General features: G+C 47.2%; 2 protein-coding genes across 2 annotated transcripts; one reads left to right on the plus strand and one right to left on the minus strand.

Annotated features, from left to right (window-relative positions):
* Positions 1–57,972: 57,972 nt before the first annotated feature.
* TRAM2 (translocation associated membrane protein 2) lies at positions 57,973–84,573 on the plus strand. Its single transcript, XM_073673908.1, has 11 exons — positions 57,973–58,205; positions 70,887–70,950; positions 72,599–72,708; positions 73,769–73,885; positions 76,411–76,469; positions 76,610–76,694; positions 78,525–78,595; positions 78,725–78,829; positions 80,961–81,104; positions 81,252–81,421; positions 82,441–84,573. Exons 1-11 carry the CDS (start codon positions 58,089–58,091, stop codon positions 82,512–82,514), a joined length of 1,116 nt encoding a protein of 371 aa, XP_073530009.1. The 5' UTR covers positions 57,973–58,088; the 3' UTR covers positions 82,515–84,573.
* Positions 84,574–85,718: 1,145 nt separating this feature from the next.
* EFHC1 (EF-hand domain containing 1) lies at positions 85,719–110,480 on the minus strand. The gene is made up of 10 exons (XM_073673909.1): positions 110,309–110,480; positions 96,163–96,384; positions 95,595–95,882; positions 95,321–95,470; positions 94,142–94,334; positions 93,751–93,971; positions 93,532–93,672; positions 93,238–93,451; positions 92,936–93,077; positions 85,719–86,057 (listed from the first exon to the last, which is right to left on the minus strand). Exons 1-10 carry the CDS (start codon positions 110,369–110,371, stop codon positions 85,997–85,999), a joined length of 1,695 nt encoding a protein of 564 aa, XP_073530010.1. The 5' UTR covers positions 110,372–110,480; the 3' UTR covers positions 85,719–85,996.
* Between the last annotated feature and the right edge of the window lie 10,105 nt (positions 110,481–120,585).

Genomic DNA, 120,585 nt, shown 5'->3' on the forward strand with positions numbered 1-120,585 from the left:
GGGGGATGATAAAAGATGCACATGGGGTGGGGGGGATGAGAGAGGTGCACATGGGGGGGATAAGAGTTGCACGTGGGGGGGGATAAGAGATGCACATGGGGGGTGAGAGATGCACATGGGGGGGGATGAGAGAGGGGCACATGGGGGGGATGAGAGATGCACATAGGGGGGATGAGAGATGCACATGGGGGGGATGAGAGATGCACATGGGGGGGTGAGAGATGCACATGGGGGGGATGAGAGATGCACATGGGGGGGATGAGAGATGCACATGGGGGGGATGAGAGATGCACATGGGGGGGATGAGAGATGCACATGGGGGGGGTGAGAGATTCACGGGGGGGATGAGAGATGCATCGGGGGGGTGAGCTGCACATGGGGGGGATGAGAGCTGCACATGGGGGGGGTTATGTTTACATAACTTTGTTGCCTTATGAAGCGCAGGGGGGGGGGGCCCCAAAAATTTCTTGCACAGGGGCCCACTACAGTCTGTGTCCGCCCCTGATTATAGTAGTTATATTCTTGTACATAGGAGCAGTATTATAGTAGTTATATTCTTGTACATAGGGGGCAGTATTATAGTAGTTATATTCTTGTACATAGGAGCAGTATTATATTAGTTATATTCTTGCACATAGGGGACAGTATTATAGTAGTTATATTCTTGTACATAGGAGCAGTATTATAGTAGTTATATTCTTGTACATAGGAGCAGTATTATAGTAGTTATATTCTTGTATATAGGGGGCAGTATTATAGTAGTTATATTCTTGTACATAGGGGCAGTATTATAGTAGTTATATTCTTGTACATAGGGGCAGTATTATAGTAGTTATATTCTTGTACATAGGGGCTGTATTATAGTAGTTATATTCTTGCACATAGGGGCAGTATTATAGTAGTTATATTCTTGTACATAGGGGGCAGTATTATAGTAGTTATATTCTTGTATATAGGGGGCAGTATTATAGTAGTTATATTCTTGTATATAGGGGGCAGTATTATAGTAGTTATATTCTTGTTCATAGGGGGAAGTATTATAGTAGTTATATTCTTGTACATAGGAGCATTATTATAGTAGTTATATTCTTGTACATAGGGGGCAGTATTATAGTAGTTATATTCTTGTACATAGGGGGCAGTATTATAGTAGTTATATTCTTGTACATAGGGGCAGTATTATAGTAGTTATATTCTTGTAAATAGGAGCAGTATTATAGTAGTTATATTCTTGTACATAGGGGCAGTATTATAGTAGTTATATTCTTGTACACAGGGAGCAGTATTATAGTAGTTATATTCTTGTACACATGGAGCAGTATTATAGTAGTTATATTCTTGTACATAGGGGGCAGTATTATAGTAGTTATATTCTTGTACATAGGGGGCAGTATTATAGTAGTTATATTCCTGTACATAGGAGCAGTATTATAGTAGTTATATTCTTGTACATAGGGGGCAGTATTATAGTAGTTATATTCTTGTACACAGGGAGCAGTATTATAGTAGTTATATTCTTGTAAATAGGAGCAGTATTATAGTAGTTATATTCTTGTACATAGCGGCAGTATTATAGTAGTTATATTCTTGTACATAGGAGCAGTATTATAGTAGTTATATTCTTGTAAATAGGAGCAGTATTATAGTAGTTATATTCTTGTACATAGGGGCAGTATTATAGTAGTTATATTCTTGTACACAGGGAGCAGTATTATAGTAGTTATATTCTTGTACACAGGGGGCAGTATTATAGTAGTTATATTCTTGTACACAGGGGGTAGTATTATAGTAGTTATATTCTTGTACATAGGGGGCAGTATTATAGTAGTTATATTCCTGTACATAGGAGCAGTATTATAGTAGTTATATTCTTGTACATAGGGGGCAGTATTATAGTAGTTATATTCTTGTACATAGGGGGCAGTATTATAGTAGCGATATTCTTGTAAATAGGAGCAGTATTATAGTAGTTATATTCTTGTACATAGGGGCAGTATTATAGTAGTTATATTCTTGTACACAGGGAGCAGTATTATAGTAGTTATATTCTTGTACATAGGGGGCAGTATTATAGTAGTTATATTCTTGTACATAGGGGGCAGTATTATAGTAGTTATATTCTTGTACATAGGGGGCAGTATTATAGTAGTTATATTCTTGTACATAGGGGGCAGTATTATAGTAGTTATATTCTTGTACATAGGGGGCAGTATTATAGTAGTAATATTCTTGTACATAGGGGGCAGTAGTATAGCAGTTATATTCTTGTACATAGGGGGCAGTATTATAGTAGTTATATTCTTGTACATAGGGGCAGTATTATAGTAGTTATATTCTTGTACATAGGGGGCAGTATTATAGTAGTTATATTCTTGTACATAGGGGGCAGTATTATAGCAGTTATATTCTTGTACATAGGGGCAGTATTATAGCAGCTATATTCTTGTACATAGGGGGCAGTATTATAGCAGTTATATTCTTGTACATAGGGGGCAGTATTATAGCAGTTATATTCTTGTACATAGGGGGCAGTATTATAGCAGTTATATTCTTGTACATAGGGGGCAGTATTATAGCAGTTATATTCTTGTACATAGGGGGCAGTATTATAGCAGTTATATTCTTGTACATAGGAGGCAGTATTATAGCAGTTATATTCTTGTACATAGGAGCAGTATTATAGTAGTTATGTTCTTGTACATAGGAGCAGTATTATAGCAGTTATATTCTTGTACATAGGAGGCAGTATTATAGCAGTTATATTCTTGTACATAGGGGCAGTAATATAGCAGTTATATTCTTGTACATAGGAGGCAGTATTATAGCAGTTATATTCTTGTACATAGGGGCAGTATTATAGCAGTTATATTCTTGTACATAGGAGGCAGTATTATAGCAGTTATATTCTTGTACATAGGAGGCAGTATTATAGTAGTTATATTATTGTACATAGGGGCAGTATTATAGTAGTTATATTCTTGTACATAGGAGCAGTATTATAGTAGTTATGTTCTTGTACATAGGAGCAGTATTATAGCAGTTATATTCTTGTACATAGGGGCAGTATTATAGCAGTTATATTCTTGTACATAGGGGCCGTATTATAGCAGTTATATTCTTGTACATAGGGGCAGTATTATAGCAGTTATATTCTTGTACATAGGGGCAGTATTATAGCAGTTATATTCTTGTACATAGGGGCAGTATTATAGTAGTTATATTTTTGTAAATAGGAGCAGTATTATAGCAGTTATATTCTTGTACACATGAGCAGTATTATAGTAGTTATATTCTTGTACATAGGGGCAGTATTGTAGTAGTTATATTTTTGTAAATAGGAGCAGTATTATAGCAGTTATATTCTTGTACACAGGAGCAGTATTATAGTAGTTATATTCTTGTACATAGGGGGCAGTATTATAGTAGTTATATTGTTGTACATAGGAGCAGTATTATAGTAGTTATATTCTTGTACATAGGGGCAGTATTATTGTAGTTATATTCTTGTACATAGGGGGGCAGTATTATTGTAGTTATATTCTTGTACATAGGAGCAGTATTATAGTAGTTATGTTCTTGTACATAGGAGCAGTATTATAGCAGTTATATTCTTGTACATAGGAGGCAGTATTATAGCAGTTATATTCTTGTACATAGGGGCAGTAATATAGCAGTTATATTCTTGTACATAGGAGGCAGTATTATAGCAGTTATATTCTTGTACATAGGGGCAGTATTATAGCAGTTATATTCTTGTACATAGGAGGCAGTATTATAGCAGTTATATTCTTGTACATAGGAGGCAGTATTATAGTAGTTATATTATTGTACATAGGGGCAGTATTATAGTAGTTATATTCTTGTACATAGGAGCAGTATTATAGTAGTTATGTTCTTGTACATAGGAGCAGTATTATAGCAGTTATATTCTTGTACATAGGGGCAGTATTATAGCAGTTATATTCTTGTACATAGGGGCCGTATTATAGCAGTTATATTCTTGTACATAGGGGCAGTATTATAGCAGTTATATTCTTGTACATAGGGGCAGTATTATAGCAGTTATATTCTTGTACATAGGGGCAGTATTATAGTAGTTATATTTTTGTAAATAGGAGCAGTATTATAGCAGTTATATTCTTGTACACATGAGCAGTATTATAGTAGTTATATTCTTGTACATAGGGGCAGTATTGTAGTAGTTATATTTTTGTAAATAGGAGCAGTATTATAGCAGTTATATTCTTGTACACAGGAGCAGTATTATAGTAGTTATATTCTTGTACATAGGGGGCAGTATTATAGTAGTTATATTGTTGTACATAGGAGCAGTATTATAGTAGTTATATTCTTGTACATAGGGGCAGTATTATTGTAGTTATATTCTTGTACATAGGGGGGCAGTATTATTGTAGTTATATTCTTGTACACAGGAGCAGTATTATAGTAGTTATATTCTTGTACATAGGAGCAGTATTATAGTAGTTATGTTCTTGTACATAGGAGCAGTATTATAGCAGTTATATTCTTGTACATAGGAGGCAGTATTATAGCAGTTATATTCTTGTACATAGGGGCAGTAATATAGCAGTTATATTCTTGTACATAGGAGGCAGTATTATAGCAGTTATATTCTTGTACATAGGGGCAGTATTATAGCAGTTATATTCTTGTACATAGGAGGCAGTATTATAGCAGTTATATTCTTGTACATAGGAGGCAGTATTATAGTAGTTATATTATTGTACATAGGGGCAGTATTATAGTAGTTATATTCTTGTACATAGGAGCAGTATTATAGTAGTTATGTTCTTGTACATAGGAGCAGTATTATAGCAGTTATATTCTTGTACATAGGGGCAGTATTATAGCAGTTATATTCTTGTACATAGGGGCCGTATTATAGCAGTTATATTCTTGTACATAGGGGCAGTATTATAGCAGTTATATTCTTGTACATAGGGGCAGTATTATAGCAGTTATATTCTTGTACATAGGGGCAGTATTATAGTAGTTATATTTTTGTAAATAGGAGCAGTATTATAGCAGTTATATTCTTGTACACATGAGCAGTATTATAGTAGTTATATTCTTGTACATAGGGGCAGTATTGTAGTAGTTATATTTTTGTAAATAGGAGCAGTATTATAGCAGTTATATTCTTGTACACAGGAGCAGTATTATAGTAGTTATATTCTTGTACATAGGGGGCAGTATTATAGTAGTTATATTGTTGTACATAGGAGCAGTATTATAGTAGTTATATTCTTGTACATAGGGGCAGTATTATTGTAGTTATATTCTTGTACATAGGGGGGCAGTATTATTGTAGTTATATTCTTGTACACAGGAGCAGTATTATAGTAGTTATATTCTTGTACATAGGGGCAGTATTATAGCAGTTATATTCTTGTACATAGGGGCAGCATTATAGCAGTTATATTTTTGTAAATAGGAGCAGTATTATAGTAGTTACGTTCTTGTACAAAATTAAAATCCACATGTTGGTGAAAAAAAAATAAAAAACATTCTTTGACATATATGGAATAAAATTTGAAGATTTTACCTATTCTTTGGATGGTGCCTATCAATTTTATTTTCTTGTACATCTTTTCTGGTGGTCCGCAGTATTGGTAAACCACATCCATCGCAAATAAAGGACCGATTGATCCATTGGGATTTGATATTTTTCTCTATATTTCCCATTTCTGGATCCTCAGTGATCGCCACCTTCGAGTCCTGTAATATTCGGAGAACATCTGTATCACTTGCTGACTGGCTGCGTACCTCTGTGGGTGGTGAACAATGTTTCCATTAATATCTGGGGAGTCTGGCCGAGCAGGATTCTAAAATGGTAAATTTAGCATTACAGTGTCATTCCTATCCCTAGGCAGCGCAAACAGATCTGTAACACAGAGGCGGAACCTCAGCGCAACGTGGATGGATCCACCAAGTTATAAACCCAGAGAGAAATATTCCATCTAGTGAGTGCACGTTAGGAGGGATAGAAATGTGCACAGTATTGTATATCTATCACCCAGATAATGTGCATCTCCTGTGTGTGCCTCCGCCAGAGACTGCCCCTATATACAGTGCCAGCCCACTGCACTCATAGCCGGCCAGGGTACATCCCTAGGACAGACACTCATTGTCTGAGCTTCTATGTATGGTGGATCCTGTGTTATATACTGTATATAGAGGTGTTATTAGTCATTGTACAGGAGGAGGAGGTGAGCTGTGACATCATCTATTGTGAATTGCGGATCCTGTGTTATCTACTTTATATAGAGGTATTATCAGTCATTGTACAGAAGGAGGAGGAGGTGAGCTGTGACATCACCTATTGTGATTGGTGGATCCTGTGTTATCAGTCATTCTACAGGAGGAGGTGAGCTGTGACATCTCTAATTGTGAATGGTGTATCGTGTTATCTACGTATACAGAGGCTTTATCCATCATTATATTCCTGCCTCTGATGATAAGGAAACTGCTGCTAACTCTTCCTGAAAGCACAGGAAGTAGATGTCTAAAACAGCCCTAGTGGTCAGTGTGAACATTGCAAGATTATTAATTTTCATTTTGGAATAAAGATCGTAATATGAGGGAAAAAAAAGTGGTCAACATTTTGTTAAAAATATTTGCAACAAAAAAACCTTTTGTCGGATGATACATTCTCATTATCAAAAGTCAGGTCTGGGGTGGTCTTCATTAGGACCCTGGCTGCCATTACAACCCTTTTGGCATCCTGAAATTGCATTGTTGTGGGGAGAGAATGAAGGGGTTATTATAAAGCCAAGATTGGAGTTATCTCCGATCCTGATCACTTCCAGTAATTCTGGAATTGCCTCTTAAGCGATTTTCCCTAGGTTGGAAAGTAGTAAATCACAAAATTGATGGGTTGTATAGGGTTAACTTGGAGAATTTCAGGTTTACTTTGCTTGACAAAGAGACTTAGAAAAATCTCCTGGTTCCTGCCAACACTTCCAGCTGTGTGTGCCCTGTGCCAGCTGTGAATGGCCCGCAACCCTCCCAGACCAGTGTAAACCTGCCTGAGACGTCAGAGACTCGCCGGGACACACGACATTTATACTGCGCTCTTCTCCCTCCAGACATCACGAATCTTCCCCAAGGAGCTAAAATCACCCCAGAAGTTTGTTTAAAAAGTTAAAGTTTTGTGATGGGAAAATAATATTCAGAAAAGTCGCGAGAAGTGAAACACAAACCGGGTTTTATGAATAGAAGCCGCCAATGTGTAACAGAAGCTTTTGTCACAAGGTCACATTTTTGGACATAATTTCTGTGATTTTTAACATTGTGTATACTTTGGGTGCAGCCAATGTACGTCAAGTACAGTAAATATCACAGTCTAACAAAGCAGGTCAGTAATTGTATCCTTGTTCCGGTAACTTTTCAGGAGGATTCATTATTGCATTCGCCCATTTTTTTTTTTAGTTTTTGTTGTTTTTCGGCTGGTTTTCATTTGCCCCATATTCTTCCTAAAATTTCTGCCTTTTTTTTTTTAAGTCTATTCTTTGTGTTCATTTGTTTTGTTCCATTTTTATATCCAGGATTTGAGATTTTGACTTTTGAAACTTTTTTTCATTGAAACTTTTCAAAACTTGCAAAAGTTCTGTTCTCCAGTCTCCCTTGCAGTGAATTTTTATATACACCTAGTTCATATGCATTTTTTTAAGTCCATTTTACTTATTTTTTTTTTGTTTTGTGCCAAAATCATCAAAATGGCGTATGCGGTTTTAAAATTTTGCGCAAAGTCAAAAAATGGCTTATATTTTTGTCTTATACCTTTTTTTTTTAGCTCAAAAAATCTGACCTTTTTGCTAAATGTCACAAAAATTGAGGGTGTTGGGGAAATTCTGGAGTACATAACTCCTTGGGTGGACCAGAGAACATTTCAAACTAATTTTGCAACTTTTTGAAAAGTTGTAATTGAAGAATCAGCCGAAAATATCCGGAAACCCTAAACTCTGCCCTAAGTGGTGAACCAAAAAAAAACACCAAACAAATAGGCCAATACATATAAAATGGAAAGACGAATAGGGTGGAGGGGATAAAAAAAAAAAAGAAGCAAAACACTAAAAACTCAAAAAAAAAAAAAGAAAAAAACAGGTCCAAATGCAATATTGAATTGGGACACTGGAATTTTTTTGCATAAATTTGGAGCCACCGCCTGAAATTAAAGGGATAATCATTTTTTGCAGTGCGGTGCGCCAATATCTCTCAACACTGATTATAATAGAAAATGTTACTTTTGGAGCTAAAAAAAAAGTTAAAAACAAAAATAAAGAGCATTTTTTTTTATTCTGTGCAAAATTTTTTAATAATTTGTGCCGTTATGAAATCCAAAATATTATTTTGTGATTCAGAACTTCCACGTTACACCAATATCATTTTGAAATAAAGAATTTTTATATTGATACGAAATATCATTTAGTGATAGAAATATTTTTTGTGACGGTCTCATGTGATACAGAATGTCACTTCGTGACAAATAAATATTTTGAAATATTTATTTTTTTTATGTGATGCGAATATCATCTTGTGAAAGTTTCAATTAGTGACAACTTGATTTCATTTTTATGATACACAAATATCATTTAGACACAGAATGTCATTTTTCAGTTGTCAACAGTGAAACACAATGCCCTGAAAAGTCTTCATCCCCCGTGAATTTTTCCACATTTATTCATGTTACACCCACAAACGTAAATATATTTTATTGGGATTTTATGTGATACCAACACAAATGAGCAAGTATTTGTGATGTGTATAGGAAAAGATACATGGTTTCTAAATATTTTTGTTACGCACAACGGTGGCGCAAGTGGATTTGTGGACCCACAGTGGGGGGTCTGCTTAGCAAGGGGCGCAGATAAGGGGCTGCCTGGTGTTCACTGGAGCTCCTGATGGTGGAGACAGATGGGGCTGCGGGTACCACTCCTAGGCAGTCCTGGTTACTGCAGCTGCTGACCCCAGGACTCAGGTTAGCTGACACAGATTAAGGGCACCATTCAGATTAATAAATTCTGGTTGATTCGGAGACTGGTTTTAGCAGACTGGGGGACGAGGTTTCAGGCACTGTCCGCACACGGACCAGAGGAGCAGGTTTACGCTCTGGCTGCACTCGCACAAGGGGAGCAGGTTTAGGCTCTGGCTGCACTCGCACAAGGGGAGCAGGCTCAGGCTGCAACGGACCAGAGAAGCAGGTTCAGGCCCTGGCCGCACTCGGACCAAGGGAGCAGGTTCAAGCACTGGCCGCACTCGGACCAGGGGAGCAAGTTTGAAAACAGGACTGGCCGCACAAGGACCAGGGGACAATGTTGAGGCCCTGGCTGCACTGGGAACAGGAGACTTCGGGAACAGAACTGGCCACACCAGGACCAGGGGACAATGTTCAAGCACTGGATGCACCAGGACCAGGGGACATCGGGAACAGGATTGGCCACACCTGGACCATGGGACAATGTTCAGGCACTGGCCACACCGCGACTAGTGGACTTCGGGAACACGGACTGGCCACACAAGGCCCAGGGTACAATGTTTAGGCATGGGCTACACTAGGACCAGGGGACTTTGGGAACAGGACACTGGCTGCACCAGGACCAGGGATTAGGGTTCAGGACCCTGGCCGCACCAGGACTAGGGGACCTAACAACTCACTAGTAGGAGAAACCAGACACTAATGAATGCTGCTGCTTTGACAACTCCCTAACAGGGGAGGGAGTCTTTTATACAAGATGCCTCCTCACAATTGGCTATGAGCCATTTTGCAGGTGTACTCCGATACTAAATGCCCCCCAGCTATTCGCTGGGGGCATTTTACTATGTGAGCGCTGCCCCTTGTAGGACGGGTGTCACATAATTAGTACATTGAGTCCACCTGGTTGTGATTCTTCTCAGTATAACTACAGCTGTTCTGTGAAGGCCTCAGAGGTTTGTGTGAGAACATCAGGGATCAAACAGCATCATGAAAACCAAGGAGCCCATCAGACAGGTCAGGGATAAAGTTGTGGAGAAGAGTAAAGCAGGGTTAGGTTATAAAATAAAAAAAAAAATAGCCCAAGCTCTGAACATCTCACACGAGCACTATTCAATCCATCATCCAAAAATGGAAGGAGTATGGTACAACTGCAAACTTACCAAAACATGGCCGTCCACCTAAATTGCCAACTCAGGAACTGACCCTTCATCTTTCCTGGCAGAAGATGGTGCTGATATTCAGTCACTATTTGCCTCTAACAGCCACACATGGAGTGGAGTTCCACCATTGGCTGTTAACCAGTTAAATGCTGCTGTCAATTATTTACAGCACGTGTGAAGACCCCATGTCACTCATGACAGTACTTCTGTGAATGCCACAAGCTTCTGTGATTGCATGTTCAAGTACCCTAAGGGGACTAAGAAATACAGTGAGAAGTAAAAAAAACACCAGAATTATGTTTTTTCGTCGGTCACAACACTGTAAAAACATGCAATAAGAGGCGATCAAAACATAATATCTACCCCAAAATGATATCAATAAAAACACCTGCTCAGGGCGCAGAAAATAAACCCTCATCCAGCGCCATCGACCAAAAATTTAAAATGTTATAAGGTCTCGAAAAAGGCGACACAGGCAAATTTTTATTTTAACTTTCCAAATGTTCTGTCGCCGCCTGAATGAAAAATTTTGTTGCATTGTTGGTATCTGTGTAGTTGCACTGACCTGGGGAATCCTATTGACAGATCGGTTTTACCGAATAGTGAACATGATACATAAAAAAAACCAAAAAAAAAATGATTTTTTTGCTGCAATCTTTCATTCCTAAGATTCTCTCGTCTCCTTCCATCCATAATTCAACTCGATGGAGCCTTGGGAGGTCCAGATAATGTGAGGACCTCCGACCTTACTAATAGATCACCTGTCCCAAAAAACTTGAAGTAACAGACAAGATTTAGGTGGAGAATTCCTTTAAATGTACAGTTATAGTGGTAACAGTCACAGAGGGGTGACAACGGCTTCTTAGTTTCATGAATGATGGTGAATTACAAACGAAGGATCGAAGAAATGTGATAAATATTACAAGTATCACCATTAATCACCATATGTAAAATACAGACTGGTAAGAAAAAGGGCGATACTACAAAAATCGTATCAAGTGCAACTATGCAAGTACGTGTGATCTACTTCCACCCCTGACCCCGCTGTGCGGAAAGTATTGGATTATTGGGGTTGCACTACCTCTGGAACTTGTACAATCTGGGGAATATGTTTGCATCTCTGTATATCCTGATTTACACAAGTAAAAAAAGAGTTTTCCATCAATGCACTGGCTATGAATGAATTGTTTCTTTAGGCCTTTTATCAGTGCCCCTATAATAGAGTCATAGTTATCTGATCAGAATGAGCACAGGCCGCTCCCTCTGTTTCACACCTGAATGCATTTTGTAGCAAATATACTGTGAGTAAGGAGTCTGCAGTAGACTTTAATCTGCAGTGCATTGCCTAAGTATATCATATCGCTTAAGTGTGCAAATATGAATTATACCAGAATTTAACCAAAAAGGAACTGAAGGTAACTGGAAACACAGTCACTGTAAATAACGTTTCTATTTGTTTCCACTCTCACCCCTATAATCCTTCACTTTTTACAACCCACCCCCCTAATCCCTACACCTAGTAATGAACTGGTTATTAGTGATGAGCGAGCATGCTCGCTACTGCTTCGTGCTCGCTGAGTATTTCCGGGGTCGCTCGGCGGGAGCTCGGGTCTCCTCCCTGCATGCTTGGCGCTCTTTACAGAGCCAATGAACATGCAGGGATTGCCTGCCACTCACTGTAATGCCGCAGCCATGTTGGTTGTGGGCATTACAGTGATTGGCTGGCCGCACAGTGTCATCAGGTCTATATCAGACCCGGGACCCTATGCTCGTCACAGTCACTCCGGATCAGACAGTGTAGGGAGAGATTTTCTTGTTCTAGTTAGCGTAGGTGTACCAAACTACACTGCTCAAAAAAATAAAGGGAGCACTCAAATAACCCCTCCTAGATCTGAATGAATGAAATATTCTCATTGAATACTTTGTTCTGTACAAAGTTGAATGTGCTGACAACAAAATCACACAAAAATCATCAATGGAAATCACATTTATTAACCAATGGAGGCCTGGATTTGGAGTCACCCCCAAAATTAAAGTGGAAAAACACACTAAAGGCTGATCCAACTTTGATGTAATGTCCTTAAAACAAGTCACAATGAGGCTCAGTATTGTATGTGGCCTCCACGTGCCTGTATGACCTCCCTACAACGCCTGGGCATGCTCCTGATGAGGCTGAGTATTGTGTGTGGCCTCCATGTGCCTGTATGACCTCCCTACAACGCCTGGGCATGCTCCTGATGATGCTGAGTATTGTGTGTGGCCTCCACGTGCCTGTATGACCTCCCTACACTGCCTGGGCATGCTCCTGATGAGGCTGAGTATTGTGTGTGGCCTCCACGTGCCTGTATGACCTCCCTACAACGCCTGGGCATGCTCCTGATGAGGCTGAGTATTGTGTGTGGCCTCCATGTGCCTGTATGACCTCCCTACAACGCCTGGGCATGCTCCTGATGATGCTGAGTATTGTGTGTGGCCTCCACGTGCCTGTATGACCTCCCTACAACACCTGAGCATGCTCCTGATGAGGCTGAGTATTGTGTGTGGCCTCCATGTGCCTGTATGACCTCCCTACAACGCCTGGGCATGCTCCTGATGAGGCTCGGTATTGTGTGCGGCCTCCATGTGCCTGTATGACCCCCCTACAACGCCTGGGCATGCTCCTGATGAGACTGAGTATTGTGTGTGGCCTCCACGTGCCTGTATGACCCCCCTACAACGCCTGGGCATGCTCCTGATGAGGTTGAGTATTGTGTGTGGCCTCCACATGCCTGTATGACCTCCCTACAACGCCTGGGCATGCTCCTGATGAGGCTGAGTATTGTGTGTGGCCTCCACGTGCCTGCATGACCTCCCTACAACGCCTGGGCATGCTCCTGATGAGACTGAGTATTGTGTGTGGCCTCCACGTGCCTGTATGACCCCCCTACAACGCCTGGGCATGCTCCTGATGAGGTTGAGTATTGTGTGTGGCCTCCACATGCCTGTATGACCTCCCTACAACGCCTGGGCATGCTCCTGATGAGGCTGAGTATTGTGTGTGGCCTCCACGTGCCTGCATGACCTCCCTACAACGCCTGGGCATGCTCCTGATGAGACTGAGTATTGTGTGTGGCCTCCACGTGCCTGTATGACCCCCCTACAACGCCTGGGCATGCTCCTGATGAGGTTGAGTATTGTGTGTGGCCTCCACGTGCCTGTATGACCTCCCTACAACACCTGGGCATGCTCCTGATGAGGCCGAGTATTGTGTGTGGCCTCCACGTGCCTGTATGACCCCCCTACAACGCCTGGGCATGCTCCTGATGAGGTTGAGTATTGTGTGTGGCCTCCACGTGCCTGTATGACCCCCCTACAATGCCTGGGCATGCTCCTGATGAGACTGAGTATTGTGTGTGGCCTCCACGTGCCTGTATGACCCCCCTACAACGCCTGGGCATGCTCCTGATGAGGTTGAGTATTGTGTGTGGCCTCCACGTGCCTGTATGACCTCCCTACAACACCTGGGCATGCTCCTGATGAGGCTGAGTATTGTGTGTGGCCTCCACGTGCCTGTATGACCTCCCTACAATGCCTGGGCATGCTCCTGATGAGGCTGAGTATTGTGTGTGGCCTCCACGTGCCTGTATGACCTCCCTACAACGCCTGGGCATGCTCCTGATGAGGCTCAGTATCGTGTGTGGCCTCCACGTGCCTGTATGACCTCCCTACAACGCCTGGGCATGCTCCTGATGAGGCTGAGTATTGTGTGTAGCCTCCACGTGCCTGTATGACCTCCCTACAATGCCTGGGCATGCTCCTGATGAGGCTGAGTATTGTGTGTGGCCTCCACGTGCCTGTATGACCTCCCTACAACGCCTGGGCATACTCCTGATGAGGCTGAGTATTGTGTGTGGCCTCCACGTGCCTGTATGACCTCCCTACAACGCCTGGGCATGCTCCTGATGAGGCTGAGTATTGTGTGTGGCCTCCACGTGCCTGTATGACCTCCCTACAACGCCTGGGCATGCTCCTGATGAGGTTGCGGATGGTCTCCGGTGGGATCTCCTCCCAGACCTGGACTAAAGCATCCGCCAACTCCTGGATAGTCTGTGGTGCAACGTGACGTTGGTGGATGGAGCGAGACATGATGTCCCAGATGTGCTCAATCAGATTCAGGTCTGGGGAACGGGCGGCCAGTCCATAGCTTCAATGCCTTCATCTTGCAGGAACTGGTGACACACTCCAGCCACATGAGGTCTGGAATTGTCCTGCATTAGGAGGAACCCAGGGCCAACCGTACCAGCATATGGTCTCACAAGAGGTCTGAGGATCTCATCTCGGTACCTAATGGTGTGGCGCCCCTGAGGGTTCGACCGCCACAGGGATGCTGCACTTCTTTAATGGAGTGTAGTGTTCCTCCTCTGTGGTAAGGCCAGTGTAATAGTCGTGACCCAGCTTTGCATCCAACACCACACTTCTCCACCAGAGGGAGCTAGTATGCACTAGGTGCTGCTCCCCTGGTTACAGGGAGACTGGGGAACACAAAGTGGTAGGAACCAGTTAGAGGGTGAGGGTGGAGAACTTACAAGTTAGTTGCACTTTAGAATTCATATTTAATAAAAGCCATCTTTGATCTTGGTCTTTTGGCAGTCTGTCTGTCAAGTGGTCCTTCTGCTAATTAGTTAATTAGTTGGTCGTACTGTGCGGTCAAAATACTGTGTGTAATGTGACCTCCCTCCTGGAGCGCAGATCCTGTGTGGGCCTGCGCCGGTAAGGGACACAGCCCTCGTACCCTGGCCTTGGGACGAGAGGTAGGTTGCAGACAAGGAATGTCTCAACCCGGCCGAGGACCAGGATCAAGAAGGCCCGGGAGCTTTAGAGTTTAGCTCCCCAGCAAATGGGTCCCGGGGAGGATGCAGACGGAGCGGAGTACGCCACCTGTCCTCGCCTACCTGATCTATTCAGAGGGATTCCGGCTGCAAGAGGGGTACTGGCCCCCGACACCCGACCTTGCACTCCATGTCCCGGACGGGAAAGCCCGGTTAGGCCCTGAGGATCCCACTGGGCATCGGATGGAGAGGAATTGCCACCCGTGCCCTAGTCCTGAGAGGAGCTCAGAGGGAGACCCGGCCTATCTACACACGCACAGACAGGAAAGGGTGAAGTCTGTAGTGCAGGAACACTCTGGTGTAGGGTCGCTACCGAACACTGGACTTTCTCGGAGGTAGTCGGACCCCCGTCCCTGGTGGCCGCAGGACTCCGCGGGGAGCAGGGAGTCGCCTTCCCGCTGTCATCTCTGAGTGAGTAAAGCCTTGGAAGTTCACCCCTATGGCCTCCGGACTGTTCATTATGCGCCATACCATGCGACGCAGTGCCCGTACTCTCCGCACTACTACTCCCCCCCCCTCCATCCTGTCTGCCTGCCCTGAGGCCTTGCTCCGCCTGTGGGGAGCAGTGAGAACTTTGGCCGCCACGACACCAGGCCTCGGCGGACTGTAGCGGCGCTGGTGACCCTTCACCAGGCACCTCAGGTGGCGTAGTCTTTAAAATAAGCCACTCAACCAGGACGAGCCCACAACATCTTCCTTTTCATGTGACGGCCCTGAGCACAGGTCGGGTCCGGGCCACGGCTACATCCCATCTCTTCGTCACAGGGCCCGACACCGAGTCCCCCAACACCCAGGGTAAACTCAAGACTAAAAGGGCTCTTTCGAGAATTGAGGCGTCACAACCTGGCGTAGTCGGCAGGATCGCGTGCCCGCAGCAAAGGAAGAAGTGCCCATTGCTACCGGGTACTGTGTGCCTTACACCTTGGACTGTTGTTTTACACTTAAAATGGCGCCCGCCCAAGAAGAACAGATGCCATAGTGCTGTAAAAAGACTGTCTTTGAACGCCTCCCATCATGGGCTGGGCTCCCGCTTGGCGCCAAAAATGTGGACTGCCCCTTCCATCAGAGACTGTCTGCGGGGTAATGCCCGTCAAACTGGATGGGCTGAACGAAGGCGGGCCTGTCAGCATTCCGCCCAGGAACCGCCCCGAAAGAGGAGGAAGAAGAAAACAACAAGAAGCGACCATTGCAGTCGGAGCTTAGCAGTCAACAGAGGCAGACATGGATGCCTCTGGGGAGCAAGTCCACGCATCTACTGAACCCGGTTCAGGCCCTTCACCCGGCAGAGAGCAAGGCGGCAGCGTGTTGACCCCGGGAGATATTACATTTCTCCAGCAGGAAGCTCTGGAACTCCTAAGAAGGCAGAGAGAGGCCCAGGAGGCGGAGACGGCTGCGTGGCGGGAGGAGATGCTCTGCGTATCCGGGACCGCCGCCAAGAAGTAGAGGTCCCAGGACAAGTCGACTCGGTGACAGAGGTCGAGAGCGGCCCAGCGGCGGGTGAGTGTGCAACCCCTGCCCCGGCTGCAGAGCCTACCGTGACGATCCTGGACCTCGTGACGGAGTACCTAATTCCCCACGCCGTCACCTGGGAGGAGGCGTTGGCTCCAGAGCTGCAATCGGCAGCTGTGGGTGGGGACCTGCGATGCCGCCCAAACCCTGATACAGAGGTGCCTGAAGCTGCGGAGGAAACTACCGGCTCCAACCCGGACTGGTCCGCGTCTACAGAGGACTCGCAGCAACCCGTTCTAACCCCGCTACCCGCACCAGCAGTAACCTGGCCCGAGGCTGAGGAGTGGGCCTGGGAAAACCAGGGGGGCGACCTGATGGGCTTTCCCCGGGAGACCCGGGCTGAAGCGCGGAGGAGGAGCCAGTGGTGCAGCGACCAGATATTCCAGCTCGCACGGGAGCAGCGTCGGCGGGAGCAGCGCTGCGAGCGACTCGAGGTCAGGACCAAAGCTGCTAAAACTCGGGCGCGTCAGAAGGAGGCCACCTGTCCCAGTCCCTGGTACGAAGGCCAAGTCGTCCGTTTTCATCATGAGGCGGGGTGGGGGTTCATCCGGTGTCCCCAGTTCCAGGACGATGTATTCGTCAGCCGGCGAGACGTTGAGCCGCACCTCAAGAAGGGACACCCCGGTCGGAACCTCTTCCCGGGCGACACAGCGACTTTCTCTCGCCACCAGGGGGAGCGTGGGTGGTACGCCATGGACGTGCACAAAGTGTCCGGCAGCGACGCCACCCCGCACTCAGCCTTAGGGGACCGGCTAGCCTCCGTCGGGAGGAATGAGCCCTTTCCAAGAAGACAGCCCGAGGTTTAAAGCAGCCCCCGGCTGTTTCTGTTCTTGTTCACAAGTTTGAAAAGTTGACCTTTTTTTCTATTATGCCTAATTTTCTACCCGGTTTCTAGAGACACGTGTCCCTGCGAACTAGCAGACAGACTCTTTCCCCTTGTATATAGTTTGCATCTCTTTAGGTGCTCCATATTGGTTTTATACAAAACCGTGGATATTTTCTACCTCAAAACATCAGAAGGAAAACCTGAGGGTGGCTCTCCGGGAGGTCCAACTCGGGATATTCATGCCCTGCAGCCACCCCAGGGCCAACGTTGGGGGTTTAGGACAGGTCCCTCGCACTTCTGAACTGACTCTGCGTCTTTGCACCTTAACCTGTCTGTTTGCCTGCAATAATGTCTCTGGAAAATGCTAGCACTTTTATAATTTTATACTTTTGTATTTTTATACCTGTTATGCAACGTTTAAGAAATGTGCCTCCCATAAAGGGAAGATAGTTTTGTTATTATAAAAAGAAAATTTCCTGGCTGTTACTTCTTTTGCAGCCCGTGGACGTGCTGCGTTTTACCAGGGGGAAATGTGGCGCCCCTGAGGGTTCGACCGTCACAGGGATGCTGCACTTCTTTAATGGAGTGTAGTGTTCCTCCTATGAGGTAAGGCCAGTGTGATAGTCGTGACCCTGCTTTGCATCCAACACCACACTTCTCCACCAGAGGGAGCTAGTATGCACTAGGTGGTGCTCCCCTGGTTACAGGGAGACTGGGGAACACAAAGTGTTAGGAACCAGTTAGTGGGTGAGGGTGGAGAACTTACAAGTTAGTTGCACTTTAGAATTCATATTTAATAAAAAGCCATCTTTGATCTTGGTCTTTTGGCAGTCTGTCTGTCAAGTGGTCCTTCTGCTAATTAGTTAATTAGTTGGTCGTACTGTGCGGTCAAAATACTGTGTGTAATGTGACCGCCCTCTTGGAGCGCAGATCCTGTGTGGGCCTGCGCCGGTAAGGGACACAGCCCTCGTACCCTGGCCTTGGGACGAGAGGTAGGTTGCAGACAAGGAATGTTTCAACCCGGCCGAGGACCAGGATCAAGAAGGCCCGGGAGCTTTAGAGTTTAGCTCCCCAGCAAATGTGTCCCGGGGAGGATGCAGACGGAGCGGAGTACGCCACCTGTCCTCACCTACCTGATCTATTCAGAGTGATTCCGGCTGCAAGAGGGGTACTGGCCCCCGACACCCGACCTTGCACTCCATGTCCTGGACGGGAAAGCCCAGTTAGGCCCTGAGGATCCCACCGGGCATCGGATGGAGAGGAATTGCCACCCGTGCCCTAGTCCTAAGAGGAGCTCAGAGGGAGACCTGGCCTATCTACACACGCACAGACGGGAAAGGGTGAAGTCTGTAGTGCAGGAACACTCTGGTGTAGGGTCGCTACCGAGCACTGGACTTTCTCGGAGGTAGTCGGACCCCCGTCCCTGGTGGTCGCAGGACTCCGCGGGGAGCAGGGAGTCCCGCTGTCATCTCTAAGTGAGTAAAGCCTTGGAAGTTCACCCCTATGGCCTCCGGACTGTTCATTATGCGCCATACCATGCGACGCGGTGCCCGTACTCCCCACACTACTACTCCTTCCCCCTCCATCCTGTCTGCCTGCCTTGCTCCGCCTGTGGGGAGCAGTGAGAACTTTGGCCGCCACGACACCAGGCCTCGGCAGACTGTAGCGGCGCTGGTGACCCTTCACCAGGCACCACAGGTGGCGTAGTCGTTAAAATAAGCCACTCAACCCGGACGAGCCCACAACATCTTCCTTTTCATGTGATGGCCCTGAGCACGGGTCGGGTCCGGGCCACGGCTACATCCCATCTCTTCGTCACAGGGCCCGACACCGAGTCCCCCAACACCCAGGGTAAACTCAAGACTAAAAGGGCTCTTTCGAGAATTGAGGCGTCAAAATGGCAGTCAGGCTACCTCTGGCGAGCACATGGAGGGTTGTGTGGCCCTCCAAAGAAATCCCACCCCACACCATTACTGACCCACTGCCAAACCGGTCATGCTGAAGGATGTTGCAGGCAGAAGATCGCTCTCCACGGCATCTCCAGACTCTGTCACGTCTGTCACATGTGCTCAGTGTGAACCTGCTTTCATATGTGAAGAGCACAGGGCGCCAGTGGCGACTTTGCCAATCCTGGTGTTCTGTGGCAAATGCCAAGCGTCCTGCATGGTGTTGGGCTGTGACCACAACCCCAATCTGTGGACGTCGGGCCCTCATACCACCCTCATGGAGTCGGTTTCTAACCGTTTGTGCAGACACATGCACATTTGTGGCCTGCTGGAGGTCATTTTGCAGGGCTCTGGCAGTGCTCCTCCTTGCACAAAGGCGGAGGTAGCGGTCCTGCTGCTGGGTTGTTGCCCTCCTACGGTCCCCTCCACGTCTCCTGGTGTACTGGCCTCTCTCCTGGTAGCGCCTCCAGCCTCTGGACACTACGCTGACAGACACAGCAAACCTTCTTGCCACAGCTTGTTGTTACGGATCTGGGTGGTGGAACCTCTGTGCTGCAGTGCAAGGAGGGACCAGAGGGGCGTGACTAAATATCTACTCGGCCTGACCAAGGTCGCACGGAGGCTCAGTCGACTCCGTGAACCAGAGAGGGACCGAGCAGAGGGACGAGGTGCCACTCTGGGACCGACCTTGCTATGAGAGCAGGTGACTCCCACGGGTCAGAAGGCAGAACTGACCGGTACAGCGGAAGAGCACGGCAGGCAGGCTGATTGGTAGTCCAGGTAGTCAGGCAGGCTGATTCGGCTGATAGCCAGACAGGTGCTCCGGGTAGGCAAGCTGGCGGGCACAACTGGTAACAACAGGCAGGTGCTTCCAGGTAAGCAGGCTGGCAGGCACGGCAGGTAGCAGGCAGGTGCTTCCAGGTAAACAGGCGGGCAGAGCCCATAGACAGACTGGCGGACTGGAAAGTAGTCAGTGTAACATCCCTGGCGGCGTACTTGCATAGTGCACCACCTCCCACTATGCAAGAGCGCAATCTTACCTGTCTGTCCAGTCTGCTATTCCTGCTCCAGTGCATGCTGTGTGCATGTCCCTTGACTGTCTGCTTAGGGCGGCGGCCCGGTTACTTCCTGATTCTTATAGCGCTGTGGGCGCACCCCTAATGCGTCTCCAGCCTATTGCTGTGAGTCACTGGATATTTAAACCCCCTCCACCCAGTAGGAGGGACCTGAGCAACTCGTTCCTTCAGAGGGCTGCTTGCCTCTGATGTGCCAGGTCCTGTCTGAACTATCTCCTAGCCTGTTGTCTGTCCGCCTTCCTGGAGGCTGTATTTCCAGGCCAGTCTGAACACGCTCCTAGCCTGTTCGTCCTGCCATCTAGGGGCCGCATACTTAGATCTGTTATCTGTGTTTTCTTGCCTGTCTGTCCGCCTTCCTGGAGGCTGTATTTCCAGGCCAGTCTGAACACGCTCCTAGCCTGTTCGTCCAGCCTTCTAGGGGCCGCATACCTAGACCCGCTCCTGTATCTCGCTGCAGTGTCAGTTCTTGTCTGAACACTCTCCTAGCCTGTTACCTGTTTTTCTCTATGTCCGTACCTTCCCTTTTCCTGCAGAGTCTGAACCTGCACCTAACTCCTACTCGTTGTCACTGTACTTCCGTTTGTGAGTTTAGAGTCCACTCACTACTTCATTGCAAGTACCTTGTGTGTATCTGGTTCTGCCTTTCCCTTCCAGTCTGTTCCGTGTGAACAGAGCCCTGTCTCCTCTGCTCTGCCTTTGCTCACCGCTCCGGCGGTCTCGCCCTGCTCTGCCTTTGCTCACCGCTCCGGCGGTCTCGCCCTGCTCTGCCTTGCTCACCGCTCCGGCGGTCTCACCCTGCTCTGCCTTGCTCACCGCTCCGGCGGTCTCACCCTGCTCTGCCTTGCTCACCGCTCCGGCGGTTCCTGCCTGCTCTGCCTTGCTCACCGCTCCGGCGGTTCCTGCCTGCTCTGCCTTGCTCACCGCTCCGGCGGTTCCTGCCTGCTCTGCCTTGCTCACCGCTACGGCGGTTCCTGCCTGCTCTGCCTTGCTCACCGCTACGGCGGTTCCTGCCTGCTCTGCCTTGCTCACCGCTCCGACGGTTTCACTCTGCTCTGCCTTGCTCACCGCTCCGGCGGTTCCTCTCTGCTCCGCCTTGCTCACCGCTCCGGCGGTATCTCTCTGCTCTGTCTTGCCCACCGCTCCAGCGGTTCCTCTCTGCTCTGTTTGTCTACCGCATCTGCGGTTCCGTTCCTGAGTCTCAGTCTGTACTGGACCCTATCCAGTCTGCGCGCCAGCCGTGTTTGCCAGTACCTCCCCGTCTGTATGCCAGCCGTGCCTACCTATACCCACCAGTCTGTGTGCCAGCCTAACCTGCCTGTTCCTGTATTCCCCGGTGTGGGTCAACAGCCGTGTCCGGGGTCTGACCTGGAGTTGCACCTGGTCCCTCTGCTCGGTTCCTCCCTGGTGCACGGCATCGTTAGCTGGCGTGCGACCTTGGTCGGATCGGGTGGATACTTAGTTACGCCCCTCCAGGCACTCTCAGGTTCATGGCACAGTGGAATCACTAAATCACGCACACGCCAGTCAGTCCGGGCGTGTGCATAACAGTTTGCTTGGGCCATGGTTCCCGTTGAGCCCCACGGCCCTTCGCTCTCAGAGACATTTTCTGGCAAAAACGTGCACCAAGAAAAACAATTTTTGCAAGCTTATGTCCAGGCGATGTACGCACCAGCCCAAATGGAGCTTTCTGCAACTGTTCCTGCGGATCCGCCACGGTACTATGGGGATCCTAAACAAAGCCGTGCGATTGTGGAGCAATGCATGCTGCATTTCAAGTTCTACCCTCTCTATTTTCCTACCTATTGGGCTAAAGTGGCATTTATGATATCCTACCTAGCGTGTGATGCCTTGAAATGGATCACCCCCCTATGGGAAGCATGGGATTCTATCGTCCTTGACCTGCAGGCCTTCCTGGTGGCCATTCTAATGGTCTTCGATGACCCCAATCCTGAAGCCTATGCTAAAGCTTCCCTTCCCAATATCCCGGAGTAGCCCCGATGGGTAATGTGTGTGGGTAACTCACCAGTTCTCCAGCCTGAAGAGACTGCTGCCCACCCAGAATCCTCACAGGAAGACTACGCTCCACAGAATACTTCTCTTCCCAACCTCAAGAGGCAGTCCAGACGTGCTAGGCGTAGAGGCAAGACATCACGCCAGGTTCTGTCCTCCCAAAGACCTCCTGTTCCCCAGCCTGTAGAAGCAGCTACCCGCACGGAATCCATGGAGGTTGACCATGTTCGGCAGGCAAAGCAGAGGCCGGAACTCAGTCACGAAATCGGATTGCAGTCCCGCTGCGGTTGTTTGGGACCCCCTGACGGTTTTTGTCCAGTGAAGGTTGGAGAATCCCAAGACATTAGGCCTGCAGGAGAGGCTGCCCTGGGCGTTAGTGTTTCCTCTCCACAGATGACCATGGCTGTCTCCGTGGCAAGTAAAAGCCTCGGATTAATCGGAAGTTTCGGGCTTAAAGCCTTGAAGAGTCAGTGTCTGATTCCCGTCCAAAAATTCCAGAAGCCGGTTTGGACATTGTCAGCAGAAGGACGAGCCCTACTCAGAAGCAGTCAAAAGATGTCTGTACAAATTAAGATACAGATCGGAGCATTACACTTGAAAAAGCTTTCCTTTCAGGTGCTGAGTGGTTTACCCACAAGTCGTCCAGAGCCGAGAGATCTAGTGCCCGCTCAGGTCTGGAGACCTTGCATGGTGTATCTTGGGGGACTGTTAAGGTACAAGGGGTGTCCAGTCCCCATATCTTCAGGACAGTCAGCAATGTCTTCTTCTTCACCAGATCTGCTAGTCGCTGACTCGCTGTGCGCTGAAGTCTCTGAAGGAAGAGAAGCGGAGGCAATGTCCCCACACAGTCTCGACGATTGTACCAATGATCTGGCTTCAGGTACCGTCCCGCCTCACAGACATGTCATCTCTGAAACCAGTTTGAGGATGGTCCCAAAGCATGGACCCCCCCATCTCTAATAAATCTGGCCTTGTGTCCATTGAGGCGGTGGATACCCCCAAGTCTCTGCACCCCTCCAACCAGGCGGAGGACCTCCAGTTGCCTCCTGAATCCTCCAGGGTGCTACCTGATAACAAATGGAGAGAGACTTTCCTACACCCTGTACCTGATACCTCGCCTGCTTCATCTGACTCGCCCCCTGGGCCGTGGGGCACTCGGAGCCGGGCAACAGGGCAATAATGGGGGTAGTAGTGGCAACCCGGTCCGTGGCTCAGGGTGGTCAGACCAAATGTCGTGGCCGTCTATTTGTAGGGTTTTAAATGTCCGACTACGCCACCCGTGGATTGCGGTCAGGGTTAACCGCTGCTGCAGTGCAGACCGCTGGGGCAGATGTAGGTGTGCAGCACTAAGTAGTATAACACCCCACGGGAGGAGTGTGGCCCCATGGCAGTATATAGATGGATGATGGAGGGGATGATTCCGATCACAGTAGCCAGGAGACGGAGGCCTCTTAAACAGTTCAGGGTCTTTATTAGAACAGGTGAGACGACCCAAAAACAGTCCCGGCTAGGAGGGGGCCTGGATGTCTGAGAACAAGTGGGAAGCTGGCCCTGGTCAGGGTGAGAGTGAAGGCCTACCGTATTCTCTGCGCTCTTTCTGGCTATTTCCCTCCTGGTGGTGTAACAGCCCACGTTCCTGAGCTCGGCGTGTCTTCTCGCCCGTATGGCTTGAAACTTGGGTTCCTTTCTATTCTTGGCCTGGTGCAGCCTTGCTGGTCCCTTCTGCTGTGGCGGAACCTCCGGGCTTCTTAGGCCAAGGGACATACAATCCCCTGCGGACTGGTTATTTGCTGTAGGACTTGGAATCCTAACAGCCTCGGACACCAAAGTCCGGTAGTTCAGTTTCTCTCTCAGCCAGGACAGGCTCCCCTCGCCTTCCATCCCTGGCTTGTGGCTCCTCTACTGCCACTCGTCCTCCTCAGCCTCAGCTGAACTGGCTCTCCCTTCTCTGGGACACCTCTCACTCCAGAGACAGGTCGTCCAGAACTCTCTAACCCTGCCCCCAGCTCCAGCTTTTATAGGGGCAGCCTGCTCCCCCTACTGGCCTGGGACAGGAGGTGCTGCATGCTAATGGTTCCTGACCAGAGAACCTTCCCCTTGCTCTCAGACACAGCTTTATTATACATTAGTGGCATCCAGGCCAGGGTGACACATTCCCCCCTAGTAAAATTTAGTACTCCGGGACTAAACAAGAAACAAGAGTAATATGCATGACCATAAAAACATTATTAGGCAAGTAGAAGCAAACGACGCACAGGTTGAGTTCTTAAGGTCACAGTGTGGTCTGTGACCGGGTGTCCATTTCACCAACAACAACGGGCAGCTCTAACCAGGTGAGGGGTCTGCCATAGCCCCAAGTCTTTGACAGTCCTTGTTCCTTCCATTGGTTAGCTCCAAACATATTTACAGGAAAGTCTCGGTTACTCACAGTTCATAACCTGTTAGTCCATGTATTAACTGAAAGAAACTGAGAAAACGCATAGTTACTGGTCATGCAATTACATTTTAAACAATTCAACATTTTGCACGCTATTTACATTTGCTATCACACCCTACACTCTCCAGCAGGCTGGTACCTGCCCCTTAGTGCTCCGGGTTGACCTACGCAACCCACTGTCTGGTGGTGGTCGAACCTGGCTTTTCTCACAAGCGCTAGGGGCGCAGTCACTGGCTAGCTTTACAGGCAGGGCAGGCAGCTGTCTGCGGGTCCTTTGGCTTACCGCAGGCATGGCAGGCTCACTGTCAGCAGAGGGTTGACTCTCCTGGGCTGCTGGTACAGGCTCTACTGCCTCTGGGGCTGCTTGTTCTTCTTCACCTTCCTGCTCTAGTGTAGGTTGTTGCTGAATTGGTTGCAGGAAATGCAGGACGGGTACCACTATGGCATCGTTTATTCGAGTCCAGGACTGAGGGAACTCCCCAAGAACGGTGCTGATCATCTCTTCCTTGTCCTCTGCAGGTTCAAGGTCACTTTGATCCTCTTCTGCACTTTGTAGTTACTCGGGGCACCTTTTTAGGTGGTCTCTGGAGACGGTACTAGTGGTTTCTCCCTCATCCTTGGTGATCACGCACACCTTCGGGTTGTCGTGATCAGACTGCAGTACTGTGTAGGGTTCCCTTTCCCACTGGTCGTCCAGCTTGTGTAGCCTTCTCTTTCGCTTCAGGACCTGCTCACCAAGTTCTAGGGGACCAGCAGGGACATGTTGGTTGAAGAGTCTCTCTTGCCTTTCTCTCACCTGGGCCAGGCTCTTCTCCACACTCTCCTGTACCTTCTTGTACTGCAGTCACCTTTCCGTATCCCAGTCCGCATCTGGGGAGGTGTCCTCGGGTGTTAGGACTCCCATCACCAGGTCTATGGGCAGCTTACCTGGTCTGGCTCGCATCAGGTAAGCCGGGGTGCAGTTTGCAGCATTCACCGGGATATGGTTATATAAGTCTATCAGGTCCGGCAGTTTTTCTGGCCACAGGCTGCGTTCCTCCAGGGGCAACGTCTTCAGGAGATCAATGACTATATTGTTCATTTTCTCACACATCCCATTGGTTTGTGGGTGGTAAGGCGTTGTCCGAATCTTCTTACAGCCATAGAGGTTGCAGAACTCTTGGAAGATTTCAGCCTCGAACGCTGGACCCTGGTCTGTCAGGACCTGTTCCGGATACCCGTGTGGGCGGCAGAAGTGTTGTTGGAAGGCTCTGGCCACCGTTTGAGCTGTCAAGTCTTTTACAGGGACCACCACTAGAAATCGGGAATAGTGGTCCACGATTGTCAGGGCATAAACGTATCCTGACCGGCTTGGAGCCAATTTGACGTGGTCCAGAGCTACCAGCTCAAGAGGCTGCTTGGTGACGATGGGCCTCAAGGGTGTCTTCTGGCTGGTGCGGTCCTTCCTCCTTAGATTACAAGGGCCACAGTCTCTGCACCACTTCTCTACAGACCCCCTCTCATGCCAATCCAGAAGAACAGTCCTCTTAGCAGGAACTCCAGTTTCTTCCAGCCGAAGTGCCCCGCTCTGTCATGGTAAGCCTCCAGGACCATAGCTGCATCTCGCCTTGGGGCCACGACTTGCCAGGTCAGCTCGTGCGTCCGGTGGTTGATGAGTCTTCTGCACAGCTTACCTTCATAGAGGAACAGCCTGCTCTTCTCTTTCCATAGCTGCTTGGCTTCCTCTGGAGCATCTGGATCTAGACGGGCGTCTTCCCGGGTCAGCAGGTCTTTCGCCATGCCGATCGCAGGGTCACTATCTTGGGTCTCGGCCCAGCTGTGGTGAGGTAGGGGATTGATCATGATGGTAGTTAAGTCTTCCTCCTTCACGCGGTGGGAGTATTGAGTGGCTCCATACCGGTGAAACGCAGGGAGTTCTACCTCCTCCAGCTCTTCTGGGTCTTCGCCTCCGTCAGGTAAGTGAGGCATTCTTGATGGGGCATCAGCGTTGGCATTGGTTCTGCCTGCCTGGTACTTGATCGTGAAGTCATAATTCGAGAGTCGCGCCATCCACCGCTGCTCTAGGGCACCTAGTCTTGCATTGTCCAGGTGTGTCAACGGGTTGTTGTCCGTGTACACGGTGAACTTTGCGGAGGCAAGGTAATGCTTAAACCATTCTGTGGTGGCCCACACCACTGCCAAGAATTCTAGCTTGAAGGAGCTGTAATTCTCCGGGTTTCTTTCAGTGGGCCAAAAAACCAGGCAATGTGAACTGAGGTCTAAGATGGTAGACATGCAAGAAATAGGAGCATGTTCACACTAGCAAAAAAGAAATAAAACCTACAAAAGACAAAAATATATCTCATACCCTACCATCATTATATATAAATGTAAAGCTTTACATTTATATATAATGATGGTAGGGTATGAGATATATTTTTATTCTTTCAGTGGGCCTCAGCTTCTGGCTGGCATATGCGATCACCCTTTCTCTGCCCTGTTGGTTTTGTGACAGTACGGCTCCCAGCCCCACATTACTGGCGTCTGTGTGGAGGATAAAAGGCTGGTCATAATCTGGGTAGGCCAGGATCTCATCCCCCATGAGGGCCATCTTCAACTGGCGGAAGGACTCCTCTTCCGGCTTGTCCCACTTGAAGGGTGGCTTTTGACTTCTGGATTTGGATTGACCTATCAGGAGGTCCTGCATTCGAGCTGCCATCTTAGTGAACCCGGGGATGAACCTTCGGTAGTAGCCTACCAACCCGAGGAACTGCCTCACTTCCTTGATGTTTGAGGGGCTTGGCCAGCTCTTGATTACTGTGACCTTGTCAGGGTCGGGGGCTACTCCTTCTGCACTCACCACGTGTCCCAGGTACTGGACTTTCGGTTTCAACAGGTGACACTTTGAGGGTTTCACCTTCAGGCCATAGCCTGCCAGGGCTTCGAACACCTCGGCCAGGTGCTTTAGATGGTCCTCGTAAGTCTTCGAATAAACGATCACGTCGTCCAGGTAAAGGAGGACCGTCTCGAAGTTTCGGTGCCCTAGACAGCATTCCATCAGCCTCTGGAAGGTCCCTGGTGCATTGCAGAGCCCGAAGGGCATACAGTTGAACTCGCTCAGTCCCATCGGGGTGGTGAAGGTGGTCTTCTCCTTGTCAGCCTCTGCCACAGGAACCAACCAGTACCCGCTAGTAAGGTCCAAAGTAGAGAAGAAGTTAGCTGATTTTAGGGCGGCCAAGGACTCCTCTATCCTAGGTAAGGGGTACGCGTCTTTATGGGTGATACGGTTGATTTGTCTATAGTCCACGCACATTCTCATGGTACCGTCTTTCTTTTTTACCAGAACCAAGGGGGCTGCCCAGGGGCTACAGCTATCTCTAATGACCCCAGCTTCTTTCATTTCTCTTAGCATGCCCTTTGCGTTCTGATAATGTGCAGGGGGTACAGGTCTGTGCCTCTCTTTTATTGGTGGGTGGCTCCCCGTGGGGATGTGGTGTTCCACTCCCTTTATTCGGCCGAAGTCTAGTGGGTGTTTACTAAAAATTCTCTCGTACTCCTGAACCACCCGATAGACTCCTTGTTTTTGGTGCAGGGGAGTGGAGTCAGCACCCACGTGGAGTTTCTGGCACCAGTCCTCCTTTTTGTTTCTGGGAGCCATTACCCTCCGCCTGTGGAGATGGAGGCAAAGGTTCCACGGCTCTGATAGCTTTGTGTTCAACAGCAAACAGTTTGGCAAGTGTAGCGTACCTGGGTAAGTGTACCTCCCTCTCCCCAATGTTGAGAATGCGAACGGGCACCCTCCCATGACGGACATCAACCACCCCCCGGTGTAACATACCTGGCGGCGTCCTTGCATGGTGGTCCATCTCCCACTGTGCAAGAGCGCGCACTTGATCTCCAGTCCAGAATGTCTCTCTGGCTTCCCTCCATGCTGTCTGTTTGTGTCTGTTTCTGCTGCTTAAGGGCGGCGCCCGATCACTTCCTGCTTTTTGTACCTGCTGTGGGTCACACCCCTTGTGCGTCCTCAGCCTATTGCTGTCTGTCACCTGGTATATAGCTCAGCTGCTCCCATCTATTCCTGCCTGAGCATAGTGTTTCATTCAGTGTGTGCTTGCACTCTGAAAGTGCCAGGTCCCGTTCTGTGTTCTCTTGTCTGCCTATCCTGGAGGCTGTATTTCCAGGCCTGTCTGAACACGCTCCTAGCCTGTTCCTCCTGCCTTCTAGGGGCCGATTACCTAGACCCGCTCCTGTATCTTGTCTGTCCTGTCTGAACACGCTCTTGCCTGTTCGTCCTGCCTCTCTGGGGGCCGTATTCCCAGACCCGCTCCTGTATTCCGCTGCAGTGTCGGTCTCCTCCGTACACTCAGTTCCAGTCTGAACTCTCTCCTATCCTTTACCTGTTTTGCCTCTATGTCCGTTCCCTTCCTTTTTCTGCAGAGTCTGAACTCGTACCTAACTCCTGCTTGTTGTCTCTGTACTCCCGTTTGTGAGTTTGTGGTCCACTCGCTACTTCTCTGCTAGTACCCTTTGGGTGTCTGGCTCTGCCTTTCCCTTCCTGTCTGTTCCGTGTGAACAGAGCCCTGTCCCCCCTACTCAGCCTAGCCTGCTCTGACTCCTTTGCTCACCGCTCCGGCGGTTCTAGCCTGCTCTGACTCCTTTGCTCACCGCTCCGGCGGTTCTAGCCTGCTCTGACTCCTTTGCTCACCGCTCCGGCGGTTCTAGTCTGCTCTGACTCCTTTGCTTACCGCTCCGGCGGTTCTAGCCTGCTCTGACTCCTTGCTCACTGCTCCGCAGCCTTGCTCCGCTCTGACCCTTTTGCTCACTGCTCCGGCAGCCTTGCTCCGCTCTGACCCTTTTGCTCACTGCTCCGGCAGTCCTGTCCTGCCCTGCTTCTGCCGCTGCTCCGGCAGTCCTGTCCTGTCCTGCTTCTGCCCGCTGCTCCGGCAGTCCTGTCCTGCCCTGCTTCTGCCCGCTGCTCCGGCAGTCCTGTCCTGCCCTGCTTCTGCCCGCTGCTCCGGCAGTCCTGTCCTGCCCTGCTTGTGCTCGCTGCTCCTGCAGCCCTGTCCTGCTCTGTTCTTGCCCACCGCTTCGGGCGTTCCCTCTCTGCTGTGGTTGTCTACCGCATCTGCGGTTCTGTGACCCAGTCTGTACTGGGTCTTAACCTTTCTGTGCTCCAGCCCGTCCTTTCGGCCAGTACCTCCCTGCCTGCATACTCGCCTGTATCCACCCATCTGCATACCTGCCGTGTTTGCTTACATCCACCAGTCTGTGCCAGCCTAACCTGCCTGTTCCTGAGTCCCAGTGTGTACTGGGTCCTATCCCGCCTGTGTTCCTACCTGCTAGTGCCTCCCTGTCTGCACTCTAGCTGTGCTTGCCTGTACCCCTCTGCCTGTATTGTTCCTGAGTCCCAGTGTGTACTGGGTCCTATCCCGCCTGAGTTCCTACCTGCTAGTGCCTCCCTGTCTGCACTCTAGCTGCGCTTGCCTTTACCCGCCTGCCTGCATACCAGTCGTGCCTGCCTATACCCTCCAGTCTGTGCGCCAGCCTAACCAGCCTGTTCCAGTAATCCCTGTGTGGGTCAACCCCCGTGTCCGGAGTTTGACCTGGAGTAGCACCTGGTCCCTCTGCCCGGTTTCTCCCTGGTGCACTGGCGTCGTATGCCGTCGTGCCATCTTGGTCGGATCGGCCAGATACTTAGTCACGCCCCTCCAGGCACTCTCCGGTTCATGGTCCAGTGGAACCACAACACCCGCACACGCCAGTCAGTCCGGGCGTGTGCATAACACCCGGGCTGTCAAAATGGTGGGCCTGCTGTCTGAGTACACGGGTTCTACCATGGCTTGGTAGTCTCTGCCTCTCAACCCGATTGCAGTCTGACACCAGATCATCATTTCACTTTTGGGAGGCATGGGGAATGCGTCACTCATTCTTACGCTACCGATCTCACCACCAGACAGTTCTACTTGTTGCCGTCTCATCAGGGCTCTTATCTCTTTCTGGAGGACCCTCTGTTGGCTGGAGCTAGCATTCATCACCCCCTGCTGCAAAATCATAATTACTTCTGAAAGACAGTTTTCAATCACGTTAGTACCCAAAGTTATTTTAGGGTGACTTTCACGGCGATCAATGTCCACAATGATCACTCCCTGTGCCGGCAGTTCAACCTTACCAATCTGGATGGTCATCTCTCTGAACCCCACTTGAGGCACAGGTTGGGCATTGCTGGCGATGATGCTTAAGTCATCGTCTGGATAACGGGTTATATCCGGGTCATTCCAGTACAGCTTGAAAAGTACGTAGGGGATGGTAGTCACTTGAGACCCGGTGTCCAGCAGTGCACTCATGGGGATACCGTCCAGCACTACGGGTAAGACTGGGCGTCCCCCCACGTACTTATCTCACCAATTAGACGGGCCTGATGACCTTATGCCTGGGGGTTGGCCCTCTGCCCCAGTTGGACCCATTTAAAGTACAGTACCTTGCTATGTGTCCTGGCTGACTGCAACGGCGGCAAATCGGCTGTCCATCCTCAGTGTAGCGGTCGGCGGGCCTCCCACTGAACGGCGGGATCCTCCTCTGTCGACGCCACGGGACATCCTCCGGACTGGAAGCCAGCTTGATGGGTCCTGATGGGTCCACCTGTAATGACTGTACGGTCCTGGTCAATGCAGCAACACTTCTGGTTAGTTCCTGGACCTGATGGTGCAGGTCTGCAGGCGGGGATGGGCTTGAGACCTGCGCATCAGACCCCACAAGGTCTGCAGGGTAGGGCGCCGCCCCCTGGTGGTAAGTATTGGCAGGGCGCTGGGAAGCTACAGCGCCACTTGGTGGGGGTTCTCGGAGCACCCGGATGGCCCTATCCTTGAACTGCGCAAAAGTCAAATGGGGATTCTGTAGGGCCATGAGGCGCAGCTGGGTCCTGTGGGCGCTGGACAGCAGACCTTCTATGAACTGGTCAGTCAACAGTTTATCGGTGTCCTGCATGCTGCCAGGGTCAGCTTGTTTGATTGCTCCCAGAGCTTCTTGCAGGTTCAAGGCATAGTCTCTGATACTATCCTGAGCTCGCTGTTTACAGCCATAGAACCGCATTTTAATTTCTGCTGAGGTACGGGTATCAAAGGTACTCCACAACCGGGTCAGAACGTCCTTTACAGTCCTTTTCTCCTCATCTGACCATGATTTCACTTCCCGCTGGGCAGCACCGGTTAGCTGCCCCGTCAGAATGCTCACTTTCTGTTCTTCTGTCAGGGGATAAACTTAAAATAAACTGTGCAGTCTTTCCTTAAAGTCAGTTAACGTATGGGATTCCCCTGAGTATTGGGGCAGCCAGGCTGCTCCGGGGATGTAGGGCATGGAGAACGGCATCACCGCTGCTGCAGCCACGCTGGTGGTAGAAGGCCCCTCCGCGTCCATCATCTTCCTCCCCCCTAGTTAAGCGTGGCCTACCTTCCGACGATCCTCTTCTGTAGGCCGCGGCTCCGCTGGTGCTGCTCCGGACGAGGACCTTGCGTCGCGTCCTGGTGACGTCAGCGTCGCTCTCTCTCCTTAAAGGACCTTGCGCAGCGTCGGTGCGTAGGGCGGGGCTTCAGGTCTCGCGCGGTTTGGACGTCCACGCCCCTCTTCTTCCCGCGCGGCGTCCTGAAGATGGCGTCTGATGGCGGGAAAACGGCTGAAGATGGCGGGAAATGACTGAAGATGGCGGGAGACGACTGAAGATGGCGGGAAACTTCCTTTTGAGGTACGTGTACAGTCTTTTCCAGGCGCGCAATACCCGTTTGTGGCGGGTTGGTCACAATCCAGCCAACTACGCCAAAGCTGACTCGCCCCCTTGGCCGTGGGGCACTCGGAGCCGGGCAACAGGGCAATAATGGGGGTAGTAGTGGCAACCCGATCCGTGGCTCAGGGTGGTCAGACCAAACGTCGTGGCAGTCTATTTGTAGGGTTTTAAATGTCCGACTACCCCACCCGTGGATTGCGGTCAGGGTTAATCTCCGCTGCAGTGCAGACCGCTGGGGCAGATGTAGGTGTGCAGCACTAAGTAGTATAACTCCCCACAGGAGGAGTGTGGCCCCAGGGCAGTATATAGATGGATGATGGAGGGGATGATTCCGATCGCAATAGCCAGGAGACGGAGGCCTCTTAAACAGTTCAGGGTCTTTATTAGAACAGGTGAGACGACCCAAAAACAGTCCCGGCAAGGAGGGGGCCTGGATGTCTGAGAACAAGTGGGAAGCTGGCCGTGGTCAGGGTGAGGGTGAAGGCCTACCGTATTCTCTGCGCTCTTTCTGGCTATTTCCCTCCTGGTGGTGTAACAGCCCACGTTCCTGAGCTCGGCGTGTCTTCTCGCCCGTATGGCTTGCAACTTGGGTTCCTTTCTATTCTTGGCCTGGTGCAGCCTTGCTGGTCCCTTCTGCTGTGGCGGAACCTCCGGGCTTCTTAGGCCAAGGGACATACAATCCCCTGCGGACTGGTTATTTGCTGTAGGACTTGGAATCCTAACAGCCTCGGACACCAAAGTCCGGTAGTTCAGTTTCTCTCTCAGCCAGGACAGGCTCCCCTCGCCTTCCGTCCCTGGCTTGTGGCTCCTCTACTGCCACTCGTCCTCCTCAGCATCAGCTGAACTGGCTCTCCCTTCTCTGGGACACCTCTCACTCCAGAGACAGGTCGTCCAGAACTCTCTAACCCTGCCCCCAGCTCCAGCTTTTATAGGGGCAGCCTGCTCCCCCTACTGGCCTGGGACAGGAGGTGCTGCATGCTAATGGTCCCTGACCAGAGAACCTCCCCCTTGCTCTCAGACACAGTTTTATTATACATTAGTGGCATCCAGGCCAGGGTGACACACATCCAGTGAGCTTGACCAAGTGTACTCCGAAGCTATGTTTACCCCCGAGTCTCTGCTCTCCTACAACCAGACGGAGGACCTCCAGTTGTCTCCTGAACCCTCCGGGGTGCTACCTGATAACAATTGGAGTGAGACTTTCCTACACCCTGTACCTGATACCTCGCTCTCTTCGTCCAGTGAGCTTCACCAAGTGTACCCCGAAGCAGTGGTTACCCCCGAGTCTCTGCACCCCTCCAACCAGGCGGAGGACCTCCAGTTGTCTCCTGAACCCTCCGGGGTGCTACCTGATAACAAATGGACAGAGACTTTTTTACACCCTGTACCTGGTACTTCACCCACTTCATCCGTTGCTGAGGATGGCTTGATGGGAGGAAGCATCCTAGTTACCAAGATGATGAGACCAATTTCGTTTCCTCTAGTGGACAGAAGAGGTAATCCTCTTGAAGAGAAGGATTGGCCTCCCAATTTTCTGCGGAACACTTTTGCAGGCTTGAAGAAGAGGGGGCGTAAGGGGGGGGTACTGTAACATCCCTGGCGGCGTACTTGCATAGTGCACCACCTCCCACTATGCAAGACCGCAATCTTACCTGCCTGTCCAGTCTGCTATTCCTGCTCCAGTGCATGCTGTGTGCATGTCCCTTGACTGTCTGCTTAGGGCGGCGGCCCGGTTACTTCCTGATTCTTATAGCTGCTGTGGGCGCACCCCTAATGAATCTCCAGCCTATTGCTGTGAGTCACTGGATATTTAAACCCCCTCCACCCAGTAGGAGGGGCCTGAGCAACTCGTTCCTTCAGAGGGCTGCTTGCCTCTGATGTGCCAGGTCCTGTCTGAACTATCTCCTAGCCGGTTGTCTGTCCGCCTTCCTGGAGGCTGTATTTCCAGGCCAGTCTGAACACGCTCCTAGCCTGTTCGTCCCGCCTTCTAGGGGCCCCATACCTAGACCCGCTCCTGTATGTCGCTGCAGTGTCAGTTCTTGTCTGAACACTCTCCTAGCCTGTTACCTGTTTTTCTCTATGTCCGTACCTTCCCTTTTCCTGCAGAGTCTGAACCTGCACCTAACTCCTACTCGTTGTCACTGTACTTCCGTTTGTGAGTTTAGAGTCCACTCACTACTTCATTGCAAGTACCTTGTGTGTATCTGGTTCTGCCTTTCCCTTCCAGTCTGTTCCGTGTGAACAGAGCCCTGTCTCCTCTGCTCTGCCTTTGCTCACCGCTCCGGCGGTCTCGCCCTGCTCTGCCTTTGCTCACCGCTCCGGCGGTCTCGCCCTGCTCTGCCTTTGCTCACCACTCCGGCGGTCTCGCCCTGCTCTGCCTTTGCTCACCGCTCCGGCGGTCTCGACCTGCTCTGCCTTTGCTCACCGCTCCGGCGGTCTCGCCCTGCTCTGCCTTTGCTCACCGCTCCGGCGGTCTCGCCCTGCTCTGCCTTTGCTCACCGCTCCGGCGGTCTCGCCCTGCTCTGCCTTGCTCACCGCTCCAGCGGTTCCTGCCTGCTCTGCCTTGCTCACCGCTCCGGCGGTTCCTGCCTGCTCTGCCTTGCTCACCGCTCCGGCGGTTCCTGCCTGCTCTGCCTTGCTCACCGCTCTGGCGGTTCCTGCCTGCTCTGCCTTGCTCACCGCTCCGGTGGTTCCTGCCTGCTCTGCCTTGCTCACCGCTCCGGCGGTTCCTGCCTGCTCTGCCTTGCTCACCGCTCCGGCGGTTTCGCTCTGCCTTGCTCACCGCTCTGGCGGTTCCTCTCTGCTCCGCCTTGCTCACCGCTCCGGCGGTATCTCTCTGCTCTGTCTTGCCCACCGCTCCGGCGGTTCCTCTCTGCTCTGCTTGTCTACCGCATCTGTGGTTCCGTTCCTGAGTCTCAGTTTGTACTGGACCCTATCCAGTCTGCGCGCCAGCCGTGTTTTCCAGTACCTCCCCGTCTGTACGCCAGCCGTGCCTACCTATACCCACCAGTCTGTGTGCCAGCCTAACCTGCCTGTTCCTGTATTCCCCGGTGTGGGTCAACAGCCGTGTCCGGGGTCTGACCTGGAGTAGCACCTGGTCCCTCTGCTCGGTTCCTCCCTGGTGCACGGCGTCGTTAGCTGGCGTGCGACCTTGGTCGGATCGGGTGGATACTTAGTTATGCCCCTCCAGGCACTCTCCGGTTCATGGCACAGTGGAATCACTAAATCATGCACACGCCAGTCAGTCCGGGCGTGTGCATAACAGTCAGACTGGCGGACTGAACTGACTTGCAGAGGACCTGAGGGCTGAAGCAAAGTAAGAATAACAAAGCTACAACCTTGTACGGGCACCTCCATATTGGAGGAGGTGCCTTTTATAGAGAAAGTCCTCCGGTCATTGGTTGGGGACTTTTTAGGACGGCGCGCGGCCCCTTTAAGAGGGGGGGAGCGCACGCGCCCTAAGCACAGTGCCAGTGAAGCTGCGTGCACCAGCAGCAGCAGGGAAGCCGGAAGACACTGGAGCAGGAGCGCGGCGGTAGGGGGGACGGCGTCTCTGCCAGGCAGGGGGCAGAGACGCCGATGCTACAGTAGCAAGAAATTCTTTAAGAAGAAGAGGGGCATGGATGTTCTCCCTGGGTTCCCAAGACCTCTCCTCTGGGCTAAACCCCTTCCAATCCACCAGAAAAAAGGTTTTTCCTCTTACCCTTTTGGTGGCCAAAATGTTCTCTACCTCATAGACGTCCTCAGCGGAGACTGGCGCTGGAATGGTACCTGGATCATCAGAAAAAGAATTAAGAACAACTGATTTGAGGAGAGATACGTGGAAGGAGTTGGGAATCCGTAAGGTAGCCGGGAGTTTTAGCTTGTAAGCCACGGGATTGATTTGCTTGAGAACCTCAAACGGACCGATGAACCGCGGACCCAACTTATACGATGGTATTTTGAGACGAACATGTTTGGAGGAGAGCCAGACCCTGTCTCCCGGACGGAATTGAGGCGGATCCAGACGTCTCTTATCGCCATGTTTCTTCATCCGCTCAGAGGACAGAAGAAGTGAGGATCTAGTATTCTCCCAAATAGTAGAAAATTCGCTGACCAGAGACTCCGCGGCAGGATTGTCCACCGAAGCGGAGACGGGAAATGGAATCCAGGGGTGTTGGCCGTAGATCACAAAGAATGGGGATTTGGAAGAAGACTCATTCTCATGGTTGTTATAGGAGAACTCGGCCCAGGGCAGGAGCTCAACCCAATCGTTATGGTGAGCATTGAATAAATGCCGGAGAAAGCTGGTAAGGACCTGGTTGATACGTTCCACTTGACCATTTGACTGGGGATGATAAGCAGAGGAGAAATCCAGAGTGACATCCAGCAGCTTACATGTAGCTCTCCAGAAGCGCGAAGTGAACTGAACCCCGCGATCAGACACAATGTGGAGGGGAAGGCCGTGGAGACGAAAGATGTGATGGATGAAGTCCTTAGCCAGCTCAGATGCGGACGGGAGACCAGGCAGAGGGATGAAGTGGGCCATTTTAGAAAAGCGGTCAGCGACCACCCAAATGACAGTACAACCGGCAGAAACAGGGAGATTCGTAATAAAGTCCATAGCTATGTGTTGCCACAGGGCAGAAGGTACGAGTAAAGGCTGGAGACGGCCGGCGGGAAGATGCCTGGGAACTTTGTTTCGGGCACAGGAGGAACAAGCCGTGATGAAATCCGCAACATCCTTGCGTATAGAGGGCCACCAGAAATGCCGGGCGATGAGCAGGCGGGCGGGCAATGCAGGTGACGGGCAGGTGCTTCCAGGTAAGCAGGCAAGCGGGCACGGCAGGTAACAGGCAGGTGCTTCCAGGTAAGCAGGCGGGCGGGCAATGCAGGTGACGGGCAGGTGCTTCCAGGTAAGCAGGCTGGCGGGCATGGCAGGTAACAGGCAGGTGATTCTAGGTAAGCAGGCGGGCAGAGCCCGTAGACAGACTGGCGGACTGGACTGTAGGCAGACTGTCGGGCTGGAAAGTAGTCAGACTGGCGGACTGAACTGAAGAACAGACTGGCGGACAGGACTGACTTGCAGAGGACCTGAGGGCTGAAGCAAAGTAAGAATAACAAAGCTACAACCTTGCACGGGCACCTCCATATTGGAGGAGGTGAATTTTATAGAGAAAGTCCTCCGGTCATTGGTCGGGGACATTTAGGATGGCGTGCGCGGCCCCTTTAAGAGGGAGGGAGCGCGCGCGCGCCCTAAGCACAGTGCCAGGGAAGCTGCGTGCACCAGCAGCAGCAGGGAGGCCGCGTGCACCAGCAGCAGCAGGGAGGCCAGAAGACGCCGGAGCAGGACCGCGGCAGTAGGGGGGGCTACACTCGCATTGATGTGCCATCCTGGATGAGCTGCACTACCTGAGCAACTTCTGTGGGTTCTAGAGTCCGTCTCATGCTACCACGAGTGTGAAAGCACAACCAACATTCAAAAGTGACCAAAACATCAGCCAGAAAGCATTAGTACTGAGATGTGGGCTGTGGTCCCCACCTGCAGAACCACTCCTTTATTGAGGGTGTCTTGATAATTGCCAATAATTTCCATCTATTGTCTATTCCATTTGCACAACAGCATGTGAAATTGATTGTCAATCAGTGTTGCTTCCTAAGTGGACAGTTTGATTTCACAGAACTTTGATTTACTTGGAGTTATATTCTGTTGTTTCAGTGTTCCCTTTATGTTTTTGAGCAGTGTATATTAGAGACACATATCCATCTCAACAAACAGTCCTCCTGAGGACTAATCCATCGGCAGAGATATCAGGCAGGCAGTGTATATAGGCAGGCAGGCAGGGTATATAGCAGACTGCAGTGCACATAGCACAAGAGGCTCCATTCCAGTTTTGTCTGCTGCTGTTGCAGTTAGATATTTCTAGACATAGGCCCAGGACTCAGGGGCCAGGAATAATTTTTTTTTGGATCTTAATCCTCATTATTTGCTTAAAAAGGAATCCAGAGAACAGCGTTGTTCTGCGCCATTTGCTTGTTGGCTTGCAGAATACAGCCAGGTCCTTTCCATATTACAGCGCTAGAAATCACACGGATCACATATAATTGCGCTGAAAATACTGCCATTTCCTGCATCCATTAAAAATTTGTTTCAGTGTGTCAGTGAAGCAACTGACACCAGTTTGCTGTTCAAAATAGTTACCTACAGGTCAGGTATTTAAAACTGTGGTTTGTCCGTCACACGGATTACATATAAGTTCGCTCCAAATTCAGCCATTTGTAGTGAGCGTGGAAGATACTGTCCTCCATTTAAAATGGGAAAGGCGCGTGGGACGGGGAACTGGACGTGATGGTGATGGTGCATGCAGAGGCCGAGGCTGTGGGCAAGCTGAAATTGTGCCACAACAAACACCCACATCTTCTCGCCCGACCTTCCTGTCCCAATTCCTAGGGGACTGCAGCACACCACTATTGAACCCAGAGCAGTGTCAAAAGGTTGTTGGTTGGATAGCGGATAATGCTTCCAGTCACTTTGCCACCACCACCACCACCCAGTCTTCCACACGGTCAAGTCTCAGCAGCCGTGAGTCTGAACTGCACATTCCTCACCCTGATCCTCCTTTCTCCCACCATGCCGAGTGCCCGGAGACAACTGATCCCAAACTTGGACACTCTGAAGAGCTGTTCACTTTTCCATTTATAGATTCGGGCCTCTCGCCCGGTCCACTTGAAGAGGAGCAAGAGGAGATCACATGTAGCGATGCCCAAATATTTGAGCACCACGGTCACACGAACGCAACGGTGGAAAAGTGTCACAAGAGGTGGACGATGATGTGACACAATTGTCAGAAAGTCAGGAGGACGACCAGGGTGCGGAAGTGGAAGATGAGGTGGTGGATGATATAGTAACTGACCTAACCTGGCAGGAGGACATGCAGAGCGAGGACAGCAGCACACAGGGGGAGAGAGGCAGAGCACCCCAACAGGCAGGAAGAAGCAGTGTGGTGGCCGCAGACAGAAGGCAGGCAACCGTTCCCCGTAACACCAATACGAAGGAAGTTGCCAGTCCTACTGTTAGGTCCTCCCGAGTCTGGTTGTTTTTTAAAGACTCTGTCGATAACCCCAAAAAGGCCATTTGCACCACCTGCCAGGCCAGCATCAGCAGGGGTGGCAAAACTAGCAGCCTGACCACCACCAGCATGATCAGACACATGGCAGCAAAGCACCCGACTTTGTGGGCCGAACCCCAGGGTCCAGGAACAGTGTCTGCGGGTGGCACCACTGCTTCTTCCGCTGTTGTGCATGCAAGTCAATCCCCTGTCCATGGTGCATGTGAAGATGCCTCCTGCCATGCACCTGTCGTTGCACACTCTAAAGTAGCAGCATCAGGAAGCACGTCCACGTCATTGTCCCAGCACAGCGTTCAGTTGTTCATACCCCAGTCCTTGGAACCTTGGAACACATTCGCAAATACGCAGCCAACGCCCCACAGGCCACACTGCTAAATTCCCACATTTCACGACTGCTTGCACTTGAAATGTTGCCTTTTAGGCTAATGGAGATGGAAGCATTCCGCAACCTGATGGCGGCGGCCGTCCCTCGGTACTCGGTCCCTAGCAGCCACTATTTCTCCCGGTATGCCGTCCCCACATTACACAAGCACGTGTGCCAAAACATTAGCCGTGCCCTCAACAATGCAGATACCGGGAAAGTCCAACTAACCACGGACACGTGGACAAGTGCTTGTGGGCAGGGACGGTACATATCGCTGACGGCATACTGGGTTAACATAGTGGAAGCCGGGACCCAGTCGGACCTTGGGACGGAACACGTCCTCCCAACGCCAAGGACTGCGGGCCCTAGGTCAATCAGGGTTGCCCCCACAGTCTACAGCTCCTGCACCTCATCCTCCTCAGCCTCCTCCTCCTCTTCAGGCTCCATCTCCGAAATGACTACATCAGTCACAAGCTGGAAGCACTGCAGCACTGCCTCGGCCAAGCGGCAACAGGCTGTGCTGAAGCTAATATACTTAGGTGACAAACCGCACAATGCTGAAGAGTTGTGGACAGCTCTGAAGGAGCAGGAAGATCTGTGGCTCACACCGCTGAACCTACAGCCAGGCATGTTCGCATGTGACCATGACAGAAACCTGGTGGCGGCTCTGAGGCGAGCTCACACACGTACCATGCCTGGCCCATTTGCTCAACGGTTCAGCGGTTTCTCCAATCCTACCTGAAGCTGCCGGATCTGCTTGTTAAAGTACGCCACCTGTGTGCCCTTTTTAGAAAGTCACCTACAGCTTCCGCTGCCTTTGCGTGTTTCAGCAGTGTTTGCAGCTTCCGGCTCACCGACTGGTGTGTTATGTCCCCACGTGTTGGAACTCTACACTGCAGATGTTGGGAAGGATTTGTGAGCAGAAGAGGGCAGTTGTTGAGTACCAGCATCAACAAGGCCGTCGGTATTCAGTTCGGGCTCCACACATAAGACCTCAGGAGTGGACATTGATGTCAGACATATGTACCACCCTCCAAAACTTTGAGGACTCCACCAAGATGGTGAGCGGCGATGACGCCATAATTAGCGTCACCATCCCGCTTCTCTGTCTTCTGAAATGCTCTCTGCTCATAATCAAAGAGGATACATTGCAGGCGGAGCATGATGAGATGGAGCAAGGAACCATACAGGGTGATTACACACAGCCCAGCCTCATCTAAACGTGATGTGGATTGGGTGACAATGAGGAAGAGGAGGAGGAAGAACAGGAGCTAGTTTCATGCGCTATAGACGGTACTACCTGCACAGCTGTCATACCGTCTGTTCAGCGTGGATGGCCAGAGGACAGAGAGGAGGAGGAGGAGGAGAGCATGGTCAGTCATCCTCTTGGTGAGGACAAGGAAGTCTAGCCTGTTAGCACGCATGGCTGAGTTTACGTTACGCTGCCTTTCCCATGACCCTCGCGTTCTCAAAATTTTGGGTGACAGTCATTACTGGTTGGTGACACTTCTAGACCCACGCTACAAGGAGAACTTTATATCTCTTATTCCTGAGGCAGACAGGTCAACAAAAATGGGGCAGTACCAGAAGGCCCTTGCGGAACTATTAAAAAAATTCCCATCTGAAAACGCTGGCGGCAGAGGTCACAGTTTGTTAGACAACCAAGGAGTACAGGCAAGAGAGATATAATTCCAATCCAGCAGAGGCAGGGGAACACTGTCAAAGTTCTGGGAGAATTTTCTCAGTCCCTCCCATCGCACAGGCCCTGAGGCGCGGGGTACTCTCACAAGGAGTGCAAAGTTTGAGAAGATGCTGAGGGAGTACCTTGCCGACTGTACCAACGTCCTCCGTGATTCCTCTGTGCCTTATAATTATTGGGTATCCAAGCTGGATACGTGGAATGAACTGGCTGTCTATGCCTTGGAGGTCCTGGCCTGCCCTGCCGCCAGCGTTTTATCAGAGCGGGTTTTTAGTGCCACTGGTGGAATTATAACTGATAAGCGCATCCGCCTGTCAACTGAAAATGCTGACAGGCTGACTCTTATAAAAATGAACAAGGGCTGGATTGGGCCAGACTTCTCAACACCACCGAATGATAGCAGCGTAACATAAACTCAAATCCAGTGTCTTTTTTGGGAGGTGTATTCCCATGCACCTCTTCACACCCACACATGGGTATACACTTCCTGATTTTGGCTATTTGCTCTTGTCCTCCTCCTTCTCCTCATCCTCCACCACCATATCACCAGAGTGACCGTGGTCCGTGATGCAACACACACATAATTTTTTTAAAGGGTGTTTATGATGCCCGTAAAAAAAATTTTTATACAGTATGTTCATGTATACCCCCCAGGGGTAAATGTTTGCCAGCCCATACACTTAGTATGGCATTACAAGTATAGAAGACTCGCTCCTTTCTAATGGGAACATTTTTTATGAGGTCCTCCTCCATGTCTCTTCCAAGGGGCATTGGCGTGCCTCACAATTTTTGGCAGCCCTTGCATTCACTGCATAGGCAAACACAATGGGAAACCCACTTCCTAATAATGGGAACATTTTTTTTCAGGAGGCCCCCTCTACGTCTCTTCCAAGGGGCATTGGAGTGCCTCCAAATTTTTGACAACCCTTGCATTCACTGCAAAGGCAAACACAATGAGAGACCCACTTCCTAATAATGGGGACATTGTTTTCAGGAGGCCCTCCTCTAAGTCTCTTCAAAGGGGTATTGGGGTGCGTCCAAATTTTCAAAGTGGTATTGGGGTGCATCCAAATTTTGGGCAACCCTGCCACTCACTGCATACGTAATAACAGTATAGGAGACCCACTCTTTAGTAATGGGAAAAATAAAATATAGCCGGCTGATGGCTCTCTAAGAATAGTGAGGGCCAACTGCTGGCCCTTTAAGAATAGTAAAGGCCGCCTGATCGCCCTATAAAAATAGGCTTTGTGACTTTCAGAGTCCCTCCTTCATAAATGAAACACGATGTGTCTGATGATATCTCACACACCACATGGCCAGATAAGGTTGTAAAATGTTAAAATTACATTTCCTGGTGAATGCAATTGTCACGGTTGAAAGCAATGCAAAAGTGCAAAAACGCATCAAAAACGCTAAGTGTGAACATAGCCCAAGGTGTGGAGGAGTATTTTTGTTTTTGGTTATTTATTTTGCTTTATACACAAGTCATTACCCTGGAAAGGATGTTCCTTAACATATTTCCCCGGAAAATCCATTTTGTTTTTGTATGTTTTATTGTGAGTCTGTAAAAGTGGCGTAATACCTCTGACAACATTGTTGACAGAAGTGACCTGGGAGTCAGAAATGCTTCCAGGGGTCTTCTCCATGCTGTTCCCATGTCATTTGAGCACTGTTCCCATCGATTTGGGCAATTTTTAGGCCCTCTGCAGACCACCGGGGGGGAGCCACCTGAAAAATGCTCGAGTTTCCCATAGACTTACATTGGGCTCGTTGCTTGGGTCGAGCACCCGAGTATTCCAATATGCTCGACCTGAGCATCGAGCACCCGGGCATTTTAGTGCTCGCCCATCACTACTGGTTATCTTTCCCTCCATCCTCCCTATCCATCTCACCTCCTTCTCAGAACTGTTCCTCATCATACAATCCTGTGTCTTCAAACACAGGCAGCCACCTCATGCCCTGTCCTGCTCCCACCTACTAACATTTTCTCTGCTCCTCCTCACTGCCGGCGATATCTTCTCCAAATTCTGGTCCTCTACAACACCACATCCCTACTTTCCTTCCTCAGCAGCACGGAAACCTGGCTCACCCCCTCTGTCAAAGCCTCTCCAGCTGCATTTTCTTATGGTGGATTCAATCTTCCTCATACACCCCGACCCAGTAGCAAGCATGGCGGAGGAGTTGGTTTTCTCCTGTCAGATAACTGCTCCTTCACCTCAATTCCATTGCCACCCTCCATTACTCTCCCCTCTTTTGAGGTGCACTGTGTGCGCATCTACTCCCCCTCCAACCTCCATTTACCGCCCCCCAGGGTCAGCCAACACCTTCTTAGACCACTTCACCACCTGGCTACTTCATTTCCTCGCCGCTGATATCCCTACTATCATCATGGGCAACTTCAACATCCTCATTGACACTTCCCACTCATCTGTCTCTAAGCTTCTATCTCTCACTTCCTCCTTCGGCCTTGTTCAATGGTCTTCCGCAGCCACTCACAAAGATGGCCACACTCTGGACCTCATCTTCACCCGCCTCTGTTCCCTATCTAACCTCTCTAACTCACCTCTCCCTCTTTCTGATCATAACCTACTCATATTCTCTACCCTCTCCTCTCTAGGTCCACAACCCCCTCTTCACAAGTTTGCAAACCCTCACAGAAATCTCAAACACCTTGATCTACAGTCACTCTGGCAATCCCTTCCCCCTCTTACAGACATACAGTACAGACCAAAAGTTTGGACACACCTTCTCATTTAAAGATTTTTCTGCATTTTCATGACTATGAAAACTGTACATTCACACTGAAGGCATCATAACTATGAATTAACACATGTGGAATTATATACTTAACAAAAAAGTGTGAAACAACTGAAAATATGTCTTATATTCTAGGTTCTTCAAAGTAGCCACCTTTTGCTTTGATGACTGCTTTGCACACTCTTGGCATTCTCTTGATGAGCTTCAAGAGGTAGTCACCGGAAATGGTTTTCACTTCACAGGTGTGCCCTGTCCGGATTAATAAGTGGGATTTCTTGCCTTATAAATGGGGTTGGGACCATCAGTTGTGTTGTGCAGAAGTCTGGTGGATACACAGCTGATAGTCCTACTGAATAGACTGTTATAATTTGTATCATGGCAAGAAAAAAGCAGCTAAGTAAAGAAAAACGAGTGGCCATCATTACTTTAAGAAATGAAAGTTAGTCAGTCCGAAAAATGGGGAAAACTTTGAAAGTGTCCCCAAGATCACTTGCAAAAACCATCAAGCGCTACAAAGAAACTGGCTCACATGAGGACTGCCCCAGGAAAGGAAGACCAAGAGTCACCTCTGCTTCTGAGGATAAGTATATCCGAGTCACCAGCCTCAGAAATCGCAGGTTAACAGCAGCTCATATTAGAGTACAGGTCGATGCCACACAGAGTTCTAGCAGCAGACACATCTCTTCAACAACTGTTAAGAGGAGACTTTGTGCAGCAGGCCTTCATGGTAAAATAGCTGTTAGGAAACCACTGCTACGGACAGGCAACAAGCAGAAGAGACTTGTTTGGGCTAAAGAACACAAGGAATGGACATTAGACCAGTGGAAATCTGTGCTTTGGTCTGATGAGTCCAAATTTGAGAACTTTGGTTCCAACCACCGTGTCTTTGTGCAACGCAGAAAAGGTGAACAGATGGACTCTACATGCCTGGTTCCCACCGTGAAGCATGGAGGAGGAGGTGTGATGGTGTACGGGTTCTTTGCTTGTGACACTGTTGGGGATTTTTTCAAAATTGAAGGCATACTGAACCAGCATGGCTACCACAGCATCTTGCAGCGGCATGCTATTCCATCCGGTTTGCGTTTAGTTGGATCATCATTTATTTTTCAACAGGACAATGACCCCAAACACACCTCCAGGTGGTGTAATGGCTATTTGACCAAGAAGGAGAGTGATGGGGTGCTATGCCAGATAACCTGGCCTCCACAGTCACCAGACCTGAACCCAATTGAGATGGTTTGGGGTGAGCTGGACCGCAGAGTGAAGGCAAAAGGGCCAACAAGTGCTAAGCAACTCTGGGAACTCCTTCAAGATTGTTGGAAGACCATTTCCAGTGACTACCTCTTGAAGCTCATCAAGAGAATGCCAAGAGTGTGCAAAGCAGTCCTCAAAGCAAAAGATGGCTACATTGAAGAACCACTGAATATAAGACATATTTTCAGTTGTTTCACACTTTTTTGTTAAGTATATAATTCCACATGTGTTAATTCATAGTTTTGATGCCTTCAGTGTGAATGTACAATTTTCATAGTCATGAAAATACAGAAAAATCTTTAAATGAAAAAGTGTGTCCAAACTTTTGGTCTGTACTGTAAGTTCATTACACGATGCAGATGCTGCTGCCGTTTTATATAACACCACAACAGCTGCAGCTCTTGAATTGGTCACCCTTCTCACACATACCAAAGCTCGCAAAATCAACAGGCAACCCTGGAACATCAGTCTGACTAAAGAACTGAGGCAGGCTTCCAGGGTTGCTGAGCAGAGATGGAAAAGATCCCACTCCAACGAGCACTTCATCACATTCAAACAATCCTTCACTACTTTCTAGTCCACACTCACTACAGCAAAGCAAACCCACTTCTCAACTCTCATATTATCCCTGTCTCACAACCCTAAACAGCTATTCAACACTTTCAATTCTCTCCTCCGTCCCCCAGCATCTCCTCCCGCTCCACTCATCTAAGCTGAACATTTTGCCTAATTCTTCAAGCAGAAGATTGATAATATCAGGGAAAGCTTTGGCCTACAACCCACACAGCCCCTCCTCATAACTACTCAACTCTCCGTCTCCAAAACCAGTTTCTTCACCATTACAGAAGATCAACTTTCCACTCTACTCTCAAGATCACATCTCTCCACCTGTGCACTCGACCTGATCCCATCCCACCTCATCCCAAACCTCACCACAGTCTTCCACCCAACTCTAACCCACCTCTTCAAACTATCACTAACAACTGGTGTCTTCCCCTCATGCTTTAAACATGCCTCAATCACAAAAGCCCTCCCTTGACTCATCCTCTGTGTCTAGCTATCGCCCCATATCACTTCTCCCCTATGCCTCAAAACTACTGGAACAACATGTCCATCTTGAAATGTCCTCCCATCTCTCCTCCTGCTCCCTCTTCGACCACTTACAATCTGGCTTCCGACCACATCACTCCACTGAAACTGCCCTGACTAAAGTCACCAATGACCAACCAACTGCCAAAGCCAAGCGATACTACTCTGTCCTCCTCCTCCTGGACCTGTCATCTGCCTTTGAGATAGTGGACCATTACCTCTTACTACAGACTCTCAGCATCACAGACTTGGCCCTATCTTGGATCTCCTCATACCTAACAGACCGGACATTCAGTGTCTCCCACTTACACACCACCTCCTCATCTCGCCCACTATCTGTCGGTGTCCCCCAAGGTTCAGTTCCAGGACCCCTGCTCTTCTCCATCTACACATTCAGCCTGGGACAGCTCATAGTGTCACGGTTTTCAGTGTCACCTCTATGCTGATGACACACAGATCTAACTCTCTGGACCTGATATCACCTCTTTACTAACCAGAATCCCATAATGTCTGTCCGCTATTTCATCCTTCTTCTCTGATAGATTTCTAAAGCTTAACATGGACAAAACAGAATTCATCATCTTTCCCTCATCTCACTCAACCCCCCAACGGATCTATCAGTTAAAGTCAATGGATGCTCACTCTCCCCAGTCTGGCAAGCTCGCTGCCTTGGGGTAACCCTGGACTCTGATCTCTCCTTCAAACCACATATCCAAGCCCTTTCCACTTCCTGCCGACTCCAAGTCAAAAATATTTCCCAGATTCGCACATTCCTCAACCAAGAATCAGCAAAAACACTAGTGCACCCCCTCATCATCTCTCGCCTTGACTATTACAACCTCCTCCTCTGTGGCCTACCTTCTAACACTCTCGCACCCCTCCAATCTATCCTAAACTCTGCTGCCCGACTAAACCAACTGTCCCCCGCTATTCCTCGGCTTCTCCTCTGTGTCAATCCCTTCACTGGCTCCCATTACCAAGAAACTCCAGTTCAAAACCCTAACCATTGTAGCGCCGGTGTCCCTGCCCTCTGCTAGGCAGGGACGCTGTTCCCCTCACCTCTCTGCTCCGTGCCCGGCGTCCTCCTCCCGCTCTGCTGGCAGCGCGCGCTCCTTCCCGGCCACTGTGCTTAGGGCGCGCGCTCTCCCTCCCTCTTAAAGGGGCCGCGCGCGCCGTCCTAAGGAGTCCCCGGCCAATGGCCGGAGGACTTCACCATATATAAGGCACCTCCTCCAAAATGGAGGTGCCCGAGCAATGTTGTTGCACTGTTCACTACTCTGCTTCAGCCCTCAGGTCCCGTTGCCAGTTACCTGCCAGCTTGCTGTCTTATTCCTGCCTGATATTCTGCTACCTGCCTGCTAGCCTGAGGTCCGACGGTCTGTCTTACAACTCCTGTCAGTCTGTCTAAGGACCAGCTTGCCCGCTCACCTGGGAGCGCACATCAGCTACCTGCCTGCTTGCCTGAGGTCCGACGGTCTGCCTTCCAACTCCTGTCAGTCTGTCTATGGACCAGCTTGCCCGCTCACCTGGGAGCGCACATCTGCTACCTGCCTGCTAGCCTACCTGGAGGCTCCGCCGTCACGTGCTGTGACCACCTGCCTGTCCAGTGACTCCTGCCCGCTCACCTGGGAGCGCTCATCTGCTGCCTGTCTGCTAGCCTACCTGGAGGCTCTGCCGTCACGTGCTGTGACCACCCGCCTGTCCAGAGACTTCTGCCCGCTCACCTGGGAGCGCTCATCTGCCGCCTGTCTGTTGGTCTTCCTGGAGGCTCCGCCGTCACATGCTGTGACCACCCGTTTATCCAGAGACTCTCGCCTGCTCACCTGGGAGCTCACGTCTACCATCAGCCGCCACAGGTCGTACCAACCCTTTACCCAGAGACTGCCCCGGTCACTTGCCATGACCATCTGCCCGTTCATCCAGAGACTGCCCCAGTCACTTGCCGTGATCTCCTGCCCGTTTTTCCAGAGACTGTCCCGGTCACCTGCTGTGACTGCCTGCCTGGTCGCCACCCGCTCCCTTACAAGGACCGCCCCCTTGTATAGTAGCTCAGAGGTTCCGCCTCCCAGACCCGTTACAGTTTGCTCGGGCCATGGAACCCGGTGGCACCCAAGCTCCCTCGCTCTCGGACCTGTGTCATGAACTGTCCCGTCAGAGGTCCCATCAGGAGTCCATCCTGGGTCACCTGCGGAATGTCAATTCTCGCCTGGACACTCTGACTGCTCCGCCAGCAACCTCCGCCAGTGCCATGACTCGCAATCCGGCAGCTCCGCTGCCCACTAATACCATGGTATCCTACCCCGGACCCCGGCTTTCTGCACCTCCTCGCTTCGGAGGCGACTCCGCCCAGGCTCGGGGCTTCATAAATCAGTGCACCCTGCACTTTGAACTATTGTCCCACCAGTTTAACTCCGACCGGGCCAAAATTGCCTTCATCATGTCCCATCTCACCGGGGAGGCCCTGGCCTGGCTAAATCCTCTATGGGAGAGAGGAGACCCCCTGGTGTCCGACTTGCCTGTCTTTCTCACGGCTTTCCGGAAAGTCTTCGACGAACCCGGACGGAAGACCTCATCTGCATCATCTCTGCTACGCCTCCGTCAGGGAAGTCTCACCATGGGCCAATATGCCATACGGTTCCGTACCCTTGCCTCGGAGCTGGCCTGGGATAACGACGCTCTGGTATCCGTCTTCTGGGAGGGTCTTTCCGGCCGTATTAAAGATGAACTTGCCGGTCGGGACATTCCTACCACTCTCGATGACCTAATAACTCTTGCCACCCGGATTGACCTACGGTTCCAGGAGCGTGCCAAAGAGGTCACCCGTGAGAGGAGGTTTCCACGTCTAGCTCCTACTTTTCAGAAACCCGTCACTCCCTCCGTCTCTCCCCAGGTACACTCTCCTGTGCCTATGCAGGTCGACCAGACCAAGATGGTCAAAACCCGTCAGGACTTACGCCGTGCCGAGGGGAGCTGCTTCTACTGTGGCAGTAAGGAGCACCGGATCCGTGCCTGCCCGGAGAGGTCGGGAAACGCCTGTGTCTAGGTTCGCTCAGAGAGGTCGACCTAGACAAGAATAAATCCTCTCCATCTCTGCTGCTGTCAGTCTCAATCGTCTGCGGGGAGAACCGTTATTTCGAACTAGCCCAACTTGACTCTGGAGCAGCCGGGAATCTTATTTCACAGTCCCTGGTAGAGAAATACCGCATCCCCACCAAACCTCTGGCTGTACCCTTGTCTGTTGCTGCCGTGGATGGGGGTCTCTTACCACGCCCCATCCAACTCATCACCGAATCCATTACTCTGCAGGTGGGAATGCTGCATTCTGAGAGTATCTCCTTTCATGTTCTGCCTGGACTCTCTCACGCCCTCTTGCTAGGTCTACCTTGGCTCCAGAGACATGCACCCGTGCTTGACTGGCAGACCGGAGAGGTCCTTCGCTGGGGACAGGACTGCCATAAGACCTGTCTGGTTCCCGTCCATCCCGTCCGTCCTTCTCCTACCCCAGCTAATCTACCTGGACTTCCGATTCCTTATTGGTCTTATGCTGATGTCTTTAATAAAAAGGAGGCAGAGACACTACCCCCTCATAGACCATACGACTGCCCTATCGACCTGTTACCCGGTACTACTCCTCCCCGTGGGCGTATTTATCCATTATCCGCTGCTGAGACCCGGTCGATGTCCGAATATATTGAGGAGAATCTGGCCAGGGGATTCATCCGGAAATCTACCTCCCCGGCGGGAGCAGGCTTCTTTTTCGTCAAAAAGAAGGACGGCTCTCTCCGTCCCTGTATAGACTATAGAGGCCTTAACCAGATCACGGTGAAGAATAAGTACCCCCTTCCGCTCATTCCGGAGTTATTTGATCGTCTGAGGGGGGCTAGAATCTTCACCAAACTGGACCTCCGTGGGGCGTACAACCTGGTTCGCATCCGTCAGGGGGATGAATGGAAGACGGCATTCAACACCCGGGACGGCCACTATGAATATCTGGTAATGCCCTTTGGTCTCTGTAACGCTCCTGCCATCTTTCAAGAGTTGGTCAATGACATCTTCCGGGACCTTCTCTACTCCTGCGTAGTGGTGTACCTGGACGACATCTTGGTCTTCTCTCCGGATCTCCAGACTCACTGGAGGGACGTTCGTCAGGTCCTGCTCAGGCTCAGGCAGAATCACCTCTTCGCTAAATACGAGAAGTGCCTCTTTGAGCAGACCTCGCTTCCGTTTTTGGGCTACATTATTTCTCAGACCGGCCTACGAATGGATCCAGAGAAACTGTCTGCCATCGAGAAATGGCCTCGACCGGAGGGGTTGAAGGCCATTCAGCGGTTCCTGGGCTTCGCCAACTACTACCGCCTCTTCATCCCGCACTTCTCTTCCCGGACTGCCCCAATTTCCGCGCTCACCCGTAAGGGTACTAATCCCAAAGAGTGGCCGCCCGAAGCAGAGGAGGCCTTTCTTTCCTTAAAACAGGCCTTCTCTTCCGCCCCGATGCTGCATCGCCCGGACGGCAACAAGCAGTTCTTCCTGGAAGTTGACGCCTCCTCCTCTGGAGCCGGAGCGGTACTTACTCAAAAATCATCTTCCGGGAGGATGGTAACTTGCGGCTTCTTCTCTAAACTCTTCTCCTCCTCAGAGCGCAATTATTCCATAGGAGACCGAGAGTTATTGGCCATCAAACTGGCATTGGAGGAGTGGCGTTACCTGCTCGAGGGGGCTCTTCACCCGGTAATAATTTACACTGACCACAAGAACTTGGCTTACCTCCAGCATGCCCAGAGACTTAACCCGCGCCAAGCCCGGTGGTCCTTGTTTTTTGCTCGCTTTGATTTTGTTCTTCATTTTCGCCCGGCTGACAAAAACGTCAAGGCGGACGCCTTGTCTCGATCCTTTCTGGTGTCTGATCTCGAGGAAGATCCGAAACACATCATCGATCCCGCTAGAGTAATGCAGGTGGCTCCCGTGAGTCTAAATCGTCTCCCTCCCGGAAAGACGTTCGTATCAGTACCTGATCGGGAGAAGATCCTTCACTGGGGTCACTCGTCTAAACTGGCTGGCCATGCCGGTCAGAAAAAGACCCTCCAGCTTATTACCCGGCACTACTGGTGGCCTACCCTGCACAAGGACGTAATAGACTTTGTTTCTGCCTGTGTGTCCTGCGCCCGCAACAAGGTTCTGAGACATCTGCCAGCCGGTCGCCTCCTTCCGCTTTCTGTACCTGCTGCCCCCTGGCAGCATATAGCAATGGACTTTATAACTGACCTCCCAGTCTCTGCCGGTTGTACGGTCATTTGGGTGGTCGCTGACCGCTTCTCCAAGATGGCTCATTTCGTTCCCCTGCCAGGCCTCCCGTCTGCACCCGAGCTAGCTAAAGACTTTATTCGTCACATCTTTCGTCTTCATGGCCTGCCCCTCCACATCGTGTCGGATCGTGGGGTACAGTTCACCTCACGCTTCTGGAGAGCCACTTGTAAACTGCTAGACGTCACCCTGGACTTCTCTTCCGCTTACCACCCACAGTCCAATGGTCAAGTGGAGCGGATCAATCAGAACCTGACCAGTTACCTCCGGCACTTCGTTAATGCCCATCATTCAGACTGGGTGGATCTCCTACCATGGGCCGAGTTCTCTTATAACAATCACGAGAGCGAATCCTCCTCCAAATCCCCGTTTTTTGTTGTCTTCGGTCAGCATCCTCGGATTCCTTTTCCTGTCTCCACCTCTGTGGACAACCCGGCTGCGGAATCTCTCGTTAGCAAATTTTCCTCCATTTGGGAGAGTACCCGATCCGCACTCCTTCAGTCGTCCGAACGGATGAAAAGACACGCTGACAAAAAACGCCTGGATCCTCCACAATTTCGTCCTGGAGATAAAGTCTGGCTCTCATCTAAATATGTCCGACTCAAGATACCTTCTTACAAGTTAGGGCCTCGGTTCATCGGTCCTCTGGAGGTCATCAGTCAGATCAACCCGGTGGCCTATAAATTGAAACTCCCGGCCAACTTACGGATCCCTAACTCCTTCCATGTATCTCTCCTCAAACCTGTGGTACTTAACTCTTTTTCCAAGTCTACAGGTACGCCTCCTGCTCCGGTTTCTGCTGAGGACGAGTTTGAGGTAGAGAACATTCTTGCCACCAAAAGGGTAAGAGGAAAGACCTTTTTTCTAGTAGATTGGAAGGGGTTTGGTCCTGAGGAGAGAACGTGGGAGCCCCGGGAGAACATCCATGCCCCTCTCATCCTTGCTAAATTTCTGTCTGGCCTAAAAAAGGGGGGGCCTAAAGGGGGGGGTACTGTAGCGCCGGCGTCCCTGCCCTCTGCTAGGCAGGGACGCTGTTCCCCTCACCTCTCTGCTCCGTGCCCGGCGTCCTCCTCCCGCTCTGCTGGCGGCGCGCGCTCCTTCCCGGCCACTGTGCTTAGGGCGCGCGCGCTCTCCCTCCCTCTTAAAGGGGCCGCGCGCGCCGTCCTAAGGAGTCCCCGGCCAATGGCCAGAGGACTTCACCATATATAAGGCACCTCCTCCAAAATGGAGGTGCCCGAGCAATGTTGTTGCACTGTTCACTACTCTGCTTCAGCCCTCAGGTCCCGTTGCCAGTTACCTGCCAGATTCCTGCCAGCTTGCTGTCTTATTCCTGCCTGATATTCTGCTACCTGCCTGCTAGCCTGAGGTCCGACGGTCTGTCTTACAACTCCTGTCAGTCTGTCTAAGGACCAGCTTGCCCGCTCACCTGGGAGCGCACATCAGCTACCTGCCTGCTTGCCTGAGGTCCGACGGTCTGCCTTCCAACTCCTGTCAGTCTGTCTATGGACCAGCTTGCCCGCTCACCTGGGAGCGCACATCTGCTACCTGCCTGCTAGCCTACCTGGAGGCTCCGCCGTCAGGTGCTGTGACCCCCTGCCTGTCCAGTGACTCCTGCCCGCTCACCTGGGAGCGCTCATCTGCTGCCTATCTGCTAGCCTACCTGGAGGCTCTGCCGTCACGTGCTGTGACCACCCGCCTGTCCAGAGACTTCTGCCCGCTCACCTGGGAGCGCTCATCTGCCGCCTGTCTGTTGGTCTTCCTGGAGGCTCCGCCGTCACATGCTGTGACCACCCGTTTATCCAGAGACTCTCACCTGCTCACCTGGGAGCTCACGTCTACCATCAGCCGCCACAGGTCGTACCAACCCTTTACCCAGAGACTGCCCCGGTCACTTGCCGTGACCATCTGCCCGTTCATCCAGAGACTGCCCCAGTCACTTGCCGTGATCTCCTGCCCGTTCTTCCAGAGACTGTCCCGGTCACCTGCTGTGACTGCCTGCCTGGTCGCCACCCGCTCCCTTACAAGGACCGCCCCCTTGTATAGTAGCTCAGAGGTTCCGCCTCCCAGACCCGTTACAACCATGACATCGGCAACCTGTCTCCTCCATACATCTGTGACTCAGTTTCCTGGTACTTACCTGCATGTAACCTCCGATCCTCACAAGATCTCCTTCTCTACTCCCCTCTGATCTCCGCTTCCTACAATCTCTTACAAGATTTCTTCCGTGCTTCCCCCCCTACTCTGGAACTCTCTACCCCAATATATCAGACTCTCATCTACTGTGGAAACCTTCAAAAGGAACCTGAACACCCACCTCTTCGGACAAGCCTACAACCTGCAGTAACCCTCGCTCCACCATACCGCTGCACGACCAGCTCTACCCTCACCTACTGTATCCTCACCCATCCCTTGTAGATTGTTTGTGCACAGGGTCCTCTCTCCTCCTGTACCCGTCGGTGACTTCTATAGCTTAAGATTATTGTGCTTGGTTTTTATTATGTATACCCCTTTTCACCTGTAAAGCGCCATGGAAGAAATGGCACTATAACAAGAAATAATAATACACAGTGCCCCTATAATAGAATGAGCCAAAGTGTCACCATAACAGACCCATCCACAGTGCCCCTATAATAGAATGAGCCATACTGCCACAATAACAGACCCATCCACAGTGCCCCTATAATAGAATGAGCCATAGTGTCACCATAACAGACCCATCCACAGTGCCCCTATAATAGAATGAGCCATAGTGCCACCATAACAGACCCATCCACAGTGCCCCTATAATAGAATGAGCCATAGTGCCACCATAACAGACCCATCCACAGTGCCCCTATAATAGAATGAGCCATAGTGTCACCATAACAGACCCATCCACAGTGCCCCTATAATAGAATGAGCCATAGTGCCACCATAACAGACCCATCCACAGTGCCCCTATAATAGAATGAGCCATACTGCCACAATAACAGACCCATCCACAGTGCCCCTATAATAGAATGAGCCATAGTGCCACCATAACAGACCCATCCACAGTGCCCCTATAATAGAATGAGCCATAGTGCCACCATAACAGACCCATCCACAGTGCCCCTATAATAGAATGAGACATAGTGCCACCATAACAGACCCATCCACAGTGCCCCTATAATAGATGGGAGCCATAGTGCCACCATAACAGTCCCATCCACAGTGCCCCCATAATAGCATGAGCCATACTGCCACAATAACAGACCCATCCACAGTGCCCCTATAATAGCATGAGCCATAGTGCCACCATAACAGTCCCATCCACAGTGCCCCTATAATAGATGGAGCCATAGTGCCACCATAACAGTCCCATCCACAGTGCCCCCATAATAGCATGAGCCATACTGCCACAATAACAGACCCATCCACAGTGCCCCTATAATAGCATGAGCCATACTGCCACAATAACAGACCCATCCACAGTGCCCCTATAATAGATGGAGCCATAGTGCCACCATAACAGACCCATCCACAGTGCCCCTATAATAGCATGAGCCATACTGCCACAATAACAGACCCATCCACAGTGCCCCAATAACAGAATGAGCCATAGTGTCACCATAAAAGATCCATCCACAGTGCCCCTATAATAGAGATAGCCATAGTGTCACCATAACAGACCCATCCACAGTGCCTCTATAATAGAATGAGCCACAGTGTCACCATACCAGAACCATCCACAGGGCCCCTATAATAGAGTGAGCCAAAGTGCCACCATAACAGACCCATCCACAGTGTCCCTATAATAGAGTGAGGCATAGTGACACAATAACAGACCCATCCACAGTGCCCCTATAATAGAGGGAGCCATAGTGCCACCATAACAGACCCATCCACAGTGCCCCTATAATAGAGGGGGCCATAGTGCCACCATAACAGACCCATCCACAGTGCCCCTATAATAGAGTTAGCCATAGTGTCACCATAACAGACACATCCACAGTGCCCCTATAATAGAGGGAGCCATAGTGCCACCATAATAGACCCATCCACAGTGCCCCTATAATAGAGTTAGCCATAGTGTCACCATAACAGATACATCCACAGTGCCCCTATAATAGAGGGAGCCATAGTGCCACCATAACAGACACATCCACAGTGCCCCTATAATAGAGTTAGCCATAGTGCCACCATAACAGACCCATCCACAGTGCCCCTATAATAGAGGGAGCCATAGTGCCACCATAATAGACCCATCCACAGTGCCCCTATAATAGAGGGAGCCATAGTGCCACCATAACAGACCCATCCACAGTGCCCCTATAATAGAGGGAGCCATAGTGCCACCATAATAGACCCATCCACAGTGCCCCTATAATAGAGTTAGCCATAGTGCCACCATAACAGACCCATCCACAGTGCCCCTATAATAGAGGGAGTCATAGTGCCACCATAACAGACACATCCACAGTGCCCCTATAATAGAGGGAGCCATAGTGCCACCATAACAGACCCATCCACAGTGCCCCTATAATAGAGGGAGCCATAGTGCCACCATAATAGACCCATCCACAGTGCCCCTATAATAGAGTTAGCCATAGTGCCACCATAACAGACCCATCCACAGTGCCCCTATAATAGAGGGAGCCATAGTGCCACCATAATAGACCCATCCACAGTGCCCCTATAATAGAGGGAGCCATAGTGCCACCATAACAGACCCATTCACAGTGCCCCTATAATAGAGGGAGCCATAGTGCCACCATAATAGACCCATCCACAGTGCCCCTATAATAGAGTTAGCCATAGTGCCACCATAACAGACCCATCCACAGTGCCCCTATAATAGAGGGAGCCATAGTGCCACCATAACAGAACCATCCACAGTGCCCCTATAATAGAGGGAGCCATAGTGCCACCATAATAGACCCATCCACAGTGCCCCTATAATAGAGGGAGCCATAGTGCCACCATAACAGACCCATCCACAGTGCCATTATAATAGAGGGAGCCATAGTGCCACCATAATAGACCCATCCACAGTGCCCCTATAATAGAGTTAGCCATAGTGCCACCATAACAGACCCATCCACAGTGCCCTATAATAGAGGGAGCCATAGTGCCACCATAATAGACCCATCCACAGTGCCCCTATAATAGAGGGAGCCATAGTGCCACCATAATAGACCCATCCACAGTGCCCCTATAATAGAGTTAGCCATAGTGTCACCATAACAGACACATCCACAGTGCCCCTATAATAGAGGGAGCCATAGTGCCACCATAACAGACACATCCACAGTGCCCCTATAATCTGTCTCTCTCTCTGTCAGTCTCTCTGTCTGTCTCTCCCTGTCTGTCTCTGTCAGTCTCTCTGTCTGTCTCTCCCTGTCTGTCTCTGTCACTCTCATGCTATCCCTGCTCCTCTCCTCAGTGCCCCTATAATCAATCTCTCTCTCTGTCTGTCTCTCTGTCTCTCCCTGTCTGTCTCTGTCAGTCTCTCTCCCTGTCTGTCTCTCCCTGTCTGTCTCTCCCTGTGTGTCTCTCCCTGTCTGTCTCTGTCTGTCTCTGTCACTCTCATGCTATCCCTGCTCCTCTCCTCAGTGCCCCTATAATCAATCTCTCTCTCTGTCAGTCTCTCTGTCTGTCTCTCCCTGTCTGTCTCTGTCTGTCTCTGTGACTCTCATGCTATCCCTGCTCCTCTCCTCAGTGACACTTTGGTGTCCTGCAGTCACATGACGTGTGCGGGGAATGTCAGGAGAGGCCGGGGCAGGAGGGGTTAAGGAGGGGGGGCCTGGCTGCAGGAGGAGGAAGAGGAGGAGGAGGAGGAGAGCTTCCCTGTCTACTGCTACTTGTTACATTGTATCCTCCTCATCCTCAGTGAGGGGGAGAGTGAGTGGAGGAAGGGTGGAGAGAGGAGAGGAGCAGGGAGGGGGGGCGCGCAGATTCCTGGGACGTTATGGCTTTCAGAAGAAGGAAAAGTTACCCCATCTTCAGCCAGGAGTTTGTCATCCACAATCATGCGGACATCGGCTTCTTCTTCGTCCTGTGCGTCCTCATCGGTCTCATGTTTGAGGTAGGAGTCCGGCTGCGCCCCTGGTGCCCCCAATACCCCCATCACCCTTCCGTGCCCCTTCTGCACCTTCCTGTGCCCTCTGGTATTTCCAATGGCCCACCCTCCTGTGCCCCTCTGCACAATCCTATATGCCCCTCTGCAAACTCCTATGCTGCTTTGCACCCCCCCCCCTGCACACTCCTATGCCCTTCTGCACCCACCTGTGCCCCCTCCCTGGTTACCCATGTGCCCCTTCTGCACCTTCCTGTGCCCTCTGGTATTTCCAATGGCCCACCCTCCTGTGCCCCTCTGCACACTCCTATATGCCCCTCCGCTGCCCCCCTGCAAACTCCTATGCTGCTTTGCATCACCCCTCCTGCACTCCTGTGCCCCCTCCCTGGTTACCCCTGTGCCCCCTTGCATCCTCCTGTGCCCCCCTACACTGATTCTAGAAAGCTGCAGTTGTTACTTTGTATCCAGCCTGTTAACCCTTTCCTGGTGACTGTTGCTGATGTGTCCTGTCCCCCTCCTCTTCTGCATTACTGATGTGCTCCCCCTGGTGGTGGGGTATGTAGTGACTTGTCCTAGTCCTTGCTTATTCTCACGCATCTACCTGCAGTACCACAGATATCGTGTAGATTCACAGTGGTTTCTGGCCCTTTAAAAAAGGTGTTAATCCTTGGGGACCCTCTTCTGGTGTCTCTCTTCCTGCGTTACTTTAATATTCACATTTTTCACATCTGTGACTTTATACCCCAATCCTATTACTATTGGCCATATCATCCCCTTTAAAAAGTTTCTAAACCCCTTTAACACTTTTGCTGATGTGTCCAACTTCATTCTTTATCCTGTGACTCCACGGCGCCACCTGCTGGTGGGGTACAACCTTAGTGACTTCTGTAGAATACATACTGCTTGTATATGGAATAACCATAGTTTCTGCTGCGAGTTACCTGTCACTAGTACCCCTGCAGTGATAGGGTTAACCCCTATATTTGCAAGACTGCTGTATAGGGGAATTTAACCCTCTCCCTGCCGGCTGGCTGTTTGCTCCCATTGGTGCAGGATTGGCTGACAATGTCGCGCCTGCCCCGTGTCCCTACACAACCCCAGATTAGACCCCCACCAAGTAGATCATGGAAGGCGGGCTGTCATACTGCAGGCGTGTATAGGGATGGAAATCTACACATCTTGTAGCACTATAAATCCCAGCATGTCCTACCATCCTCCAAATTCAGGGCTGATTACATTATATTGGGGGGTACTTTTTCCTGCTGTCTGTTCACTGACCTGGGATCTGATTCTTGGGGGGGGGGGGGTAGCTGCGTTATCAGAACTTCTAAAGTTGTTGAATCCAGTTAGTTTGTAGATGGGGGCACTTTTTTTTTTTCCCGGTCACAGCGCCACCCTTGTCAGTTGGCTTCGCCTGGTATTGCAGCTCTGAGTCCATTTTGCCCGGGTTGTGAACGTGCCCTTTTCCGTATAATCTTGTACAATCCATTTAAATTTCATTACGGGAATTATAAATACGATATTCTGTGCTACAAAAAGTCCTAGCGCCCCTTTGTCAATATGGTTTCATGTTCTTTATATACCATGGCTGCTTTCTTAAAGGAGCAGTGCTCCTCTCCACGGCCCATGATTTATGAATGAGATTGGGCTGCAGTACCAGATCCAACCTATGGATAAGAGTGGAGCCGTCCCTGGCTGAAAGCAGGAATGGATTTCTGATCTGTGCCATCTTCCTATGGATAGAGGATTACGGGGTCGCCGCCAGAGGTGCAGGAGATATCATCGCAAGGACCAGAGGAGAATCTGCTGGAAAATATAATCCAGTATGGCCAATTGTCTACTGCACTGGGAACCGACGACCGCATAGGGTCTTCCCTTGAACGTTGCAGAATCGAGGTTCCCTTAAAGCCCCCATCCTGCAGCGTCTTGAGTGTCCCAGTAGTAAAAAAAAAAAAAATGAATGGGATATTCGGGATTGACCCTATATGTGTCTGTTCAGTTCTCTAAAGCAGCCTTACCCCCCCTCATTTTGTACTGTAAGTCTTAGCACCCCGGGTGGGGCGTGTATATTTTTACATCTCTGCCATGTACATGGCCCCTCTGTGTGTGAACACATGACGGAGGGTGGGGGGGTCACAGCGGATTGTACTAGTTCTTCTTCCTCCGAGCTGAGTCACATTCAGGCTCTTTGTGTCTAGACCGACTCTCCGAACAGCGAGGATTCAGACAGGAGTAATCTCTGAGGAATTATACAACCACAGCGCCACCTATGTGGTTTTGGCTGGGCCTGGTACTGCAAGTGAATGGAGACAGTCGCACAGTAATGCAGCCCTGTAAAATTACTGCCACTAATCACAGGAAGACCCCCTTTTTAATTGAGGCCACAATGCAATATTTCCAGTAGGGCCCCTAAAAGGCTCCAGGGTCCGGGGGCGACTGCGACTTGTGCACCCCCTGATTACAAGCTTGCAAAAGGTTTGGCCAAAGTGACTCTTAAGGGTCACCTTTTTGTGCTGATGCTCCCCCAATCTGCAGCGGGTTTCTCCGGGTCGTGACAGTGTGGACTGACACAATTCTGAGGGAAGCAGGCGGGCACCCGCAAAGTATCTGCACCCACAAGTTTCAGTATTTGGGGTGGGGTAGGGAGGAGGTAAAGCACGTGGAAGATGGCACAGCTGGATCTCAGATGGAAAATGGTTTCCATGGGTCGTATGTCGCTCTTCTGGGGGGATTGGTACAAAAGGAGCGGGGGAAGGGAAGTGACAGCCGCACTGCACAAATTCCTGGATTACATAAGTAGTTGTCAGCAGCTATCCTGATACATGTGCAGAATATGGCGACATGGCGGATCTGTCACATGATGGTCTCCAGCAGCACCAGGCAGACCCCTCAAGTTGTACCTGCTCCATTGGCTCCTCTTTGGTCTTATGAATTTTAGTATTTTTCTGATGCTCCAGAGGCCGCTTATCTCGAGGGGAAGCCTCGGAGCGCACATTAAGGGCCCATGCACACAGGTGTATACAGCTCCATGCCAGAGTGATGCTGGAAGACTTAAAGGGGTTGATCAGAAAAAGCGCCATTATGGGTCATGGGCAGTCTTGCCTTCTGTGCCATGCCGGGGGGGGGGGAGGTCTTGCCTTCTGTGCCATGCCGGGGGGGGGGGGAGGAGGAGGTCTTGCCTTCTGTGCCATGCCGGGGGGGGGTCTTGCCTTCTGTGCCATGCCGGGGGGGGGGTCTTGCCTTCTGTGCCATGCCGGGGGGGGGGTCTTGCCTTCTGTGCCATGCCGGGGGGGGGGGGGGAGGAGGTCTTGCCTTCTGTGCCATGCCGGGGGGGGGGGGGAGAGGAGGTCTTGCCTTCTGTGCCATGCCGGGGGGGGGGGGGGAGAGGAGGTCTTGCCTTCTGTGCCATGCCGGGGGGGGGGGAGAGGAGGTCTTGCCTTCTGTGCCATGCCGGGGGGGGGGGGGGAGAGGAGGTCTTGCCTTCTGTGCCATGCCGGGGGGGGGGGGGGGAGAGGAGGTCTTGCCTTCTGTGCCATGCCGGGGGGGGGGGGGAGAGGAGGTCTTGCCTTCTGTGCCATGCCGGGGGGGGGGGGGAGAGGAGGTCTTGCCTTCTGTGCCATGCCGGGGGGGGGGGAGAGGAGGTCTTGCCTTCTGTGCCATGCCGGGGGGGGGGGGGGGGAGGAGGTCTTGCCTTCTGTGCCATGCCGGGGAGGGGGGGAGGAGGTCTTGCCTTCTGTGCCATGCCGGGGGGGGGGTCTTGCCTTCTGTACACTGTACCATGCTTGGGGGAGGTCTTGCCCTCTGTGGTGGGCCCCTCTGTGCCATGCCGGGGGAGGTGCCACTTTGTGTTGTGCTGGGGTAGGTGCCACTTTGTGCCAGTCCCCAGGACGGTGGGATGCCACTCTATTGCGGACCCCACTGTGCCGGGGAGGTGCTGCTCCATGGCGGACCACTCTGTCCCGGGCCAGGGAGGTGCCACTCAGTGGCGAGCCCATTGAGAGGTCACATCCTAAACTTTTTAATTTTTTTTCTTTGTAGTTATTCATTTTTTTTCCCCGCACTTTAGCTCCCACAGTGCTCTGCCCTTGAACAACAGAAACCCAAAAGTAATCTGAATTTCTTTGGATGTGAATAGTAGACTTGATGTGACTGGGGCCATCATGTCACGGTGGGAGGGGGTGAGTGACCTCCTGTGCCCCCTCCAGTCTGGAACTGTACTGCAGAGATTATCTGGAGGTCACTTGTGGGAGGTATTGACCGCCGGAGGTGATGTGACTTGGTGGCCATTGGTCACGACTGACCCATTGTGCACATATTGTAGTCACTGGAGTGAATAGATATTTCCCAGTAATGTATCTTTTATCTGTGGTTCTCAGACACTTTCTATAGGAAGTTCTGCAATCTCTGCCTTGCGACAGACTGCGCTGGCGACACATTGACTTTACGTTAGATTAATGCTGAGGATTGAAGTTTTCTGCTTTTGAAATAGAAGTTGTAAATTGTGCTAAAATGTATTTAAAAGGGTTATTCCACATAAAGGGGTTGTTCACTGCTGCACAGACAACTTATTAATGGGCTCAGAGAAGTAAAACAAAAAAAACAACCCAAACCTTTTTCTTGCATTTAGGTTCTAACTGCTCCTCTGTACTCTGGGGGCATCATGCGAGCTCTGCAGACGCTGATTGGCTGCAGCGTTCACATTTTGTCTCCCCAGTGCCCACTTACATAGTATGGTGCCACCCCACCTAGCCCCAGGCATGAGGCTCGGAGCAGCGGGCTCCTTCTAGTGATGCACACAGGCGGGGTGGAGAGCATGCACAAGCCTTGTGGTGGAGCTGATTGCTCCCTGCTCCACCAATATTGCTCCCTGCCCCACCAATATTGCTCCCTGCCCCACCAATATTGCTCCCTGCCCCACCAATATTGCTCCCTGCCCCACCAATATTGCTCCCTCAATATTGCTCCCCGCCCCACCAATATTGCTCCCCGCCCCACCAATATTGCTCCCCGCCCCACCAATATTGCTCCCTGCCCCACCAATATTGCTCCCTGCCCCACCAATATTTGCTCCCTGCCCCACCAATATTTGCTCCCTGCCCCACCAATATTTGCTCCCTGCCCCACCAATATTTGCTCCCTGCTCCACCAATATTTGCTCCCTGCTCCACCAATATTTGCTCCCTGCTCCACCAATATTTGCTCCCTGCTCCACCAATATTTGCTCCCTGCTCCACCAATATTTGCTCCCTGCTCCACCAATATTTGCTCCCTGCTCCACCAATATTTGCTCCCTGCTCCACCAATATTTGTTCCCTGCTCCACCAATATTTGCTCCCTGCTCCACCAATATTTGCTCCCTGCCCCACCAATATTTGCTCCCTGCCCCACCAATATTGCTCCCTGCCCCACCAATGTATTCAACTGTAACTGCATCCAAAGGATGTAGATACAGTCGAAACTGGGACATACCCCTGATCTCCCGGGATTGTTCCCAAATCCGGGAGTGTCTCGCTAGATCCGGGACCTTTTAGGGAATTTAGCATTTATATAGATTGCAGCCTTCTCTTTAACAAGTGGCAAAAAATTATTTATTTGTTGCATCAGCAAGAAGAAAAAAAAAATTAAATATTTAATGAAATCCTTTTTGACTCCTTATCTTCCAGTTTTTTTTTTTTTTTTTTTTCATCCAGCTGACGATTACGTTGGAGAAGAGAGGGAATAAAGCCGTCCTCTCAGTTTCCTCCTCTCGGTGCAGGAAGTTAAAGCCGGCTCTGTGTGCGCCTCTCGCCTCTGCCAAAATATGACTGGAATGTGTCTCTCTCTCCCTGAGAAGAGAGCAAATTTTTTTTTTTTTCCCCTGCAGTTCAGGGGTTTGAGTGACTGCAGTGTCTGAAACAACCCAGCTCTTGTACACCTGGCTCATGGTGGGGTGGGGGAACCTGCTTCACTATTCATGGCGTTAAATGGTGGGATTCTAAATATTTTTTTTTTCTTCCTCGCCTAACCCCCCCCCCCACCTCCTCCTGACTGCCACGTTTCCAAAACTGAATGGATTAAAGCTGCAGCAAGGCGGGTTGGGGGGGGGGAGGGGGGGGGGGGCTCGAGAAAAGGAAAAAAAAATGCCTTTATTGAATAACACCCGGCCTTCTGCTCTCTTGAGTGTAAAAGTGAGAAACGTATTTCCTCTCTTGCACATAACTGAAACATGAACTGGAACACACACGTGTCAGATACTCTCACACCAGAAGGTGCTGGGGGGGGGGGGGATTATAAATTAGTAATAATTTCTTAATTCTCTTGATTTTTAAATTTGAGTTAGATTAAGTTCCTAAAGTATCGGCAGTTTGAGATTGAAATAACAGGCGCACAATTGTAATAACGGTCAGAAACAAACAAGAAGTTTTGAATTTTACACTGAGGATTCTATGAAGCGTCGGCGCTTTGGAAATTCAAAATTCAAACTTTTTGTTTCTGTTATTTGAATTTCAAACTGCCGATATGTGAGGAGCGTAATCTAAACATGAGTTAAGCACAAAATCCTTATACTAGTTTTTATTTCCATACATTGGGAACATTACACACTGCTTTCTAATTCAAAACATGAAGAGAAATGTATATAATTTTGAACTACTTTACATAAAATAACAAAAAATTAACATTGGGCTGTTTCAAAAAATAGCAGTGTCTGCATTTGTCTTTTCAAACTCACAATATGTACTTTTTTTTTTTGAGGATTTAGCATTACTGTGAATCACTAATGTAATATTTAGTTGTACACCCACAGTTTTTTTTATTTTTTATTTTTTTTAGAACTGCTTCACATCTATGTTGCATAGAGTCAACCAACTTCTGTCACCTGTCACCTGTTATTCCAGCCCAGGATGCTTTGACTACATCCTACAATTTTTTGGCATTTGTTGGCTTTGCCTCAGAAACGTCATTTTCGATGTCACCCCACAAGTGTTCTATCGGATTAAGGTCTGGAGATTGGGCTGGCCACTCCATAACCTCAATTTTGTTGGACTGGAACCAAGATTTTGCTCGTTTACTGGTGTGTTTAGGGTCGTTATCTTGGTGAAACACCCATTTCAAGGGCATATCCTCTTCCGCGTAAGACAACATGACCTCTTCAAGTATTTTAATATATGCTGGTCTTTGATCCCTGGTATGTGGTAAATAAGTCCGGCACCATAGTAAGAGAAACATGTCCATTTCATGATGCTTCACCACCATGCTTCACTGTGGACTGTGGCTTGAATGGGGAGTTTGGGGGTCATCTGATGAACTGTCTGCGGCCCTTAGACTCAAAAAGAAAAATTTTACTTTCATCAGTCCACAAAATGTTTCTCCATTTCTCTTTAGGCCAGTTGATAGTTTCTTTGGCAAATTGTATCCGCTTCAGTACTTGTCTTTTTTTTAACAGTGGGACTTTGCGGGAACTTCTTGCTAAGAGATTAGCTTCACACAGGCGTCTTCTAACTGTCACAGTCCTCACAGGTAACTTGAGACTGTCTGTGATCATCCCGGAGCTGATTATTGGCTGAGCCTTTGCCATTCTGGCTATTCTTCCATCCATTTGAATGGTAGTCTTCCGTTTTCTTCTACGTCTCTCTGGATTTGCTTGCCATTTTAAAGCATTGGAGATCATTTTAGCTGAACAGCCTATCATTGTCTGCACTTCTTTATAGGTTTTACCCTCTCCAATCAACTTTTTAATCAAAGTACGCTGTTCTTCTGAACAATGTCTGGAACGACCCATATTTCTCAGGCTTTCAAGGAGAAATGCATGTACAACATGTGCTGGCTTCACCCTTCAATAAGGGCCACCTGATTCGCACCTGTTTCTTCACAGAATGATTGACCTCACTAATTGACCTCCACACTGCTATTATTTTGAACACAGCCCGTACAATTAATTATTCAAATACACAGACTCAAAAATCTGCAGATCGTGAATGCGGAGTCTGTTGGTTTTCTTAGAATCTACTGTACAAACTGGTAAATTGTATGACATGTGGTAATATAATTTATACCCGAAACAGGGATTAATCTGGTTAGTCATATTGGACTGCTATTATTTTGAACACCACCCTGTCTGTCCTGGAAGTCCGTTTTACAGTTCGGGGAGGAGAGAGAGAGACCATTAATTTCTATGGGGTCTGGTTCAAGTTCGAGTACAAATCTGGTACCTGAACTGAACGCTGTACTAAAGTTCTGTTGAACCCAAACTTCAACGGGTCCGCTCATCCCTAATTATATTATTATTATTTATTTATTATTTTTTTTATTACTTTTTTAAAAAATATATGTTAATGGGCAATAAATAAAGAAAAGTGTACACATACGTAATATGACATCCAGGAAACCAGTTTTCACATTTGTAGTCGTGAAACCTGAATGCACGTTCATCTCATCGCATAATACGATGGATATTTTCGCAGATATTTACTAGACATTCAATGCCCCAAATTCGGCATATTTAACTTCCGCCCTTGGACTGTTGACAGAAGACAGTGGGAAGGTTTTTGGTCGAATTTGGATAAACCTCCAACTGCTTTTGCGATTGGGTTCTCGGGATTTTTCTGGCAAAATCAGGACTGTTAACCACATTTTTTATGTTTTTACAAAAAGACTCTATGAAAATTTGAAATACTGAGAAAAAATATTGGATAAATCGATCACCGTGCAATGAATGATGAAATCCTTCCTTTTATATGCGATGCCTACCGTTTCAAATCCTGTTGACCGCCAGAAAATACGTCCCAAGAAAAATAAAGTTGATCGGCACATCAAAAGAATAGATTAAATATTCAAATTTTATTCCATATATGTATTCTAGGGGCAACATTTCTCCTTGCGGAATGTCAATTAAAATCCACTTGTTGGTGATAAAAAAAAATAATAAAAAAAACCCCTCTGGTGCTGTGTACGCCCTTAGTCATAAAGTTGCTTTAATTTTTATTTTAGCTGAATTACAGCAGTAAAAATCAAAACAAATAGCATACTTAAATACCGCGCCAATTTTAACGTTATTAAGCTGTCCCTGGCCATACAAATAGAGAAAAGTCTGCAAAACTTCCTGGTATTAAAGGATTTGTCTGGGAGATAAATATTTGCATAAATCCCCCCCCCCCCCCCCCCATCTAGTCTAAAATCACAAACACAAGGGTTACTCCCCTCCGGCATCACAACCGAAGAGGACATGACCGCTGCAGCCCATCAGTGGAGGCAAAAGAACCACCTATGTAGACGGATGCAGAAGAGGGAATGCATAGTTACCAGCATAAGTTTAGATAAAATTTAATACCCCCGGAAAGCTGTCCAATCTCAACTATAAAGTTGGCCTTTTATGGGAATGAGCATGTTTGGATTTCAATATGTCCCATCCCAGCAATGAGACCTTTAAAGGGACTGTAGTAAATATTGAAATCCTCACCTATCTACATACTGTAGGTTGTAAATTGCTCATCACTGGGTGTCAGACTGCTGGGAGCTCCACCGATACTGAGAACGAGACCCCAGAGTGCCCGGTATGAATGGAGGCTTGGTCGAGCAACCATAAAAAAATAAATAAATAAAAAAAATAAAAAAAAATAATAAAAAAAAAAAATGGTTCCAACTGCAAATTTTTGGGGATCTTTTCAGAATTGGTCTAGACATTAGAAGGGTTAAATCCAGTTTTTTTTTTAGAAGCGCAGTTTCCCTGAGACAATGTGTTCTGAACCCTCCTGTGAAAGTGTCTTGTCTCTGGTAAAACGATCTTGTGAGAAGATTCACTCCGACTTCTGCACCCAGTGTTGTCCCGGACATTGTTTGTGTGCTGCCAAGCAACGTAAGAAAGAACGCATTCAAGGAAATACGGTAAATGTACAAGTGTGCGAAGTGTCAGGCGAGAAGGTTAATATTACTGGGTACGGAAGCATTACCCCTCCATTTATATAAATGAGTTAGAGAATTTACAAGAACTGAAATGGGACGAGACTAAAAATAGTGAAAGTGTCTAAAGCTTGTTATAAAAAGATATTCCAGGCAGAAAGTGTGACATCAGCTGTACGGATTAGAGACCTTTATATAATACTGCTCCTATGTACAAGAATATAACTACTATAATACTGCTCCTATGTACAAGAATATAACTACTATAATACTGCCCCTATGTACAAGAATATAACTACTATAATACTGCCACTATGTACAAGAATATAACTACTATAATACTGCTCCCTATGTACAAGAATATAACTACTATAATACTGCCCCTATGTACAAGAATATAACTACTATAATACTGCCCCCATGTACAAGAATATAACTACTATAATACTGCTCCCTATGTACAAGAATATAACTACTATAATAATGCTCCTATGTACAAGAATATAACTACTATAATACTGCTCCTATGTACAAGAATATAACTACTATAATACTGCTCCTATGTAGAAGAATATAACTACTATAATACTGTCCCCTATGTACAAGAATATAACTACTATAATACTGCCCCTATGTACAAGAATATAACTACTATAATACTGCCACTATGTACAAGAATATAACTACTATAATACTGCTCCCTATGTACAAGAATATAACTACTATAATACTGCCCCTATGTACAAGAATATAACTACTATAATACTGCCCCCATGTACAAGAATATAACTACTATAATACTGCTCCCTATGTACAAGAATATAACTACTATAATAATGCTCCTATGTACAAGAATATAACTACTATAATACTGCTCCTATGTACAAGAATATAACTACTATAATACTGCTCCTATGTAGAAGAATATAACTACTATAATACTGTCCCCTATGTACAAGAATATAACTACTATAATACTGCCCCTATGTACAAGAATATAACTACTATAATACTGCCCCTATGTACAAGAATATAACTACTATAATAATGCTCCTATGTACAAGAATATAACTACTATAATACTGCTCCTATGTACAAGAATATAACTACTATAATACTGCTCCTATGTACAAGAATATAACTACTATAATACTGCCCCCTATGTACAAGAATATAACTACCATAATACTGTCCCCTATGTACAGGAATATAACTACTATAATACTGTCCCCTATGTAGAAGAATATACCTACTATAATACTGCTCCTATGTACAAGAATATAACTACTGTAACACTGCCCCCTATGTACAAGAATATAACTACTATAATACTGCTCCTATATGCAACAATATAACTACTATAATACTGCTCCTATGTACAAGAATATAACTACTATAATACTGCTCCTATATGCAACAATATAACTACTATAATACTGCTCCTATGTACAAGAATATGACTACTATAATACTGCTCCTATGTACAAGAATATGACTACTATAATACTGCTCCTATATGCAACAATATAACTACTATAATACTGCTCCTATGTACAAGAATATAACTACTATAATACTGCTCCTATGTACAAGAATATAACTACTATAATACTGCCCCCTATGTACAAGAATATAACTACTATAATACTGTCCCCTATGTACAGGAATATAACTACTATAATACTGTCCCCTATGTAGAAGAATATACCTACTATAATACTGCTCCTATGTACAAGAATATAACTACTGTAACACTGCCCCCTATGTACAAGAATATAACTACTATAATACTGCTCCTATATGCAACAATATAACTACTATAATACTGCTCCTATGTACAAGAATATAACTACTATAATACTGCTCCTATATGCAACAATATAACTACTATAATACTGCTCCTATGTACAAGAATATGACTACTATAATACTGCTCCTATGTACAAGAATATGACTACTATAATACTGCTCCTATATGCAACAATATAACTACTATAATACTGCTCCTATGTACAAGAATATAACTACTATAATACTGCTCCTATGTACAAGAATATAACTACTATAATACTGCCTCCTATGTACAAGAATATAACTACTATAATACTGGGGAAAGTCTGATTTCTCTTACACCCAGTAATTTCCTGCTATTGGTGAAAATGTAGCATTACATGGTCGGCTTTCAAATGAATGGCGGTGTGAATACTGCATGGATTGGGGTCCGCCATGTCTGTAGCTTCTCTTATGGGGCGGCTTTCTGTATTGCCTCATAAAGGGGAGTCCTGAGTGGGGATCCCCCTCTGAGGTCTGTATTCCCTAATGGAGTGTATGGGCAAAGGTTTTGTAAATGGCTTTATTAGGCGACATGGTGCCGCTGCACGGTGTAAATCCCTTGTCGTCGTCCTAGTGTTTGACCCGGCCCAACAAAAATATTGCATGTCGAAAAGTTTGCAAAATGTTATTTGGAAAAGCTTATGCTCTAATACCTGGCGGCTCCAGCCATAAATATGACACATTCAACACGTCTAATGAGGTTTATAATTATTGGGAAACACTCCCTCGCTTTTGGCTGTTCCAAAAAATAATGACTTTTTAAAAAAATTAAATGCAGTAAATACCGGATTTAACTCTTTACTGGCGGATCAGTCATAAGATACCCAGCACAAGTCTTCATGTTTTTTGTTTTTTTTTTGGCTTTTTTTTAGTTATGATTTTTATTTTGTGCTGTTTTTGATACTTTTTGTAAAAAGTTTTTCCAGACAGGAATAATGTTCCTTTTTTAGAATAATCAGTCACCTATTTATTCCATTACAGGTCACCGCTAAAACTGCCTTTATCTTCATCTTACCTCAGTATAACAGCAGCCTCCAGTCTCTCGGTAAGTTTCTTACGTTAATGCCGCCATATTTTATGAATGTTTGGTCTAGTTTGGGTACAAACTTGTGATACTATCGGGGGCATTGTGTGGTCTCTTGGCCGTATTCTCCTTTGTGCCTTATTGTGGTTGTTTGTATTGTTGATATCCTGGTGTTATTTTGTAAGTGATTTTACTGTAAAGTTCTGCATCTGGGTACTAATGATCTGTAAAACTAGGAGAGTCACTTATACTGAAGGATCTGGCTGTACTATTTTGATAATAAACTATATGGCAGCTCTATAACAATCATCTGCATCTAAATCCAGCAGGATATTGTCATGTATTTTAAACTGCCTTGGTTTATAGGACAGACACCGAATACTACCACTATACAAAAGATTAATACGACCTCGTTCCTGAGAGCAGCACGATTACATAAAGCCCCCTGTCGGAAAGCGGAGCCCCCTGTCAGGGAGCGGTCCCTTCCCCTGTTGGGCTGGCGTCCCCCTGTCGGGGAGCGGTCCCTTCCCCTGTTGGGCTGGCGTCCCCCTGTCGGGGAGCGGTCCCTTCCCCTGTTGGGCTGGCGTCCCCCTGTCGGGGAGCGGTCCCTTCCCCTGTTGGGCTGGCGTCCCCCTGTCGGGGAGCGGTCCCTTCCCCTGTTGGGCTGGCGTCCCCCTGTCGGGGAGCGGTCCCTTCCCCTGTTGGGCTGGCGTCCCCCTGTCGGGGAGCGGTCCCGTCCCCCTGTCAGGGAGCGGTCCCTTCCCCTGTTGGGCTGGCGTCCCCCTGTCGGGGAGCGGTCCCTTCCCCTGTTGGGCTGGCGTCCCCCTGTCGGGGAGCGGTCCCTTCCCCTGTTGGGCTGGCGTCCCCCTGTCGGGGAGCGGTCCCTTCCCCTGTTGGGCTGGCGTCCCCCTGTCGGGGAGCGGTCCCTTCCCCTGTTGGGCTGGCGTCCCCCTGTCGGGGAGCGGTCCCTTCCCCTGTTGGGCTGGCGTCCCCCTGTCGGGGAGCGGTCCCTTCCCCTGCTGCGCGGCGTCCCCCTGTCTGGGAGCGGTCGCGTCCACCTGTCTGGGAGCGGTCCCTTCCCCTGTTGCACGGCGTCCCCCTGTCAGAGAGCGGTCCCTTCCCCTGTTGCGCGGCGTCCCCCTGTCAGGGAGCGGTCCCTTCCCCTGTTGCGCGGCGTCCCCCTGTCGGGCAGCGGTCCCTTCCCCTGTTGCGCGGCGTCTCCCTGTCGGGGAGCGGTCCCTTCCCCTGTTGCGCGGCGTCCCCTCTTCGGGGGGGGGGCGGTCCCTTCCCCTGTTGCGCGGCGTCCCCTCTTCGGGGAGTGGTCCCTTCCCCTGTTGCGCGGCGTCCCCTCTTCGGGGGGGGGGGCGGTCCCTTCCCCTGTTGCGCGGCGTTCCCTCTTCGGGGGGAGTGGTCCCTTCCCCTCTTGCGCAGTATCCCCTGTCGGTCTCCCCCCTTATGTAATGTCCTGCCCATCACTATTTCAGGGATCAGGGAAGTCTTCTGTTTTTTTGGGGTATACTGGAAATGGTTTTTAAGTTGGGGATAAAAAAATCCACTTTTTATGAACGACAATGCAAGCTTCTTATTAAAATCTTTGGGAACTGATTTTTGGGCGGTTTTCACTTGAAATTTTAACTTTTGGATTCTAACTGGTCTTGTTACCTTCCAGATGGCGAAATTGTCTACTATCACTATGGGGCCAAGGATCTGGTCACCATATTGTTCTACGTTGTCATTGCAATCATTCTACACGCCATCGTCCAGGAGTATATCCTAGATGTAAGTAGATGATTATCCAGAAAGTCACTCAGGGTATTAGAAATGGGAGTGGGGGGTGCAGTAAATCATATTAAAGGCTGACTCCCCCCCCAGTAACTGAATAAGCTTTCCCTGTAGTTAGGTCTTGTATTGTGACTTAAAATGGTTTTCCCACCCTAGACTTTTATCACCAAGCCAACATCATTCATCACTGAGCCACCGACATGCTTCCCTGTAGGCATGGTGTTCTTTTCACCTTCATTCTGCCTCCTCCAGACATGCTGCTGATCCATAGGAATGAAAAGTTCACATTTTGAGGCTTATTTATAGTGTTTTCAGCATATTGGAGCAGACTTTTCTTGAGCTTTTGACCCCTTCCTCCTTCTGCCACGTCCAGACGGTGTAGCCGGTGTTCCTATAAGTCTGAACTTGTGCACTCTGCTTCGAACTCTATCTCTAGGAACATCCATTGTCTTTATATCTTTTTATATCCTTTTCCTTGTTTGCAATGATCTCTACTGTTTAGAATTTGAATCACTCTCCCAACAACCTAAGAATATTAGTGACCTGGAGGCCATAGCCCATGAAGAATGGGCTCCGATTCCATGTGCATAATAAGACTCCAGCTTCTTGCAGTGTTCATCACATTTGCAGCAGGTTATAACAGCCAGAGGGGTTCTGCTATAGGGAACCTGTCAGCTGATTTATGCTTCATGTGGTTCGCATAAGTATTGAAGACTCCTTGTCATGAAGGGGGTGAATAATTCTGAGGCTGCAGACGTCAGTAAAATTGACATTGTGTGCTGAATTTGAAGAAACCACTTATTATATTTAGTTGTTTTTTGCTATTTACATTGTTCTGGTTTCATTGGTTTATTGCAAACAGCAGAAAGTTTGCAAATTTTACTAATCAACTGAATTTGGGGGTGAATAATATATATTTTTTCAACTTTATATATTAGTGAGTGTCCCAAAATCCTATTCCGAAATTTAAAAAAAAAATAAAAATAAAATAAACAAATGAGTTTGATGCTTTGGGAAAATGTTTGTTTATTTTTTGGGGTTTTTATCTCACCCACAGAAAATTAACCGGCGCCTCCATCTGTCGAAGGTAAAACAAAGCCGGTTTAATGAGTCCGGGCAGCTGGCGTCGTTTCATATGACCTCCATGTTTTGGGGTCTGTACGTTGTAGCCACGGTGAGTTGTACTATAATGGCGTATTTTGGCTCTGTACTAAATAAGGGGGTGATAATGAGGACCCCCAAATAAGATGTTGACACCGGCGTCAGATGTGCCACTCTGTAGGGTCCAGATATGATAGAGTTGTATAACTAACTACTACCCCCAGCAGATTGCAGCATTGAGGTGTCTGTGACTGCAGTCTTGGAGCTTAAGAGAGATGAGCAGAATTCTGAATGTAGCTCTGGATGTGTTTTGGAGGAGGGCCAAGGTTATGCAAACCCTTGGGCAACAGAGTCCCAAGGGGCCTATTATTATTTTTTTCAGGAAGTATTATACACGTCACCAATTTTCTAAGTATATTTCTAAAGGTGCTGTAAACATGAAATTCTCACCAGATGTCTGTAACGACCCATCCAATCCACACAGGCAAAGAAATCATCCATAGATGCCCATAAATTATGTGCAATAATGAGAAATGACACAGGGAAAAAGTATTGAACGCATGAAGAAAGAGAGGAGCAAAAAGCCCTGGAAAGTCCTGACACCAGCTGAAATCTATCAGTAATTAGAAAGCAATCCTGCCACTGAGTGACCAATAATATCAGCTGGTTAAACTGATGGCCTATAAAAAGTGACTCATTACCAAGGTGCCACACAAGAAACATCTCATGATGGGTAAATCCAGTGAGCTGTCTCAAGACCTTCACAACCTTATTGTTGCAAAACATACTGATGGCATTGTTACAGAAGAATTTCTAAACTACTGAAGCTTCCAGTGAGCACTGTTGGGGCTATAATCTGGAAGTGGAAAAAACATCATTTCACCGAAAATTGACCACGACCAGGTGCTCCCCTCAAAATTTCAGACAGAGGAGTGAAAAGAATCATCAGATGAGTTGTCCAAGAGCCAAGGACCACCTGTGGAGAGCGACAGAAAGACCTGGAATCAGCAGGTGCAATTGTTACAAAGAAAACTAGAAGTAATGCACACAACCTCCATGGCCTGTACTCACGCTCACCACTCAGCCTCCGTGGCCTGTACGCACGCTCACCACGCAGCCTCCGTGGCCTGTACGCACGCTCACCACGCAGCCTCCGTGGCCTGTACGCACGCTCACCACACAAGACTCCATTGCTGAACAAAAAGCAGGTTCAATTGTATTTACAGTTTGCTCAACATTAAGACAAGCCTGTAAAATACCGGTAGAATATAGTCTGGTCAGATGAGACCAAAGTTTAAGTTTTTGGATGCCGTAATACACACTGTTTGAAGGCCAAAAGACACTGCATATCACCCCAAAAACACCATACCAACAATGAAGTGTGGAGGTGAGAACATCATGGTGTAGGGCTGTTTTTCAGCATACAGCACTGGCAAACTTCATGTAATTGAAGGAATGATGAATGAACAAATGTACAGAGACATTCTTGATAAAAATCTGCTGCCATCTATTTGAGTGATGAAGATGAAATGAGGGCGGACATTTTAGCAAGACAATGATCCCAAACACACAGCCAAGGAAATTCTCAATTGGTTTCAGAGAGAGAAAATAAAGCTCCTAGAATGGCAGGGTCGATCACCGGACCTGAATCCAAGAGAAAATGTATGGAAGGACCTAAAGCTCAGAGCTCATAGAAGGAGCCCACGGGACCTTCATGATGTGAAGAGTGTTTGTGTGGAAGAATGGGCCAAAATCACACCTGAGCAATGCCTGCGACTAGTTTCTCCATACAGGAGGCGTCTGGAAGCTTCATCACCAACAAATGTTTTTGTACCAAGTATTAAATACATTTCAAGTAAGCGTGTTCAATACTTTATTCCTGTGTCATTTCTCATTATTACACATAATTTATGGACATCTATGGTGATTTCTTTCCTGTGTGGATTGGATGGGTTGCTACCGACATCTGGTGATCATGTCAATAGCACCTTTAGTAGGACTGGTTTTAGTAAGCCCCTGGCTACCATGACAAAACAATCTTTACGCAATTTCCAACCCCTTAAATGCTGCTGTCACGATTGCCAGTGGCATTTGAGGGGTTGAACTGTTGCTATCAGACCAGTTAGGCTCAGGTGAAGGCCAAACAACACAGCCGGCGCCCACCTTGCATGGAGCATGCGCGGCCCCTGAACCCGCTCCATTTATGCAGTACACACAGGGCTGAGTGGGATAGGGGACAACTTGCTGATCACCGGGGTCTGACCTCTGGGACCCTAATAATACCGAATTCGAGGCTTTGAAACCGATCCTGAATAGAATGCAGATGCGTATGCTCGGCCTCCGCTCCATTCTTCGCCAATCAGACTTCTAGAACCTGCAGAGCATACGCACATCTGCTCCATAGCCCCCGATCTCATGATTTCTGTAGCTCCCAGTGGTCGGACTGCCAGTGATCAGCAAGTTGTCTCCTATCCTATGAATGATTTTTTTTTTGGAGAGGGTCACCCACCCTTTAATACTGTGCAATGATGATGAGGATTTAGTAGGTTGCATTTAACCCTTCTATGAAACATTTGTGCTCTTCTTCTTCTTCCCTAGGAAGGTTATTTATCCAATCCAAAGACCCTATGGGAAAGTTATCCTCATGTGTATCTACCGTAAGTATCGTCCATCCCTGTGCAGAATGTGCCGCCATTCTCTAAATACCGAAAGTCATTCTGGATATAAATAACGCTTCCATTTGTTAAAATTGACACATTTATTTTACTTTGTCATTTTTTTTTTCCCCTCGTTCAAGGTTTCAAGTGAAGTTTTTCTACCTGTGCCAGCTGGCTTATTGGCTGCACGCCCTGCCAGAGTTATATTTCCAAAAAGTAAAGAAGGTGAGCCGCGCCTGCGTCCGTTACCTACGTTATATCTGTCCAGTCTTTCCAAAATCTAATGTGCAGGGTCTCTGGGGTATATGGGGAGTTAAAATTTGGAAATGAGTTTGAGGGGGTGGGTGGTGAAACAATTGCAGGACGCCGTCCATCATTGCAAAGCTTTCATCTCCAAAGAAAGGAGATTGAACCACGCGTTTCGGGTCTCCCCTATTGCCAGGAGTATGTGGCTGAGATTGCTGCGACGGAGACTCCATTTTTTTCCCTCATATTGTGGATTTTGGCCAGAGACGCCCCCGCTGTCTTGTGACCTTGACATGAGGACACGGCCTCTTTTTATATTTGTCTTGTGCGTGGAGGATGAAACCTCTCGGTTGACTAATGATAGTCCCACGACTACAAGCCGGGCCGCTCGTGGTGGATAATTATATTGTGTGTAACTGGAGCAGGATGTGGACGTCACCGCGAATAACACAAATGTCACAGAGTCCGTCTTACTGGCCCACAAGATCGGCACCATCGCTCCCCTGAAATACTCTGTGCTTCTGAGAACCCTGCTTTTTCCATTCTAAAGCATATACTTTTCCGTATTGTACTTCGTATAGCCCGGTCCTCACATAATCCCCCCTGAGTGGGCAGGTCGCTGTCCGCTGGTAGAGTCCACTTCCCCGCACGCTTCTCGCTTCATTCTTCACTATAATATCATGAGACTGTGAGACTTGGCTGACTGCTTCCATCCCGTAGGAAGGGGACAGGTAGTGCTGCTATAATATCCACAAAATTGTATCATGTGTGTGTGTGTATAATACCGCCACACACTACATAATGGTGCCACATAGTAAACCGCTCAGAATCTTATGTGCATATATAACGCCATACAGTACATACATAATAGTGCCACACAGTGAACTAATGAAAATAGTATCATATAGATAAATGCTGCCACACACTATATACAAAATGGTGCCACATAGTAAACTCCTCAGAATCTTATCGTACCACACAGTGAACTCCTGAGAATGGTATCGTCTGATAAATAATGCAGACATATAGTGCTACACAGCGAACTCCTGAGAATGGTATCGTCTGATAAATAATGCAGACATATAGTGCTACACAGCGAACTCCTGAGAATGGTATCGTCTGATAAATAATGCAGCCATATAGTGCTACACAGTGAATGGTATCATGTAAATATATATACTGCCACAGAGTGAACTCGTGGGAATAGATGTAGTATATAACAGCCACTTTAGTCATTTGGATAAATGATACAGGCACATAGTACATACATAATAATAATGCCACACTGTGAACTCCGTGAGAATACCGCATGATGCGTATATGTAATAGTACTATACAGGATACTAGTGAAAATAGATCTTGTATATAACAGCAGCTTTAGTCATATGATAAATAATACTATCATAGAGTGCAAATTATAATAGTGCCATACAGAGAACTTGTGAGAACAATATCATATGGCTAAACAATACAGTCATATAATGCCTACATAATAGTGGCACACTGTGAACTCCTTTAGAATACCGCCATGCTGTGCATACATAATAATACTGCCACACTATGACTTAATGAGAATAGATGTTGTATATAACAGCCACTTTAGTCATATGGATAAAATAAATTATACCGCCATACAGTGCATATATAATAGTGCCACACATTGCTATATAATAGTTAAATATGTGATTAGATTGTGAGCTCCGCGGGGGCCGGACCCTATAGGTCGGTGACATCTCACTCTCTGCAGGTGACGATATATCTTGCGGCTCTTTTAATAAAACGTTTTGTATTTTATTCCTTTTTTTTCAGGAGGAAATTCCTCGGCAGCTCCAGTACATTGTACTGTATCTCCTTCATATAGGAGGCGCCTATTTACTCAAGTGAGTAGTTCTGCTCCCACCCATCCGCTACGTTCTCATAGCCCCTTCATATAATACTACTCACATTGCCGCCACCAATCATTACACCTCATCCTAACCTCGCGATTTTTTCCCCCCTTCTCTCCACAGTTTAACCCGTTTGGGGTTGATTTTGCTCTTGCTGCAGTCGGTGGCCGAGTTCCTCTTCCATATTGCTCGGCTTTTCTACTTTACTGATGAAAACAATCAAAAGCTGTAAGTGTTGTGGTCTGCGGAGCGTTACCTGACTTTATGTTGTGGCCATATTGCCCATTTATCCCTCCCTGTGAGAGAAGGACCATCATCATATTAGCATAATCATTATAATATTTGACCCCACAGTCCACGACATACAGGGTGATGGCCCTCCCTGATAGTATGATGGTTCTCGCAGCCCCCCTCAGACAGTATGATGGCCCCCACAGTCTCCCACACAGCGTGATGGATCCCACATACAATATGATGGACTCCACAGCCCCCCCACACACAGTATTAATGTCCTCAAAGCCCCCCAACACGGCTTTGCCAACCCTACCCCCAAGTCTAACCAATGTGATGGACCCCACAGCTCCCTACACAGTGTGATGGACGCCACATACAGTGTGATGGACGCCACATACAGTGTGATGGACGCCACATACAGTATGATGGACGCCACATTCCACCACATACAGTATGATGGACGCCACATTCCACCACATACAGTATGATGGACGCCACATTCCACCACATACAGTGTGATGGACGCCACATACAGTGTGATGGACGCCACATACAGTGTGATGGACGCCACATTCCACCACATACAGTGTGATGGACGCCACATTCCACCACATACAGTGTGATGGACGCCACATTCCACCACATACAGTGTGATGGACGCCACATTCCACCACATACAGTGTGATGGACGCCACATTCCACCACATACAGTGTGATGGACGCCACATTCCACCACATACAGTGTGATGGACGCCACATTCCACCACATACAGTGTGATGGACGCCACATTCCACCACATACAGTATGATGGACGCCACATTCCACCACATACAGTGTGATGGATGCCACATTCCACCACATAGTGTGATGGACGCCACATTCCACGACATACAGTGTGATGGACGCCACATTCCACGACATACAGTGTGATGGACGCCACATTCCACGACATACAGTGTGATGGACGCCACATTCCACGACATACAGTGTGATGGACGCCACATTCCACCACATACAGTGTGATGGACGCCACATTCCACCACATACAGTGTGATGAACCTCACTGATAATACGATGGTCCTCACAGCTCCCCACACACAGTATGATGGTTTCCAAAGCCCCCCAAACACAGTATGATGGCCCCCACAGTCCACCACACAGTGTGATGGACACCACAGCCCACCACATACAGTATGATGAACTTCACTGATAGCATGATGGTTCTCACAGCCCCCCACATACAGTATGATGGACGCCACATTCCACCACATACAGTATGATGAACCTCACTGATAATACGATGGTTCTCACAGCCCCCCACAGACAGTATGATGGCCCTCACAGTCCCCCACACACATTATGATGGCCCCCACAGTCCACCACACAGTGTGATGGCCCTCACAGCCCACCACATACAGTATAATGGACTTCACTGATAGCATGATGGTTCTCACAGCCCCCCACACACAGTATGATGGACCCCACAGTCCCCCACACACAGTATTATGTACCTCACTGATAATATGATGGTCCTCACAGTCCCCCACACACAGTATTCTGATCCTCAAAGCCCCCTCACACAGCTTTGCCAACCCTACCTCCAAATCTACACAATATGATGGCCACCACAGCCCCCCAAAATGGTATGATGTCAACCACAAATTCACCCCACAAGTGACTGACAATCGAAAAAATAAAAAATGACTCGCCTTGCTCCCAATCCCCCAACGATCTGCTTCTTTGCTGTGTGCACACTGAGGCTCCGCACAGGCTATACGGTGGAAGAAGGAGCTGACGGCTCCCTCCTCCACCATGTTATTCAGTTATCTGTGACATTAAGGCGTCGGGTGGGGGAGGCGGCATGGTGTGGCCCATATGTCACTGGTTTTAGTATTTTGGCAGTCCCGTTCTGTGGACTGAACAGGACTATCCAAATGGCTGGATGTGGCCTGTAAGCCGAACTTTGCCCAGGTCTGGTCTGGGTGGTTACATTGTATCAGTTTGGAGTTCGGTCTTTTTAGCTCACAGAGCATTGTCCAATCGGAGACCTGATTTACCCACCCGTATTAATTTCTTTAGCACTAAACGAGCCTTCAAGCGATCTCTTGTCTGTTCTCTCTGCAGTTTTAATGCCTGGGCGGTGGTGTTTGTAGTCACCCGGCTGTTTACTTTAACCCTTTCTGTCTTGACAATCGGGTTTGGACTTGCCAGAGCGGAGATCCACACTTTCAACCCGGACAAAGGCAACTTCAATACATTACTTTTCAGGTGAGTTAGATCACAAAGATAGTCCTGTGCAGTGATGGTAAGGACTCTGGTGGGGCTCTGACAACTCTGGTTGCCAGTTTTTAGACTGAGTAGTCTTTTTAGTTTTCGGCATGGTTTCCTGAGAGCTGGGACTTCTGTCTACTACAGGATGATTGTGCTGCTTCTGATGTGCGTGTCGCAGACCTGGATGATGTGGCGATTCATCCACTTCCAGTTGCGTCGTTGGCGGGAGTACTGTAAAGAACAAGCTTCTAAGAAGAGGCTTCCCATACCTGTGATGGCCAAGCAACAGGTCAAGATACTTAAAAGGGATTCAGGTAAGAGTCTGAGGCTACCAAAAAAAGGAGCTGTGAGACCTTCTATTAGGAGTGTTTGGTGGCTTCTGGAGCAGAGACTCAGTGACCCACCATGGTTAGTTATCGTGAGATCTGTGGTGGTCCACATGAGACATCATGAACCATGGTCTTCTCTACAAGCATTAAAGCTAGTCATAGATCTCCGGATTGCGCTGATCATTCCAGATTCCACTTCATGATTTTGGTGGTCCACGTGAGACATCATGACCCATGGTCGTCTCTACAAGCATTAAAGCTGGTCATAGACCTCAGGATTGGGCTGATCATTCCAGATCCCACTTCATGTCTTTGGTGGTCCACATGAGACATCATGACTCATGATCTTCTCTACAAGCATAAAGCTGGTCATAGATCTCAGGATTGGGCTGATCATTCCAGATCCCGCTTTACCAGACAATTCAACTAGCAGCCACAGAAGAACTGGTGACCAGGAGCCATCCCTGCAGAGCGGTTGTTTGTTTCGGTTGATAGATGGGGCACCTGCTGGGGGACAATACTTTCTAAGAGAATAAGACCAGACATTTCTGTAATAATAGTTTTTAAGGGTCTACCAAGTTGGGCCACCACTTCCACAATCACACATCACCTCTTATAAGTCTAATGAGGGCCACCCCACCCCCCCAACAAATCCTATTGACTGTTGGCCAGACACTTCATACCGGCAATGATATTGGAAACCACAGAGATTGTGGAATGGTGGACTTTTATCACATGGGACTACCAGAGCTCTTCTTGGAAAAGAGGTCACACATGCACTCTGCCTCTCCATTCTAACGAGATTAAAAAAAAGCCCCCGTTCTGGTGATCGGACCCGACTGATCTAAAAGTTATTGCCTAACTTATGGATAGGCAGAAACTTTTAACCTATGGAAATCCCCCCTTTAAGAGGTCACATCCTTATCTATTCTGAAAAAATGTACTTGGAATGTTTTTAACGTTGCTCATTTTTGTTTTTTTTCTTTCCTCTTTGTTTTTTTTAGGTTATCATGAAAACGGATTGATAAAAGCTGAGAATGGTTCCACTCCTCGACCGAAAAAAATCAAAATTCCGTAATAAACACATAAAACAAACAAAAAAACATCTAAAATCAAGCCAAACCCTCGTGTGACAGAATCAGGGGCATGTGGAGATGCAGGACTAGAACGCTGCCCCAGATATGGTCATCTTCTGTGCCCCTTTCTGGGCGAGAATTAAAAAGTGCCTTCTAAGAATCCTCATTAGAAACTTTTTGTAATGGTATTTAAAACAATATTCAAACAAATTCTGCTACGTGCCGAACTTGCCTTCAACCTGTACCTGGTACCCTTGAGTCCCCGGAACCTGTACCTGGTACCCTTGAGTCCCTGGAACCTGTACCTGGTACCCTTGAGTCCCCGGAACCTGTACCTGGTACCCTTGAGTCCCCGGAACCTGTACCTGGTACCCTTGAGTCCCCGGAACCTGTACCTGGTACCCTTGAGTCCCCGGAACCTGTACCTGGTACCCTTGAGTCCCCGGAACCGGTACCTTCCCTCCTGAGCGGGTTACAGTATTTCTCTCTTCTTTCTGGAAATCCTCGTACAGTGAACTTTTCCCACCGCCGGTTACACCATCACACGTTTCATCTGGGGCACTACCTCCATTCACGGCCCGTTCTGTGCCATTGTTGTGTCCTGCTCGGATGTTGGGTCTTGCCTTGTCCAACTTTTTTGGCTCTTCTTCCTATCCATGGCTAAAGGATTGTCATTTGCTCAAATAATTTTTGTCCTTTTTGGAAATTTTCTTTTTTTTACACTTTTAAGAGATCAAAAACTTTTTAAGAGAAAATTCTCCAGCGATAAAACAAATTGGATCTTTCGGTCTCTCTTTAAATTCCAAGTCAAGGCTCCTCCTCGACCTTCTGTCCTCCATGGGAAGTTTTCTTGCGGGAACTGGAGATTTAAAAGTACCTCATCGCATCTTCATGAACTTAGTCAACTTTTTTTTTTCAACATGGTAAACCTCACATAACCTCATCAACCTTGTGCACCGAAGGTCGCAAAGCCTTTGGTACACGAGCCTTAGATCTTTGGATCTTGCTTTGTGAGTAAGGCGCACCCAATGGCCCCGTCCAGTGGAAATTAGAGAATGAAATCCAGTATGCGTTGCCTAATGTTGGATTTATCGTGCTAATTAGTCCCTTTCGATATGGATAATGATAACTGCGCCAAACCATAAAGGAAGCTTATTTTTGTAATTTTCCTAATTGCCGCACAAGAAGGGGTTTGGATCTTGTGATTAGGCAGTAGTGTGTGCTCTTTACTGCCACTAGTGGTGGGAGGCTGCAATTGCAATATTTCTTGTTCGTATGACGCTTAGGACTTTGTCCTAATTTTTAGCCAGGACAGTGTTTGCAAATTTTGGCTGTGCTTTGGAGGGAAAACCACACCCATAAGTGGCCACTGTCCCAGGGTGGGGTTTGAATGACCTGAATTTTTTATCGGAAATGTTGGCACATGAGTTATGTATGTGGCACCGCATATTGTCAGTGTGTCTGAGCTGTAACGCCGTCATGTGAACAGAGGTGGCGCTGTTAGAAATTGACATGTTTTATAAGATTTACTGCTAGATTATTCCAAATCCCCGTCACGGGAGGAGTAATGTCTCTTGTTACCAGTATACTGATATCACTCAGAACGGCGGCCTCAGGAGAGGGGTTATTATTATTATTATTATAGCGCCATTTATTCCATGGCGCTTTACATGTGAAAAAGGGGTATACATAGGGGTTCACTTTTAACAACGCTTCAATGAGATCTGATATGCTTAGACACCAGTTATAGTAGAGGTGGTTACCGCTTTACTCTTGATGCTATGATACTGTCCTCCAAGTAGAAACTGTCACTTGCCATAAATCTGTAATTTTTCTACCCGGTGTAAATGCCGCTGTTCTCCTGAATCCGGCGATGTTTTTCTTTTCTTCCTGCGCCTCTCCGTTCCCGAGATATGGCCTCTTCTTCCCTGTATATAAATCTAGTCTTGTTAGCCAACTAGGCATAACCCTCAAGAACACGCCCACAAACAAGAGTACAGTTCCACGCCCACTTGCCTAACAAGACTAGATTTATATCCAAGGAAGAGGAGGCCATATCTCAGGAACAGAGAGGCGCAGGAAGAAAAGAAAAACATCGCCGGATTCAGGAGAACAGCGGCGTTTACACCAGGTAAGAAAATTACACATGTATGGCAAGTGACAGATCTTATTTATCATGTAGCAGTTTCCCTTTTCACTATTTGCAGTGGATTTATCTGGGTGACCATCTTGATCCCAATAACAGATAAGACCCCTCTGCAAAACATTTTTGGTTGCATTTCCCCTTTAAAATAATACGGTCCCTTTTTCCCCTCCACCCCCTGCTAAAGAATTGATAATTTTCCTCCTTATTAAGGAAGATTTCAAGGGGATGTCCAATATTTAAAAAAAGAAAAAGTTTTTGTGTTTTTTTTACTTTAAAAAACGGCGCCACCTCTGCCTTCAGGTCATGTCTGGTATTGCAGTTTTCTTCTATTGTGCAGGGCAGCTCTTCCAGACGCAACCTATCCAAGAGTTTGGTACTGTTGATTGTGGAAAGCAACTATCTGGACATACCCCCCTCTTAAAGGCATATGCAACACATGTGGTAATGGCATGAAATTAAAGTGACAGGCGCCTTCATTTTTATTTTATTTTTTTTTTTTATCTAAAACAGGCAAGGGTTTTTAAAGACTAGTTTGACAATTGCTCCAAGTCGTGGATATCCAGCGTTTGCAAAACTCCCACTACAACTCTCAGCGTGCCCTAGAGTTGTAGTTTTGTGATGACTGGAGAGCCACGAGTTGGAGGCCATCCTCGGCAGTGATGATGTTTTATCCAGCTGGAAGCACTTTAGTTATACACGGTCCGGCACAGCGCCGGCGGTTATTGTAGCGTTGATGGTGTATCCGACGTCCTTCCTCGTCTCGTCCTCATTTATATGTCTCCAATCAATGCACAAACGAGCTGACTGTAATTCTACAAAGGACCAAACAACCTCAAGGGAATCTGCGTTTTATTTTTTTCTTCCACCGTTTGGCCTCCATCTTGTCCTCTAAGTGCCTTTTTATCTCTTTTTTTTTTTTTTTATATTGTTACTTTTCGATGTTGAACGTGGGACGGGAGGGAGACATTTTATACAAGCAATTTTTGTTCAATTTTGTAAACCGACTGTTATTTTCAATAAAATAAAGGTGTTAGAAGCAACAAAAAAACAAAACAAATGATTTATTTTAAATGTTTTATTTACTTTCTTTCTTTTCCTACTTCCTCTTGTTTAGGGGTGCGGATCTCTAGGGGGGCGGAGGCGACATCATCTGTGTGTTCTTAGTATGGAGTTTAAGTTTTTGGGGGTTTTTTTTGCTGAAGATGATGAAACGAGATGAACGCTTTTCCTTTTTTGTATCATTTTTATTTGCGCCGTATTTAGCGACAGAGTAAAATAAATAACGATGTGTCGTCCTGCGGTCGGGGGGATAGGGGCGAGTTCTAGGATCCTTCTGGCTTAATTGATCGGCTCGGATCCTCCCGCGTGTCCGTCCGTCGTCTCCCGCGCATCCGTTCTCCTGTGAAGTCAGAAAAAAATGGTGTAGATCAATGTCGCTAATATCGGGAAGCCGCGAGCGCAGGAGGCCAATGAACGTTACGTGGTTCAATCTGTCCCGCGAGATCGTCACGCTCATCTCCTGAAATACTCTGTGCTGCTGAGGACCCTGCTCTTTACACAGTCAGCCTGTGACCTCCCACTTATCTTCTCACCACGACGCTGATTCTGTCCATACCTTCCCCCCCAGGTGACCATGCACTCCTCCTGAAATACTCTGTGCTGCTGGGAACTTTGCGCCCTCCGCTAACGCTCTGTCCTCTTCACACCCCTGCCTCTGCCGCATTCACTCCTGTCCTACAGCATACCATTAGATGAGAGGTCTCTGCCCTATGACCAGATCAGTGCATTCCTCTCCTGAAATACTCTGTGCTGCTGGTACACATGCTCTGCTCTTCCTTCATTTGTCTCCATTCTCCTCACATTACGACACAGCATCAACTGCTTCCCGTAAGATCAGCTCTCCTGAAATACTCTGTGCTGCTGAGGGACACTACCCACCACCAAATATCTCCATTCCCTCTCTGGCCTCATGCCCCTATCACATACATCCCTACGTCATACAGTGGATACGGAAAGTATTCAGACCCCTTTTAAGTTTTTCACTCTTTGTTTCATTGCAGCCATTTGGTAAATTCTAAAAAGTTCATTTTTTTTTCTCGTTAAAGTACACTCTACACCCCATCTTGACTGAAAAAACAGAAATATAGAAATTTTTGCAAATTTATTAAAAAAGAAAAACTGAAATATCACAAGGTCATAAGTATTCAGACCCTTTGCCCTGGTGGTCCCAAACTTCTTCCATTTAAGGATTACAGAGGCCATTGTGCTCTTAGGAACCTTGAGTACTGCAGAAATTATTTTGTAACCTTGGCCGGATCTGTGCCTTGCCACAATTCTGTCTCTGAGCTCCTTGGGCAGTTCCTTTGAGCTCATGATTCTCATTTGGTCTGACATGCACTGTGAGCTGTGGGGTCTTATATAGACAGGTGTGTGCCTTTCCAAATCAAGTCCTATCAGTTTAATTAAACACAGCTGGACACAATGAAGGAGTAGAACCATCTCAAGGAGGATCACAAGGAAATGGACAGCATGAGACTTAAATATGAGTGTCTGAGCAAAGGGTCTGAATACTTATGACCATGGGATATTTCAGTTTTTTCTTTTTTAATAAATTGGCAAAAATTTCTATATTTCTGTTTTTTTCAGTAAAGATGGGGTGCAGAGTGGACTTTAATGAGAAAAAAATGAACTTTTTAGAATTTACCAAATGGCTGCAATGAAACAAAGAGTGAAAAATTTAAAGGGGTCTGAATACTTTCCGTACCCACTGTAGTAGAGGACAGGTCACTGCCCCCCATTCAAGATCAGAACACACCTTTCCTGAAATACTCTGTGCTGCTAAGGGTCTTGCCCCCATATATCTCCAATCACTCTCTCGCATTATGATACTGCCCCAGACACATACAGTCCTCTCCTTCCTTCAAGTTAGAAGAGGACAGGTTGCTGCCCACCCCTTCATAATCAGAACACCCCTTTCCTGAAATGCTCTGTGCTGCTTTTTAAAGACCATTTAGTGGCTATCTCAGTTGACTTCTTAGCTTTGACAGTGAGCTGTATCCTGGGATTTTGGTGGGGGTTGTGGGGGGCCGGGGTTTGGGTTCTGTATTTCCAGCGCGGGTGATTCAGTGTCCAGGAATGATTACATTTCCACTGGGGGAGGCGGAGGGGAGCGATCACATATATCCCCCCGCCGAGGACACGGCTGCGTCCCCGTGATCCCTTTTGTCCTGCACTGACACCCAAATACTATGGGTTTTATAATGTACACTTCCAAAACCTCTGCTTGCTGTCAGTGAATGGAAACGATATCCGGACCCCGGGGGGCCACAGTGGGGTAAAGAGCGTGGACTCCAGGCTGATCCATGCTCCCTGCACTGATACATTGTAGCAAAATGAAACATTCCGATCTGAGCTGCTGCAGTACTTATCTCACAGAGCATTGTCTAGACAGGATGTAACTGTAACAAACCTTCAGCTGTAACAAAAAAGTTAGTTCTGTGCAGGTTTTCTGCCTCTAGCTGCAAAGTTTGACAGCAAGTGGAGATATTGTAAAAAAAAAATATAGGATGTGTTTGGAGGCTCCTGGGGACCCTCAGTCTTCACTGGGTGCCAAGTTATGAAGATATTCCTCACTTAAAGGATATGGACTCTTTTGGGGGACTTTATTTTTTTACTGAAATGCATGAATCCAAATCCATGACTTCCATCCAAAATTTTGCACCATTTTGCTTCCCTGCACATTTCTGGCTGCAGACTGAGTTAACTGAGAATCCATCAGTGAGCTTTTTTTGAGAGAGAGTTTGTAACTCTAACCTTTTTTTTTTTTTTTAATTTCTCAGTTGAAAGTTGAGCTAAGCTTTGTAACTCTTTATCTGTGTCTTTCTGAGCTCCTCTGTGCTGATTTTATGACCACATCAAAGTTCCTCTTAACTTTCAGCTGGGCAACGCTCAGAAAGTCAGATTACAGCTTCCCTGTCAGAAGGAGCTCACTGATGGAGCCTCAGTTAACTCATTCTGCAGCCAGCAATGTGCAGGGATATAAAGAGCCTGTAAAAGTCAATGGTGTAAAATGCTTAATGAAATCCAATTGCAAGAAAAAAAAATGGGAGTATTAAATGCACACATTTAAGTAAAAATAAATATACATTAAAATGTGTGTGTGTGTGCATATATATATATACACACACACACACACACACACACACACACACACACACACACACACACACACACACACACACACACACACGTGTGTGTGTATATAGATATATAGAGAGATACACATGTGGTCAAAATTGTTGGTACCCCTCGTTTAATGAAAGACAAACCCACGATGGTCACAGAAAAAACTAGAATCTGACAAAAGTAATAATAAATTAAAAATCTATGAAAATGAACAAATGACAGTCAGACATTGCTTTTCTGCTTCCACAGAATTTAAAAAAAATTAACCTCATGAAATCGGCCCGGACAGAAATGATGGTTCTTCTTCTTCTTAACTTAATATTTTGTTGAACAACCTTTTGAGGCAATCACTGCAATCAGACGATTCCTGTAACTGTCAATGAGACTTCAGCACCTCTCGACAGGTATTTTGGCCACTCCTCATGAGCAAACTTCTCCGGTTGTCTCGTGGTTGAAGGATGCCTTTTCCAGACGGCATGTTTCAGCTCTTTCCAAAGATGCTCCATAGGATTTAGGTCAGGGCTCATAGAAGGCCACTTCAGAATAGTCCAATGTTTTCCTCTTAGCCATTCTTGGGTGTTTTTAGCTGTGTGTTTTGGGTCATTATCCTGTTGCAAGACCCATGACCTGCGACTGAGACCAAGCTTTCTGACACTGGGCAGCACATTTCTCTCTAGAATCCCTTGATAGTCTTGAGATCTCATTGTACCCTGCACAGATTCAAGACAACCTGTACCAGATGCAGCAAACCAGCCCCAGAACATAACAGAGCCTCCACCATGTTTCACAGTAGGGACAGTGTTCTTTTCTTGATATGCTTCATTTTTCCATCTGTGAACATAGAGCTGATGTGCCTTGCCAAAAACTTCCATTTTTGTCTCATCTGTCCATAGGACATCCTCCCAGAAGCTTCGTGGCTTGTCAACATGTAGCTTGGCAAATTCCAGTCTGGCTTTTTTATGATTTTTTTTTCAACAATGGTGTTCTCCTTGGTCGTCTCCCATGAAGTCCACTTTGGATCAAACAGCGACGGATGGTGCGATCTGACACTGATGTTCCTTGAGCTTGATGTTCACCTTTAATCTCTTTAGAAGTTATCCTGGGCTCTTTTGTTACCATTCATATTATCCGTCTCTTTGATTTGTCATCAATTTTCCTCCTGCGGCCACGTCCAGGGAGGTTGGCTACAGTCCCATGGATCTTACATTTCTGAATAATATGTGCAACTGTAGTCACAGGAACATCAAGCAGCTTGGAGATGGTCTTATAACCTTTACCTCTAACATGCTTGTCTATAATTTTCTGTCTAATCTCCTGAGACAACTCTTTCCTTTGCTTCCTCTGGTCCATGTTGAGTGTGGTACACACCATGTCACCAAACAGCACAGTGAGTATCTGTAGCCCTATATACAGGCCCACTAACTGATTACAAGATTGTAGACACCGGTGATGCTAATTAGTGGACACAATTTGATTTAGCATGTCCCTTTTGTCACATTATTTTCAGGGGTACCATCATTTCTCTCCAGGTCTATTTCATGAGGTTAATTTTTTTTTAAATTCTGTGGAAGCAGAAAAGCAATGTCTGACTGTCATTTGTTCATTTTCATAGATTTATAATTTATTATTATTTTTGTCACATTCAAGTTTTTTCTGTGACCATCGTGGGTTTGTCTTTCATTAAACGAGGGGTACCAACAATTTTGACCACGTGTGTGTATATATATATATATATATATATATATATATATATATATAGAGATAGATATATATATATATATATATAGAGATAGATATATAGGTATAAATATATAGAAATAATTATGAATAAATAAAAATACATACTCTATATGAAAATAATAGTAAAAAAATATAATATACATGTGTATATTGTATGTATATATTATATATGTATGTGTGTATGTTATATATATTTACTAAAATATATAAATATATATTAGTAAAAAAATATAAAAAAACATCCACCTATATATTTGGAAATAATAAAAAAATATATTTTTATTTATTTATTTATTCTTATTTCTATATATATGGAAATAAAAATAAATAATAAAAACAAGTTATATACAATTATGTTTATATTATATTACCACCAAAGGGGTCCATATCCCTTGAAGCAATGTTTTTGAGTCCAGTAGAGCGTACACATTTTTTTCTGATGGATTCGGAGGCACCCAGAGGTGCATTAGGGTCCCCTAGATTTCCATGGGGGGCCGTATTATGGCTTTTGGACATTCTCTACTGTTCGGGGTGTAGTGTTGTACACAGATGTAGTTCTACATCCACCCACTAGAGGGAGCTGACACGCAGTTACTGTCGCTGTATGACCGGAATCCTCATCGCTTTTATGAAAAATTTGCAAAAAAAAAATGGATTTTGTTCTAAATATTTGCTTTTTTGGGGACTGTTTTTTCAATATTTTTCCTATAAATTTATTTTATTACTTTTTTTTAAAATCCGGTTCAATATTACTATTTAATATCTTGTTTTACACTGAATTTTTTAAGCAGATTTAGGTGTGAAAATGAGCGTTTTCTGCTCCAGTATCCACATGAAATCCACCCAGAAACCTCCACATATTATTTGGCTGTTTTCCGATAACAATCAGTGACCTGATAATCCGGCACATGATAATCCAGAAAGTCCGATAATCGGGTGATTCATAACCTGGTAACCTAGAATGTTTGATAATTCAGGACTTGATAACTCAAAATCTGATAATCCGGAACCCGGTATCCCAGAACATTTGATAATCTGGTACTCAAAAACTGAGGGAGTCTTTTAATCAGGCACCTGATAATCCAAAAAGGCTGATAATCTAGCAACGGAGACTCAGAAATCTGAACATCCATAACCCGGTAACTGAATATCTGAAGATCCAGAACCTGATAACTCAGAAAATCTGATAATCTGGCACCTAATAGCCTAAAAAATCTGATAATCTGGCCCCTGATAATCCAGAAAGCCTTATAAATTGGCATTAGGTACCCAGAAAGTTTCCTAATTTAATATTAACACCCAGAAAATCTGATGGTCCAGCACCCGAGACCAAGAATGTCTGATAAACCAGCACTTGACAGCCAGAAAATCTAATAATCCAGCACCTGACACACGGAAATTCTGATAATCCGGCACCAAATGACGCAGAAAGCCTGATAATGCTCAACCTGATAACTCAGAAAATCTGATAATCTGGCACCTAATATCCCAAAATAATCTGATAACCAGGCCCCTGATAATCTAGAAATCCTTATAAATTGGCACCCAGTACCCAGAAAGGTTACTAATTTAACATTAACACCCAGAAAATCTGATAGTCCAGCACCCGAGACCAAGAATGTCTGATAATCCAGCACCTGACACTCAGAAATTCTGATAATCCAGCACCTAAAATCAAGAATGTCTGATAATCCAGCACTTGACACCAAAAAATCTGATAATCCAGCACCCGAGACCAAGAATGTCTGATAATCCAGCACCTGACACTCAGAAATTCTGATAATCCAGCACCTAAAATCAAGAATGTCTGATAATCCAGCACTTGACACCAAAAAATCTGATAATCCAGCACCCGAGACCAAGAATGTCTGATAATCCAGCACCTGACACCCATAAAATCTGATAATCCAGCACCTAAAATCAAGAATGTCTGATAATCCAGCACCTGACACCAAAAAAATCTGATAATCTGGCACCCAATAACCCAGAAAGCCTGATAAACCTGATAATTCAGTAAATGCGATAATCTGACAATTGATAACCGAGAAAGTCTGATAATACAAAAATTGAACATTCAGTAACCTTTACACCTGAAAGTCTGATCATCCAGCGCATGAAACACAGAAAAAGTGATAAACCAATTACGCAGAAGATTCTGATAATCTGGCATTTTTCCTAGAGCTGAATTATAAAATAGTAGCGGAAAATCTGTGTAAATTTTACCTACTTGTCTCTGACTGTCCGATAATCTGGAATATTTGATATTCTGTCTGGATTATCGGCGTGTCACTGCGATATGTGATGGGTGCTTAGATCTATTTCCTGAGCGGCTCTGATTCGCCGTCCTCTTACCCCGGCTCTCCGTCGCCCTCTTGTGGTTGCAGGTGTGTCTCCAATGACCTCAACACCTCGCAGGGGAACTGATGCCGGTGTGCCTTCATGTAGTTGAGGACGTACAGGTCTGCATCCGTGATGATGAATCGGTGGCTGAAAACTAAGAGAAATGGCGCCGTGTTAATGTTGTCTATTTTTTCCTGTTGCCACCACTAGGGCGGCGCTGTGTATACACAGCTCCAATTCACACCAGTTGTATATACATCGCCACCTAGTGGCAGCCCCTGATTAGTGAAGGTCTCGGGGTCAGATCGCCTCACCTTCAACCACGGCACCAATGGTGAAGTCCGCGGGGCCGTAGTAGATGGGGTCGTCCATGGAGGAGCCCGGTTTGGGAATTCTGCTCTTTTCTAAGAATTTCCCTCCGATGATTCCCGAGTTGCGGATCTGGGGCTCAAAAATACTGACGGTGTCGTCGGAGAGGAAGTAGGACAGGATGAACCGTCGCCCGCTGTGTTCAGGGTTCATCGAGTCCTAGGGAAGCACAGACCGGGGTGGGCATTAGGTGGGTGGTCTGGGTCACCCATGGGAAAGTACAGGGTGGGGGAGCATACCAGGGCGGCGGCGAATCTCAGGACGTTGTGGTCGTTCTCCAGCATCTTAATCACGTCCTTCTTGGGCGGTTTTGGCACCAGAGTGAGACAGTTCTGGAGAGAGTCTTCCAGTAGACCGTAGCCATTGTAAGGGGGGAGCTCCTGGGGGAAAGTTAAAGACTAGTCATTACTTGTATCCCCCCATTGCGTCGCCTTCCTGGGGTCTCGCCCTACGTCTACCTGTTTTGCTTCTTCCTCCCGCGGCTTCTCGACATCGACAGGTGTCAGCTCTGGGATTCCAAGGTTCTGCCGGTAGAAGTCTCGGGTGTAGGCGTCACAGTCGTACAGGAAGAACTTCCGCCCCATGATGGTGATGTGACTGCCCACCATGAAATCCCGGGGGGAATACCACTCCGTCACCTCCTTGTTCGACATTTCCAGGACACATTTTGGGAAAGTATCTGTGGGGGGAAAAAAAGGATGAAGAATGAATCTCCCTGAAAGGGAAAAATCCATGCAGGAAGTTTGTGTGGCCCCCCTGGAGATTTGCCATCTTTCCCGATAGTCCAGTCCTCATCTCCTAGGAGCTTCCGGGATGAGCGAGAATGTAGCACCCAGATGGGCTCATCACCTCTCAGATCCTTCACAGATTTCGGAAGGTGCTGGCGCTTCATTAATACGGGGAAGGGATCTCTGCCATCGTTTCTTTCGTGGACCTCCCGGACCTCCACGGTGTCATCCATGAGATAATAGTGTATGATGACTGGCCGCGTCTCTCCGAACATGCTGCCCGAGTCGTCCCAGAGAGAGAAAAAGCGCAGGACCTGAAGAGGAAGGGTTGTATGGAGATAAACGTATCACAGCTGATGGGTTGTTACAATTGCATTCAATGTGCTTGAATTAAAGGGGTTGTTGAAAGCTTAAAAAACTTAGCAAAATTGGTCAGATAGTGGTGCAAAAATGCAAAAAAACCCCAAAAAAATATACTCACTCCTCCGTACTGCTGCTGGTGTTCCCCCGTCGCACTATGGAGCGGTGGAGGTCCAGTAAGGGAGTATGTTTTTTTTTTTTTTTTTATTTTTGTACCACCATGGGTAAAGTTTTTTTAGTGGTGGACAATCCATTTAAAAGGGACCTTTTATGGCTGAAACGGGAATGATCTGTCCAGACCCCGATCACGATAGGAGGGGCCGCAGAAACATCGGAGGGCTGCTGAGCCATTTCCATAACCCCCAGAAAAATTAATAGGAGTTGGAATTATTCCCCTTTTCCAAAATACAAAAAAAAATTAAATAAAAATAAATAAATTCTATATATATTTTTTATTATTAAACATATTTGGTGCCGTCAGGTTCACAGAAGTCTGATCTATGAAAATATATCATTATTTAACAATGGAATAATAAAAAAAGTTAAGAGTTTCAGAAAATGTCGACAGAAACTGAAAACGTTTACTTTACAGAACTCAATAAATTATGGAATTTGTGTATTTTTAAGCCATTTTTTATTTTTTTTTTAATACATTATATGGTAAAATGGGTGGTGCCATTTGAATCGTCAACTTGTCCCGCAAAATACAAGCCCTCACTTGGCTATGTTGAGGGAAGAAAAGTTATGGCTCTTGGAGGAAGGGGAGGAAAAAATAAGCAAAAAAAATTAGGAGTAAAACCTGACTACAATAAACTCCTGAGCTCCCCCTAGTGGTGGCTTAAGGCAGTGACAGTTTATCAGTTCAGGACCATGTTGGTCAGTTTTAGGTCCTATTTATGCTGAATTTAAGGACTGTTCCTGTATTTATAATGACTGATACCTTTCGGTCCATAGTTAGGAATTGCTTCAGTTTATCAAAGTCGGGCGGGGTGGTGAAGGTGCGGTCCGGATCCCTGCGGAGCTCGGTGTAGGGATCAGGAGGGATTTCATCTGGCGGGTTCAGTTCGATGCCCTCGCTCTCTAGGAAATTCTATGTGAGAAGATAACACTTTACAGAATTGGATGCACATTGAAAAAAAAAATGAAGAAAAAGTTATCGAAAATGTTTGTGCAACTTTTTTTTTTGCAAAGTTTTGCCTCTTATCGCTCCTCACCTGTGTGAACTTGTCGCAGCTGACGAGGCGCAGGGTCCGGCCATACAGGGTGAGGTTGATGCCCACATTGAGATCCTTCCAGTGGTAGTGATCCCCGTTATCGTTTTTAGGGTGTCTCTGTCGCTTCATTAATGTGCCTTGAGGTATTCCGGAGTTCTCCACCGGGGGCTCCACCACTGAGATGGTGTCGTCCTCCAGGTAGTAGTAGACGGTCACTCTCCGCACACGGTACACTTCCTCTTGGGAGATGGGCACCGCTTCTTTGAAGTAGCCCTCAAATCGTAAAACCTAGAGAAACGCAAATGTCACTGACACTGCGAGTGTCGGGGCATGCTGGGATTTGCAGTTCATAAGGCATAAAAAGCCGCAAGTGGGGCATAAAGATATTGCAAAACTACCTGATTTCTGAAAATAAACTAAATGACACTGCTTAAAGGGACACTTAAAGGGACATTATAATGCAAAAAAGGAGACATTAATCTAGACCGCCTCCGTCTGATGAAGGCCGCACAGCGCCGTCACACTCGTGATCTCCGCTCTGACCTCAGCGCTCTTCATCCTGATTTACCTTCTTGTCGAACGCCACGTACACCGGGATGAAGCTGGATGGCGGCGCCTGCTTCGCTTGCCCGTAGGTCAGGGTGGGTCTCTTGTTGGCGAGTTCATCCAGTTCCGCCTGTGACAGCTGGTTCACTGTGATCGGATCCCGACCGATCCCTACAGCGGGAAGCACAGGGCGACTGTAGCCATTACGGTACGTCAGAGTCTGAGAGCGGTGGTAAAGTGATTTCTGGTAAAGGAAAAGAAAAATCAGTATAATGTTACATATGGCACACTGGGTATAGTACTATATATAGTACACTGGCACTGGATGTGGTATTATACATAGTACACTGGATGCGGTATTATATATGGTATACTGCGTATAGTACTATACACTACCGTTCAAAAGTTTGGGGTCATTGCCAACAACCACCACTCCAGTGTTTTATTGGTACATTGTGTTTGCTAACTGTGTAAGGAGGCTAAGGGTCCGTGCCCACGATGCGTTTTTCAAGCATTTATGCTGTGGAATTTTTGCAGAGGAAACGCTTGGTAATCCTTCCCCCATGGTCCCCAATGAAATTCCGCAATTTTAATGCCCATGCTGCGGATTTTTCCGCAGCGTTTTTGATGCGCTCAAAAATCCGCAGCATGTCCATTATTTGTGCGTTTACGCTTGCGGAATTGCCATCTACAATGCATTAGAAAACGCATGGCAATTCCGCATGCGAAAAACGCGCGTCAAAATCCTCACACGTTTTTCCGGGCAAGGAGATGCAGAAATGAAGCAGAAATTTTCTGCTTCATTTCTGCATCGTGGGCACATAGCCTAATGGATGTTTAGAAAATCCTAGAAAACCCTTGCACACGTATGTTAGCCCAGCTGAAAACTGTTTGGCTGATTTGAGATGCTATAAAATTGACCTTCCTTTGAGCTAGTTGAGAATCTGGAGCATTACATTTGTTTCTTCTATGAAACTCTCAAAATGGCCAGAAAAAGAGAACTTTCATGTGGAACGCGACAGTCTATTCTTGTTCTTAGAAATTAAGGCTATTCCATGCGAGAAATTGCCAACGGTGTGTACTACTCCCTTCAGAGGAGAGCACAAACAGGCTCTAACCAGAGTAGAAAGAGAAGTGAGAGCCCCACTGCACAACTGAGCAACAAGACAAGGACATTAGAGTCTCTAGTGTGAGAAATCGACGCCTCACAGCTCCTCAACTGGCAGCTTCATTAAATAGTACACGCAAAACGCCAGAGTCAACGTCTACAGTGAAGAGGCGACTCCGGGATGATGGCCTTCAGGGCAAAGTGGCAAAGAAAAAGCCATATCTGAGACTGGCAAATAAAAGGAAAAGATTAATATGGGCAAAAGAACACAGACATTGGACAGAGGAAGATTGGAAAGAAATTTTATGGACAGACGAATCAAAGTTTGAGGTGTTTGGATCACACAGAAGAACATTTGTGAGACGCAGAACAACTGAAGAGTGGAAGAGTGCCTGACGCCATCTGTCAAGCATGGTGGAGGTAATGTGATGGTCTGGGGTTGCTTTGGTGCTGGTAAAGTGGGAGATTTGTACAAGGTAAATGGGATTTTGAATAATGAAGGCTATCACTCCATTTTGCAACGCCATGCCATACCCTGTGGACAGCGCTTCAATGGAGACAATTTCATCCTACAACAGGACAATGACCCAAAGCACACCTCCAAATTATGCATGAACTATTTAGGGAAGAAGCAGACAGCTGGTATTCTATCTGTAATGGAGTGGCCAGTGCAGTCACCAGATCTCAACCCCATTGAGCTGTTGTGGGAGCAGCTTGACCGTATGGTGCGCAAAAAGTGCCCATCAAGCCAATCCAACTTGTGGGAGGGGCTTCAGGAAGCATGGGGGGAAATTTCACAAGATGACCTCAGCAAATTAACAGCTAGAATGCCAAAGGTCTGCAATGCTGGAATTGCTGCGAAGGAGCATTCTGTGACGAAAGCAAAGTTTGAAGGAGAAAATTATTGTTTCAAATAAAAATCATTATTTCTAACCTTGTCAATGTCTGGACTTTATTTTCGATTCATTTTGCAACTCACTTTTCATGGAAAACACAGAATTGTCTGGGTGACCCCAAACTTTTGAACGGTAGTGTATATGGAACACTGGATGGGGTATTATATATGTTATACTGTGTATAGTACTATATGTGGTACACTGGGTGCGGTATTATATTTAGTACACTCGTGTAGTATTATACATGGTATACTGGGTATAGTATTATATATGGTTCACTGGATGCGGTAATATATATAGTACACTGGGTGTGGTATTGTCAGGAATATATTAATGTCAGGGACATATTAACAGAATATTAGCCCCTTCTCCCATGACCTCTCCTGTAGTGTTTGTCCAGAGATGACAATTATACAGTGTCTTACTGCAAATTATCACCACTTGTCAGCACCGAGCTATCCCATTTTCCTCAGCACAAAAGCCCCAAATAACACACGCCTGGGAAATAGCTTATGCAAACAATGCCAGCCAAAGAGTGTTATGACTTTGTTAGGAAGCAAGCCTCTTGTTTCTGAAAGACGCAGGAGGTAATTAAAACGCAGGCTTCCGGCCTGGCCTGTATTATATTTCAAACTCGGCCGGTGGTGGCAGCGAATATTAATAATTGGGCTGACAGTGACCGTACGGAGGGCGTTAAACATGGATTCCAGGCTTTGGAATCCCCAAGGTGTGGCACGATACGCTCGCTGGTCGCTTGCCGATATCCACTTAGCAAGTAGTCTGGATCGCGTGCTCGCGACTCCGGGCGAAAGACGGACGGCATGACGGCAACGGCGAGATATTGCGTGATCTCCCTGGTGTCGTCCCTCAGTATGGGTTGGAATTCCTGACAAATTGGAGGCAGCGGTGGGATATTACAGAACATCAGTGGCTGGATTGAGCAATAATTCCTGTCACTGAAAACTTGCACGGTTCTTGCGAGAATTCTGTGTAGAGTTTTAAGAAATCAGACTCAGTGTTTTAATATTTTTTTATCTGGGACATTACTATACGTGTAGCAGTTGCATCCCCTCCCTGCTCTTGTTTTTCTGTCCTATCTTTTATTTGGCAATAATGGCTACACGTGGAGAGCCCTGGTATCACCAGCAGGTGAAGACCACTATCACTGCCCTCTGTGAGATGGGACAGATTAACCCCACGGGCAAAACCAAGGCCCAAATGATTGCTGAACTGTTGCAAGGTGATGCAGAGCCTGTCCGACAGCAGAGCCCTGATGATGGGGAGGCCAACCAAGGCCCGGATGGCGCTGCTGCAGGGGTCCCACCTGTGATTGCCAGCCATACCTGCAGCCAGGGTAGTGTGGACCCCCACCTGCAGATGGCCTTAGAGAAGCTCGCCGCAGATGATCGTGACGGACGACTGCAGCTGATCCTGAAATTCCAGGAGCGAGAGAGCTGAGCGACAAGCTGACCGAGAGCAGCGACAGGCCCAAGTGGACAGACAACACTAGCTGGAGCTAGCCCGGATTCAGAAGGAGTCATCCTCCACGCAGACCCGTGAGTCCAACAGTGCCAACTACTTTAAACCCTGTCCTGAACTTTTCCCTGTGATGGAAAAGGATGGGGACCTGGAAACATTTCTGCGAGGCTTTGAAAAGGCCTGCAGGCAGTACCAGCTGCCCACGGACCAGTGGGCAAGGTACTTAACTCCAGGGCTCCGAGGAAAAGCCCTGGAGGTGTTTGCTTCTCTCCCTCGAGAACAAGATGGAGACTATGAGGCCGTCAAGCAGGTCCTGATAAGAAAGTACCAGCTGACTCCGGAGGTTTACCGGAAAAAGTTCAGAGCCCTCCAACGTGGACCCAATGATAGCGACAGTGATTTGGTGGATGGGCTCCAAACCAACTTTGAACAGTGGGTCCAAGGACTGTCCGTTACCACCTTCGAGGACCTGAAGGATCTGATGGTGAAGGACCAGTTTCTTCATCTGTGCCCTGTGGAAGTGAGACAGTTTGAGCTGGACCAGGAGCCGAAGGAAGCCGCCAAAGCAGCTCAGATCGCTGATACCTATGAGGCCAACCACACACCAGAGGTGCGGAAGTCAGCTGCCAGCTGAAGGGGGTAAGCAGACAGCCACCCCCAGTGTTCCAGCCAGCCGGCCCTCAGACAGTTCTGCCCCATCTTCCAGCACCTGGACTGCATTTGACTCCCGTAAGTGCTATACTTGTGACCAAATGGGTCACTTCAGCCTTGTCTGCCCAGAGAAGCAGAAGATGAACCCCACACCTGAGGCCCCAGGGCCTACTGCAGCCATTCTTTTTGTGGGTGGGGCGGTTGGCCGGGCCCGGGAGAATTTACAACCCGTTACCGTGGGAAACACCATCACTGTCGGCCTTAAGGACACTGGCGCAGAACGCACCCTGATCTGCCCTGAGTTTGTGTTACAAGAGGAACTCATTCCTGGGAAGACCCTGACTGTCACCGGGTTTGGGGGTGTTCGCTGTCCCATACCAATGGCCTGAGTTTTCCTTGACTAGGGTGCAGGGAGGGGATTAAGGGAAGTGGGGGTGTCGGAGAATCTCCCCACTAATGTGCTATTGGGAACTGATCTGGAACGGTTGGTTGTCCAATACATCCCTGACAACCCTCCCAGATCTGCTATGTCATGTAATGCCACTGTCAAAAATGTCAAGGTGATGTCTAATAAAAGTGTGTGTTGTGGTAAAGGGGAACTCAGCCGCCTCACCCCGCGGGGTAATGCTGCTGAGGATACCCTAAAGCAAGCCACCATAAGTGCTATGGGCAAGAGGAGCAGGCACGGACACCAAGAAGCAGGTTGTCTCGTGCAGGTGACCAGTGTCACGCCAGATGGTAACATGGTTGGTGGTAGCTGCCCCATGACTAGCACGGCTCCAGAGGTGATGTGGAAGAATGGGGAGAAACAGCAAAAGTGGTCCCATGCCGACGACCAGTGTCACGACGGACTGTGACATGGCCGGTCATAGCTCCCCTCTTGGGAGCGCAGCTCCCAAGGTAAAAATGATGACAGGTAAAAAGGTAGGCCACATAACCAGGCAGGGTAGGAGGAAGGTGTGTCCCCCTGTCTGTCAGGAGTATAGGAGGAAGGTACCCATAGCCTGTCAGACGTGTGGAGAAAATGTATCCCAAACCAGTCAGGGTGATCGGAAAGCTGGACCCTCAGGTTGGTGGGCAAGTTAATCTGCGGCTTGTCGGATCAGCAGGAAGGGTGGGCCAGGAGGTTGGCTTAAAGGGGCGATCTGTAAAACACCCCTTACGCCACCTCAAAGAGGGGGAGATGTCAGGAACATATTAATGTCAGGGACATATTAACAGAATATTAGCCCCTTCTCCCATGACCTCTCCTGTAGTGTTTGTCCAGAGATGAAAATTATACAGTGTCTTACTGCATATTATCACCACTTGTCAGCACCGAGCTGTCCCATTTTCCTCAGCACAAAAGCCCCAATTAACACACACCGCCTGGGAAATAGCTTATGCAAACAATGCCAGCCAAGGAGTGTTATAACTTCGTTAGGAAGCAAGCCTCTTGTCTCTGAAAGACCCAGGAGGTAATTAAAACGCAGGCGTCCAGCCCGGCCTGTATTATATTTCAAACTCGGCCGGTGGTGGCAGCGAATATTAATAATTGGGCTATCGTGAAGCTGACAGTGACCATACGGAGGGCGTTAAACACGGATTCCAGGCTTTGGAATCCCCGAGGTGTGGCGCCATACGCTCACTGGTCGCTTGCCGATACCCACGTAGCGAGTAGTCTGGATCGCGTGCTCGCGACTCCGGGCGAAACACGGACGGCGTGACGGCAACGACGAGATATTGCGTGATCTCCCTGGTTTCGTCCCTCAGTGTGGGTTGGAATTCCTGACAGGTATTATATATGGAATAATGTGTATAGTACTATATATGGTATACTGGGTGCAGTATTATATACAGTTGTGCTCAAAAGTTTACATACGCCGGCAGAATTTTTCCTTTCTTGGCCTTGGTTCAGAGAATATGAATGATAACCAAAAACCTTTTTCTCCACTCATGGTTATTAGTTGGGTGAAGCCATTTATTGTCAAACTACTGTGTTTTCTTTTTTTAAATCTTAATGAGAACTAAAAACATCCAAATGACCCTGATCAAAAGTTCACATACCCTGGTGATTTTGGCCTGATAACATGCTCAGAATTTGACACAAATGAGTTTGAATGGCTACTAAAGGTAACATCCTCACCTGTGACCTGTTTGCTTGTAATCAGTGTGTGTGCATAAAAGCTGAGTGAGTTTCTGGGATCCAGACAGACTCTTGCATCTTTCATCCAACCACTGACGTTTCTGGATTGTGAGTCATGGGGAAAGCAAAAGAAGTGTCAACGGATCTACGGGAAAAGGTAGTAGAACAGGAAAGGGATACAAAAAAATATCCAAGGAATTGATAATGCCAGTCAGCAGTGTTCAAACTGTGATTAACAAATGGAAAATCAGGGGCTCTGTAAAAACCAAACCATGGTCAGGTAGACCAACAAAAATTTTGGCTACAACGGCCAGGAAAATTGTTCAGAATGCAAAGAAAAACCCACAAATAAATAATATCAGCTGAAATTCAGGGCTCTCTGAAAACTAGGGGTGTGGCTGTTTCAAGATGCACAATAAGGAGGCACTTGATGAAAAATGGGCTGCATGGTCGAGTTGACGGAAGAAAGTCATTACTGAGCAAATGCCACAAAGTATCTCGCCTACAATACACCAAACAGCACAGAGACAAGCCTCAAAACTTCTGGTACAAGGTAATTTGGAGTGATGAGATCAAATTGAACTTTTTGGCCACAACTATAAATGTTACATTTGGAGAGAGGTCAACAAGGCCTATGATGAAAGGAACACCATTCCTACAGTAAAGCACGGAGGTGGATCGCTGATGGTTTGGGGATGTATGAGCTACAAAGGCACAGGTAACTTGGTAAAAGTTGAAGGAAAGATGAATACAGCACGTTATCAGCAAATACTGGAGGCAAATTTGCACTCATCAGCCCGGAAGCTGCCCATGGGACGTACTTGGACGTTCCAACATGACAATGATCCAAAACACAAGGCCAAGTCGACCAGTCATTGGCTATAGCAGAACAAGGTGAAGGTTCTGGAGTGGCCATCTCAGTCTCCTGACTTCAATATCATTGAGCCACTCTGGGGAGATTTCATGCGCGCAGTTCATGCTAGACAGCCCAGGAATTTACAGGAACTGGAGGCTTTTTGCCAAGAAGAATGGGCAGCTTTAACATCTGAGAAAATAGAGAACCTCATCCACAACTACCACAAAAGACTTCAACCTGTCATTGATGTTAGAGGGGGAAATACACGGTATTAAGAACTGGGGTATGTGAACTTTTGATCAGGGTCATTTGGATGTTTTTGGTTGTCATTAAGATTTAAAAAGAGAAAACACAGGAGTTTGACAATAAATGGCTTCACCCAACCAATAACCATGAGTGGGGAAAAAGTTATCATTCATATTCTCTGAAACAAGGCCAAGAAAGGAAAAATTCTGCCGAGGTATGTAAACTTTTGAGCACAACTGTATAGCACATTGGGTGCAGTATTATATATAGTACATTGGGTGCAGTATTATATATGATACACTGGGTGCGGTATTATATATGGCACACTGGATACGGTATTATATATGGCACACTGGATGTGGTATTATATACGGCACACTGGATGCGGTATTATATATGGCACACTGGATGCGGTATTATATACGGCACACTGGGAGCGGTATTATATATGGTACACTGGGAGCGGTATTCTATATGGTATACTGTTTATAATATATAAGGTACACTGTGTATAATACTATATATGGCACACTGGATGCGGTATTATATATGGTACACTGGGTGAGGTATTATATATAGTACACTGAGTGTGGTATTACATATGGCACACTGGATGCGGTATTATATATGGCATACTGGATGCGGTATTATATATGGCACACTGGGTGTGCTATTATGTATGGCACACTGGGTGCCGTATTATATATGGTACACTGTGTATAATACTATATATGGTGCACAGGATGCAGTTTTATATATAGCACACTGGATGCGGTATTATATATGGTACACTGGGTGCAGTATTATATATAGTACATTGGGTGCAGTATTATATATAGCACACTGGATGCGGTATTATATATGGCACACTGGGAGCGGTATTATATATGGTATAATGTGTATAGTACTGTATATGGTATACTGTATATAGTCTTAAATATGGTACACTGGGTGCGGTATGCTATATGGTATACTGTGTATAATATATATGGTACACTGTGTATAGTACTACAGTATATATGGTACACTGGATGCGGTATTATATATGGTACACTGGATGCGGTATTATATATGGAACACTGGATGCAGTATTATACATGGTACACTGGGTGCGGTATTATATATGGTACACTGGGTGCGGTATTATATATGGTATACTGTGTATAGTACTATATATGGCACACTGGATGCAGTATTATATATTTTACACTGGGTGCGGTATTATATATGATATACTGTGTATAGTATTATATATAGAACAATGGGTGTGGTATTATATATGTATACTGTGTATAGTATTATATATGGTACACTGGGTGCGGTATTATATATGGTACACTGGATGCGGTATTATATATGGTATACTGTATATAGTACTATATATGGTTCACTGGGTGCGGTATTATATATGGTATACTGTATATAGTACTATATATGGTACACTGGGTGTGGTATTATATATGGTACACTGGATACAGAGATATATATGGTACACTGGGTGCGGTATTATATATGGTACACTGGGTGCGGTATTATATATGGTACACTGGGTGCAGTATTATATATGGTATACTGTATATAGTACTATATATGGTACACTGGGTGTGGTATTATATATGGTACACTGTATACAGTGATATATATGGTACACTGGGTGCGGTATTATATATGGTACACTGGGTGCAGTATTATATATGGTATACTGTATATAGTACTATATATGGTACACTGGGTGTGGTATTATATATGGTACACTGTATACAGTGATATATATGGTACACTGGGTGCAGTATTATATATGGTATACTGTATATAGTACTATATATGGTACACTGGGTGCAGTATTATATATGGTATACTGTATATAGTACTATATATGGTACACTGGGTGTGGTATTATATATGGTACACTGGATACAGTGATATATATGGTACACTGGGTGCGGTATTATATATGGTACACTGGGTGCGGTATTATATATGGTACACTGGGTGCAGTATTATATATGGTATACTGTATATAGTACTATATATGGTACACTGGGTGCGGTATTATATATGGTATACTGTATATAGTACTATATATGGTACACTGGGTGTGGTATTATATATGGTACACTGTATACAGTGATATATATGGTACACTGGGTGCGGTATTATATATGGTACACTGGGTGCGGTATTATATATGGTATACTGTATATAGTACTATATATGGTACACTGGGTGTGGTATTATATATGGTATACTGTATATAGTACTATATATGGTACACTGGGTGTGGTATTATATATGGTACACTGTATACAGTGATATATATGGTACACTGGGTGCGGTATTATATATGGTACACTGGGTGCGGTATTATATATGGTACACTGGGTGCAGTATTATATATGGTATACTGTATATAGTACTATATATGGTACACTGGGTGTGGTATTATATATGGTACACTGGATACAGTGATATATATGGTACACTGGGTGCGGTATTATATATGGTACACTGGGTGCGGTATTATATATGGTACACTGGGTGCAGTATTATATATGGTATACTGTATATAGTACTATATATGGTACACTGGGTGCGGTATTATATATGGTATACTGTATATAGTACTATATATGGTACACTGGGTGCGGTATTATATATGGTACACTGGGTGCGGTATTATATATGGTACACTGGGTGCGGTATTATATATGGTATACTGTATATAGTACTATATATGGTACACTGGGTGCGGTATTATATATGGTACACTGTATACAGTGATATATATGGTACACTGGGTGCGGTATTATATATGGTACACTGGGTGAGGTATTATATATGGTACACTGGGTGCAGTATTATATATGGTATACTGTATATAGTACTATATATGGTACACTGGGTGCGGTATTATATATGGCACACTGGATACAGTGATATATATGGTACACTGGGTGCGGTATTATATATGGTACACTGGGTGCAGTATTATATATGGTATACTGTATATAGTACTATATATGGTACACTGGGTGTGGTATTATATATGGTACACTGGATACAGTGATATATATGGTACACTGGGTGCGGTATTATATATGCTACACTGGGTGCGGTATTATATATGGTACACTGGGTGCATTATTATATATGGTATACTATATATAGTACTATATATGGTACACTGGGTGCGGTATTATATATGGTATACTGTATATAGTACTATATATGGTACACGGGGTGTGGTATTATATATGGTACACTGTATATAGTACTATATATGGTACACTGGGTGCGGTATTATATATGGTACACTGGGTGCGGTATTATATATGGTACACTGGGTGCAGTATTATATATGGTATACTGTATATAGTACTATATATGGTACACTGGGTGCGGTATTATATATGGTATACTGTATATAGTACTATATATGGTACACTGGGTGTGGTATTATATATGGTACACTGTATATAGTACTATATATGGTACACTGGGTGCGGTATTATATATGGTACACTGGGTGCGGTATTATATATGGTACACTGGGTGCGGTATTATATATGGTACACTGGGTGCGGTATTATATATGGTACACTGGGTGCAGTATTATATATGGTATACTGTATATAGTACTATATATGGTACACTGGGTGCGGTATTATATATGGTATACTGTATATAGTACTATATATGGTACACTGGGTGCGGTATTATATATGGTACACTGGGTGCGGTATTATATATGGTACACTGGGTGCGGTATTATATATGGTATACTGTATATAGTACTATATATGGTACACTGGGTGCGGTATTATATATGGTACACTGGGTGCGGTATTATATATGGTATACTGTATATAGTACTATATATGGTACACTGGGTGCGGTATTATATATGGTATACTGTATATAGTACTATATATGGTACACTGGGTGCGGTATTATATATGGTATACTGTATATAGTACTATATATGGTACACTGGGTGCAGTGTTATATATATCACAAAGGATACGGTTTTATATACGGCAGACATTGCTATACCGCACAGTGCAGGGGCACACGCAGGGGCGGAACTACCGCCCGTGCAGCCGGTTCATTGAACGGGGCCCCGAGGGAGAGGGGGCCCCTTCAGCCTCCAGCAGGGCCGCCATCAGGGCATGACTGCCCTGACTCCAGTATGGGGCCCAGCCGGTAGGGGCCCCCTTGGGGGCCCCCCTCTTGTGCGTCTCTCTCCTCATGGGGCCCCCGGCCCCATGCTAAGCGCCGGGGCCGGAACATCTCAGCGCTGCGCTGCTGCGGCAGCGCTTTCATGATTCCCCTGACTTCCGGTCATGTGACGGCACCGTCACATGACCGGAAGTCAGGAGAACCTGGTGTCATCGATTTGGACGAGCGCCAGGATTCTGCAGGGATCGCATGGGGGTAAGTATAACAAGTTTTTTTTTTTTTTTAAATACAATTTACTAGGAGTGGGGGGAATGGGAGGTGCACATGTGGGGGAGGGGAATGAGAGAGGTGCACATGTGGGGGAGGGGGATGAGAGAGGTGCACATGTGGGGGAGGGGGATGAGAGGTGTGCACATGTGGGGGAGGGGAATGAGAGAGGTGCACATGTGGGGGAGGGGGATGAGAGATGTGCACATGTGGGGGAGGGGGATGAGAGGTGCACATGGGGAGGGGAATGAGAAAGGTGCACATGTGGGGGAGGGGAATGAGAGAGGTGCACATGTGGGGGAGGGGGAATGAGAGAGGTGCACATGTGGGGGAGGGGGATGAGAGAGGTGCACATGTGGGGGAGGGGGATGAGAGAGGTGCACATGTGGGGGAGGGGGATGAGAGAGGGGCACATGTGGGGGAGGGGGATGAGAGATGTGCACATGGGGGGGTGAGAGCTGCACATGGGGGAATTGGGAGAAAATGAGCTGCACATGGGGGAATTGGGAGTAGGGGGATAATGAGCTGCACATAATGAATGTGGGGTGGGGGACAGTAAATGATAAATGATGATGGGGTGGGGAGAGCAGGACATGATATAATGAATTGGGGCAGGGGGTGCATGTAAATAATGAATGCGGGGAGCAGGAAGTATAGAGTAGGGGGCGTTGCGGATGCAGGAGTGTAACTGGTAACAAATTGGCGGAAAGAGTAGAGGTTCTAATTAAATTATATATTAAGTGCCTATTTACAGTTAATGGGGGCACCGTGGTGGATTACAATTTATATTTGGAATGGTAGGTTGTATAATAACTAACCATATATTGATGGTGGATACACGTCTGTATTCAGCTGTGTAATGTAGAAGTTGGGGAATGTGCTCTAGATAACTGTGTTATTTTATGCAGAGACGAGTCCTGGCTGGAAGACGTAATGGCGGTCTGTGCTGGATGAAGGAGAAAAGCGTAGCTGAAGGACTTCACCTAGAGACGTCACCAGTGAGTCAGTGTATTACATGTACACTTACACTATATACTATGTACCGGGCTCCTGTGTATAATGTCACTGGTGATCACTGTATTACCTGTACACTGACACTATATACAGAGCTCCTGTGTATAATGTCACTGGTGATCACTAGATTACCTGGACACTTACATTATACATACCATGTATAGAGCTCCCGTGCATAATGACACTTATGGTAATATTAGTAATGTGGTGGTAATATTAGTAATGTGGTGGTAATATGTGGTCTGGTCATGGTGTGGCAGTTTTTCCCCCTTCTGTGTGGTATTATTCGGTCACTATGTTGTGGTAATATGTGGTCTGGTCATGGTGTGGCGGTATTCCCTGTATGTGGTATTATTGGTCATTTTTAAAAAAAAATGTATATGACACATTCCCTTAAAGAAAACTAAATAAAAATATATCTAAAAAGAGTATTGGATATTTTAAGAAAATTTTAATAGGTTAGAGTAGGGCCCTGCCAGAAGAGTCTACCTTATCGTGGTGGCGGTTTTAAAAATCTTTTGGCCAAAACAAAAGCTGATGGCTATGTATGTGGCACCGTCACATGGCCGAACGTCAGGAGAGCCTGGTGGCAGCGACGTGGACGAGCGCCAGGATTCTGCAGGGATCGCATGGGGGTAAGTATAACAAGTTTTATTTGTTTTAAATACAAGTAGTTAACTAGGAGTGGGGGGGATGAGAGATGCACATGGGGGGGGATGAGAGATGCACATGGGGGGGGTTGAGAGATGCACATGGGGGGGATGAGAGATGCACATGGGGGGGATGGGAGATGCACGGGGGGGATGAGAGCTGCACATGGGGGGGGATGAGAGCTGCACATGGGGGGGATGAGAGCTGCACATGGGGGGGATGAGAGCTGCACATGGGGGGGATGAGAGCTGCACATGGGGGGGATGAGAGCTGCACATGGGGGGGCGAGAGATGCACATGGGGGGGGGTTATGTTTAGATAACTTTGTTGCCTTATGAAGCGCAGGGGGGGGGGGGGCCCAAAAAATTTCTTGCACAGGGGCCCACTACAGTCTGTGTCCGCCCCTGGGCACACGTTACTAATCTATCGGCCCTATAGTGGTGGCGCCCCCCATTGATTACACTATCCGCACATACAATGCCGGTCGTTCGGTCTCGTTGCCTGGGAAGTCGCAGTATTGCCGCACGTACGTTTGACTTTCTATTAGTCACAAATAAACGTTGCGCACATATAGTACAGCCGCCCCTGCACCAGCAGCACCATGAATAAATACTATTCAATGTGTCGCAACACAAGAAGCACCGAAAAGCCTGACATTGTGCCGCCATCTGCGCAGACGTGGATAGCGCCACTTACGGTGGGGTCCCGATAGCTGTTCCCGGGCAGGAATGGCAGCCCGTGGACTGGATGAGAGGACATGTCACCGGCTCCCTCCTGGATGTCTCTTTCCTTGCAGTCTACTGGCCCGGCTGTCTCTCTGCAGCTTGTACTGTCTCCAGGCAACGGTCAGCCATGACTCCGGTCTCCATAGTAACGGTAAACACAAGCTCCCTGGTCACATGACTTCTGTATACACTGAGTGTTCCTGTATACTGTAATTAGTGGGGGCTAACAATAGCGGGTGCAGGGGCTAGGGTCGCACCCGGGCCCCGGAGCCTTGGGGGGGCCCATATGTGAAGACCAATACTATTAAGAGTTGGGGCCCATGATCCTACTGTTACACTGTTGCAGTGGCGCCAGGAGACCCAGCTTTCCCAAACCCCAGAATGACAAAATGTCTGTTTAAGCACAGATGTACCCGTCACTACATAACTAAACACACAGCTTTCCCAGAGGACTGAACGGCAAGATGTCGCTTTACGCACCCCATTCTCTAGAACTAGGTAGAGCTGCCATTCAGAGTATCCAACTTTCCTGCAGCCCTGAATGGAAAATCCATCTAGTTATGCAGAGATACCCAGCTTTTCAAAAGTCCTGAATGGTAAATCTATATATTTATGCAGTATTCCTGTTTTTTTATATTCATGAGACCCAGCTTTCTCAGAGTCCTGAATCGCAAAATGTCTGTTTATGCACTGATATATCCATCACTGCATTACTAGGCAGAATTAACATTAGAGACACACAGCTTTCCCAGAGGACTGAACGGCAAGATGTCGCTTTACGCACCCCATACTCTATAACTAGGTAGAGCTGCCGTTCAGAGTATCCAACTTTCCTGCAGCCTTGAACAGCAAATCCGTCTAGTTATGCAGAGATACCCAGCTTTCCTGGAGTCCTGAATGGTAAATCTATATATTTATACGGTATTGCTGTTTTTTTTATTCAGGGGACCCAGCTTTCCCAAAGCCCTGAATGACAAAATGTCTACTTATGCACTGAGATGTCAATCACTATTGTAGACACTTAGCTTTCCTAGAGGACTGAATGGAAAAATATGCACACCATAAATCTGTCTAGTTATGCAGGGAGTCCCAGTTATCCATGAGTTATAGTATATATTATAAAATATATTATGCGTTATAGTTATCCATGAGACCCAGCTTTCCTAGAGACCTGAACGGTAAAATGTCTATTCATGTAGCTATACATCTCATACTGCATAAGTAGTCAGCATTGGCATTAACCAGACTTTTCTAGAGTCCTGAATGTCGAATCTGTTTAAATATGCACAGATAAGTCAGGATTTCATACACTCAGCTTTCCCAGAGTCCTGAATGGTAAACCTGTCTAGTTTTGCAGTAATGCGTTCCCTGATAAGTAAGTAGTTAGAGCTGCCATTCTAGAGACTAAACTTTCTCAGAGACCTAAATCATACACTGCAGAATTACTTTCAGAAATCCCAGCTTTCCCAGAGTCCTGCATGTCAAATCTGTAAATTTTTGAAAACTGTATCTAGGAGATCCATCTTTCTCAGCATCCTGAAATCTCTCTAGTAATGCGATGAGGCATCCCTTGCTGTGTATCTAGATAGAATTTCCCATTCAGGAGATTCTAGATGTACAAAAGTCTTGAATGCAAAATACTTATATTTATGCAATAATGCTATTTTTTTATACAGGAGATCCAGCTTTCCCAGAGTCCTGAATGACCATTTATTTCTTCAGACATGCATCTTTTGCTGCATGAGACCAAGCTTTTCCAGGGTCTTGAGTAGGAAAATCTGTCAGCTATTCCTAGATACCTGAATTACACATAGTTGCTTTTCAGGAGAACCAACTTTCCCAGAGGCCAGAATGAGAAATCCGTCACATTATGCAGTGATGCATCCCCTGCCATAAAACTAGATTGAATTACTATTAAAAAATCTGTCTCATTATGCAGAGATGCATCCCCTCTTATATAGCTAAGTTGATTTAATATTCGGGACACCCAGCTTTCCGAGAAGCCTGAATGACACATTTGTCTAAATATGCATCTCTAGCTGTACAGCTAGGTAGAACTGCCATTTTTCAACGACTTGCTAGGCAAAATCATCTTAATGCTATTACACATCCCCCGCAGAATTATCATTTTAGACACCCAACTTTCCCAATGTCCTGGGTTGCAAAATATCATCAAACAATGGCACATCCCAGACATTCAGGAATTTTTTTTTTCGAAGGTCCTGAAAGAAAAATCGGCCATATATCCAGTGATATCATCCTGCTGTATTATTAGGTATTGTTGCTTTTCAGGACACCCAGCTTTCCCAGAGGAATGAACACAAAATCTCCCTAGTTCTGCAGTAATGCATCTCAAGCTGTATAACTAGGGAGAATTAACTCGTTTTGCAGTGATAATTATTTTAGCTTGGTAATTAGCTTTCGTTTTCAGGAGACCCAGCTTTCCCTGAGACCTGAATATCAAAATGTCTCATTATGCAGTGATACATCCTATATTTTTAGAAAACGAATCTAAATGTGTAATCTGCCAGTTAAACAAGACATGATTACTTTCCAGAAGACCCAACTTTCCTAGAGATCTGACTGACAAATTTGCATTAATTGCTGTATAACTAGATAGAATTACCATTCAGGAGACCCAACTTTCTCGAATAACTGTTAAGCAAAATCACTCTTTATGCAATTACATATCCCCCATAACTAGACTGAATTATTTGAGACACCCAGCTTTCTCAAAGTTTCGGGTTGCAAAATATTGATTTATGTTCTCATACATCACGGCTCTTTAAGGGGAAATACTATTCAGAGCACCCAACTTTTCTAGGAGGTTAAATGTCAAATTTCTCTATTTGTTTCAGTGATCATCTCTTGCTATATGACTAGGTTCTGCTTTTCCGGAGACTCAACTTTCCCCGAGGCCTAAGTGACAAATCTGTCTTGTTATGTTCTAATACATCACTTGCAACACAACAGAATTGGCTTTCCTAGAAACCTGAATGGCACATCCAGTTACAGTGGGGAAAAAAAGTATTTAGTCAGCCGCCAATTGTGCAAGTTCTCCCACTTAAAAAGATGAGGTCGGCCTGTAATTGACATCATAGGTCGACCTCAACTATGAGAGACAAAATGAGAAAACAAATCCTGAAAATCACATTGTCTGATTTGGAAAGAAATTTTTTTTCAGATTTTGGTGGAAAATAAGTATTTGGTCAATTACAGACAAGCAAGATTTCTGGCTCTCACAGACCTGTAGCTTCTTCTTTAAGAGGCTCCTCTGTCCTCCACTCATTACCTGTAGTACTGGCTCCTCTGTCCTCCACTCATTACCTGTAGTACTGGCTCCTCTGTCCTCCACTCATTACCTGTAGTACTGGCTCCTCTGTCCTCCACTCATTACCTGTAGTACTGGCTCCTCTGTCCTCCACTCATTACCTGTAGTACTGGCTCCTCTGTCCTCCACTCATTACCTGTAGTACTGGCTCCTCTGTCCTCCACTCATTACCTGTAGTACTGGCTCCTCTGTCCTCCACTCATTACCTGTAGTACTGGCACCTGTTTGAACTTGTTATCAGTATAAAAGACACCTGTCCGCAACCTCAAACAGTCACACTCCAAACTCCACCATGGTGAAGACCAAAGAGCTGTGGAAGGACACCAGAAACAACATTGCAGCCCTGCACCAGGCTGGGAAGACTGAATCTGCAATAGGCAAGCAGCTTGGTGTGAAGAAATCAACTGTGGGAGCAATAATTAGAAAATGGAAGACATACAAGACCACTGATAATCTCCCTCGATCTGGGGCTCCACACAAGACCTCACCCCGTGGGGTCAAAATAATCTCAAGAACGGTGAGCAAATATCCCAGAACCACATTGGGGACCTAGTGAACGACCTGCAGAGAGCTTGGACCAACGTTACACAGACTACCATCAGTAACACACTACACCACCAGGGACTCAGATCCTGCAGTTTCAAACGTGTCACCCTGCTTAAGGCATTACATGTCCGGGCCCGTCTGAAGTTTGCTAGAGAGATGATCCAGAAGAGTATTGGGAGAATGTCCTATGGTCAGATGAAACCAAAGTAGAACTGTTTGGTAGAAACACAACTCGTCGTGTTTGGAGGAGAAAGAATGCTGAGTTGCATCCAAAGAACACCATACCTACTGTGAAGCATGGGGGTGGCAACATCATGCTTTGGGGCTGTTTCTCTGCCAAGGGACCAGGACGACTGATCCGTGTACATGAAAGAATGAATGGGGCCATGTATCATGAGATTTTGAGTGCAAACCTCCTTCCATCAGCAAGGAAGGGCATTGAAGATGAAATGTGGCGGGGACTTTCAGCATGACAATGATCCCAAGCACACCGCCAGGGCAACGAAGGAGTGGCTTCATAAGAAGCATTTCAAGGTCCTGGAGTGGCCTAGCCAGTCTCCAGATCTAAATCCTATAGAAAACCTTTGGAGGGAGTTGAAAGTCCGTGTTTCCCAGCGACAGCCCCAAAACATCACTGCTCTAGAGGAGATCTGCATGGAGGAATGGGCCAACATACCAGCAACAGTGTGCGCCAACCTCGTGAAGACTCACAGGAAACGTTTCACCTCTGTCATTGCCAACAAAGGAAATATAACAAAGTATCGAGATGAACTTTTGTAATTGACCAAATACTTATTTTCCACCAAAATTTGAAAAAAAATTCTTTCCAAATCAGACAATGTGATTTTCAGGATTTGTTTTCTCATTTTGTCTCTCATAGTTGAGGTCTACCTATGATGTCAATTACAGGCCGACCTCATCTTTATAAGTGGGAGAACTTGCACAATTGGAGGCTGAATAAATACTTTCTTTCCCCACTGTAGATAGTGAGATGTGCACTGCTTAGCTCTTGAAATTCAGGATACCCAGCTTTTCCTATAGACCTGAATGGCAGGTGTGCATTGCTGTGAACATAGAATATAAAAATGATCATTTAGGACCAGTTCCTCAAATGTAGCTACCTACGTAAGAAGAGACATAATCCCTGTTGTAGAAATGAGCAGAATTTTTATACAGTTGTTTGGAAAAACAGAGCTCACTACATACAGATTTATACAGCCACCACTAGGGGGAGATCACTACATTCTTATTTATACAGCCAACAGTAGGGGGAGCTCAGTACATACAGATTTATACGGTCACCACTAGGGTTAGCTCACTGAGTACAGATCTATACAGCCACCACTAGGGGGAGATCACTACATTCTTATTTATACAGCCAACAGTAGGGGGAGCTCAGTACATGCAGATTTATACAGCCAACAGTAGGGGGAGCTCACTACATACATCTACTATATAATCGGCTTATCCCGTCTGTCTGTCCATCCAGGAAATCCCGCATCGCTGATTGGTCCGGCCGCGGCCAATCAGCGACGCGGGATTTCAGAACAAGATGGTGGCCGTTTGCGGCTCATCTGCCGCACGGAGGTCAGCGGCGATGCAGCCGGGAGATGACCGGCGCTAGCTCGCAGCAGAAGTACCCCGACCGGAGGCCTAGGCGGCGCCGCTCCCCGGTCCTCCCTTCACACTTGCCGTCGGGACATCAGTGGCCCTAGCCGCTGATCGCCCGATGGTAGCCGCATGAAGGTCAGTGGCGATGCAGCCGGGAGATGACCGGCGCTAGCGGAAGTACCCGCACAGGCAGCGCCGCTCCCCGGTCCTCACTAACACGGTTCGCTGATTGGTCGCCACCAATCAGCAACGAGTGCAGTCCACCCGCGAATTGGCGCCGGATTTAAAACACTGCTTCTCTGATTGGTCGCAGCCAGCCAGCCGTGACCAATCAGCGACTGGCGCAGCCCGGCCGCGAATTGGCGCCGGATTTGAAACACACAGGCCACCGTCGGGAGATCAGCAGCAACGCAGCCGGGAGATGACCGGTGCTAGCCGGTCATTTCCCGGCTGCTTGCAGCAGGAGTACCCCGACCGGTGGCCTCGCTTCCCGGTCCTCCCTTCACACTTGCCGCATGGTCAGCGATGTTGTCACAAGCAGTATTGACAACATGACGTAATTACAAAATTCATTAGGGGCCCCGGGGGGATACATTGGGGGGTTAATTTAAAGTAGTGCACAACCCATTTAAACACTGCTTCGCTGATTAGTCGCGTCCGGTCGGCCGCATACATATTCTAGAATACCCGATGCATTAGAATCGGGCCACCATCTAGTATTTATATAGCCACCAGTAGAGGGAGCTCACTACATACATAGTTATACAGCCACCACTAGGGGGAGCTCACTACATACAGATTTATACAGCCACCACCAGAAGGAACTCACTTCATACAGATTTATACAGCGACCACTAGGGGGAGCTCATTGCATACAGATTTATACAGCCACCACTAGAGGGAGATCACTATATACAGATTTATACAGTCACCACTAGGGGGAGATTACTATATACAGATTTATACAGCCATCACTAGGGGGAGCTCACTACATATAGATTTATACAGCCACCACTAGGGGGAGATTACTACATACAGATTTATACAGCCATCACTAGGGGGAGCTCACTACATATAGATTTATACAGCCACCACTAGGGGGAGATTACTACATACAGATTTATACAGTCACCACTAGGGGGAGCTCACTACATATAGATTTATACAGCCACCACTAGGGGGAGATTACTACATACAGATTTATACAGCCACCACTAGAGGGAGCTCACTGCATACAGATTTATACAGCCATCACTAGAGGGAGCTCACTACATACAGTCTTATTCAGCCACTACTAGATGGAGCTCACTACATAGTCTTATACAGCCACCACTAGAGGGAGCTCACTACATACAGTCTTATACAGCCACCACTAGAGGGAGCTCACTACATACAGTCTTATACAGCCACTACTGGATGGAGCTCACTACATACAGTCTTATACGGCCACCACTAGAGGGAGCTCACTACATACAGTCTTATACAGCCACCACTAGAGGGAGCTCACTACATACAGTCTTATACAGCCACTACTAGATGGAGCTCACTACATACAGTCTTATACAGCCACTACTAGATGGAGCTCACTACATACAGTCTTATACGGCCACCACTAGAGGGAGCTCACTACATACAGTCTTATACAGCCACCACTAGAGGGAGCTCACTGCATACAGTCTTATACAGCCACCACTAGAGGGAGCTCACTACATACAGTCTTATACAGCCACCACTAGATGGAGCTCACTACATACAGTCTTATACAGCCACTACTAGATGGAGCTCACTACATACAGTCTTATACAGCCACCACTAGAGGGAGCTCACTGCATACAGTCTTATACAGCCGCCACTAGAGGGAGCTCACTACATACAGTCTTATACAGCCACCACTAGAGGGAGCTCACTACATACAGTCTTATACAGCCACTACTAGATGGAGCTCACAACATACAGTCTTATACAGCCACCACTAGAGGGAGCTCACTGCATACAGTCTTATACAGCCACTACTAGATGGAGCTCACTACATACAGTCTTATACAGCCACCACTAGAGGGAGCTCACTGCATACAGATTTATACAGCCACCACTAGAGGGAGCTCACTGCATACAGATTTATACAGCCACCACTAGAGGGAGCTCACTGCATACAGTCTTATACAGCCACTACTAGATGGAGCTCACTACATACAGTCTTATACAGCCACTACTAGATGGAGCTCACTACATACAGTCTTATACAGCCACCACTAGAGGGAGCTCACTACATACAGTCTTATACAGCCACCACTAGAGGGAGCTCACTACATACAGTCTTATACAGCCACTACTAGATGGAGCTCACTACATACAGTCTTATACAGCCACTACTAGATGGAGCTCACTACATACAGTCTTATACAGCCACCACTAGGGGGAGATTACTACATACAGATATATACAGCCACCACTAGAGGGAGCTCACTGCATACAGATTTATACAGCCACCACTAGAGGGAGATCACTATATAGATTTTTACAGCCACAACTAGGGGGAGCTCACTGCATACACATTTATATAGCTCCCATTGAGTTTAATATTTGCAGTGAGCTTCCCTTAGTGGTATTTACAGATGGTTTTTATTTTATTTTTTTTAGTAAAAAAAAAAACGGGCTCCACTATAAAGATATAATATATTTTTTAAGGAACTCTGCGTGGGAGACAAGGACTATTCTGACCTCTGCTTCTCTTCCATGTCTGCTTTCAGAGGCCTTCTGTCAACAAGTCAATTGTTTGGGAAACATTCATGACCCCGTTTGATCCCATCATCCTGGATTCACAAACTTTTTTCGCTCTGTCCTCTGGATCAGCCTGTTTTATATGTTTCAACTATGTGTGACCTATGAACAGGCTCTACCAAGAAGTAGAAAACTTCTTATGATAGCAGTAGTAAAGTTTCCAAGATCATAAAAGAAATTCTTCATGATCGCAATCTGAATATAATTATATTGGGGAGTTAAAATAATTTTGGATGGATTTTATTTTTGGGCACATAGTTAATTTACGCTACACTAATATATGGTGTTGATTGTTTCTGCTGTTCTTCATACAGAACTTTTTCTTCTATTTTTAAAACCTGGACCCCCATAATAATTGGTGGGGGGGCCGGGGCTCCTCTGCTTCTGATTACATAACTTATGTAATAGATCATTTATTTTTTTTGTCTGTTCCTTAAACAGAACAGACAAACTAAATGTGTAAATGGACGTACTGTATGAACTATTATTATTATTATTATTATTATTATCATCATTATCAGGCCATATGTTAAGAAAATAATAATTCCTACAATTCGGGACATTGGGAGAAAAATATCTCAATCACTTAACAAATAAATAGAGATATACAAACTGAAAAAAAAAGAGTTTATACATTAATATGGAAATAATATGTAAAATAATTAACATATGAACATTTAAAACATAGATCTGCACCATAATATAATTTATTTAGGCATATAATAACAATTATGGAAGATGTAATTAATACAAATATTGATCTTATTTGTTACTAAATATTAATAAAGTAGTAATAAATATTGGGAATAATAGGAGTAAATAATGATCGAAATAATATGATAATAATATTATAATTATGTTCTTATTATTTTAAAGAAAATAATAATAATAATATAATAATATAATATCTGTGCATTTTACAAGCTGAACTGATGGTGGCGCTCTTACACCATGTGCTTGTTCAGGATATGGTTGTGTCCCTTTGGTCGCACTGGCTCGCTGACTGTACCATGCTGTAATAACCTCCTGCCGCTGAGCGACCTGCTATGAACATATACTGGACGTAGGGATCATCCCTCTTGGTAATAAATTAGCACGTATTAAAATATCGCTGCCTTAACGCGCCCCTGTTAAAACGCTCTAAACCTTCCTCATCCGCTGTGGATGTACAGTATGACAGTGGGCAGAAATGCTGTATGGAACCTGCAGATTTGCCATCTTTTTCCTTCCTCTGCTGGTTTCTATACTGGTTTTTCTCCAGATTTGCTGGTTGGGAGGGCACTTACTGGTGTGATGTCTGCTCTGAGCAAATCATATGCTGTTGCACTTTAACTGCAGCTGATTCTCCCCCTTCTCCCCTCCTTTTATCTGTCTTTTTCTGAGCTCCTCTGTGTTGATCTATGACCACATCAAAGTTCAGCTCAACTTTCATGTGGTCAGTAGTCATAAATCGGCACAGACCAGTTCAGAAAAAGAAAGATAAGAGAGTCACTGTTGTGATGTCACAACTGTGCTGTGTGCTAAGAGTCCATCATTTACTGTTGCACTATAACTGCAGCTGCATCTCCCTCCTCTCCCCACCTTTATTTATACTATTTAATTGGGCTGGTCCCGTGTTTTTTTTTCACTAAAAATATATATATATTGCAATTGGGTTTCATTAAAGATTTTGCACCTTTTATCTGAGAATATGTCAATAAGCTCGTTGTGACAGGGAGTTTGTAACTCTTTTTCTGAGCCCCTCTGTGCTGATCTATGATCACATCAAAGTTCAGCTCAACTTTGATGTGGTCAGTAGTCATAAATCAGCACAACGTCAGAAAAGGAAAGATAAGTTACCACTGTGATGCCGCAACTGTGCTGTGTGCTCCGAGCCCATCATTTTTTGTTGCAATATAACTGCAGCTGCATCTCCCTCCTCTCCCCTCCTTCATGTTTATTACTTAATGGGGTTGTCCTACAACTTATCATCTATCCAC

Source organism: Phyllobates terribilis, unplaced genomic scaffold (assembly GCF_046119375.1).
Source record: "Phyllobates terribilis strain yellow unplaced genomic scaffold, ASM4611937v1 Scaffold_3__8_contigs__length_932513732, whole genome shotgun sequence".
In the NCBI taxonomy this organism is placed as follows: Eukaryota; Metazoa; Chordata; class Amphibia; order Anura; family Dendrobatidae; genus Phyllobates; species Phyllobates terribilis.

What these genes read in the sequence shown, in the direction of transcription:
- TRAM2 (XM_073673908.1), top strand. Translation starts at nt 58,089, where the DNA reads ATGGCTTTCAGAAGAAGGAAAAGTTACCCCATCTTCAGCCAGGAGTTT. An exon ending in CAGCAGCCTCCAGTCTCTCG is followed by an intron (nt 70,951 to 72,598) that starts GTAAGTTTCTTA and finishes GTTACCTTCCAG; the next exon opens with ATGGCGAAATTGTCTACTAT. An exon ending in GATGAAAACAATCAAAAGCT is followed by an intron (nt 78,830 to 80,960) that starts GTAAGTGTTGTG and finishes TTCTCTCTGCAG; the next exon opens with TTTTAATGCCTGGGCGGTGG.
- EFHC1 (XM_073673909.1), bottom strand. Translation starts at nt 110,371, where the DNA reads ATGTCCTCTCATCCAGTCCACGGGCTGCCATTCCTGCCCGGGAACAGC. An exon ending in ACAGCTATCGGGACCCCACC is followed by an intron (nt 96,385 to 110,308) that starts GTAAGTGGCGCT and finishes TTCCTTTACCAG; the next exon opens with AAATCACTTTACCACCGCTC. An exon ending in TGAGATTCGCCGCCGCCCTG is followed by an intron (nt 93,452 to 93,531) that starts GTATGCTCCCCC and finishes GTGCTTCCCTAG; the next exon opens with GACTCGATGAACCCTGAACA.